This window comes from Cajanus cajan, chromosome 11 (assembly GCF_000230855.2).
Source record: "Cajanus cajan strain Asha chromosome 11, NIPB_CcT2T_4, whole genome shotgun sequence".
Lineage (NCBI taxonomy): Eukaryota > Viridiplantae > Streptophyta > Magnoliopsida > Fabales > Fabaceae > Cajanus > Cajanus cajan.
In genome coordinates, this window is record NC_138527.1 from 44,651,965 (window position 1) to 44,762,475 (window position 110,511).

Here is a 110,511-nt window from a genome sequence, read left to right on the forward strand (position 1 = left end):
ATATATAAATTATATTTTAAATTTGAATAAATAAATATTTTAAATATATAAATTATATTTTCAGCTTTATATTTATGATAAATAATATTTTTAATTATTAATAATTTATTTTAAAATAATAAAAATTAATTAATTAATAAATATGATAAATAAAAATGAAATTAAATATAGAATTTAAAGAATTCATAAAAAAATCATTGAAAAAAATGTCTAAAAATATATAAATACTTTCATACAAAATAATTGATGGTATTTAATATATGGTAAATTAGTAGGAATATTTTTGTCAAATAATTTAACAATTTCACCTTAAAAATGATGAGTTTTTTTTTTGCCTTGTTCACCTACTCAACTACCGTTCAAGTTTCAAATATTGGTTAATTCCTTGCATTCATTTGACTATAATTTTAATTACCATATTATAGCTTTAGAATATTAATTGAGGTTATTAATAATTAATTTTGTCAAACAATTTGACTAACCTACTTTTAATAAAATTATTCCTCTCAATAATGTTTTTTCATTCAAAAGATTTGAATTGAGAATCTTGTAAAAAAAAAAAACTATCTTTAATATTGTCAATAAAGTTATACATATTTTATTGGTTAATATATAAATAACAAAGGTTATTAATTTTTTTATTACTGACTAAACAAATAAGTTATTCACGATTTTTTAGTGTTAAACTTGCAAAGTTTGTGTTTCACTTTGAGTTTAATCTCAAATTTAACTGTATAAAAAATTTAAAACTACTCTATAAAATAATTTTATAATAATGGTATTTTACTAACTTTGTATCAAATTTAATGAAGAAACCAAAGTGAATACTTTGGATTTAGGGTTTAGGACACTTCATATTAGAAATTAACTTATTGTTTTGTTGTTTAACTTTCTGATTGATAAAAAATATGCTTTTGACATACCATAAAAATATTTAATTCGAGTAGTATAAATATTCTTAATAAATAAGTGCATAAATAATGTATACAAATGTGTTTAATTTATTTTTTTTAAGGAGAGTTAGAGGATTATTTTACGAGAGGACAATGATAATGCATTTATTTTTATAAACTCCACAAGTTAAATTTATATAATAAATAAATATTTTAAATATATAAATATGTTATATTTCAATTAAAACTTGTAATAAATAAATATTTATCTATACTAATATATAAAGGGGATACCCTTTTCGGTAACTACCTTGGTCTCCACTTTTTTGGACCATTATATCTTTTTATTTTAAAAAATTAGAAAAAATATTTTTAATCAAATTTAAAAACTTCAAACTAATGAATTTATACTAATATATACTAATATATAAAGGAGATACCCTTTTCGATAACTATCTTGGTCTTCACTTTTTTTGACCATTATACCATTTTATTTTAAAAAATTAGAAATAATATTTTTAATCAAATTTTAAAACTTTAAACTAATAAATCTATACTAATATATAAAGAGAATATCATTGTCAATAATTATTTTTTTATTTTCATTTTTATATGGACCATTTTATCCTTTATTAATTTTTTAATAATTATTTTTTTTATGAGTAACTTTTCATTTTATTATTTTTTTTATTTTTTATTTTAATACAATGCAGGCACGTAGTGTCTTTTTCCTACCAGATAAATAAAAAAAATAAAAGAATGGAGGAACAAATATGCACAAACTATTTCTGTTCCTTTCGATTCGTATAAACATATCCCCTTTGCATGAATTATCCAATACGAAATGTCTCGGTCCTACTAGATAAATAATACAATCGTATAAATAATTTTACATTACTTATTATTATTATACCTTGAATGTAAAAAAAAAATCTTATATTTTCTAAAATTTCTAATATTTGTTTATGTATAATTATTAGAGGTACGAAGTGCCTCGACCTCTCTAATAAAATATAAATTATATTATAATTATTTGATAATTAATTTATATTGTATTGTACAGTTATTTTAATTATTAATATTGAATTTCAAAATATTAAAATTAAATTAAAAATATAAATAAGAAAATATAAGAGATCAAATATATTAAAAAATACAATCCCTAAAAACTTTATAGTTTAAGATAATTATTTTAATTTATATATTAAAAAATAAAAGATAGACGATGTTAGCGAAAAAAAACCTTTTGAAACAAATATTGTAATACTTTAGTAAATTTCACATGAAAATAAGGTGCCACATTTAACTGGGTTAATTAAAGTCACGCGTTACGTGTGCACATTCAAAAACATTGCACGAGCAAGACCCACGTTTGTGACTAACCAAATCCAACATGTTCAAAGTCTGGTGCTTCTAGAAGATTCAAACATTTTTTTTGTGCGGAATTTTAATCAAGCAAAGTCAAAATTGAAAACCCTAAAAATGAAATTTCCCAAATCTGAATGGAATCCTGTGCCCTAACCCACATCGCCCTTATCGGACTATCCACTTACGACGGTTCCCGGGTGCTCCGTTCATCGCCTTTCTTCGCCGGCGGCTGAGCCTCCGCCTCCGTTCGTCTTTAGAGAGAGAGAGAGAAAGGAAAGGAGAGAAACTGGGGAAGCGAAAGAGAGCGAAAGGGAGAGTGAGGGGGAAAATGGAGAGTTCGGGGTTAGGTTCAGTGGATTGCGACGTTGGATCGATTGTGTGGGTTCGGAGAAGGAACGGTTCGTGGTGGCCGGGTCAAATACTTGGTCCTGATCACCTTTCTGCTTCTCATCTCACCTCACCTCGTTCAGGAACTCCCGTTAAGCTTCTCGGAAGAGAAGATGCAAGCGTGTAATTACGTTTTTTTTCTTCCTTTTTTTTTTCAGTTTATTTATTATTTTTTGAAATTCCACAGTTCATATGTGTTTCAATGTGCTTCATGTTTTGTTGATTATAGTGCTGCTTAGTTTAGCTACTGGCAATTTAAATTAATATCCGTTTAGTGAAAGTGTATGTGACTGCTAGAGTGTGAGTATGTTTCAACTTTCAAATGTGTGACGCAGAAAATTATCGAGGCTTGTTTTTGTGACATCCAATGTGCTGATGTGTCGGTTTTTTGATTGTTGTTAGTATTTTTGTTGATTTTCTTTCCACCTGTGGGTTGTTGGTTTTTTTTTTTAACAGAGATTGGTACAATTTGGAGAAATCCAAGCGCGTGAAGGCATTTCGATGTGGTGAATTTGATGGTTGTATCGAAAGAGCGGAGTCTGCACAGGGTATGCCGTTAAAGAAAAGAGAGAAATATGCACGCAGAGAAGATGCCATTCTTCATGCTCTTGAACTCGAGAGGCAAATGTTAAAGAAGCAAGAGAATATAGGTATTGCTTCTGACTAGACCAATTTTAGGTCATATATAAAAATCAAAATAGATATTACACAATCGCATGCAACACATTTTGGTGAAGAGGATTGGGCTCACAATTGCCTTTTGAGAGGGCAATACCCATCCTCTGATGATCCGAATGTTTATCAAACTAATAGTTGATGATTGTGCTCTGAATCTAGCAAGTGATGAGTCTTTTGCATAGGAAGTACAATTCAAGCTAATGGTAAAATTATTTAGATAAAAGAAAAAGTAAATGATTGATGGAGCCAGAAATGTTTAATATAGTGGTTTATTTTTTGTTTTCAGGACTGGGGCAAGTAGGCTTAGCGCACCGAGCAAAGAGAAGCAAATGTGTTTATCTGGCAGCAGAGTCTAGTGATTCTCTGGATTACAAGGAGACTCCTGCCAATGTTGCAATGCCAGCTTCACAACTTGGAGGGGAGTATGCTTATTGCAGTTCTTTGGCTGAAGAGAGTGAATCTGCTTTTATGGATGTTGTTGAATCTGATTCTTTTGAAACTGGTTCCGCTAATGCTGATTCAGATTCCTCTGAAATGGAACTTGACAAGGATGACGAGATGACTACACTTTCAGGTTTAGCTTCTACCAAACATATCTTATGCCACAATCGTTATCTTAACAATATAATCTAATGGTCACAAGTTGAAAAGGCTAAAAGAAAAGGCATATGATTGTTGGTTCCAGTAATATATTTATTTCTCCCAATATATGTTTATTTGAGGTAATTTGCTTCCTATGCACTTCATTATATTTCTTGTGCTGAAAGTAGTATTAGTTTTCCTTGCTACATTATTGCATGGATGAGGAATAATATTTATGAGAATTTGGTTTTCAACCAAGCCTAATGACATTGTGTAATCCATGTAGCTGACTTCACCGAGTGAGATAAGGTTGTTGTTGTTGTATTGAAATGAATTATCCATGTCGAAGTTTTAATGCTTCATCAAAAAAAAAAAAAGTTTTAATGCTTTATCTACATTCTTGCATCTTTCCTCCTCCTTTTCCTTAAAAAAAAGAAAAAACTTTGGATGGTGACTGTATCTAAGCAAATGGCATATAATTAGCTATGTACAATATGATGATTCCGCTGCCCATCACCCCTCCATCCTTTCTCTTTACAGCTCTTCTGATGAAATCAACAAGTGATTTTGCTGCCTATATTTATTATAAATGATTTAAAACTTGAGAACACTTCCCAGATTCTGAAATATAAATTTTTTAAGATCCTTTCTCTGTGGGAAATACCGTTTACAATAAATATGTGTATTCACTCAACACCTGAAGAAAAAAGGTCATGATAGATTAAACTTACTGTATGAGCAACTTGCTTTGCTGCAGCCTAGGACATTTTGAGATCAGGAGGAATTGTTAGAAACATTCATCTGTTAGTTTTGACTGGATGCATGAAAAACTGAAACCCCTTAGAGTATGATTTTTCTGGTTGTATGACTGTATGAGGTATGCTGTCAATTAATTTTAGTGAAATGGTTGAAAATTTTTAAATGTGGGGACTTGCAGCAAAATCTACTGATCTCATCTTTCAAATGTAACATGTGGAGTTGTGGATGATAATTACGTGCTTCTTCTCATGTATGTGATATTTAATCAACTGCTCCTAGTCAATGTAATTGAGGTAATATTGTGCAATGATTTTTTTTTTTTGCAACTGTTATGTTTCATAATTAACAGATCATATATTTCTGCCTTTTCTTTTTATTCTGTACAGATTTATTTCCTTAATTCTGTAATTAGGACAGATTTATTTATTCCCTGTTAATCTTGGGCTAGCTATCGGGGTGTGTGTGTATTAATCAGCTGATGTACAATTAATAAGAAGTAATATGTAGATTTCCCCATCTTTTATCTTCCAAGTGTAACAATGTGGTGAAGATGCTCTGTTTATCATTATTTCTTGTAGGCAGATTGCTATTCTCCTTCCATTTATAAGTAAGGAAGAATTCAAGATACAGAAAATTAGTACGGATGGATCTGGAAGATTAGCAGTACACCTAGAAAGGAGAATCAATAAGAAATATAATAAAAACAAATTAGTTCAATCAAGCAATCTAGTGCTTCAGCTCCAGCCAATTTGAATATCAGAGCTGGACACTTAAGAAGCTGTGACATTGTTTATTGTAGATTACGCATTAAACCTAACCCAAATATATATATGGGTTTGAAAGTCATAGGGGGTCCTTTTGTGTTGTGGCACTACCTGCCTCTCTCTACTATTTGATGTGATTTTAAATCCATATGTTATTATCTGTTATCCTCCCTCATTTTTAACCATTATTCAGAATGACTTACACGTGTTTTTTCAATATTCTATTACTCCCTAGTTAATATTGCTGTTTTAATTGTTCTTGAGTTTTGTGTTAGACTGTTGGTTTTATTTCCATTTCAAATAATTCTTTTTCACTCTTCTGATGTAACTGTAACTGCAGAAAGTGATCATGATACTGAAGAACAAGAGAGCACTAGCATTGAGGAACTTGATGAGCTGGCAATTTCTAGTGACATGCCTCATCTCTATCCTCGTGAACATATATCATGTAATGAAGCCGTGTCCAAATGGAAGTTAAAAGGGAAAAGGAATAATCGTAATCTTGTAAAAAGGTCTGTTGGTGCTGCTGATAGGAAAGGTGTTGTTTTATATGGAGCAAATGTTAAAGGAATAAGAAGCCGTTCAAGCCACAAGACATTGGAGCCTGGTTTGCATTACTATGGAAATGGTATTAGTGATGTTTTTGATGGCACCGATCAAATGTTTGGGTTTGAAGATGAATATTCTCTAGCAAAAGGTCAAAATAAAGTTGGTCATGGTGTTGATTGGGATGAATGGGCTTGGGAGGATCAGTCTGCTTTGAAAGGATATTGGGAAAGTAGAGGGTTTTCTCCATTATACAGTGATCGTTATCATTTTGATGGAAGGACAAGATCTATGCTGGTAGATGTAGACTTGAAGGTTCAAGCAAGCTATCGGAAGGCACCTGTCCCCATTGTTTCTATCACAAGTAAGTTGGATGGGAAGTCAATAATAGGGCACCCAATCCAAATTGAAGCCCTTAAGGATGGTTCATCTGATAATCTTTTTTCTGCAATTGATGACTTTAGCAATGATGGGAATGGCTTTGAGGGAAGTAGTGTACTTCCACCTGCTTGGAGGACTGCAAGGAGAACAGCAAATTTCCGTGTTCCTCGTCCACTTGTATTGTCATCTAATGGTGCTGAGAGTGATGCAGATTTTTCGATAGATCAAGAAAGAAATATTGAATATAAGAAATTAAATGGTGGAAGTCCCAGTCATAAGTCAAGCCTTTCGAGGAAGAGTGGTCTTAACAGTCCTGTGCCTTCAATAGACAAGAAGTCTCAAAAAAAGATGCTAAAGAAAGTGAGCTTGTCATCTAGTCAGAAAACTAGAACTCTGTCCTCATTATCTATTGAAAATAATCTAGGTAAAAAGCAATTACATGATAGAAGTTTTTATCAAACAAATAGGTCGATTAAACCAGAGGTCTCTGGGCTCACTACTGTTGCTTGCATACCAGTCAAATTAGTGTTTAGTAGATTACTTGAGAAGATTAATAGGCCACCTTTAAAAGCAGCTAGTAATGCGGCTTTGTCAAATACTGGTGTGGAGAGACAATAATAGGGTACGTGTACATTGTTATATATGAGAACAACAATTTTAGTGGTGGCACAACAATTTGTTGGGTGTGTCTTGTTTCCAACGAAAGAGAAATCTTATTAGATATATTGTTAGGTTTTTTTTTTTTTTTTTTTTTTTTTTTTCTGAGGATGAGTTTGTAGTATCATCGTGTAACTAGATAAATATAAGGTATCTGAAGTGGAAGTGGTGCTTGAACCATTTTGTTTTTTAAAAAAAGTTTTTTGACCACATTTTTAAGATTGCTTTAGAGAATAAGGTTTTCCCCCCTTTAAAAATAATCAATACTAAACATTAACAAAAAGTTTCTATATTAGTATGTTTGATTTGTGCTGGTCTTTTGATGGCATACTGGTACAATAGTCCTTAGAGTGGCATTTATTTAAGAAAGGTCTCCTAAATTATATTGTGTCGATCAATCTGGTTCACAATTTAACAAACATTGCGTAAGACGTTAAGTTAGTATTTGAAGTGGCATTTATCTAAAATTGTTCTCCTAAATTATATTCCATCAATCAATTTAGTAATCTAGTTCACAATTTAACAAAACATATCGTTGAAAAAAAAAAAACATAAGAGTGACATTTGTAATGATTTGGCTGTTAATTGATCACAATGAATTTTATATATAGATGGTAAATAGCTTGAACTCGATAAAGCATAAGGTTAGACCTCTAAATTATAAACTTGAATTAGATGCGAATGTTTTTAACTTTTGACAATATTCTGTGTCATAAATGGATATGGGTCGAACAATGGGATGCTTTCTTATTTAATTTTTAGTGACAAAAAAGGTTTAATAACTAAGACAAATATTAAATAAAATTATAACTTTATAAATTTTTATTCATATGGTTAAATATTATATATAGGTGGTTCATCACTGCAGTTTTTATCATTATTATCAAAATCGAATTGAATCGAACAGTTGAATCAGTAACTAGTTCTTAACAGATTAAATTAGTGCATAAAATTATTTTGTAATGAATTGGTAGGACTTGTTCATAACAGATTATAACTATTAAAAAAATTTGTTGAACTAATTTCAACTGGCCCAATTAATTTTTTACATTTAATTTAAAATATTTTTCATAAAAAATATTAGTTAGAATAAATTATTTTAATACTTGTCTTATAAATATATTTTAATCATTTATGTTAATTTTTAATTTTAATATCTTTATTTTTTATAATTATATATTTTTTTATTATTTTAATGCCTTTTATTAGATGTAAATTTGTTATTATTATAGATATTTTTATATTTTATTAAAATTTAAACTTAAATATTATATTACTTTTAGTTTATAATTTTACATATAAATGTTAATAATTTATAAATAATGTTTTATTTTAATTTTAACATTATAATATTATGATATTAAATTATTAATCATATTATATTTATTAAATATTATTTTTATAATAATAATAATTATTATTATTATTAATACAAGTTTAATCACAATTTAACTATTGTTAATTTATTAAATCTTAAATTAGTATTTAAACCAATTTAATGATCGATTCAATTTTAAAAATATTATTTTTATAAATTGATGCATAAGATTAGTATATTATATTATATATATACATGCATAATTAATATATATATATATATATATATATAATATATGTATGTATGTGTGTTTCATATTAAAAATAATTACAATAATTTCACTTTATTAATTTTTAACTTTTTAAAGTGTAATAATACTATTATAGAAGAAATTAATTATTTATATTTTATTAATTATATTAAAATAAATATGTCATAAAAATAAATATTTAAATTTAATTTTGAGATTAAAAAAAATTAACCCGAAAATTCGCGGAGAGCCAAGTTTGGGCATCAATTTAAAATATTGAATTAAATTTGAACCCTTTTGACACAGTTCGTATTGGACTTGCTCACATCAGGCTGGGGTTTTGCCGGATCTACTTTTATGTGGCATGATGACTAGTTTCCAAAAGCTGCACTGCTTGTTTACAGTTTACATGTGCAAATTTAATTGAAACTACAAAATGTTAACATTATCGAGTGACTCTTCTTAAAAGTGTACATTATTTTTTTTCCCACCTTTTTTAGAGTCCAAAATATAGTCCTATTCTTCTTCATCCCAACCTGAATTAATTTATTTAGTATTTGAAATTACAAATTGAAATATTGTTTAGAAAAAATGTTTTTACATAGTATTGTGATAGTTTTAAAAAATGTGATTTAAAAAATTAAGTAAAACTACATTCAATTGAATGACTTTGAAAAATATTAACATGTAAACTCTAAACTTGGGATTATTATTAAAAAAAATAAAACATGTATACTTTATATACATGGTAACAAATAATATTAATAAAAGAATATAAAAGTTAAATATTAATCTCTTATATTGAAACTTCATGTACGAGACCTAATTTTATTAAAGCACGTATATTCATCCATACACATAAACATGAAAATTGAACTCTACAATTTACTTGAGATTATTACGGAAAACAAAATGTATACTTTTATATATAAATATATATGATAAAAAATACTAACAAGTTGTGGGATTGAATAAAACTATATTTGGTTTATAAAGAAAAAAACTCACAAGAGGTAATTATTAATTTTTTTTTATAGATTAACTATAAAATGTAGAACATACTGAAACACTTGAACATATGGTTAGCAATCATCATCATGGACATATGAACTCACCAACATCTTGCTTACCTCTTTAAAAATGTAAAAAAATACTTTAGTATATTTACTAAATCTAAATAATGTGATTTTTTAAAAAAAAAAAATACACTCATATATATAACAAATATTTGATATGAACGTTATAGTTATAGTAAAAATATTACGATAGAAAATAATAATTATAATGACTAGTAAGAAAAAGACACTTTAAGCTTATATTATATTAAAAAAATAAAAAAAATAAAAATTACGTATAAAAAAAACAATTATTAAAAAATAAATAAATAATAAAATAATTTATATAAAAATAAAAATTAAAAGTAATTATTGAAAGTGATATTTTTTTTATATATTAGTATAGATTAATAATATTAAAATGTATTTTTGTTTAAAATATTCAATTGTAAAATATGTATTTCGAAAATATTTAATTGTATTAGCTGGAAAAAAATATTTTCATATAATCGCTTTAAGTTAAACGGGATCACCGTTTCTGATTACATGATTCATGATTGATTAAATTAAATTTTATATTGTGTCAAAACAAGAAAAACCAGGAAGAAAAGCAGAAAGAAGAGCGACATACGTGGTTCGTCACGGGTGTGTGTGACTACGTCCACGGAAAAAATGATGATGTTTTTTCCACTGATAATATGTTACAAATGTACATCAAAGTCCCACAAATTTCACCCTCTGTTTATTGCCTCTCCAACAGCAATTGCTTGGCACTGATCCCAGGATGTTTCTGGATTAAATATACAACAAATCGTCCCGGATGCCAGCAATTACCTAATCAAATATATTGTGGATAGATGGATCGATTTACAGCTGCTATCAATCCTGTTAAGTCCGTGGGAGTAACAAATATTTACTTGCTTTGCTCATCGTATCCGACTCACATTTGAAAATGGCTCAGCTCTCGCTTTTGGTGCAGCTTTGGCTGCTGCTTCTGGAGCTCCAAACACATTCCAGAACCTCAATGTTTCATCTGCGGCTGCTGATGCTACAGTGCAACCATCTGGACTCTGAAGAAAAATAACATAACACTAATCAGCAAAATCCTAGAAAACGACAATCTAATGAGGATTGTGCTAAACAAAGTCCAAAAATAAATTACCTGGGCCATGAAAAGAACTCTGGAAGTATGACCAGTGAGCTCTGCCATCTTCACCATCGAAGGGTATTTCCAAAGTGTTAGCTGATTCTGAGTAAAACCATGAGAGCTGAGTAACTCCCTCTCATTCTTGTTCCACAGCAGGGAACATACCTGAGACCCAGTGTCAACTGAGTTCAAGCATGCACCTGTGTGGGTATTCCAAAACTTGATGCAGCGATCACCACTGCCTCCACCAGAAGCTAGCAAGTTCCCTTGGAAGGGGCACCAAGCAAGGGCTTTCACAGCAGATGTGTGATCTTCAAGCCTGTGAAGCCACTGTGTTGCCGCGTTAGAAGATGCCGCAGCTCTGTCCCAGATGTAAAGTAGATTATCATTCCCTCCACTGGCTAATTGGGAGCCTGAAGCCGACCATTTTAACCCACAGACCTCTTGCTCGTGCCCCCTGTAGGTTTCAACAACATGTGATCTAATTCTTACATCATTGTTCACAATTCTACCATCCATCCCTCCGGTTGTGAGTATGTGGTTGTTCCATGCCAAAGACCCCACTCTCTGCCTGTGCCCACCTTTCAATGTTCTCAACTGCAAAATTAAACAAGTATTACATTAGTTGTACTAGAAACGAAGAGTGAGTAATTTACAGGGTTTTTCTTTTTGAAGATCAAGACAAACACACCTGTCTATTTGAAGTTGTGTCCCATAGTTGCACTTCAGAGTTGTTCAAACCAACAGCAATATGTCTTCCATCAGGTGCCCAGCTAACAGATGTAACGGGGCCATTTTCATCATCAACAGTAACAAGTTCTGAAGTAGAACCGTCTGATGCATCCCACAAGTACACTGTGCTTCCAAGTGCTATTGCAAGAACATTGCCACTTCCCCAGTCCAGTAAATTCAGATAGTAGTCATCCACAAGATCCGGAGCATCCAAAGTCCTCTCAGAAGTCTGATCACAAACCCAGTCAATTCAGATTAAAAAACTCAGACTCACTTGAATTTATAAAGTCCCAACTAACAATGAATTGGCCGTTTCTATGTATAATAAAATCAATGAAAGATTAATCTGATCTAAGTAGTGCACCTGAGGAATAAACCGTCTGGCCTTGGCCAGTTTATTATCCTGGGGATGAGCAGAGATCTCATGAGGCATTAAGTCAACTGGAGCAGGTGGCTTGTTCTTGAAAGCAAGAATTCGGGTCCGGTTCATATTTAAGGATTCTGCAAGCTGCTTCCTGTAAGCGTCTCTAGATGGGGAGCTCGCAACTGGGTTTTCCTTACCTTTATTCCCCTCAGTGAGCATATAGTGAGCATAATCAAAGTCCATTGCCGACCTATTTGGTATGAATCTGTCCAACTGATGTTGTATAAAAAACAAACACCACATAATCAATACTTGTTTTTCTCAAACAATTCTGAAAGAGAAATAAAGACTTATCATGTCTAGTTACGAAACCCTAGTTGGAACCTAAATTTATTTAACCAAATGATTACCATTAAAACCCTAGTTGAAGAAGTTTGCAGAGAAATCAAGAACTTGTGTAAGTTAAACACGAATTACAATCAGGGAGAAAAAGATTGCAATAATTTCTTACGTTTTCTTTGGAACTCTTTCTTTGAATAAATTGTTCCTGGAGCGGGTAGCGTGATCGTGTTTTGATGGTTGAGGAAGAACTCAAAGAACCTGCATCCATTGTTAGGTAGGAGAAGAAAAAAACACCCGAAAACAAAAGAGAGAAAAAGAACAGAAAAAATATGGAAAATAGCGCAATCAAAAATAAAATAAAGCACAACACAAAATCCTGCAAAAACAGATTATTAGACAAAACGAAATCAAATCGAATTGATTAGTAACAAAAAAATGTCAGAGATTGATTAGAGAGGGCTTGAAATGAATGTTGGAATGCAGAGAAGGAGAAGAGAAAGATAAAGATTTGAATGATGAAAGTATTTAAATGGGGTTATATATATAGTAGAGATGGTGACACGAAGAAATAGGAATTAGGGTTTTGCAAAGATTGAATTGATTAAACGGCGGCAACGGCTATTTTTCATTGTTTATGGATATAGCCGTTATATCGCATATTTACCATGTTGTCCTTTTATTCGCATTGATAAATTGACACCAGCAGGTTATAATCTTGTTTTACTTTTTTTTTTTCAGTAAAAAAAAAAAAACCTTGAAACTTTAAATGGTAAAATACGTCAATTTTTTCCCACACTATTTTAGTCAAATATATTCTTAAAATTTTTTTAACCAGTATTTTAATATGTAAAATAAGTAAGTTAAATATTTATTATATGTAATTAAAATTTAAGTAAATGTTATATTTGAATATATAAATTATATTTTAAATTTGAATAAATAAATATTTTAAATATATAAATTATATTTTCAGCTTTATATTTATGATAAATAATATTTTTAATTATTAATAATTTATTTTAAAATAATAAAAATTAATTAATTAATAAATATGATAAATAAAAATGAAATTAAATATAGAATTTAAAGAATTCATAAAAAAATCATTGAAAAAAATGTCTAAAAATATATAAATACTTTCATACAAAATAATTGATGGTATTTAATATATGGTAAATTAGTAGGAATATTTTTGTCAAATAATTTAACAATTTCACCTTAAAAATGATGAGTTTTTTTTTTGCCTTGTTCACCTACTCAACTACCGTTCAAGTTTCAAATATTGGTTAATTCCTTGCATTCATTTGACTATAATTTTAATTACCATATTATAGCTTTAGAATATTAATTGAGGTTATTAATAATTAATTTTGTCAAACAATTTGACTAACCTACTTTTAATAAAATTATTCCTCTCAATAATGTTTTTTCATTCAAAAGATTTGAATTGAGAATCTTGTAAAAAAAAAAAACTATCTTTAATATTGTCAATAAAGTTATACATATTTTATTGGTTAATATATAAATAACAAAGGTTATTAATTTTTTTATTACTGACTAAACAAATAAGTTATTCACGATTTTTTAGTGTTAAACTTGCAAAGTTTGTGTTTCACTTTGAGTTTAATCTCAAATTTAACTGTATAAAAAATTTAAAACTACTCTATAAAATAATTTTATAATAATGGTATTTTACTAACTTTGTATCAAATTTAATGAAGAAACCAAAGTGAATACTTTGGATTTAGGGTTTAGGACACTTCATATTAGAAATTAACTTATTGTTTTGTTGTTTAACTTTCTGATTGATAAAAAATATGCTTTTGACATACCATAAAAATATTTAATTCGAGTAGTATAAATATTCTTAATAAATAAGTGCATAAATAATGTATACAAATGTGTTTAATTTATTTTTTTTAAGGAGAGTTAGAGGATTATTTTACGAGAGGACAATGATAATGCATTTATTTTTATAAACTCCACAAGTTAAATTTATATAATAAATAAATATTTTAAATATATAAATATGTTATATTTCAATTAAAACTTGTAATAAATAAATATTTATCTATACTAATATATAAAGGGGATACCCTTTTCGGTAACTACCTTGGTCTCCACTTTTTTGGACCATTATATCTTTTTATTTTAAAAAATTAGAAAAAATATTTTTAATCAAATTTAAAAACTTCAAACTAATGAATTTATACTAATATATACTAATATATAAAGGAGATACCCTTTTCGATAACTATCTTGGTCTTCACTTTTTTTGACCATTATACCATTTTATTTTAAAAAATTAGAAATAATATTTTTAATCAAATTTTAAAACTTTAAACTAATAAATCTATACTAATATATAAAGAGAATATCATTGTCAATAATTATTTTTTTATTTTCATTTTTATATGGACCATTTTATCCTTTATTAATTTTTTAATAATTATTTTTTTTATGAGTAACTTTTCATTTTATTATTTTTTTTATTTTTTATTTTAATACAATGCAGGCACGTAGTGTCTTTTTCCTACCAGATAAATAAAAAAAATAAAAGAATGGAGGAACAAATATGCACAAACTATTTCTGTTCCTTTCGATTCGTATAAACATATCCCCTTTGCATGAATTATCCAATACGAAATGTCTCGGTCCTACTAGATAAATAATACAATCGTATAAATAATTTTACATTACTTATTATTATTATACCTTGAATGTAAAAAAAAAATCTTATATTTTCTAAAATTTCTAATATTTGTTTATGTATAATTATTAGAGGTACGAAGTGCCTCGACCTCTCTAATAAAATATAAATTATATTATAATTATTTGATAATTAATTTATATTGTATTGTACAGTTATTTTAATTATTAATATTGAATTTCAAAATATTAAAATTAAATTAAAAATATAAATAAGAAAATATAAGAGATCAAATATATTAAAAAATACAATCCCTAAAAACTTTATAGTTTAAGATAATTATTTTAATTTATATATTAAAAAATAAAAGATAGACGATGTTAGCGAAAAAAAACCTTTTGAAACAAATATTGTAATACTTTAGTAAATTTCACATGAAAATAAGGTGCCACATTTAACTGGGTTAATTAAAGTCACGCGTTACGTGTGCACATTCAAAAACATTGCACGAGCAAGACCCACGTTTGTGACTAACCAAATCCAACATGTTCAAAGTCTGGTGCTTCTAGAAGATTCAAACATTTTTTTTGTGCGGAATTTTAATCAAGCAAAGTCAAAATTGAAAACCCTAAAAATGAAATTTCCCAAATCTGAATGGAATCCTGTGCCCTAACCCACATCGCCCTTATCGGACTATCCACTTACGACGGTTCCCGGGTGCTCCGTTCATCGCCTTTCTTCGCCGGCGGCTGAGCCTCCGCCTCCGTTCGTCTTTAGAGAGAGAGAGAGAAAGGAAAGGAGAGAAACTGGGGAAGCGAAAGAGAGCGAAAGGGAGAGTGAGGGGGAAAATGGAGAGTTCGGGGTTAGGTTCAGTGGATTGCGACGTTGGATCGATTGTGTGGGTTCGGAGAAGGAACGGTTCGTGGTGGCCGGGTCAAATACTTGGTCCTGATCACCTTTCTGCTTCTCATCTCACCTCACCTCGTTCAGGAACTCCCGTTAAGCTTCTCGGAAGAGAAGATGCAAGCGTGTAATTACGTTTTTTTTCTTCCTTTTTTTTTTCAGTTTATTTATTATTTTTTGAAATTCCACAGTTCATATGTGTTTCAATGTGCTTCATGTTTTGTTGATTATAGTGCTGCTTAGTTTAGCTACTGGCAATTTAAATTAATATCCGTTTAGTGAAAGTGTATGTGACTGCTAGAGTGTGAGTATGTTTCAACTTTCAAATGTGTGACGCAGAAAATTATCGAGGCTTGTTTTTGTGACATCCAATGTGCTGATGTGTCGGTTTTTTGATTGTTGTTAGTATTTTTGTTGATTTTCTTTCCACCTGTGGGTTGTTGGTTTTTTTTTTTAACAGAGATTGGTACAATTTGGAGAAATCCAAGCGCGTGAAGGCATTTCGATGTGGTGAATTTGATGGTTGTATCGAAAGAGCGGAGTCTGCACAGGGTATGCCGTTAAAGAAAAGAGAGAAATATGCACGCAGAGAAGATGCCATTCTTCATGCTCTTGAACTCGAGAGGCAAATGTTAAAGAAGCAAGAGAATATAGGTATTGCTTCTGACTAGACCAATTTTAGGTCATATATAAAAATCAAAATAGATATTACACAATCGCATGCAACACATTTTGGTGAAGAGGATTGGGCTCACAATTGCCTTTTGAGAGGGCAATACCCATCCTCTGATGATCCGAATGTTTATCAAACTAATAGTTGATGATTGTGCTCTGAATCTAGCAAGTGATGAGTCTTTTGCATAGGAAGTACAATTCAAGCTAATGGTAAAATTATTTAGATAAAAGAAAAAGTAAATGATTGATGGAGCCAGAAATGTTTAATATAGTGGTTTATTTTTTGTTTTCAGGACTGGGGCAAGTAGGCTTAGCGCACCGAGCAAAGAGAAGCAAATGTGTTTATCTGGCAGCAGAGTCTAGTGATTCTCTGGATTACAAGGAGACTCCTGCCAATGTTGCAATGCCAGCTTCACAACTTGGAGGGGAGTATGCTTATTGCAGTTCTTTGGCTGAAGAGAGTGAATCTGCTTTTATGGATGTTGTTGAATCTGATTCTTTTGAAACTGGTTCCGCTAATGCTGATTCAGATTCCTCTGAAATGGAACTTGACAAGGATGACGAGATGACTACACTTTCAGGTTTAGCTTCTACCAAACATATCTTATGCCACAATCGTTATCTTAACAATATAATCTAATGGTCACAAGTTGAAAAGGCTAAAAGAAAAGGCATATGATTGTTGGTTCCAGTAATATATTTATTTCTCCCAATATATGTTTATTTGAGGTAATTTGCTTCCTATGCACTTCATTATATTTCTTGTGCTGAAAGTAGTATTAGTTTTCCTTGCTACATTATTGCATGGATGAGGAATAATATTTATGAGAATTTGGTTTTCAACCAAGCCTAATGACATTGTGTAATCCATGTAGCTGACTTCACCGAGTGAGATAAGGTTGTTGTTGTTGTATTGAAATGAATTATCCATGTCGAAGTTTTAATGCTTCATCAAAAAAAAAAAAAGTTTTAATGCTTTATCTACATTCTTGCATCTTTCCTCCTCCTTTTCCTTAAAAAAAAGAAAAAACTTTGGATGGTGACTGTATCTAAGCAAATGGCATATAATTAGCTATGTACAATATGATGATTCCGCTGCCCATCACCCCTCCATCCTTTCTCTTTACAGCTCTTCTGATGAAATCAACAAGTGATTTTGCTGCCTATATTTATTATAAATGATTTAAAACTTGAGAACACTTCCCAGATTCTGAAATATAAATTTTTTAAGATCCTTTCTCTGTGGGAAATACCGTTTACAATAAATATGTGTATTCACTCAACACCTGAAGAAAAAAGGTCATGATAGATTAAACTTACTGTATGAGCAACTTGCTTTGCTGCAGCCTAGGACATTTTGAGATCAGGAGGAATTGTTAGAAACATTCATCTGTTAGTTTTGACTGGATGCATGAAAAACTGAAACCCCTTAGAGTATGATTTTTCTGGTTGTATGACTGTATGAGGTATGCTGTCAATTAATTTTAGTGAAATGGTTGAAAATTTTTAAATGTGGGGACTTGCAGCAAAATCTACTGATCTCATCTTTCAAATGTAACATGTGGAGTTGTGGATGATAATTACGTGCTTCTTCTCATGTATGTGATATTTAATCAACTGCTCCTAGTCAATGTAATTGAGGTAATATTGTGCAATGATTTTTTTTTTTTGCAACTGTTATGTTTCATAATTAACAGATCATATATTTCTGCCTTTTCTTTTTATTCTGTACAGATTTATTTCCTTAATTCTGTAATTAGGACAGATTTATTTATTCCCTGTTAATCTTGGGCTAGCTATCGGGGTGTGTGTGTATTAATCAGCTGATGTACAATTAATAAGAAGTAATATGTAGATTTCCCCATCTTTTATCTTCCAAGTGTAACAATGTGGTGAAGATGCTCTGTTTATCATTATTTCTTGTAGGCAGATTGCTATTCTCCTTCCATTTATAAGTAAGGAAGAATTCAAGATACAGAAAATTAGTACGGATGGATCTGGAAGATTAGCAGTACACCTAGAAAGGAGAATCAATAAGAAATATAATAAAAACAAATTAGTTCAATCAAGCAATCTAGTGCTTCAGCTCCAGCCAATTTGAATATCAGAGCTGGACACTTAAGAAGCTGTGACATTGTTTATTGTAGATTACGCATTAAACCTAACCCAAATATATATATGGGTTTGAAAGTCATAGGGGGTCCTTTTGTGTTGTGGCACTACCTGCCTCTCTCTACTATTTGATGTGATTTTAAATCCATATGTTATTATCTGTTATCCTCCCTCATTTTTAACCATTATTCAGAATGACTTACACGTGTTTTTTCAATATTCTATTACTCCCTAGTTAATATTGCTGTTTTAATTGTTCTTGAGTTTTGTGTTAGACTGTTGGTTTTATTTCCATTTCAAATAATTCTTTTTCACTCTTCTGATGTAACTGTAACTGCAGAAAGTGATCATGATACTGAAGAACAAGAGAGCACTAGCATTGAGGAACTTGATGAGCTGGCAATTTCTAGTGACATGCCTCATCTCTATCCTCGTGAACATATATCATGTAATGAAGCCGTGTCCAAATGGAAGTTAAAAGGGAAAAGGAATAATCGTAATCTTGTAAAAAGGTCTGTTGGTGCTGCTGATAGGAAAGGTGTTGTTTTATATGGAGCAAATGTTAAAGGAATAAGAAGCCGTTCAAGCCACAAGACATTGGAGCCTGGTTTGCATTACTATGGAAATGGTATTAGTGATGTTTTTGATGGCACCGATCAAATGTTTGGGTTTGAAGATGAATATTCTCTAGCAAAAGGTCAAAATAAAGTTGGTCATGGTGTTGATTGGGATGAATGGGCTTGGGAGGATCAGTCTGCTTTGAAAGGATATTGGGAAAGTAGAGGGTTTTCTCCATTATACAGTGATCGTTATCATTTTGATGGAAGGACAAGATCTATGCTGGTAGATGTAGACTTGAAGGTTCAAGCAAGCTATCGGAAGGCACCTGTCCCCATTGTTTCTATCACAAGTAAGTTGGATGGGAAGTCAATAATAGGGCACCCAATCCAAATTGAAGCCCTTAAGGATGGTTCATCTGATAATCTTTTTTCTGCAATTGATGACTTTAGCAATGATGGGAATGGCTTTGAGGGAAGTAGTGTACTTCCACCTGCTTGGAGGACTGCAAGGAGAACAGCAAATTTCCGTGTTCCTCGTCCACTTGTATTGTCATCTAATGGTGCTGAGAGTGATGCAGATTTTTCGATAGATCAAGAAAGAAATATTGAATATAAGAAATTAAATGGTGGAAGTCCCAGTCATAAGTCAAGCCTTTCGAGGAAGAGTGGTCTTAACAGTCCTGTGCCTTCAATAGACAAGAAGTCTCAAAAAAAGATGCTAAAGAAAGTGAGCTTGTCATCTAGTCAGAAAACTAGAACTCTGTCCTCATTATCTATTGAAAATAATCTAGGTAAAAAGCAATTACATGATAGAAGTTTTTATCAAACAAATAGGTCGATTAAACCAGAGGTCTCTGGGCTCACTACTGTTGCTTGCATACCAGTCAAATTAGTGTTTAGTAGATTACTTGAGAAGATTAATAGGCCACCTTTAAAAGCAGCTAGTAATGCGGCTTTGTCAAATACTGGTGTGGAGAGACAATAATAGGGTACGTGTACATTGTTATATATGAGAACAACAATTTTAGTGGTGGCACAACAATTTGTTGGGTGTGTCTTGTTTCCAACGAAAGAGAAATCTTATTAGATATATTGTTAGGTTTTTTTTTTTTTTTTTTTTTTTTTTTTCTGAGGATGAGTTTGTAGTATCATCGTGTAACTAGATAAATATAAGGTATCTGAAGTGGAAGTGGTGCTTGAACCATTTTGTTTTTTAAAAAAAGTTTTTTGACCACATTTTTAAGATTGCTTTAGAGAATAAGGTTTTCCCCCCTTTAAAAATAATCAATACTAAACATTAACAAAAAGTTTCTATATTAGTATGTTTGATTTGTGCTGGTCTTTTGATGGCATACTGGTACAATAGTCCTTAGAGTGGCATTTATTTAAGAAAGGTCTCCTAAATTATATTGTGTCGATCAATCTGGTTCACAATTTAACAAACATTGCGTAAGACGTTAAGTTAGTATTTGAAGTGGCATTTATCTAAAATTGTTCTCCTAAATTATATTCCATCAATCAATTTAGTAATCTAGTTCACAATTTAACAAAACATATCGTTGAAAAAAAAAAAACATAAGAGTGACATTTGTAATGATTTGGCTGTTAATTGATCACAATGAATTTTATATATAGATGGTAAATAGCTTGAACTCGATAAAGCATAAGGTTAGACCTCTAAATTATAAACTTGAATTAGATGCGAATGTTTTTAACTTTTGACAATATTCTGTGTCATAAATGGATATGGGTCGAACAATGGGATGCTTTCTTATTTAATTTTTAGTGACAAAAAAGGTTTAATAACTAAGACAAATATTAAATAAAATTATAACTTTATAAATTTTTATTCATATGGTTAAATATTATATATAGGTGGTTCATCACTGCAGTTTTTATCATTATTATCAAAATCGAATTGAATCGAACAGTTGAATCAGTAACTAGTTCTTAACAGATTAAATTAGTGCATAAAATTATTTTGTAATGAATTGGTAGGACTTGTTCATAACAGATTATAACTATTAAAAAAATTTGTTGAACTAATTTCAACTGGCCCAATTAATTTTTTACATTTAATTTAAAATATTTTTCATAAAAAATATTAGTTAGAATAAATTATTTTAATACTTGTCTTATAAATATATTTTAATCATTTATGTTAATTTTTAATTTTAATATCTTTATTTTTTATAATTATATATTTTTTTATTATTTTAATGCCTTTTATTAGATGTAAATTTGTTATTATTATAGATATTTTTATATTTTATTAAAATTTAAACTTAAATATTATATTACTTTTAGTTTATAATTTTACATATAAATGTTAATAATTTATAAATAATGTTTTATTTTAATTTTAACATTATAATATTATGATATTAAATTATTAATCATATTATATTTATTAAATATTATTTTTATAATAATAATAATTATTATTATTATTAATACAAGTTTAATCACAATTTAACTATTGTTAATTTATTAAATCTTAAATTAGTATTTAAACCAATTTAATGATCGATTCAATTTTAAAAATATTATTTTTATAAATTGATGCATAAGATTAGTATATTATATTATATATATACATGCATAATTAATATATATATATATATATATATATAATATATGTATGTATGTGTGTTTCATATTAAAAATAATTACAATAATTTCACTTTATTAATTTTTAACTTTTTAAAGTGTAATAATACTATTATAGAAGAAATTAATTATTTATATTTTATTAATTATATTAAAATAAATATGTCATAAAAATAAATATTTAAATTTAATTTTGAGATTAAAAAAAATTAACCCGAAAATTCGCGGAGAGCCAAGTTTGGGCATCAATTTAAAATATTGAATTAAATTTGAACCCTTTTGACACAGTTCGTATTGGACTTGCTCACATCAGGCTGGGGTTTTGCCGGATCTACTTTTATGTGGCATGATGACTAGTTTCCAAAAGCTGCACTGCTTGTTTACAGTTTACATGTGCAAATTTAATTGAAACTACAAAATGTTAACATTATCGAGTGACTCTTCTTAAAAGTGTACATTATTTTTTTTCCCACCTTTTTTAGAGTCCAAAATATAGTCCTATTCTTCTTCATCCCAACCTGAATTAATTTATTTAGTATTTGAAATTACAAATTGAAATATTGTTTAGAAAAAATGTTTTTACATAGTATTGTGATAGTTTTAAAAAATGTGATTTAAAAAATTAAGTAAAACTACATTCAATTGAATGACTTTGAAAAATATTAACATGTAAACTCTAAACTTGGGATTATTATTAAAAAAAATAAAACATGTATACTTTATATACATGGTAACAAATAATATTAATAAAAGAATATAAAAGTTAAATATTAATCTCTTATATTGAAACTTCATGTACGAGACCTAATTTTATTAAAGCACGTATATTCATCCATACACATAAACATGAAAATTGAACTCTACAATTTACTTGAGATTATTACGGAAAACAAAATGTATACTTTTATATATAAATATATATGATAAAAAATACTAACAAGTTGTGGGATTGAATAAAACTATATTTGGTTTATAAAGAAAAAAACTCACAAGAGGTAATTATTAATTTTTTTTTATAGATTAACTATAAAATGTAGAACATACTGAAACACTTGAACATATGGTTAGCAATCATCATCATGGACATATGAACTCACCAACATCTTGCTTACCTCTTTAAAAATGTAAAAAAATACTTTAGTATATTTACTAAATCTAAATAATGTGATTTTTTAAAAAAAAAAAATACACTCATATATATAACAAATATTTGATATGAACGTTATAGTTATAGTAAAAATATTACGATAGAAAATAATAATTATAATGACTAGTAAGAAAAAGACACTTTAAGCTTATATTATATTAAAAAAATAAAAAAAATAAAAATTACGTATAAAAAAAACAATTATTAAAAAATAAATAAATAATAAAATAATTTATATAAAAATAAAAATTAAAAGTAATTATTGAAAGTGATATTTTTTTTATATATTAGTATAGATTAATAATATTAAAATGTATTTTTGTTTAAAATATTCAATTGTAAAATATGTATTTCGAAAATATTTAATTGTATTAGCTGGAAAAAAATATTTTCATATAATCGCTTTAAGTTAAACGGGATCACCGTTTCTGAGATGTTGTTATATTTTCGTTGTGTTGCGACACTGAAAGTAGTTCCGTTATCGTTTTTTGGTTGCCGCCGCGAGGGAGTGCCCTAGCTCTTGAGCTTGGCATCTACGCGAAGCCGCGACTGCGAAATCCATTTGTTTTTCTCTTGAGTTTCGATTTTTAAGCTTCGTCGCAAGGTTCGCACCTCTATATTCTTTCAATACTATGCTTTTTGTTTCTCTTGCGTTGTTGTTATGCATTTCAATTGCAATTGGTTTTCGCGTTCTACTGCGGTCGATTCTATCGTGTGAATTTGAATCCCTAGTTTACGGTTTGAAGTGCCTGATACGCTCTGTTTCTGCTTGATGCCATTCCGTGATTTTAGATTACTGGTTTGCATTGATTCGGAGAAATATTCTTATTGTATTTTCATTTGTTATAATTTATTTGTGGTGCTTAATTGCTTTGAAGCATCTATATATCCTTGTATGGCATACGCATCAGTCTGCTTCTTCAATGAATGTGTCTTCTAGGGTTTGGAGATACTGTGTGTTTGCAGTATGTTGCCTATCGTTACTAACACGTAGTTGTGAATTTATAGGAGAAAGCAATGGATGAGGGAAAACATAGATCAAGGAAAGAAGATTATGAGGTGAAAGATGGGGATTCTAAGAGGAGTCATCGGGATCGTGACCGTGATAGAACTAAGGATAAAAACGATGGGAGGCACAGGGATAGGGAGAAGAAGGATCGAGACTCCCGGAGACATGAGAGAGAGAGGAGTACCGATTCTGAAGACAGGCATGATAGGGACAGGGAGAAGCGCAGAGATAAAGATAAGGATAGGGCACATGTTCAGGATGTGGACAGAGAAAGAGTTCGAGACAAGAAAAGGGAAAGGGATAGGGAAGACAGGGAAAGGGAGAGGACAGATAGAGTAAGGGAGAAAGAAAGAGAGAAGGAAAGAAAAGAGGAGAAGGAGAGGATCAGAGAGAGAGAACGAGAAAGGGAAAGGGAAAGGGAAAAGAGGGATCATGAGAGAGAGAAGGAAAAGGAAAGAGAAAGGGGGAGGAGAACACGTGAGAGGGAGAAGCGCAGGGAAGTTGACAGTGATTACAGTGATGGTGAATCCAGGGAGAGAGATAGAAAGCGGCATAGGAAGGAGGATGGTGATTACAAGAAGAGAGAGAGGGAAAGGAGTGTTGGCAAGCAAAATAGGCAAACTGAGGAACGTGAAGGAAGCCCGAGAAAAAAGAGTGGCGGAGATGATTCAGATACAAAAGATGAAGAGAGAAAACCTACCCGTGAAGAGGAGATGGAGGATGAACAAAAGAGGTTGGATGAAGAAATGGAAAAGAGAAGGAGGAGAGTTCAAGAGTGGCAAGAGCTAAGGAGGAAGAAGGAAGAAGCAGAAAGAGAAAAGCATGGTGAAGCAAGTGCTAATGAACCTGAGTCTGGAAAGACCTGGACTCTTGAAGGGGAATCTGATGACGAAGAAGGTCCAGGTAATGGGAAGCATGATACAAGTATGGATGTAGATGAAGATGACAAGCCTGCTGATAAGGGACCTAAGGATGCAATGGTGGTAGACACTGATAATGGGACAGTTGCATCTGATTTACAGGATGGATCTGCTGGTGCTCCTGCAGATGAGGAAATAGATCCATTGGACGCTTTCATGAATTCTATGGTTCTACCTGAAGTTGAGAAGCTAAACAATGCTGTGACATCGTCACTTTCTGATAAAGCTGTTGACATAAAATCCAAAGATAAGGGGAATGAGCAAAGTCGTGGTGCACAGTCAAGGAAAGGTTCGAATAAGTCTATTGGCAGAATAATTCCTGGTGAAGAGTCTGAGTCTGATTATGCAGATGATGAAGTTGAGAGGGATCCATTGGATGAAGATGATGATGAATTCATGAAAAGAGTGAAGAAGACAAAAGCTGAGAAGCTTTCTTTAGTTGACCACTCAAAGATTGACTATGAACCATTCAAGAAAAACTTTTATATTGAAGTGAAGGAGATCTCTAAGATAACTTCTGAAGAAGCTGCAGTATACAGGAAGCAGTTGGAGTTGAAGATACATGGAAAGGATGTGCCAAAGCCTATAAAATCGTGGCACCAGACTGGACTTGGTAGCAAAATTTTGGAGACAATAAAGAAGATGAACTTTGAAAAGCCGATGCCTATTCAAGCTCAAGCACTCCCTGTAATCATGAGTGGTCGAGATTGCATAGGGATTGCTAAGACTGGGTCAGGCAAAACACTTGCTTTTGTTCTGCCAATGCTGAGGCATATCAAGGATCAGCCACCAGTTGTTGCCGGAGATGGACCTATTGGGCTTATTATGGCTCCTACAAGGGAGCTTGTTCAACAGATTCACAGTGATATAAAAAAATTTGCTAAGGTAATGGGTATCAGGTGCGTGCCTGTGTATGGAGGCTCTGGTGTTGCTCAACAAATTAGTGAGTTGAAACGCGGTGCTGAGATAGTTGTTTGTACTCCAGGTAGGATGATTGACATACTATGCACCAGTAGTGGAAAAATAACTAACTTGCGTAGAGTCACTTATCTTGTCATGGATGAGGCTGATCGGATGTTTGACATGGGTTTTGAACCTCAAATCACACGAATTGTTCAGAACATTCGTCCCGATCGTCAAACGGTTTTGTTCTCTGCTACTTTCCCCCGTCAGGTTGAAATTCTGGCTCGTAAGGTTTTGAATAAACCTGTTGAAATACAAGTTGGTGGGAGGAGTGTTGTGAACAAAGACATAACCCAGCTAGTTGAGGTGAGGCCAGATAATGAAAGGTTCCTTAGACTCTTAGAAATATTGGGGGAATGGTACGAGAAAGGAAAGATTTTGATATTTGTACACTCACAGGAGAAATGTGATAGTTTGTTCAAGGATTTGCTCAGGCATGGTTATCCATGCCTTTCACTTCACGGGGCTAAGGACCAGACTGATCGTGAATCCACAATATCTGATTTTAAGAGCAACGTTTGCAATTTATTGGTTGCAACAAGTGTTGCTGCCAGGGGATTAGATGTTAAGGAGCTTGAATTGGTGATCAATTTTGATGTTCCTAACCACTATGAAGATTATGTACATCGTGTTGGGCGCACCGGACGAGCCGGCCGAAAGGGTTGTGCCATTACATTTATTTCTGAGGAAGAGGCAAGATATGCACCTGATCTGCTGAAAGCCTTGGAACTGTCTGAGCAGATTGTTCCCAATGATCTGAAAGCTCTTGCTGATAGCTTTATGGCAAAAGTGAACCAAGGACTGGAGCAAGCCCATGGGACTGGTTATGGAGGCAGTGGCTTTAAATTTAATGAAGAGGAAGATGAGGTGAGAAGAGCAGCAAAGAAAGCACAAGCCAAGGAATATGGGTTTGAAGAAGACAAGTCAGATTCTGAAGATGAAGATGAAGGTATTAGGAAGGCTGGAGGTGATATCTCACAGCATCCTGCTCTTGCTCAGATTCTCGCTGCCACTAAAGTGAATGCTCCTGCATTGCCTACTCCCATCTCCGCTGCTCAGTTGATGACAAATGGTGGACTACCTGTTTCTTTGCCAGCTGTTCTTGGTCTCCAGACTGCCACAGTCTTGCCTGGGACAGGGCTACCCCTTGCTGCAAATGATGGGGCCGCTCGAGCAGCATTAGCTGCTATAAACTTGCAGCACAACTTAGCAAAAATACAATCAGAAGCATTACCAGAGCATTATGAGGCCGAGTTGGAAATAAATGATTTCCCCCAGAATGCTCGATGGAAGGTTACACACAAGGAAACTTTAGGTCCTATTTCTGAATGGACTGGAGCTGCCATTACCACCAGGGGGCAGTTTTTCCCACCTGGCAAAATCCCAGGACCTGGGGAACGCAAACTCTACTTATTCATTGAAGGTCCTACTGAGCAGTCTGTTAAAAGAGCTAAAGCTGAATTGAAGCGTGTATTGGAAGACATCACAAATCAGGCTTTGCAACTTCCTGGTGGAACTCAACCTGGCAAATACTCTGTCGTGTAAAGGGTAAGATCCTATTCTAGTTGAGCCTAGTGTTACTAATTTTGTTATAATGTTTGTTTGTTTATAAGCCTTATGCTACATACTTGTGAAGGGAAAAAATGGCTGTCCAGCTTTGTAGTTATTGGTTTTTCGTTATCTATTTTGTTCCTTATAACCATATAGCTGTATAATTATCCTTGGCTGGATGGTCTGATTGGATTAAGTGGTTTTCTCGGTCATCCTCTTTGGGTGGACTTTCTTTTGGTTCAGCACTTATATACAGTTTTTCTGGGTTTAAATTGGAAATAAACTTGATATGGCTTATAATCAAATCTCTTAGCAATCTGCTGTTATTTTTTTAGTGATGTTTTTGTATAGTTATTATTTTCTTTAAAAGGTTCCGCAACCTAAGTAAATCTACTTTTGGTAGTCAACGTGAAGGTGTAATGGGACTCTTAAACACTCTTGTCTCGCGCCCCAATCTGGGACAAATTGCACATATTGTCTGCCTTTCTTACCCATTCGTTGTCATACAGGTATGAATATTATTGTGGAAAGTCCGGCCCATCGTCTTATTTTTGTCTGTGTGTCTACATATATTAAACTGCTAATGGTTTTTTCTTTTTGCATACTAGCAAATGTCAAGTAATATGTTTTGCTTTTTATTAACTTTTAATTGCGCAAAATCGTTATCCTTTGGACGTATTGGTGCAGGTGGGGGTCTTTTGAACGTATGCAGCTATGCTCGATTGCTCAATATTTTTCTATCCACCGCGCTTGCATCGGGACTGTCTAAGGTGCTGATCGTGGTGCGACTTTTATTTCGTTTAGGTTCGGTTTGATTTGAAGAAACCGTTTTTATTAACTGACCCCATGTACGAGTTGTAAAATTTATTATGTTATTAGTATTATGTGCTTATTTATCTGATTATACATGTGTATCTTTCAGGTTTTGATTCGATGTCCTTTTGTATGGGAAACAAGATTTGATGGAGAGTATTAATGCATTTGCCTTACTGGCACTGTTTATATATTTAAGCCCATGTACCATAATTGAATATCTGACAAGTTTACCATATAATAGATATGCTTAACATGGCATTTAAATCCGCGGTTTAGGCTCATATCATAACATTCATAAAACCTTTTTGCAATTGTACTGTGTTTCGTGAAACCCGTCAATTCTCTTTTATGTTGTAATTCTTAGGAATATTTTAAAATTTTATTTGGTTTGCTCAACAGCATTTTTAGGAATTATTGACAAAAAATTCTCAATTATTGAATTACTGATCATTATGTGGAGCCTATATATATACTCACGGTTCTGATTTTAGTAATACCTGTTCTTTAGAATACAGCCATCTTGTTATATTTATATATATATACATACTCAAGAGTTACCTTTTTTTTATACTTTTTTTTTTTATAATTGTATAGTAGATTAATATGAAATTACTATAAAATATAGTTATCAAATTCAAATTGAAAAAGAAAAATATTATGAATACTTGGACATGATATTGATTAATAATAACTAAGTTTTTACTTTAAAAATAAAAAGAATAAATCAATTTTGTTTTTTTGAGAGGTATTAGTATTGAGTTTAATTTTTGTTAGTTATTTAAAGTTGTAGTAGGAATGCAAAGATGTTTTGAAGGAAGGGAAAAATCATATTACAACGGAGAGTAATAAGGATATGCGCAAGTGAGAGAGATGTCATTTAATTGATTCAAAATGTGTAGTCAATAAAGTTAATATAGTAACTGATCATTAACTTCGCGTTTTCTAACGAGGACAGGATTAAACAAGTTTAAAAGAAAAAATTGAAACTTATTGAAAAAATTTAGAAAAGTGACTTTGTTATATTCCAAATAACATAAAAAAAAAGGATAATAATTTTCACTAAATTAAATTTTTTTTTATTGATAGTATATAGTTAACTAATTAAAATTTTTCAGGATTTTTAAAATAATAAAAAATAAATTTTTTTGTCATAATAGCAGTGCAAAATTTATTTTATTTTATTGTAATAAGTATTATTTTTTAATACATTTTAATTAAATTCTTGATTCTTGACTATATACTACCCCTCCCCACATGATATGGGTTGTATTTTATCTATTTTAATGTAAAAGAGTTGGTTAATAATAATAATAATACTTAGTTATAAATAATTTTCGAAAAGTACTTTTATTTTATCTTTTGAGATGATTTACAGTTAATTTTAAACATCAAATACGTATCAACAATTTTAAACTTTCATTCAAGAAAATTATTTTTTTAAAATTTCAATATTAAGAATAAAGATCTAAAAGTATAAAATTAAAAAAAAAAAAGTCTTACAAGCCATTTACATTCAAATAAATTTTAATGTATAAAAGTAAATTTAAAAATCAGATAATTCAATCACTCCCGGTACTTAATGAGGAAGCATAAATTAAAGACTTAATTAAATAAGGGGTTATATACAAAAATAAAAATATTGGTATGGAAAGAAGGAAGCAGAGGGCAGAGGCAGTGGAGCGAAAGAAAGATGGAGTGGTCGGAGCAAGCGAAGGCAGAAGCAGAGGTCCTCCTCGTAAATCCTCCTAAGCCAAAGGCAAAGCCAAAGCGTTTCATCAAAAACCAAATCCCCGACTCAATCCTAAACGACCCTCTTCTGAACGCCGCCATATCCGTCCTCCCTTCCAACTACAACTTCGAGGTTCACAAGTCGGTGTGGCGCATCCTCTCCTCCGGCGCCAAGCGCCTCGCCCTTCAGTTCCCTGAGGGCCTCCTCATGTACTCCCTCCCCCTCTCCGACATCTTCACCACCTTCGCCAATGTCACCCACTGCTACATCCTCGCCGACGTCACCTACGGCGCCTGCTGCGTCGACGACTTCGCCGCCTCCGCCCTCTCCGCCGACCTCCTCATTCACTACGGCCACAGCTGCCTCGTCCCCATCGACTCCACCACCCTCCCCTGCCTCTACGTCTTCGTCGACATCAAAATCGACGTCCCCCACTTCCTCCACACCCTAACCCTAAACCTCCATTCCAAAACCCTCGTCCTCGCCGGCACCATCCAATTCGCCTCCGCGATTCGCGCCGCCAAACCCCAATTGGAGGAATTAGGGTTTAGGGTTTTGATCCCGCAGGCGAAGCCGCTCTCCGCCGGGGAGGTTCTGGGCTGCACCGCGCCCAGGGTGTCGTCGAATTTGCTTGGTGAGAGCGTTCTGGTTTTCGTGGCGGATGGCAGGTTTCATCTGGAGGCGTTCATGATTGCGAATCCCGGGATTAAGGCGTTTAGGTATGACCCTTACTTGGGGAAGTTGTTTCTGGAGGAGTATGATCATTTGGGTATGAAGCGGTCAAGGAAAAATGCGATTTTTAAAGCGAGGGAGGCTCGGAGTTGGGGTCTTGTTTTGGGGACTCTTGGGAGGCAAGGGAATCCGAGGATTCTTGAGAGGTTGGAGAAGATGATGAGGGAGAAAGGGTTTGATTATACGGTGGTTTTGATGTCGGAGTTGAGTCCTGGGAGGATTGCACTCTTTGAGGATTCTGTTGATGCTTGGATTCAGATTGCGTGTCCGAGGTTGTCCATTGATTGGGGGGAGGCTTTTGTGAAACCGGTGCTTACTCCTTTTGAAGCAGAGGTTGCTTTGGGAGCGATACCTGGGTGGTGGGAGAAGAATGAGGTTTGCGAAGAGGATGGTGTGGGTTGTTGCAAGAAGAGTGGTTCTTGTTGTGGTGGGGATGAGAACGATTTTGGTGGAGATTATCCGATGGATTACTATGCTCAGGATGGTGGGGAGTGGAATTCATCTTATGTGAAAAAATCTTCTCGTCCTGTCAGGAGAGTTTCTATTGCTGATAGTGCCATTTCCCAATAGCCATAGATTTGCTTGGTTATTTGTCCAAGGTTTTAAAAAACAGGCTACTATTGCGACTTCAGCCACAATGTCAAGGTTTTTAGAATCTCTGCAACAACAATGCAATCACAATTCTAGCTGCATTTGTCCAGAATTTCCTGCAATATCAAAGACTTCAACTGCGACTACAATTTAAAACTTTGGTTATAACGATTTATTCTGAAAGGGTATAAACTATATTGTTTTCTTTTGTTTTTAGGTGTCTTATTTAAGATATTTTTTGTTCGAAAAATGTTTTTGGGAGAAGAAAACATGCTGAAGTGTTCTTTTCTTTGATCTGATATGAGAGTGAAGAAGAAGGAATGTGATAAGGTTTGTCTTTCATGGCCTGATTGGAAAAAAATTTTGATACAATTTTTGAACAATTTTGCAGTTAACAGTTTCTGATTGAGGATGTAAAAGTATTTACCCGGCTAATTGTGATTTTATATTAGTTGCTTTATGAAACTGTGATCGTGTGTAAATAGCAGATCATCCTAACTGCTAGGTAGGAGATTGTAGTCTCTTATTGTAGTTTCCCTTATTTTTGGTAATTGCTTATTGTAGTTGCCTAAGATATTCATTTTAATCTTGATATGTTTCAGTTTAGGCTGAAGAGGGTTGCTTGCATAAGGGTGCCCTGTGTTAACATAATATGCACATCCGAGTCCTTAATTTTGCTTACAAACTTAAGATTTGAAAAAAGGTACTAAAAAAATGAGTTTGTCGTTTATATATTTAATTTGAAATACATTATGATTATAACCAACTAAATTTTAAGAATGGATAGACTCTTGGATATGACCTATATTGTCTGGATTCAAGTTGACTTGAACTAGTAAGGGTGAAAAAGTTTTCCATATTCAATTTTAATCTAATTACATTATAAGGACCTCATTTCCAAAAGAGGACTGCTATATAATGGGAAGAGGTTTCGCATGAGTTGATTTTGAAGCTGTAAAAATTAACTGATTTGGTAGGAATTATGCATGCCTTTGCAGTAAAGCTTTCGTGTTGCAAAAATTTGTATGATGAAGCATTTATCTTCTCAAAACTATTGTAAAGTTAGAGTAGCCTTCTAACAATTGATCTTTGTGCTTGGTAGAGTAAACAGATTCTTATTTGTCCATTTTTTCTATTATATAGCAAGTGATATAATGGTGAAAAATTCAAGTCAAGATGATGATGAAGAATTGTGCAAGATAGGTAATGGAGAAGCTAAAAAACTATTCATTAATCAAATAAAATCAACAGAACAAGGACACTGAAGAAAGAATAACTCAGACGTGACAAAGCATTGAAACTTCAAATACAAGGATACAGACGACTTAATTTTCACGAAGAATATTTGAACTTACAATCTTGCAAAACTGTAAACTCCCTTACCACTTTTACTAAACAGGTACTCTAATTTTGAAGAACATAAAATCATGGTTAATATTAACTCATTAAATGGGTAAACAGTGGAGGTTCATAGTGTACAATATTTCTATACGTTCATTTATTCACAATTCATCGTGAATGTTAAATTCACTGATTTTTATAGTATCTTAAAAATTACATTAACAATAATTTTTAATTGCACAATAGAATAAAACTTATAAAAAGTATATGTTCAAAAATAACTAAAAAATGTTAAGAACCTACTTAAAAGTCCTATCTTTAAATATGTAAATTAAAATATTTATTTATCTTAAAACAATAACGTTTTCAGTTATCATTCTTTAAGGAGGATTCTTATATTGAGAACATATAAAGATTTTTCTTAATTTCTGGTCGTTTTCGATCTACCCTGTTTATTTTTATTTTTAAATTAAATATTATTTTTAGAAAATATTAATATTTAAAATAAATTTATATGATAATTATAATATTAATTACTTATCATTAATTTAAAATATAATTTTTATGTTAAAATTATGTATTATAATTTCAAATTATTATATAAATTATATTTTAAAATATTTTTTTAATAAATTTTAATTATAAAAATTAAATATTTATCATGTGCATTCTATATATTAAAATAATTTCTTTTCCATTCTTTATACAAATTTAAACTAATTATCTTGAACAAAAATATTTTTAAGAATATTTTTTTATTGAGAGTTTTTAAAAAGAGCATCTTTATTTTCTCCATATCTCATCTCTTTATTTTATTAAATTTAATTTCCATATTTTAAAAATTGATAATAATTAAAAATAATCCTATATTAAACCTTGGGGCCAGCTATCTCACCCTTTGAGGTGCCTCAAACGAAGCGAGGAGATTAGTTACTGCTATCGCGGTGGATACTCCAAGAACTAACCAAAAAAATATGATAAAAATATTTCTTTATTATAAATTTTAATTATATTTTTATATTTTATGCTAGCCGAGCTGTGTCTTTGAATTCAGCGCAATCATCCTTATTCCTTAGAATAGCGCAGTGGCATTCGCACTCTTCTCGCCGCAACAAATAGGTTCTGTTTGACGTAGCGATCAAGTTTTTGTTTGTTTTTTTGGCGTTTAATTGATTTTGCTGACGCTATTCGCTAAGGTAACCACTACTCTTTCATCGCATAGAATGTCACTTTGCGAGAAATAACACACAACTTCTTTTCTATCATATTTTAATTTTAATTGCTAACTAATTAACTTGCACCCAGTCACTCTCCTGAATGTGATAATATTAGGTTTGACTCTGTTATTCTGTTTCGTATAAGTAGTAACTCTTGTATTTAGCAAGATGGGGGAGTGTATTTAGCAAACAGGGAAAATGTACTCACGATTTTATTTGCTTCCGAAATTTGGAACACATCAGTAATTATCTCATGCGCTATGGCTTTATGGTTTTAATTAACGGGATATGTCCTTGTGCTGTTTGATGAATTGCCTAACAGAATGAGGATGAATTAGAGCACGTCCCACTCTGAAAATTCTCTATTTCTTTAGTTAACAATAACATTTTACTATTTTCTTTTTACTTCTGAATATATATATATATATATACTAGCAAGGAAAAGACACTTTGTGTCTGTATTGTATTAAAATAAATAAATAAAAAAGAAAAGGATGAGAAGTTACTCTTAAAAAAAGGTAATTATTGAAAAATAAACAAAGGATAAAATGGTCCATGTAAAAATGGAAACCAAAAGTAATTATCAAAAATAGTACCCCCTTATATATTAGTATATATATATATATATATACTATGGTTTGCTACTGCAGAAGAACACACAACAAAGAGGTTTTTTAATTAGAAAACTTATTTTCCGTTTGGAACTGTGGTTTTTGTTCTGCATGTGTTATTTTCCCCAGAAATTTTTTCGTACAGTTTAAGAATCTTTTTTATTCTGTCTGCATTTTGTTTTTCATTTTGATGTTTGAGAAGAACTTACCAATGAAATGATGTCACTGGTTTTCTTTGAGCTATTCTAATTTGGCCTTTTATATCACTTATTCTCTTTAATCCTTTTTCATATTGTGCCAAGGTAGGTGTCCATGGCTGCAGATTCAAGGAAACGCACACTGGAGGCTTTGGAGAGAAGAATAGCTGTTGCTAAAATTGAAGTTCTCCAAAATGAAAAGAAAAACAAAAGGACTATAAATGAAGATGGGAAACCACCTATTCCTGCATCTTCTACTTCTAATGACCCTTCTCCACATATGTTGCATTCATCATCAGTCACACCCAAGAAAGGTAATTCAATTTTTGTTTTTTCCTTCTTCGGAGCCGGTTAATAAGTTAATTCAGTGTAGGATGTTTCATTTATGTTATTTTTCTTTAGTTTCATAAATACTTACTGTCTACCTTAGGAAGTATTTTATCTTTAATCCTTGGTTTTTATGTTATTCATTTGCATCCTGTCTGTCTGTGTGTCACTCTGTCCAGGAAAATTGTAAGTTTTACTTTTATTGCTAATTTTAGAATTCTGCATAATACTACATCCATTTAGCTGATAATTTTCATTTTCCCTCTTTAGGGAATTTCAGTTTTTCTGGTCATACCACTTCACAAGGTACTAGACATTTTTTTATATGTTATTTGTTTTTTATTTTCTTCTTTTTTATTTTGTGGGTTATATGCTTATTATGTTACATTTATCATTCCAATATGCATTGAAAAAATTAAGTTAATAATTGTTTGCAGACATTGAAGATGGTCCAGCATATGCCCAACTTTCTGTGCTTGTAAATGAAAATCTGCTCACAACTAATGAAGAGGTATTTATTTTCTTGGAACTCATGTGATGACCAAGAACGATAAAAAAGCCTAATCAATGCATTTTATGATCAAATTTTCCAATTTCCATATAATTCCATAATAATTAATCTCCTCTGAAGTCTGAACTCTAAAACAATAACTGATGCAAGGATCCTATAAACAACCTTTTAACCTATTGGCAATTACAGAAAGCTTAAAATAAAGGTCTGTGCTCCACGTCTAACCAAAATGAGGAAGTTTCTTTATCTTCAGTTTTGAAAGATTCATATTTTTTCATTTCTAGATAAGATAGTTGATTTTTCTTTATTCATCGGTTTCATTGATAGATTGGTGGAAATATGTATTTGTTCACCATTGTTGGTCATATATTTTGCAGTTTTCAGCTGAAAGAGGAGGTTCAATTGGTGGCATATTGCACGAGCTTTTCCAGAAGGGAGATGCAGCACAAAAGTACATGCAGGGATCTAGAAACATGAAAATCGACAGCTGGATCCTTCTTGATAATTATGTACAAGGACGGGTGGTTTCTTCTGGTTCTCAAACTAGGGCTTTGCGAATTCATTCAAAACGCTCTAAGAAACACATGTCTATGAAAAAACATAAGAAGTGTGGATCATTAGATCTTCCTCAAGAGTTCAGGAAGTAAGTTAAAAAGTACACTTCCTGAGAGTATGTCAATCCCTATTGTTATTTCTATGGCTCTGCAATAGTGGTAGTGTATATTGTTGCGAGGAATCTTTTATTTCAGCTGCAGCTTTTGTTTGGAAACTAAGTCTCATGCTATATATAAATTATATTATAATTAAAAGTTATAATAAATGAACTTTTTTATCATATAAATTATATTTAAGACTTATAATGAATAATTTATATTGCTATATAATATTATTTTTAACTATTGATAATTTTTTTAATAAAATATGAAATTTAATTATAATGAATGATGGATTAAAAGAGCTAAGAGGTTATGAAAATTCCCTAAAAATGCCATCGTTGAAGAAAACTAGCTAAAAACACTCTTGTTGAATAATGGTCCCTAAAATCTCTATTGTTTAAGAAAATTATTCTAATTTATATACAGAAAAGATGCTCTTTTCTAATTGGTTACATTTTTCTTTGGTGAGGTTTCTTTTGCTCCCTGATAGTTGGTTGTTTACTCTGATTGCAGATTTGACATTTTCAAGCCAATGCATGAAATGTGGAAAGATTACATAATGCTAATTCTTAAATCCACTGGGTACATAATTTGTATCATTTCTGTCGAGTTGATAAATTTCAGTTTCTTATCTTTAGATTGTCCGGCAAAGAGGGGGCAAAATCCTGATCATTTATGCTGTTTTCTCTTAAAGCTTTTATGACCATGGGCTTGTTTTATATTGCAGGAAAAATCAATTGGCTCAATGTCTCCTTGGTGCAGATCTACATGGTGCTATTATTTTAGGTTTGAGCGCACTCTTTTACTTTTAAATGAGTTAAGAACACCTACAATAATCTTACTAGCAAAAATGCTAAAACAGTTCCCAGATCTGCCATGTTCTTTGCACTTATGAGCTGGTCAATATATTACTACATTTTCTATAAGGACTTTTACTTTTAATTTTCCCAAAGATAATTATGTTTTAATGTGTAATTTTTTTATGTGCATTGAAAGGTGTGTTAAAATTGTTCAAAGCCTACTTTTAGTTTTCTTAGAAAGAGTTAATGGTTTTGAGTAGATGTAGTTACAAGCAACCATTGTCTTTAAATTATGGCAATGAATTCAATAATAGAGATGAGCTGCTGATAAATCCCCACTGTCCTGCATAATCTTTTTCATGGTCCTTCATCCAGATTTATTTTTTAAAAGAGATATCTTGAATCAATTTAGGGTTTAGGGTTTGGTCTTTCGAGATGTCAATATAATTTTTATAATGTTTGGTTGGAGGGAAATGGAGGGGAGGGAAGGATTTTTATAATTTTTTTTTTGTTTGGTACAATTTTTAAGAGGGGAGGGGGGAGGAGATGGATGGGAGCAAAATCCTTCCTCGTCTAATTTTAACTCTCCTTTAATATTGGGGGATTTGGAGAAAAGGAGAGAGATTTTAAAACATTTTTAGTATAATGTCTAGAATATCTATACTTATGTTTTTAAATTTAAAATTATAGGAATACAAAGGTTAATTGATTTTTAAAATCCCTTCTCTCCCCTCATGAAACAAACAAAAAGAGTTTCATTCATTCTCCTCCTCTCAACCAAACAAAATTTCTAAATTTTCTCCTCCCCTCTTTTGAACCAAACAAACCCTTAGCCTCTATCTTGTACATAATTTTCTGCACGTTATACCTGATTGTACTGTGTCCATCTATGTTTTGCAGTTGTGGAGTGTAAAATAATCCATTTTACAGGAATTAGTGGCATAATGATTCGTGAAACTGCAGAAGCATTTGGGATAATTACTGAAGATAATAAATTCCGCGGTAATCCTTCCACTATGTATAAATATAGACTGGTGCTGCATTATCAAAGCTGTTATTTGTGTATTTCATAAGCCATTAATGCTTAGATGAATGCATGCAATTGTTTGTTATGCTTTTCCTGAATTTTACTAACGATTGCTAATTTGGTATACAAGTTTGATAATTAATTATAAGAAATTTGAATTTTCTTATGTTTTGAAACTTAGCAGAATTTAAACAGGAATGACTTTTTTATTCTGAGGAGTGTGTTAACCTTCACATCTTTGTGTAGAGGGTAGAATTCTCCTGAGTTTTAGTGAGACCAAAAATTCATTTTCTCTATTTCTGATGCCACTTAAAATTGTTGGGGTGTCAGTAATTCTGTCGTGACATAAATTACCACTTTTAAATTAAAATGGTTTTGACTTAGTTCACCTGTGCTTTGTTTCTCTCCCTCTCTCTCTCTCTCTCTCTTTCTCTCTCTTGTACTGAGGATTCCTTAATCCTTGTAGGTTCATTTGTATCTCATACAGCATTGTGAATTAGTTAATTGTGAACTAGGAACCTTTACCAGCACAATTTCTGGGATTAATCTCTCTTGAATTTGTTGACTAAAGTTGAAGTTGTGATGATTTATCTATTCCAGGATCAATCTCTCTTTAATTTATCCACTTCAAACTTGTGATGACCAAATATTTACTCTATATTGGTAACTTGCAGTTGTTCCCAAAAAGGTTTCTGTGTTTGTATTCCAAGTTGATTGCTGGAAAGTCACTCTGCATGGAGATAAACTTGGTTCAAGAAAGGTTGGATTATGATATTGGCGATGATCCTTCAGCTGTAGGTAACATCTTCATCCTACTTGTGGCCCTTTTCTATCAGATTTTGATGATGTTGCTTCATCTTGTTATTGAGCGAACCTCGTTATTGTCATCTTATGTTTTTCATTTTATTTCAAGTTTTTTAGTTCTTACAATGCTTTTCTTACTGTTAAGAACAGAATATCCGTGCATCACTTCTGCATTTTTAAAGTCTTGAGCAGTTTTATGGGAGAAAGGGAAGGGAAGTGTTCGAATGCTTAATTGTATCAGTAGTGAAGTTGGAGATTGCATGACAAGAAGTTGAATGACAGTCACCTTGGCTTATAGGGGACCATACCGTGACACCCATGCTAGGCTTTTTATTATCTTTTTTTTTTTTCGGGCCCTTGAAGTTAAACTTGCACCAAATAGAACTATTGATTTTTATGCTGGTTCTATAACTTATCCCGTCTCGGTACTGCATGTGTTATACTGGAATGATACCATAGATAATTCATTGTAGATAATTAGTTCCCGCTAGCTACAGGAGTGCTATTTTTTGTCTTGGGAATCAGACATTTCATTCCTTTCTGTGATTCTTTCTTACATACAAATAATGGAAATTGATTATGAGCAGGAAGAAATATCGTTCAGCCTCAGGACATAACATTCTTTTTTGATATATTCTAATGAAGATATTAATTTTAAAAGTTTTCTAATAGTGTTAAACACTTTTTTTCTCCATAAATATGTAAAATTTTGTTATTTTTATAAATGATGATTTTTGGTCATTCTTTTTGTAAAATGTGTCAAATTTTATTTTGGTCACTAATTTTGTTAATTCAATTTAACAACGATATTTAATCAACACTACCATTTTTTTACTTTTAAATTAGCATGTGTATGACAATTTCAGGGATTGGAAATCATCATTAAATTAGATTATCAGAATTTGTAATAATGATATAATTTAACACATCTTAAAAAAATAAAATGAAATAAAAAAGAAAACCAAAAGTCATTTTAAAAATGAAGGACAAAAAAACAAAATTTTAGTTATTTATGGAGAAAAAAAATGTTTAACCTCTTTTTAATATATGATCGTAGCCATTTAATAAAAATATTCCCATATAATAATATTTATATAAGTTGATGTCCAAGAAGCTTGTGGGGGTAATATGCCATCACGTTGCTTGCAAGCAGGCAGCTGTAATGTATGATAGACGTGTTACCGCTTTATTTAGCGATGATTATTTGCTTAGATGAGCAGGTTGTGTGGAAAGAGATGATAAAAAATTGGTGCTTCATCCCAAATTACATGTATTTGTTTTAGCTATTGGAGATACAGGACTCTTATTTTTAAACTAGATTAATTACGGGCGTTTCATGACAATATCCGATAATGATTTTCTTGACAGGTTTATTTTGCAACTTTTAGAATTATTAGGAGACTAATTTATACAGTTCTAAACTTTAAGCCTAATTCTCATATAACTCAACTTTTAAGGGAATAGTGTACATTTGTCTCTTTGCCTTAATTTATTAGTAAATTAGTGCACATTTATTATTTGGAGAGTTTCTACTTTCTTTCCGTCGCTCACCTAAAGCGAAGTAAAATCTTCGCAAGCAGCTTAAATGAAGTAAATGCAACGTCTTTTTTTTTTTTTTTTTGTTTTTTTACTATTACTACTAACAGCAATAACAATAGGTTTGTTTTATGATTAACAATTTACATAAAATTGTTCTTTTGGCAAAAACTCACCAAGGAAAAAACCACTTAGGATAGATATTAAGAAGTCCTCTCAACCAAATGCTTAAAATGTTTAGATTCTTTTAAAATTACATTTAGTATATTTTTGAGCTGGATTTTATTGTACCTTCAATGACTTGATATTGCATAACGGTTAAATATGATTTGTTATACTGAATATTCATATTTTTTAAGTTAAATTCATTCTTTAAACATAGTAATGTTTTTTTCATTCTCACTCAAGTTTTTTTTTTTTTTTTTACTTTATATTTCTATTCATCTCAATCTTAAAAAATCGATATTAACACTATCCTATACAGTGGAATTTATATAGGTCATACTACATATAGGTCATAACTAATAAATAGGTCCTATTTTTCATTTGATGTGTTTCATTCCCAAATTAGTGAAGTCAATAATGTCTTAACCAATAAGAGAGAAGTGTCTAACTCTACATCAAATGCCCAAACGTGCATAAGAAATGTGAAAATGATAAGCTATATGGGGACTAGCGTCTATCTTGTATGTAAAAACCAGACATTTGTAAAAAGATGCAAAATAAAACAAGCTAGTCTGTCACCCTGAGGCAGAAAGGATCCTTATGCATGAAGCCCTGCCGTAATAGCGAACAGTCAGCAATAGGTGGTTCTTCTCACTGGAATGATTTAGGGGAATGGATGCCTGTCCAGAAACTTTACTGTAGCAATTTCTCTTGAAATAGAATACAGTAAATACGTGATAACATATATATTACAAGGAGGGTTATCATCCAAACCTACGGAGTTCGTGCATAAGATCATGCAATTGCCATGAGAAGTCTTTGGTGGAAATACATTGAAAAGGAAAATACATCACGGCATGCTGAAATTCACTGCTGGAACTGTTATTTTATACTGAACCATGCTTTAAGGGCTGTACATTAGAAATCAATCCTAAGCCTGCGTTTTGCTATAAAACTAAATGTATCATACAACTATTTCTAACAATCAAATACACGGCAATGGCATTTTCCTGGCATTGCCGCTCTTTTCCGAAGATTCTTGATAAAATTATTGCAGCTTCAAACAAAATTTAAAATGCAGTGGTTTAATGCTTAATTCCAAATACAGTGAATAACCATAGTTCCAAAAATGCGTAATAACCACACATACAACCAACATATTAACAAAAAAGTAATTATAATACAAGATGTGGTTATCCAACATATTCTTGGAATCAAGTGTAAAGCCACCATATTTTAAAATTTGCTTGAAAGTACCTAACTATACCAAGAATCCCCATCCCCAAATAAAATAAAAAACTATTTCCATCCATCTACTTTAACCACATACGGCCATTAAATAATTATTTACATTTTTTTAAGAACGAATTATTTAAATTCTCACTTCAACAACATCACCATCTCTGAGTTTTGTATTGGGCAGTACTAACTGTCCATTAATCAAAACCAGCTTTCCCTCCAAACCAACTCTTTGAGCAGCATCAGTAGCAGTGCTACCAGCTCTTAACCTCATAATTTCACCATGAGGCCAACATATGATTACCACTTCCCCAAGAGAATCACGAAGATCACAAAGTTCTGCATCATTCTTTGTTTGCTTGATACTTACTTCAGAGCGCAATTGCTCTTCCCAGGAAAGCATTGTTCTCAAAAGATGTACCTAAAAGATGAATTATAGTCACTGGAACATTCATTGACATTTCATAAATCTACTACAATATCCTGCGCCGGGGGATAAAATATCAACTTTCAATTTGCATGGCTGCAGACAAACAACACTTTCATACCTACACTTTGGCCAACTAGCATATTAGACTAGCTGATTTCTACCATCTTAACTGCATTTTTAAAATTGCAACTACAATCATTGCCAAAAATATAAATAACGATCTGCAAAAAAATATAGATTTGGCTTTGGGTAGAGCTAATTTCAGATTACTGGGTCAACAACTTTTCAGCTTCTGAATTACTGGCACTGACAAATTTATATGGCATGAAGAATCAAACTAGAAGATTATTCTCATGGAGCTAATATGACCATCTACATATCATGGAATAAAGAAAAAAATTATTTATACTATTTGAATGGCAATGATTTTTGACACAAAAACAAAACAGAGGTAAACAAAGACAAGCAATTTTCATTTTGCAGTGTGTAAGAGAGGTAAGATGGTTGCCAAAAAACCTTGTTATTGATGCTAGCTTCCCCAGAAGTTGATGCAACCAAGTCAAATTTTGACTGAGACGTTATACAATCCACTTGCCTGCCCTCAAACACAGCAGATACAACAGCCCAATATTCAGATTCTTCTTGCTCAGTAAAATTGATAACCTGGATGAATGTTGGGAGTAGGCGCCCAAATTGGTCTTGCTGCGAATCATGTAAATAATAATATAAAGCTCTTCAATAAAGCAGTCTGATAATTTAAAACCCCATCACAGGTCTAAGAAAACCAGTAATGAAAGCAGTCAGCATGTTTCAATGCACTGTCAATGTAAAATAATTCTACTTTGTTATATAATGACACATCATTTAATGAGTTTAATAACAGATACAATTTAAATTCAGAAACATTCATTATATCCATCATGTGGCATTTGCAAATCATAGAGACAGACATTAATCATTTATCTTCAAAACAAGGAAAAAAATGATACAAATGATATAGTATGACGTAACTGATAAAAATCCAAAAACTGTCAGAATATGGATACAGAGAAATAGCTAGATGTAATCAGGACAGCTTCTTATTATTTAAGAACAGGGATATAATGTTGGTTTTAATTATAAAATATTCACACTGTTCACGTAAATCTGGTTTTTCTTCGCCACCTGAGGACATAAATAATATTTCCTAAATTGGAGTATCCAATCTGTATATATATCACTTCTAAACAAGACGAGAATAAGCTCTTTTATAAAAATTTGCTGGATTACTTGGCACTTAGTAGTCAATGTTAAGCCATCAAATATTGACTTAACAAAAGACTACCCAAAATAAATTTAGTTTCTCCATAGTAATTACTACACCACATATATTGCTGAGAATCAAAAATAATGAAAACTAAAAGGCAGTACATAATTTTATATTCTCAACTGATTAGAAAAAACTTACCTTGTGATACATACCATCTCGACATAGTGTGTACTTCTCTAGACAAGTACACCAATCCCCATGTCCTGGTTCAAACCACCATTCATTAGACACCTGAAGCAGGTAAACAGAAAGCAATCTGATCAGGTCATTAAAATTTAAAATACAAAGCCAAGAAAAAGATGACACAGCAGCAAGGGCTGGTCACTCTGAGAGGGCAATATAGCATGTAGCTAGTTGGTACACATAACTACCACATACAGTGATTCATCCAGAGGCATTGTCTTTTCATCAAGTATAATAAGTTAATCCGTGCCCTTTCCACAAACTGTTCATCACGAGCCATTTATATTCAAGCCATATATCAATATATGTTAATTTAAGAAGCAAACCTTTTTATATAGTTGTGCATAAGCTTCCCACCGCTTAATCTGGAAAGAATATCTTCTGTCAGCAACTGCTTCAGAAGCTGCTAGCCCAAAGCTCACAGCAACTAGCAATTCTCTTTCATCATTTTCTACACTGAAATGATAATAAAGATGAGAAACAATCAGTTAGCATAGTTTTGAACATAAGATCCATAGAAATGAAAGTGTTACATACCTAATGATAACGGCAGCAAGTAAGTGACTTCCTTCTACTCTGAGGACTGGATGACCAGCCTTCAACGACTTATATTTACTTAAAAAAATATCCGAAGAACTTCCTTCTTCTAAATCTTTAGAGAAATAGGAAGATGCTTCTGTTTCAGGTTCATCCATGCTGTCTATGGATAAAAAAGGATTTCCAGTTTCCTTGTAAAGCCAATGTGCGGCAAGTCCATGTTCAGCACACTCGTGCATCCTCTAGCAACCAAAATGATAAATGAAAACATCAAGAACTAAAATATACACAAGTAACCTGCGAAACATATGCGAAATAACTCAGCACCTGTGTTCTTATCTGTACTTCTAAAGGTGAGTTGTCCGGACCTTGGACTGCTGTGTGCAAGGACTGCATTTGTTACAAGTTAATACAATCATAAGCACAATTCCTAAGACTAGAAGAACAAAATCATTTTAATTTTATTTCATGAAAAATATGAACCCAAAAGCCTAACCTGATAGCCACTAGGCTTTGGATTAAGGATGTAGTCATCAAATTCACCATCTATTGGAGTCCAAAGCCTGTATAGTCAAATATAAAATATACGTATCAGTTAAGAGCCATTGTTCAAGGCCAACAGGGTTAATGAAGTGAAAAAGATCCCCAAGATCTATACATCTCTAACCTCCCACTCTTAAATAATGAAGACAGCTCACAGACAGTCCAAAATGACTAAAAATGAAAAGGATGGAAATATAAAAGAGGTTAATTTAGTTGATGGGTTTTTTCATGGTTTCCTCCCTAGGAGGATATCTTATCATCCTCTGTTTCTGTGCTGCTTTTTTATTTTTTCTTTTCAGGATTTCTTTCCTTGAATTAAAAAAATAAAAATATAAATATAAAAATATAGGATTGCATTGAATGATTTCATGAAGAAAAGGTTTATTAAGCTTATATTTATATCTTCATACAATGATTGCATTGAATGACTTATGTATAGGTTATAGGATTGAATTAAGTCTGGAATTGGACCATTTTTTTTACCTGTGTACAATGTCAAGAAGACTATAGCAACACTGAACTGCAGGACCATGTAAAGTTCCATTCTTGTCTCCCACAACTACTCTTAGTGCACGTGCATCATATACTTTATCAATGCTTATATCCTTTCGTTTCATCTACACGACACAAAGCACAATCATGACTTTGACCATTCAATTAATTATTACAAAGTGATATCCACAAAAATTTAAGATCACTAGTGCTATCATCGCTCAGTAGGAAAGAAAAGCATTTAAAGCTAGCTGCATAAAATCATATTATTAAGACAAGAGAGGAATATAGTAAAATAAAAGAAATATTAGAACTAATAGTTAGGAACCTCTAGAAATTCATTTCCATACACTCACATTGCTTCCATACACTTAATTGTCAGTTGATCTTGAGACAGAATATTTTGAAAGTAGATGGACCAAGGAATTGGCATTGTTCTGGATTGTTATCAGAGATCTTCCTAAATACATGGGAATCTCAGATGACCAACCTACCTCAGACATTCCAAAATCATAGGGGGACCTGGATTGATATTAAGTCCTTATAAGGCTAGAACTTCCCCATTGATACTATTTGCCTTATTTTAAGAAGGTGCAACACTACAAAACTATATAAGGAGGTTTCTGACTATACAATCCCGCTCATATTCTCATAGACCTGCTAAATTCCTTGCTCACTTAAGTATCTGAGTGTCTTGGCTAGCACACCCCACATCCATCACGACTGGAGTAGGCAGCAAATGCAAGATTCACACCCAGGTAAGATCATGCATACTATGAAAATCTTTGCCAAAGAGAAAGTGATTCAATGTTTTTGTCACATTCACCAACACAAGAAAAAATAAAGAATAACATTACACTCACCCTCTGTGGTTTTTCGAGATTACACCCAAAATCCCTCCGTTATTTAGACCTACAATGAGACCCCTTAAAAGTTGAAAAGATATTATATTATCCCCTGATCCACAAATAGTGTCAAGTTTGTTAACATATTCACATCATATGACCTGCACCTGATTTTTAATGAATTTTTCTTCCAAAAATGCCACTCACCTTCTCCATTAAAACCAACGGCTTTTGAAACAAAAGCAACTTCAGTAAAGTTTACATTTTTAGATTTTCAGACTAAGGAAAGTTGGTTGGAATTTTGGAATCAATGATCCCAAAGCTTGACTGGTTGTCAGTAACTTTACAACATAAAACCAATTTGATTTTACATCTTTTCAACTTTTAAGGGGTCCTACTGTAAATCCAAATGACAGAAGGGTATTGGGTGGAATCTCAAAAAAACATAGGGATACGAGTGTAATATTTTTTTCAACTAGGTCTCACTGTGGATTCAAATAATGGAGGGTGCAATCTCGAAAAAACACAAGGATGCAAGTGTAACATCTTTTCAACTTTTAAGAGGTCTCATTGTAGATCCAAATAACAGAGGGGTGTTGGATGCAATCTTAAAAAAACATAGGGGGCGTGAGTGTAACATCTTTTAAGAGGTCTGACTGGAGGTCCAAATAATAAAAGTGCATTGGGTGCAATTTCAAAAAAACATAGGAAGTGAGTGTGATTTACTCAAAAATAAATAAAGACAAACATTAAAAGCCTAGATGCTAGTTTGGGGGAGTGTTTTGACTCTTGAGGGAGGGGTATCTATTAATGCACATTGCACATAAATTGTTAGTAACTCCACAGTCATTCCAAAACTACTTCTTGCTCGCACATTAAAGAAGTGGTTGGTGTGAATGAACTAAGCTCACAAAATTTTAGAACAAAAAGATTTTCTAGGGTACTCGCAGAATTCATAGCAATTTTCTTTTTACGAACAAGGTTTTTGTTGAAAAAGTGCAACCAAAGTCCCCCACATCATTTGCAAAGGAGCATAACCATGGGTTTATAAAGTACACACATGCTCCATTGATATGAGACCTTTTGAGAAATAACCAAAAGCAAAATCATGAGTGTTTATGCTCAAAATGGATAATACCATACCAATGTAGACATGTGTACTAAGTACCCCCCTTGGTGCACCCTAACAATTTTTAAAATAAGCTTTTTCGCATATGCATATTTATTCACTAGCATCATGCTCCAATCAAACTATCCTGACCATTCATATAATGTGCCAGTTATACTCAATTGCAGAGTGAGTTTAGCTGAAACACAAGAAAATACATTCTTATTTCAAAGGTCAAACATGAATTCACCAATACCTTGCTGTATAAACTATACAGGCTTTTTAATCGGCTTGATAATGTAATTTCCATTCCCGGAACATAACTGCAAAAACACAAGAAACCTTTAAGAACTATAAAATTGATTACACCATAGCATTATAGTATTCAGCAGTTGACAGTTCTGCATAAAACACAAAAATATAGTTCAGCATGCATTTGTCATGGACAATACCAGAATGTAAAAGTGGTAAATGATAATGGTCAAAAAGAACATACGAAGCTGATATAATCAATTCTCGCTCAAGTGCTTCCTCACAAATTACCAATGATGCCAAAGCTAACCCAGCATCATGAACAACCTTTGATTTCGTGCATGTCTCTAGATTATTCCCAATACTACTGAGATAGTTAGCCCGTTTTCTCCGATCCAACAATATATCAAATGGTACTACAGCTTCCAAAAGATCCTGGAAAGTAAAAAAAATATAAAATAAATAAATAAAAGAGGTAATGTAATTACAATGAAAAAATTGTCAGATCCTTTCCCAAGACTTTTTGAAGCAATGAATAGTAATTACTCAAAACCATCAATGATAAGCATTGGAGAAAACAGGCCAAGGGTTTAACCAGAGACACTTCAGATCGCCACCTAAAGTTATCTTTATATTTTTCAGCAAACATAAAATACTTCGAACCAAATATATTTAATGGTAAGGACTTAAACAAATATGTTGAGTAACCTTCTAACTTAAATATTAATTTTTGCTTAATGAGCTGCAATCAGGATATTAAGAATAAGTCAAGATAGGATCACTTCATAGTTCATACTTCATATGCCTTCCCCCAGTTCCTCAATCATTTTGCTTCAAAATTTTAGTAGAATAAATTAAGAATTTCATGTAAAAAGACAAAAATATATATTAAAAAAAACAGCATAATTATTGAATTATTTTTTGCTCATTGATATCACACAGCGAGGCATAAAACAAGGATTTTGGTGTAAATTGTCACTAAGCACCAGCATAACCGAGATAGAAACTACCAAAGGCAACCATACAGCAGAATTTAATTCTCATGATGCATACCTTCATACTTGCGTCCTCATTGAATGTCAAGGATTCATTGTAGAAAGAATTTGAAGCATTCTCGTTCAAAGGTATCAAGTTGCCTTTTACAGAGAATCTCCTCAAGTTTCCTGTTCTGCTAGTAGGACTCCACATAGAAGCCAGATCAGCTCGCATCTTTTGAAATATTTGAGGCTGGTATCAAGGTTCAAATACAAACATGGATGTGTCAAGAGTCAAAACTATAATAATGCCCAAGTCAAGCCTTAGAATTTGTGTTTGGTTCTAACTCGATCTTAAAAGCTAGCTCTTGTGATGAGGGTTGCACCCAATGCAATTTGGTTATATAAAATTAACTATACTAGTTAAATATATCCATAATTAACTATGATTAGCCAAATCAACTGAACTGATTGAAATTAACTGATTAACTGTATTAGTTAACAGCTTGCATCTTTTGAAATATTTGAGATTGGTATAAAGGTACAAATACAAACATGGATGTGTTAAGTGTCAAAATTGTAATAATGCCCAAGTCATGCTTAGAATTTGTGTTTGATTCTAACTCAATCTTAAAAGCTAGCTCTTGTGCAATTTGGTCATATACTAGCCAATGTGGGATCTCTACCCCCCCCCCCCCCAAACAAGAATTAGATATTTTGAACATGAAGTTTGCATGATTAGACAGATGTGAGTGGTTCAATAATGGTCTAATAATGAGTGATTCAATAAGTCTAACAACAATAGTTAAAATAGATCCTTGTACCATCTTAAAATTTGGATTTTGTCCAAACTCAACCCAAAAAGCTAGGTCTTCAAGTGATGATCATTATAACTGATCACTCTCAAAGCAAAAGAAACATAGAAACTGTTAGAATACCTGTAAAACAGCGAAGCATAAATCTTCTAGTTCAGCTTTCAACGCCCACAGACCCAATCTTGAAGCAAGTGAACACCAAATGATTAAGGTCTCCTCTGCAACAGCTTGAGCTTTTTGCAGTGGTAGAGCGTAACTGCAAAGATAGATTGTCAGTTTGTCACCCATTAAAATGAACTATGCAACGTACTTTAAACTTATAAGCTGTTTAGCCAAAAAAGTCAAAAGCAGTGTATGGCTTTAAGTTTGATGGTTAAAGATGGTTTCTATAGCAAGGAAGTAAACATTCACTACCGACAACAATGAAGGATCGAGAAACTGATTAGATTAAAATAGTTTTTTCCTTCGTCTTAAAAGAAGAACAAACCGGAAGTAAAGGACAAAAAAGGGAAAATAAAGAAGACCAACAATAATTGGGCAAAAGGGGAATAGAATTAAGAAGCTCAGAGTATACATTGTTCTCATGTTGTGAAGACGATCTGCAAGCTTGATGAGCACAACACGTGGATCATCAACCATTCCCAAAAGCATCACTCTTAAATTACTTGCCTAGCAGATTAAGAATGTAGCATATCAGAAAACTCCACTCTGCTAATTCCACCATCCAATATATCATGTTTTGCAAATCTCAAAAAAAATATAGTTTCAATATTATCTTGACCAACCATCAAATACAATAAAAATAATAATAATAAATTAAAAAAAGTTGTTGCATCAACCTGTTTTGTGGAATCTTCAGTGTCATAAAATTAAACATATTATGCATAAAATTTACCCAACCCTAGCTTCTATAAGAAAAAATATCAAATATCCATAATGCAGAAAAAGAATGATATTTATTATTCAAACCGTGTTAGGAAGGCTTTTCAGTATATTTTATACTGATTATTAACATGATAGCAAAGTATACTTATCAGTAGCTAATTGATACGTATGTCAAATGCAGATTATGTACCTCTTCTTGTCCAAGGACGCACTGGTTCACACTTACCCTCCGATGTCTGCGTAATAACTGCAAAAGATAATGCAGTTATTAAATAATGGAGTAATTAAAGAAAATGGTGATAATCTACAGAGTTTAGGAGGATTGAGTTTCAAACATCTAATATACAAATATGATGAAACAGCATAATATGTAAATAAACTCTTAAGGTATAAATGATAATTATAATATGTCAATAAACATTTAATTAGTCATGCAATAATTATAAGATATAAATGTTAGAGACCAACAGTCCTAAAAAAAATATAAGATATTAGGTGCATACTGAAAACGGTTTACAGGTTCACATTAACTTATATTGAAATTTATTTCAATTATGAAAAATAGGGCAGCTAGGTAATCAAGGCTTCAATACTATGTCAAGGACCAATACAAACCAAAATCTTAAGAATGATTTTGTAAGATGAATGCATACAAGTGCTTTTATATCGTTCTTTAAGTCAAGGTGTGTTTTAGAAAATGAAAGTATATTGATTATCTGAATTTTTAGTACAAGAAGATGCAACTATTTATATAGCTGCTAAAGAGTACAATAGAAGCTACTCTACAAGCTTGACACCTGTCAGTCAGAAACAAATCTAACAAAACAGAACACCTGTCACTCTGTTAACAACGACCGAGAACGGATTCTACCAAATCTCAAACAGCTAACCAACTAACTACAACAGTAGCAAGTAAAAGTTTATACTCTAAGTGTGTAACAAATTGAAATCTAACAACTACCAAGCAAACTATAATGTGCCACCCACCTCCTTCAAGATAAAAATGTATTAGAAAGAGACATTCTTTAGGTACCTGATTAATATGGCTTAATCTTGAAACACTGGCTACCAACTTGAGCACATCATCCCCAAACTCTGCCTCAATGTCCTGCAGACTTTGGCAAGTGTCATCAACCACGTCATGTAAAATACCAGCCACAACAGTGTCAACAGCCTGAAACAGAGTATCGAAATCTCAAACAAAGGAACTGTTAGGAACCATGAAAATAGTAACATAAAAGTTCATGTGTTACATAAATGTCATACTAACTGCAGTTCAGATTAATAAAGGTTCAATTTAGCTGTCTCAGTGAGGTCAAAGGTTTAATTTGATCTAAAAATAAAAATAACATTTTAGATAATTTTTTAATCAATATAGAAATTGAGATGCATTATAAACATATGGGATGCGTAGTGGAAACAGCGGAAATTTTGAAAATATTTCCCCAGAAAAATTATATCATATATTATGAAAATACCAGGTTGCTGAAAATATTCTATGAAAATGAACAATCGTTGTGTCATAGAATGCAGAAGGAAAAAGGAGTCAGCGAATGCCTTCTTTATTTTCCAGGAGGTGAAAAAACTATATATTACACAAGTTAGCATTATTAGCTAATCAGAGGAGTTCATACTCGTTTACCACTTGATGGAACCAACTCAGCCAAAATTCTTCCTGTGTGGATACAGTGTGTTAAATAAGGGTCTCCTGTCTTCCGCATTTGGCCACGATGTGCTTTCCTTGCAAAAGCTATAGCCTTCTGTACCTGCCTTCACACATAAGGTATTTTAATGATGTAACAAGAGAACATTAGTATGACACAAGTAGAGATATTAAACCTTTGCGTCATTAAATATAGGGTAGCCAGTAACATCTACTCCATCCTGCATCATAGTACCTGCATGCTAAAATTTTATTAATATAGGAAACATGGAAGAGAATACTAATCAGTAGACTAACCCTATCATGTAATGACAGAAGCTGCAACAGGAAATTCCTAACGCATGCTAAGAACTATCAATCATAGCATATCACATTCAATATCAGCATTATTTGATGATACGACTTGATGCTCCACCTCAAACATGTTTTGTTACAAAGGAAAAAAAATCCAAAACCGAAAAAGAAATACAACACAAACTGCCTCTATCTATGATGCTCAATACATAATAAATATGATGACACAACTTCTAAAAAATATACGAGATATGATAAATTGATAATTGTACGATGCATATCTAGATATAAATAAAATCGATAACATATCTCTTAAACATTACTAAAAAAATATTAGTTATTGTCATCGTAAATCACTTCCTATTTTTTAAAGATAGGAATCTCATTTCTATGTTGAGCATCGTCCATAAAGAACTATTAATTACAGCCAAAGTCTTCGATCCTCAAATTCTTGAAGAAAAAACAAATCATAAGCGCCTAAGCGACGGTATCATTTAGCATCAGAAATCAGGTCAACAAATTAGCAACCTCTCTAGCTGAAGCGTAACCGTGCAAGCGAACAAAAAAATAGAATAAAATAAAATAAAGAGACGAAAGCAGAAAGAGAAGTTGCAGAACCTGGTTGCTCCTGCAGTTTTGGCCATAAGAAGTCAACCTTGGTGGAAAGACAAGCGCCGGAAGCAATTGCGACGGCGGTGACGGCAACCTGCGTGATGGCGGAGGAGACGGCGCTATGGACGGAGGCGGCTTTGGCGGCGGCGGCGATAACGTTATCGGAGGTGAGAACTGGTGCCAGGGACGTCGGAACAGCGATTTGGTGAAGCAAACAGCGAAATCTGGAACGGTGAGGTTTGAAGAATCGGAATCGGCGAAGAAAAGGAGACTTGTTTTGTGCTGCTAGCATTGTGGAGCGTTGGCATGAGAGCATGCTCATGCTCAAGCTCATAGTTGTTAGTAAAGTGAATATAGTGACGGTGGCAGAGGCAGTTATTTTCCCGGGAAAATGGCGAAAGAGAGAGAGAATGAGTGGTTGGAGGAAAGAAAAAAAGGAATTTATGGCTGCCTCGTTGAAATCTCATTTTGTCCTTTAGTGCATCGCTCGTCAGTCGTCACCACTTGCTTTCTTTCCAACGGTTCGGGTTCTAGTGGATAAGGACTCTAGAAGGGGATTGGGCCATAAATAACTGTCCTACAAAAATATTATATATTACAAATCTTAATTTAAAAAAAAAGTATTGATAATTAAAAAATAATAGCCAATGTGTATAAAATGTTAAATTAAGACAAACATTAGCATGTAGTATTTGTAACTTCAAAATGAATTATTATTTAAAAAATAACTTCAAGAAATTGACTTAACTCTATTTGTTTGATATAACACTGTCTGAAAACAATTTTATTTGAATTAGATAGATATATTACAATTGAAAAACTTTTGTTTTTAAAATATTTAGTACAATTATGTATTTGTCTCAAACTCTATACAGTGGTTGAGTTTAACCCTTATTCGTTCGTTCGTTGGGTAAATAGGTTTGGTTGTAGCCAGTTTTCAAATATTTTGAATTATTATGGGAGAAATTATGTGAGGCCTTAATTCTATAAAATATAAAAATCTGCTTCACGTACCAAAAATACTATAAATATAAATATCTGTTCCTGGTTTTTTAGCAAAGGAAAGAGCAAAAGCTCCTCTTACATCACCTACGTCCCACAAATTTTAGTAATTTATTGTTGAATATTGATAATGATAGATTGACAATTCATGTCATATACGGATCAAAATTGATGATCTGAAAGGGCAAATTTATGGTGCAATTTAGAGGTTGAAAAAGTAAGATACGGAGTGTGATTGGATTGGCACCAAAAACAGAGTGATTGGATGATTATTTACCAACTTTGATTTAGGACAATCTTACTTTATGAAATTAATTTTAACTAAAAGTGAATTAAAAATAAAATGACATATTTAAAAGATTTATCTAAAAATAAATTTATAATACATCAGAGTGTGAAAATATTTATTAACGTAAAAACTGTACTCTTTTTTCTTTTAATACATATTTAGAAGAAAAGATACCATTTAAAAAAGTTTGTAAAGAAGTCTATGATTAACACTCTTGTATGTGATGATACATTACTCTAATATATAAAAAAAATTATAAAAAAAAGGAAAAGAATCAAAGTCCTTATGAAAGTATTCGACATAATTTTTTTAAATTAAATTATTCTGTACATTCATTGATTTAATTTGATTTCATAATTTTAAAATGATATGACATGATTTTGTTTTCTTTCAAATAAAGTTGGATGAATTTGAACTCACTCTATTTTTATCGTTGTCCCTCCTTCACACCACTTAATACTATTTTATAACTCTCGTCTAACATACAAGAATTAATGACGTTAGTTTGACCAAAAAAATCATATATTATGATGCGTTTAATACATATTAATGTACATGATAAAAGTAATGCTACAATGTTCAAGTTACAAAATAATTTTTTTTTATGTATATTATTTGGTTAATAATGAGCAATACAAACAATAATACAAATTTATTATAACATTTTTTTAATATTAATTGTTAATATTAGATTGTTATTATCTTAATGGAAGTAATGCTAACAAGTAATGTGATGACTATAATAAAAATAAGAATAATAGTAATAACGATAACAACATGTGAATAAAGATATAATCATGGTGAATTGTGGTGGAGGTAATGAATTATATGGACGATAATGATATGACAACAATAAAAATGATAGACAATTATTGATAATATAATAATACTGTTTTTATATTTGAAATAAAAAATAATTTATTGAATATAAAAAATTATAAATTTTGTCTAATTTTTTTTATCCCGTATCTTATGATATTTTCGTAAATCAAATATAAAAAAATAGTTTTTATCGTATTTAATATCATAAATTTTAACAAATCAAATACATGTTGACACAAAATTAAATAAAAACTAAAAAAAACAAAAAATAATAATTTAGTATTTTCTTTTAACGTATATACAATTTGAAACTAATTTTAAATGTGGTCAAAAGGTAGTGGACGAGTGTGGTGACAAGCATTGAGCCACGTATGCGGTGAGAATGTGGAGTGAAAATGAGCCACGCCCGCCACGCGAGATAGGGCTCCGTCACTATCATGCAGCTAACATTTAACATATGGTCCATGGAGGTCATGATACTATTCTAGAGGATTCACCATATACATATTTTTAAGAAATTAATTTAAATATATTGATATTTTGAAACATAATAAAATATAAAAAATTATATTGTGATTTAATATATATATATATAATATTTTTTCTAATAACATTTTAAAACTCATTCTAAAAATAAATTTTGAATAATTAATAAAGTAAATTTTTTTATCTCCAAAGTAAATATTAAAACATTTTGTAATTATAAGTTTGAGATATAAATTTTATTATATTGTTATCCTTAACTTTATTTAATGTTTTAATTGATCATAAATTAATTAAATTAATACCCACCGGTACAATATTTTATTAATTTAGTTTTTGGAAAAATTACTTTCTTAATATAAATTAATATTATTATATTTAATTAATATCTTTTTTTTGCGAGTAAAAAACTAATAATTAAATATTTTCAAAAAGAAGTCCTGTAATTTGGGCCAACCATGCAACCGTATCATGCATATTATGAGAAAAGAAGAAAAATTATAAATAAATAAAAAAGATAAATATAAATAACAGATGATATGTAACAAAATAACAAGTGGACATATATACATGTATGATGTATCTATATACCATCTCTCAAATTTGTTGGTGGTTGCACCAAATATTTGCTTTCCCACATGTGATATTATAGTTTTATTCAATTTATTTGTTATTTTCTTTATTTTTTATATAAAAATAATAATTTTATGCATATTAAAAAAATTAGTTATTCACATTAAATTTTACCACTCTCATAAGATTTTATTTAAATTAGCTTTCTTATAAATGTTAAAAGAAGTAGTACTACTAAAAAGTCATGCATTAAACAATAAATATTTTTTTTTAATTATTAAATGATGCAAAAATAGTTAAATTTATTTATATTTTAAAAATGTACTTTTTTTTTCTCATAATAGAGAAGGGAGTAATCCTTAACAAAATTGTGTATTGAGATTTTTAAGAAATATTAAATTAAATTTTTAGTTCCACGTAACTTTTTTCTAAATATACTAATAAAATATTTAATCAAGTGACAGATTAGGTTTTCTTAAATAAGGTTTCATACATGCTCAAATTTTGTGTATAAAAAATGTGATTGAGTAAAGTATAAATTTCACTAAAAACACTAGATAGATTTTCTTATAAGATTAACTATCAACAAAATTAAAATAATATTTTGTATTAATAACAATTAAAAAATAACTTTAACACCACAACATCGACAATAAAGAAATTGATGAACACAATCCAACTAGACATTGTTATTTATGTCCCCATTTGCCTTCACAATATAGCAAGACCATAGTTTTTCAACCCAAGAATAAACTTTGAGTTTCCCTTGTGCTATGCTGATATTCCCTTGCAAAGTGTCACCATATCAAGTTAATATACTTATTGTATTTGTCTCTCTCTATCAACAACTCATAAATTCAACTAACTAAAGTTGAAGACTCTAGTAGATCTAAATGATCTTTAAAACTTCTTAATGAAGAAATCAATTGAGATTAACTTCTAGTAATTAAGAAAAGGAGAATTCAAAGGAAGGGATTGCTTAATCATTTCGATCATCATATCACTAGAGCTAGATAATATATGTCAGTCAAACAATATATACAAATATAGGTAGATAATCTTTAAATTTAAAGGAAAAAATCCAAAATCATAAAAAAAAATGAACTGAAGATTATCCATTCAAAGTAAGACATCAAGATTAATCACTTAAATCTTGATCAACTTGGTTACTTTGATATTAGGATGGTCAAACTATTAAATTGATAAACCATAAAAAAAATAACTTGACTCCCAATTGTAGCTTTTTTTAGGAATAAAGTTTAGAGTAGGAATATGAAGCAATAAATGCATAAAAGTTTAAATAAAAAAAAGGTCGTATAGCAATTATAATAAATTGTCCCAAGAAATAAAAAAATAAATATCATGTGTAAAAAAAGCCTAAATACATAATCACTTATACAAAAATTATTAGATCCGTATGATAACCCTTACGAGTTCAAAAGCGTTAATCAGAATATCAATCACCACTAATAAGTCATATCATTTACAAACTTAATTATTAAATAATATATTAACCAAGAATAGAGTTATTCTACATTCATGTTGGAACATTACCTCAAATCACAACTTTATGTTGAAACTAGTAATCAAATTTTGTTAAAAAATACAATTAATAAACTACTTATATTAATAATTTTTTATGTTATAGCTTAACTTTAATGTCTATATACATAATTAACATTATTATAACTCATGATATATCATATTACATCAATTTAATATATTTTATCACTTTAATTTAATGTTTACCAATTTGATATATATATATATATATAATAATAATAAAAATAATCACATTTTTAAGTCTATACCAAAACTTAAAATGTAATAAATATAAAGATTATGTACTAATGGAAACATTAGTAGCTATTTTTTATTTATAAAATATCTAAATTATATTTTTTAATATTTTTTTCAATCTTTTATATTTTTAAAAAATATTTTGGTGTTTTATTTTTAAAATTTTAGTCAATTTTTTTAAACCTTAATTGTTTTTAATTTTATAATATGATTTAAAATTTTTAAAAACCGTATCGTTCCCAATATTATCACATAACTTTTAAATTTTTTAAATATTTTGTAATGACCAAATTGATTTAAAATTAAAATATGAAGAATATAAATATTTTTAAAATATATAAAAGATTACAATGAATCTTAAAAATAAAATAAAAATATATTTTTAAAAAAACATAAACCTAATGCGATAGGATTAGGGTTGACTTTTTTTTTTCTTCTCATTATGCGGATCCTACCTGGTAGGTGAAATTCATAGAAACACGATAAAGGAAATAGTTTGACAGAGGAAAACTCACTTTTCCTGAAATTTGGGAGAAATGAAAAGACGAAAAAGGTAATGGAGAGGAGAGGAGAATCAAAGATAGTGAAGGGAAGAAGCAATAATTGAGAAGCAATTAACACGCAAGTATGAGTCACTTTCTTTCTTATTGTTACTGTTGAAGAGAGAGAGAGAGAGAGAGAGAGAGAGAGGGTCCCGCGAATTGAATAAACATTGAAAGGAAAAAGACTCTGCAACTGGTGATTTTTTATGATGATGGGTAATGCGCGACCTAATTCTAATTCTAATCTGAAAATGAAGCAACGATTTTTGAGGGTTTTATACTATTGCGTCTCTCTGTCTCCGCAACTGTGGCGTCTTCTTCAAATGCTTCGCTTCAGATGCAACTGCTTTCCTTGGAAAGGGAACAACAACGTCACTCTCCCTCAAATCTTTTCTCTTCCCTCTCCGATTCCCCAATGGCCTCGACCTGAAGGTTATATTTCCCCACACACTTTTCTTCTAAACTTTTCATTTCATATCTTCTAATTTATTATCATTATTATTATTATATGATTAATGATTAATACCATAATTTACAGTTGTCTTCATTAAATTATAATTTAAGGAAAATGTTAAACTTACACCTTAATTTTGGGGATGGACTAATTTTGGAGTTGATAGGTGTAGAAGAGAAGAGAGAGATGATAAATAAAAAATAAATAAATAAAAAGAGAGAGAGATTAAGAAGTGATAAATGATGCAACTAGAGAGAGAGAGAGAGAGAGAGAGAGAGAGAGAGACTGAGAGAGAGGAAGAAAAATGAGATAGAATGAAGATGGAAAAGATTTTTTTTTTTTTTTTGTACAGGGAGGAAATAAAAAAGATTTGGCTGTGTAAAGTGAGTGTATGTTTATAATTATCTGGAAATTAATTGCATGTGATATGTATGTACTGTACCCACTTTGCAAATACAATATTGGAGCATGTTTTGGGAACTTGTTGTGACTATAGATTAGAGATTAATCCATGCTGTGATTTTGTGCATGTGAATACAGAACAAGGTTTTGCTTCTGGAATTGTAAACCTTGGCGAACTAGATGTTTGCAAGGTCACTGGGTTTGAGTTTGTTTGGCACAGCAACATTGGGAAGCCTGTTGCATTCTATAAACCTGTAGGAGTACCAGATGGGTTCCATATCGTAGGACACTATTGTCAACCTAGCAACAAGCCTTTATGGGGTTTTGTGCTTGTTGTTAGGGAGGTGGAAACTAGTTCATCTGAAACAAGAAACAGTGGCAAGTTACCAGCTTTGAAGAATCCCCTTGATTATATGTTAGTATGGTGTTCCAATGCAGGAAGTAAGGAAGTGACAATTGGTTCTGCTTATTTTTGGGTGCCCCAGCCTCCTGAAGGATACAGTGCTCTTGGCTACTTGGTTACTAACAGGCCTGACAAGCCCAATTTGGATGAAATGATTTGTGTTCGCACTGACCTCACTGATAAATGGGAACCTTACCGGCTAATGCTTGATGCTGCTTCTGTAATTCCGGAGTTTCCGTTTCAGGTGTGGTGTTTGAGACCTAGTGACCGTGGTATGCTGGGGAAAGGAGTTTCAGTAGGGACTTTTTTCTGCACTAGCAGTTGGAACAAGGGAGAAGAGCTACCCGTTGTGTGCTTGAAGAACTTAAATCCTGTGCTGCCAGAAATGCCACGCCTCCACCAAATACATGCACTTATAGAGCACTATGGTCCTACAGTTTTCTTTCATCCTGAGGAAGTTTACTTGCCTTCTTCTGTTGATTGGTTTTTCAGCAATGGGGCCTTGTTGTACCGAAAGGGCGTGTCCATGGGAGAGGCCATTGATTCATCTGGTTCAAATTTGCCAGGTGGGGGAACAAATGATGGGGAGTTTTGGATAGATTTGCCAAGTGATGATAGAAGGGATTTTGTCAAACATGGGGACTTGAAGAGTGCAAAACTATATGTTCATGTGAAGCCTGCTCTTGGTGGGACTTTTACTGATATTGCTATGTGGGTGTTTTGCCCCTTCAATGGACCCTCCACTCTTAAATTTGGAATTACAAGTATGGCCTTTAGCAAGGTTGGAGAGCATGTGTGTGACTGGGAGCATTTTACACTTCGTATATGCAACTTCACCGGAGAGCTGTGGAGTATATATTTCTCACAGCACAGTGGTGGTAAATGGGTGGATGCCTATGACTTGGAGTATGTTGATGGCAATAAAGCTGTTGTCTACTCATCAAAAAATGGGCATGCAAGTTACCCCCACCCTGGAACCTATATCCAAGGGTCTTCAAAACTTTGTATTGGCATTAGGAATGATGCTACTCGTAGTAATTTGTATGTGGATTCTAGTGTTCAATACGAGCTTGTTGCAGCCGAGTATCTAGGAGATGCTGTCACAGAGCCTCAGTGGTTGCAGTATATGAGACAGTGGGGTCCTAAAATTGTTTATGATTCAAAAACTGAGCTGGATAAGATAATAAATGCTCTTCCCCCCAGGTTTAGAAATCCATTTGGTAACTTAATTAAAAAGCTTCCAGTGGAGCTGTATGGTGAGGAAGGACCTACAGGGCCAAAAGAGAAAAATAACTGGATAGGAGACGAAAGATGGTGAATTTATACTAAACTCGTATACAGATATCACATGGATTGGTCAAATCGCCAAGTTCTTTATCTAGGCCAGAAATGTTGTACTTTTATGTTGTACATTCATACAGAGAGGGAAAAAGTAATATTATAGTTTTGGGTGGTGCTTCTATTATTATTTATTGGGATTAGAGAAGAAGGGAACGAGGTCAAAATTAGGATTTGTTGTGTGAATATTACACGAGAGTTTTTGTACTGTGTCTGGTGTGGTGTGCTGGCGTGATTTGTTATCCATACCAAAATATAATTGAGCATCAGTGTAAATTATTCAATGAAAATTCTTGCACTTTGTATGTGTTTCTTGCGAGGTGAAACAAAATAAATAGCTCTAGAATGAGTTCCATACTAAAATATGAAACATTTGCTGAATTAAATTATGAGAATGTAAATGATTCAATAGAACGACGACTTTACTGCTTAGATAAAATTCATTTAAAAAAATAAAAAACATTGCTCTCGTTGAGAGTCGAACTCAAGACCTCCCGCTTACTAAACGGGTGCTCTAACCAACTGAGCTACGAGAGCTTGTGTTAGAGAAACTAATACTATAGTTGTTATTTATATAGGAAAAGCTCGGCCATCAAATTAGCATATCAACTGCAGTAGACAGTAAAAAATACTTTTTCAAGATTTTTTTTATGAAATTATTTTGGTCTTGTAAAAATAGAAATGTTATAAAACGGAATATCTACCGATAACTACATGGATTTGGATTCTCTCGACGCTCGCAAACTCCCTAATTCTTTTATTTTCTTTTCATTTCTCTATTACTAGTATATAAGGGATAATAAATATATTAGTTTAGTCATTTAATTTTAAGAATTCACTTCGATCTATTTACAAATTAGATTCTCTCCTGCCTTTGCAGTCAAGAAAAATAAAAGTATAAGTACACAAAAATCCATGCATATTTATCAGTAGATGTTCCGTTTGATAACATTTCTATTTTTACAAGACCAAAATAATTTCTTGAAAAAGTATTTCTTACTGTCTATTACGTTTGATATGCTAATTTGATGGCCGAGCATTGCCTATATCAAACAATGTATTGATTTTATGTACATAAAATAGTACTCTCTCTAGCAGTGGCTCTCGTAGCTCAGTTGGTTAGAGCACCCGTTTAGTAAGCGGGAGGTCTTGAGTTCGACTCTCAACGAGAGCATTGCTTTTTATATTTTTTTAATGAATTTTATCTAAGCAGTAAAGTCGTCGTTCCATTGAATGAACACGCACAGGGAAAGTGGATATTCAATCATTGATGCATCTTTTAATTTGTTAAATATTTTTTATTTTCTAGATTTTTTTTAATTTCTAAAAATATTAACATTTTAATTAATTGACTTAATTTCCCAACCTCAATCCAACCTAATTAAGGTTAAGTGACATTGCTTAAACAAATAAAAAAAAATCAAACATGACCTAACTCAATCCAACAATGTTTTATTAAAATATATCTTTAAATAAGTCAAGAACGATTTAACTCAACTAACTTATAAAAATGCATAAAGTAAGAAAAAAAGTTTGAAATGATTTTTAACTCAATTTAAAAATAATTTACATTCATTTTGATAAAGAAAAAAAATGTAAATTTGATTTTTAGTATTAGAAAAACAAAATTTTGCTACATTTGACGATAACTCTTTCCACCCACCACTACCACTAGTGACATTAGCAACACCTCTATTACTTGCACCACCACCATTGACATTATTGTCATCGTCATCACCGGTATCACACCAACACTAATAATGTCACCACTAGTATTACCACTTGCATAACTACCACCAATACCAATAACATTGTGGTTATTACTCTCACTATCACTAACACTACTATCACCAATATCGCCACCACCACACACTCTTTAACTAATTTTAATAGGACAGAAAATTTTCAAAGTAGAATTATTTTTAAAACTAAAAAATTAGAACGGATACTAAAAACAAAAGAAAGTAAAATTAGTTGTAGTTTTTTTAAAATTTTAACTTAAAAACAAAAATGTACCCCCAAACAGCCACAGATTATAAGTAGATATTTTCATAACTCGTCGGAAAAATTATTTCGGAAGAAATAGTGATGCCAATTTGATAATTTCACAACCTCAATATTTTTGGACGCTACATAAACACAATTGGAAAAAAGAAAAGGATGGGGTTATATCCACCACCACCACCACCTACAGTCGTGGATGTATTCAGGGGCATCAATATGCCAATAGAATTCGTGAGTCTCAAATTAGTTTTCATTCGTCATGCTCAAGCTTCTATACAGTGTAGCAAAGTCATATCTAAGCACCTTGAAAGTCAAAGCATCTATGTACTTCATCAACTAGAGGTAACCTAATCCAACCCAAAAAATTTGATTACATTTTTACAACATTCTTGAATGAAAGTGGCCAAACCCTACTCATTCGTTAAGGACAAGGACCAAAATACCTGCAGTATACAATACCAATAATGATGGGATGATAAACAGGAAGGTAACTCATGAATATTGAACAGTAAGATAGTTCAAACCTAGATAATTAGAAGGATGAGGTTCCTATTGAAGAGTATCCAACAGCCTTTCTTTCCTTCAGAGTTGAAGCCAACCAGTCCAGGCCCTCATAAAGACCATCTCCCTTAAGTGCACAAGTGCCTTGTATGTGCCATTTTCTATTCTTTAGATCAAAGAGACCTAGTCCTTCACATACTTCCATTGGTGTCATCGCTCCTCTCTACAAAGAAAAAAGAAAATATTAACAATTATAACCACACTAGGGCACAAGCAAAACTCAAATTGTTCGAGTATTTTGTTCATGAGGAAAAGTCTGCTATATTGTAGGATATTAGTAATTAATTTTATATAGCTCAATAAACCAGCAGAGAACAAAAGAATTCCAAAAAGCTCATTATTTCCACATGCTTGGTATATATTTGCAACAAAATCTTATCAATTCCAGAAGTTACTTTCAGCCATCAACTTGGTACATATCAAAATATTTTCAACCCGTTAATATCTCCATCAAACAATCAATATGTGTAGGTTAATAATTCAAGCCTGCAATTGGCATGATTGGATAGCATTATCCAATTATCATTGTCCGCTCATAATAGAGGGAAAAGAAAGAGCAGAAATGACTCCATATATTTGAATGGCAGAAGAAGACAGGTTGTGTGGAAAGAGTTAGACCCTTTGAAGAAGGGTTCAGGATGGCTATTTAGACTTTGAAGTATCGATAAAGATAAGGCTCTAGGACCTTATGGTTTAGTTCTGGACTTCTGGTTATCTTTAAAGCCTTATGTCTCTAAACATATCCAGTTTCACCATTTGCTGAAATTTAATTATTAAGAACGATGCCAGCATGGACCATACTTCTGACCAGTACCAGTTGTTCAAAGAGCCTTTGATACCATCATCCCAAGAGTTATATGATCCTAGAAACTTTAGTTATGCGCATACTAGCGCATGAAAAGTTTTATATTCTAACACAAGATGATAGCAGTAATAACAATTCAGAAACCCCTTAACTAATTTCATATGATTTTAATTGTTCGAATGAATTGATTATATAAAAACCTAAAACCAATATGTAGAATTATATTTTAAACAAGCTAAAATAGTTTAGTTTCTGACACCCTCTTTGTATATTCAGTAAACAATGTCAAACAATTACATGCATTTGCTCCTTTAGCGTCAGGTCATGCAACTGAAGAAATGCAGATAAAGTAACAAAGACATACCAGGTCCTGTTTGTTTGCAAACACCAAAATGACACTATTGAGCATAAATGGGTCATTTATGATTGTCTGCAAGTAACACACAAAACAATTCAAAGTTTGTTTAGAATAATACACACACATATGAAAGTGAAATTCGATTTTATCACCTGAAATTCCTCCTTTGCTTTACCAATTCTCTCACGGTCCAGGCTATCAACAACATAAATCTGCATAGATGCACACAACAAATATATCAACCTTGCTACCTTGTTCCCATGGACCTATCTTCCAGGCCTATCAGACGGATTAATGATGGTGAAAGAAGGAAATTAATTCTTACCAGGCCATCCGTGTTGTTAAAGTAATGCCTCCAAAGTGGCCTTAGTTTCTCTTGCCCTCCAACATCCCAAACTGTGAAAATAACATTCTTATACTGAACTTTCTCCACATTGAAACCTGCAAGGCAATATAGTTTTATAAACCTAGAAAAACAACATATAGACCCATTTGCTCGCCAAAATTAACAATCCATGTCAGTGCCACATACACATTCAACAACTATCACTAAAATAGTACTACATTAACATGTCCATCTTTAGAGTTTCACAGAAAAATTAGTAGGACACAACAAGTGAAATCACCACCATTGGAGCTAGCAGAATAAGAAAAAGATGATATTGAGCAGAGACAGAAGGAAGGTTAGAAGAATGATAATTAACAAACACTGCCTGCTTATGGCTCAATTCTTCTTCCCATCTAACTTTTGTTCCACTAGACTAGATTTAGTTGAAACTCGAAACACAACATCCATGCATATGTTTGCCAACACAAGAAACCTAACCTACTGTAAAAATCAGCTTTATCATAGAAAAGAAAAGCTTCACCGGTCAAATACACAACTCTGCTAATTTTCAAATCCATGCAATCAAAGAAACAAAAGTCAAGTAGATTACCAAGAAGAAATAAAAGAAATATTGCATGTAAATTAGAAAATAAGAGGCAACCCACTCACCAATTGTAGGAACGGTGGATAAAACTTCTCCAATGTGGAGCTTGTAGAGAATAGTTGTTTTGCCAGCAGCATCAAGACCAAGCATCACAACCTGAATGAGATGACAGCTTAGAAATTAAGAAGCAGAAACAGAAGAAGAAAAAGAAGTACCGTACCCTCATCTCGGTGCTGCCGAAGAAGGTGTCCAAGAGCTTCCGAAAAGCTTGACCCATGCCGAGTAATGAAAAAATTGGAAGCCTTCAATTTGCAAATTCAGCTGAGAAAGAGAGAAAGGGAGACTTGGTTTCAACTTTGAACAATCAACCAAACAACCTTTGCCTTTTGCTTTCTTCCTTACTTCCAAGAACTTTCTTCCTATGTGGCACCTAAAACCAACAAAGGCACAATTTCATTTCAACTTTAACACTAAACAAACACAATACTCTATTTTTATTTATTTATTTATTAAACTAAAATATGTTTTTGGTGTCAAATAATAACATTCATTTTTAATTTCAGCTTTATATGAAAAAGCTTTAAATTTAATAATTACCTTTAAATTCTTTTTATCATTTATTTTTATTATGAGATACTTCAAAATATATAAACAATTAAAAATAAATTTACTTTAAAAGACTGTATAGTAAATATTTTAAAAACTATACTAGAAATGATATTGAAATGTAAAAATTAAAATTTTAACAATATTTAATTTTAATTGAATTCAATATAACTATAATGTGTAAAAAAATATTGTTATTCAGAATAAATTTATTAAATTTTTAATAATTATCTTAAAAATCACACGTTATACAACTTTTATTTGTTTGATAATGTAAAAAACAATTAAACGTACTAAAAAGTGAACAAGAAATACTCAAGTTTATAATTTAGATCTATAAATAAAAGTTTCCAATTCTTTTATGCGAATAAAAATCTTTTCATAACTTTTAAGTTATATAATAAACGGTAATATGATGCTATGTTAATTTTTTTAAAATATAATTTTTAGTCTGTGTAATATTAATTAATTTTAATTTTGGTTTGGTAAATGCTTTTTTTTCGGCCTTGTTAAATTTATAAATATTATTTTTATCATCAGAAAATAAATAATTAATTATAATTCATGTAATTTTAATTTTTATTCGATAATAACTCACCCATATTATGAAAGATCCTACAGTACAAAAATGTGATTTAAATTTTTTTGATAAATTTCTATATAAAAAGCAAGTTGTATTTTAATATATTCTCTGCATCCCAAAATTTTAACTCTTTTAATTATTATTTTTTTTCTCAAATAATTGACATTTAAAATTTTCAAAGTTTCGTTATTATATTTTTCTTAATTATACTCTTAAATAATAAACATTTTTCTCATCAAATGATCACTTTTATATGACAAAAGAGGTTAATATTGTTGAAAAAATGAAACAAAATTGAGATAATGGAATATCGATTTAATTCAAATTGATATTACTAAACATTTACTAAATCATGTGCATTTACTTTTAAAACTTGTTTAGTAGTTAGTAAATGACAGAAAGAGATGTAATAATTAAATAATTACCTTTAGAACTTGTTTAGTAGTTCGAATATGACAAGATGGGATATAATAATTATCTAATCATATCTTATTGTTATATACAATAGCTAACCTACATATATTTAAAGGGAGTATTCATAATCTTTAATTTTAAGGAGAATACATACATGTCTTAAATTATAAGTTTTTAGTCTCTCTAAATTTATATTTTAGATTCATTATTTCTAATTTCTCATTCGTTGTTAATTTTGTCTTGATTTTGTTAATTTATTTCTTATATCATAATTTTCCTTCAACTATCTTTCCATTCCTGATGAGTATTTTTTTCATCTAATATTTATGTCTTGATATAATAATAAATATTTTTTTAAAAAATAAACTGCTTGGTCATTTTATTAGATCAACAAAATATAATATCTACTTATGAAACTAGTAATGTTATTTTATAAACCTTTAAACTAAATATTATTTATTTATTTTAAAATGTATCTTAATGACAAATACTTTAAATTATAGAAAAAAAATATCCAAAAAATACTTGACAAAAATTTATTCGTGAAAACCAAAACTTATGATTACAAGGCTTACAAAGTCAAAAACATTAAAAAGATTACATAGAAAAATACTAAAACATGCCAATTTTACAAGATCTAAAACCATTTTTCAGTCCAAATTATAATTTAAATAATGTTTAATTGCGCAGAGTTAAAGTAATTTTGACAATCATCAATTAAAGGAAAGGAAAACGTTACTTTCACAAAAAAAAAAAAAAAATAGAAGACATTTTTGTAATCATATATAAAAAATTATTAAGATAGTTTCTCATTGCAAACAAGCCATTTTTTTTTCCTAGTTGAAATCGACAGTCACGTTAATGTGACTTAAAATTAAGGTTTAAGATTCTATTGAAATTACAGAAGCTACAAAAAAAATTTAAATCAGAAAGACTAAAAATAAATTTACCTCAAATTTAAAGAATTAAAAATATATTTGAACCTAAAATTAATCATCCAAAAAATAAAAATGATTATATTTCAATTAAACTCCTCATGTTAAAATACGATAACCTTTAACCCTGAAAAATTATTGGGAAAAACAGTTAAATTTCCGAAAGAAAAACTTTAATCAAATGAACCAATGCCAATCCTATGTTAAAACGAGGGAGAATCAAACATCGTTGAGGGAAAGGAAACAACACCAGTAAGACCCTAGAAATAGAACGTAAGGCAACCACATCCAGCAAGCGGCGTTTCTACATGCAAGGCGAAGGGCGTGCATGCAGTGAACGAAATTTTTACAACTATTAATGGTCACGACTCATTGACCACCATAACACTTGTACAAATACAATCCTCATCCTCATACTCTACATGTTGAACCACCTTCACCTTGTCCTACGGTTTCACTAATAAATAAGATGCAATATAGATTTTCCCTGTTTACTTTCAACAATGTACAAAATATTTGGCAAAGACTAATTTGCTGGAAGGGGTAAAGAAATAAAATCTTTTCATTCGATAGGCATGATGGGAGCATGTGATCTACAACAGTAGTACCATGAAAATCATATATTAAAGGCAATCATGGCACATCGATTCCCCTAAAATTAATTGGTGAAAAAAATACAAAATATCAAACCACGAGGGTTTTTCTGCACAAACCACCAGAGGTTAGGAGATCATACCTAAGGATTCATCAATACTCAGAATTGAGTCATCCATCCTATGATTCTACGGAAAGCTGCCTTGACGAGTTTTTCACAAATGACTATTAACGTCCTAAATTAGCAACTGAATAATCTACACTCACCCAATAAGACAAGGCAGTATCTTCAGCCAGCCAGCCAAACCTCTGAAATCAGGAACCTATACCAAACCAGTCCCAACATGAAATATTGGGAAAACTACATTTTAACGAGGAAAATGCTGCATGTGTTCTCAAACCATGTGGTATTTGATTGAATAAAGGCTCCTATGACACAAGCCAAAATGCCCTAGGTGTAATGTGCTAACTCTCCCATATTGTGTAGCCTAAATCTATGAGTCAACCATCTCATCTTGCAACTCGCTCGGGGCAATAAGACCTGGAATAGAAAGCATTCTTTGTCGTTCCCTCTCTCTCTGAGCTGCAGCCTCTTCAGCATACAGATCTTTATTATCCTGCAGTAAAGAGGGCCAGTTAACAAACCTTAGATGCTGAAGCAAAAGCTAACCATCTGTTACGTTAGAAAATTTAATTGCTGAAAACATCCAAGTCACAAACATCAGACGTTAATACATAGGATTACATCAATGATTCATGAATTAGATATCAGGCATCTTGTGGAATTAATAAAGCTACATTTTTAAAATACGTTAGTTTTTTGGTCATTCACCAAACAAAGTATACAAAGTGCTTTTATGCTAGGCGTACGAATTTTTTAGACACTAATTTCATTTTAGCTGTTAGGAAATGCTTTTCAAAAAAAGCAAAAGTTTCATAGGAAAGCAGTTAGCACAACCATGATGCAGTAGTCAAACTCCATCAATTATTGGATTGGTCAAAGGGAGGAAAAACAAACAGTACTGCATAAAGCATTACCTGAGCTGAAAATTCTTTTGACTGTACAAGAAAATCTCGTATGTGAGTTTTAAAAGTGGAGAGGTCATTTGTGGACTCAAAGAGACCTTTAACAAGTTGTGTAACCTGCAAAACACTTGCAAATTAGTCAAATATTCAAACAAAGGACGGGGGACTATACATTAGTTGTTTCTCCTCAATTACCTCTGCAGTAGTCATGTTGGGAAATGAAGTGCTCAAAAGTTTTATTGTGAACTCGTGTACAAAAGCTGCATTACTTGGGTATGGGTAGGGATTTGTGGCACCATCCCAAAGAGGCTCAGTTAGGGCACCAGTTTCTGCCTGAAAAACACCAAATTCTTCATTAACAGCAATTTATCACTGTCATACGACAAAAATAAAAGCATGGATTTGAAACTGTACCAGACAGAACAAATGTTGAAGCACCAAGACATGTAATTTGAACCCAGGCTTATGAAAAGTGTCCGTCAAGACAGCAAATATCTCTTGCTCAATTGTCAGAAAGTATGTCCGATAAAACTGATTACAAAACTCTGATGCCTGTTTAATATACGCATAACATTCAACCAACAAAAAATCTGCTTCAGATAAATGAGGGAAAACTTGAGGGAGGATTAGAAATCCTCCAAAACAGGAAAAGTTAAGCACAGTAACAAAAGAAAAACTTTGGAAAAGATTTTTAAGGTCAACAGTGAAAGTAGTAAAAAAAAATTACAAAGACCACACCTGAAACTTCTTCAGCATCTCTAACAACAGGTTCAGCCCAGTTTCAGCAATATTCCTTTCTGTATGCCGAAATGCCCATATGATTGAATCCATAACAAGCTTCAGTTGCTGGAACAGATTACAAACATCATACACAAACTACAAAAACTAAATTTTGAAGAACAGTCACAGTCAACATTAGATAAAGTCAAATAAACTGCATTCAATTGGTTTGCATAGGCAGAGCGGGAGCAAGAAACTCAACCTGACTTGACAAGCAGAACAAAGCTGGGAAACAATGAGTAGCTATGGCACGCAGTAAAGAGAAGAACTTTAGCCGATGCTCTGGGTAGTCTTCAAAATTTTTTGTAATCATCTGTGTAACAATAAAAGAGTAGATATAAAACAGTTCAGATATAGTTGCAGATATCCAATAATTATACACCATCACGATTGAAAGAAAATAACTGATGATAAATCAGAGCATAACTTCTAAATAGTCACAAGCCAAATTCTTTAAATTTATATCTCACTTGACAAATTGACAGTCTACATTCACCAAAAATAAAGTCGTGTAAATTTGTAAAAAATATTCATTGAGAAACTAACGGAAGTGACTGTGGGTTGGGAAAGCTGGAAATCAAAAAGTCATTATCAGAATGATGGAACAAGAGCATTCACATCCTAGCCAGATGACCTATACAATTACCTCCAATGTGCACTGGAAAACAGCTTCAAATATGCGGGGGACATCATCAACCATTGCAGCTTTATATCTACAAAATATTAGAGAAGTGAGTAATACTACTGTTTGTAATTAAAATAGCTAACATCTAGCAGCATACTCTTCACACAAGCTAATTTTGGCCAAGGGTTGGCTTCAAATATAGGGATGTGAATAGGACAGGTCAAACTTTGAATATATAGGTTAGGCCTGTTCTGTAAAATTAAAGTCCAACCCTAACCTAGTATCTATCATAGACTTTTTTATAGATATTAGCCTATTTAAAAACTTATTTAAATTATTAATGTTAATAAGGCCAATAAACTAAATTTTTAAAAGTCAACAAAATTATTTTTAAAATATAGTATACTTAATATTATTAAAATTTAAATTTTAAAAGAAATATAAGAGAAAGTTTGAATAATTTTCTATTGAAGGAACAATTCATATGTAATCATATATGTTGACATACACTCATGCAAATATTTAAGCTTATAAACCTATAATGAAAAAAAATAATTGTATAAAAAAATATTTTAAATATTAATAATTTATTTTTGTTTTGTAAATTTATTTGTTTATTTATATTTTTAATAATATATATAATTTTTATTGTATTATATAAATAAATACACTAATCTTTCATGCTTAACAAACTTTTCTATAAGCCAAAACCTGACCTTTTTATATAAATAAACTTTTTTAAAAGCCTAAACTTGATCTCATCCTTAATCAGATGTTAAAGGAATATAAAAGTTCAATCTTATGTGTTAAAGCTCCCATTCGTTAATTAAATAAAAATAAACAAAACAGATAAAAATGACATACTTGTTTATAATTGTAGCAAAAAGTGACAAAACCTCTGATTCCCTTGCATCAGGCACATTCCTGGCATAATCTCCTAGAACAGGATCCATCATCGGTGGCACAAATTGCTTTCCAATCTGTGGCTGATCTTCAGCCTTGTCCAAGAATGTATCAACCAGTTTAAGTGTCTCTCTCTTAACCGAACTGCATTAAGAACAACACTATCAAGGTTACTGGATAGTAATCATTATTACAAAAGCAATGTAACATTAATTAATTCTCACCGTAGAAGTTTCACATATGACGTTCTAGATGCAAAAGGTCCCCCTTCTGCAATACTTTTTGATATAAGCTCACTATACATTCTGTTGCAGGTAAAACATATACTACTTAGTACTTGCTGGCAAAAAGAAGAATCTTGCCCAATATTTGCCGCTAAAGTATCTATCTCAAAACAATATTTTAGTTAACAGAATATACCTGTAGACATTCAACATGTCCAGAAAGATCAATGTGATTTGAGGTAGGAAAAACGTTCCTAAAGAAGATGCAACACTTGTATTTGTCTGCAAATTATCACAAATTAGGAAGGAAAACAAACAAAACTACAGACACTACACTAGACTACAGATCATAATGATTAGAGATATAACATATAACTATTTTCAAGTGTCTTCACCAAACAGCTTGAGCTGTTTGAATAATTGGTTCATGACATGGCATCACAAGCTTGCATTACCATCTCATTTGATGTAAAAACATTGTAATAAAAGTGAAGCTCAATAGAGACCTAACAAAAGCACAGTTGTTCAAACCTTGGCACTAACAATCAAACAACTAAAACGGTACAACCTTCTAATATACTGATCCCTATAATAAAGTTCAGTAAGTAATGCAAGATTTTATCAAACGGAGGTTGCCCTATTACAAGATCAGGTTAAGCCACAAATATCACCATAAGCACAAGGGAGTTCATAATAACCTATACATGAAGGTCCATCAGCAACAGCAGGATTTAAACCAAAAAACCTTATGATGAACTGCCAGCGATGGACACATGAAAAAGGGTACAGGAGTCAAAACCATTTATATTCTGTTCATTTACTAATAACGGATGAAATTAAAAAAATAAAATAAATTGCACCCCTTTCAAGAAAAATATTGGGTAGGAATTTTTTATATTTTGCAAATAAAAGATCAATCAACAAATTTAAAACTTGCTAAAGATAACAAGAAAGAACTTGCAGTGTTCAAAGCATGAATGGTGAAATATTATAAAAATATTGAGCAGAATTACATTAAAAAAAAAAAATTACTGTAAAATTTTACCTGCAATATATTAAGCACAGTTCGGATTACATCTTGATCCTTCAGAAATTCAACATTTTGATGTGCCTTCCCTATAATTTCCATCCATCTCTGCAGAAGAAATTGAGTAAGACCTCTGGCATTATAACACTTGACTTCCTCAAAAAAAAAAATGAATTCAAGTAAATAACATTTAAGAGTCATAGGAAATAACACGACTAATAAAACTGACAGATAACCTGATTTGGGAGAACCATCAACTTTTGAAGATATTCATCTCGCTTCTGGGCATCAGACTCTGCTTGAATCATGTTACCAACCTAGAATATTTTAATCAGTTAAAAATATGAACACACAAATATAAACATGTAAGACTAAAATTATCAATCAAATTGAGAGATAAGAATGGATACAGATTCATAGAACGTGTGTATTTGATGGGGTTCAAGATCCCCAATTGTAGTTGGAAGGCCAGTAAGAAGTTCAGAAACAAATGGCTCATTTTCTCCAACCTGACATAAAACGATCATGATTATTGCTATGTAATTTATCAGATATTAAGTACTGATGGCAAATGGAAGGGACATGCTAGACTCTGGTTTTGGAAGGATGGAAAATGAATCCATTGTAACCATGTTACCTGGGTGATTACAAATTTGCGTTTGCACTTTTGGACTATTTTCAGAAATGTATCACAAGCCATATCCTGAAAACATTAACAAAACTATATGCATGAATTCTCAACAGCAGATATACTTTACATAAAAAAAAAAAGCTGATCATTGAAGAATGCCACATTGTTTAAATTTTAGTATTCAATTGGAATAAACTAGATGACTGGCAATTTGTAACCCAAATAGTCAGTCTATAAGGCATACATGGATTAGATAATCAAATATACTATCGCACCTTGAGTTGGATGGTCTATACACCCCAGACAACCAATTTGTAAAAGAAAATAGAAAATTGAAGACTAAAGGGAAATATTAAAACTAATAAATTTAATAAAAATTCTGAAGCAAATTTCTAATTTGTTTCTTTAATTTAAGATGTTTATCTTGGAAAGTTTCCTTAACTTCAGGTACACCTAAACTGCCCTAATTGCAGCCTATTAGAGTTATTGTTGTCAGTATACCAAAAAGGCTAAATGAAATGTCAGAGTGCAGCCACAAGGGCATCAGAAAGTTGCCTTAATTGTGGGTACCCCTAGCCAAGCCTAATTGTAGCCTATTAGAATTAGTTATCAATGTCTCCAAAAGGACCACCTATAGAGGAGTTGGCCGGAAAGGCTAGCTGAAGCATCAAAAACTGTGTGCAGACACAAGGGCATTAGCTCATATGTTGTTAAGATCTCACATCAACAAAAGATATAGCCTATCTATTGCTTATAAGGCTTGGGCAGTCCTCATCGCCTTACAATTAGGTTTTGGGATTTTACTTACAATTTGATTTATGAGATTGAGTTAGGTCCTAAACTCAAATTCTAAAATAGTATCAGGATCTATCCTAGATCCAAGTTGGTGTACCCTAGGTGTGAGGGTTTTAGGGTATGTTGTCAGTGTCTCCAAAAGAGAAACATATTAAGGAGTTGATCAGAAAGGCTGAGTGAAGCGCTGTAGAGTACAACTACCTGGACGTCAACCCTTGGGTGGTTGAGATTCTACATTGACTATAAAATTGGCCTAAATGGTGCTTATAAGGTTTGGGCAGTCCACACCAAACGTGTCAGTTATGTGGGATAAAATTAGACCAAAAAACCCAAATCTGAGTTTATATAGGTTAGGAAATGATAGTGAGAAAAATGAAATATCTTGTGAAAATCACTTAATTTTCAAGAAAAAGGTCAAAAGGAATGTGAGTCAAAAGAAATGAAACAAACAGAAATATTTATTATACATAATACACAACAATAAAGACACAAGATATCAAACAGTTATAGTCACATAAAAACAAAACTTAAAGAAAACATCAAAACTATAGTCATTTAACATAAACAAAGCTCATAAGTCATAATGCAACCAAAACTATCACATCCTAAGCTTATTTTGAACTAAATTATGCAAATATCATTAGAGATAGCAGACATTTGAAGACTGAAAAAAATTCAAGGAAAAATATAAACATGCAATATAGAATGCAATTCGTGTGAAGATGTCAAATAGTAATACTTAAGCAACAAACATTAAAAAACAGCATTTCAACTTTAAGTCATTTGACATAAACAAAGCTTATAATATAAGAAAAAGTATGACAGCTTAGGTTTATTCTAACAAGTTAGGCAAATATCATTAGATATAATGATCACGTCAAGACCGACAGAAAACAAAGAAAAAAGACATAAACCTAAACTCCAGAATGTGTCTCATGTAAAGATGTCAAAAAAGTAATAATTATTAAGCATCAAATGTTAAGAAAACAGCATCACCGACGGGAACTAAGTGATAGGGGTAGTTAGGACAGTTATTGGCAGAAAGTAGGAACAGTTGCATCTTACAGTTTATGTAAACATTCACTGGCACTTATGTATTATTAGAATATGTTGAATAGTAACCGTCATGTTGACAGTCTAGGGTGGAAAGTTAAGTGTGGTTGCATATTACTAAATGGTGTGTGTATACAGCATATTTGATGTTCCTTGGAACAGCAAATCGTGCTCTATTTTGATTCAATATTACTCTTCAATGTATTCAATCTCAACTTGGACTACAAAAGTAATTAGGTTTCTTCTAACAAGTCATGCAAATATCATCAGAGATAAATAGACATCTAATGACTGACAGAAAACACCAAGGAAAAAAAACAAAACCTGAACTCCAGGATGTGTCTCATGCATAAACTCAAACAACTTATTCACAACGGTTTTTAGAAACTTCCAATGAGCTCTTAAAAACCGAGGATACTGTCCCACAACATACCTGCCAACAGAAGCAACAGTATATTATTCAACAAAGGTATAACATTATTTAACATTGAGCAAATCAATACAAAAACATCTCTTACATGATATTACTTGCAATAACAGCTTTGTTATCTTTTCCCTTTGTGATTTCACAGAGATTTAATAAATCACGAATGACCATGACCAAAAATCTATTTTCCTGCCACATAAACACGATGTGAGTAATAATTGTTTAGAAAAATCAAAACCACGAGAAAAACAAAGATACTTGCTGTGTTCTCAATTTTTTTTTAATTTTCCAAAAACTAAGGAGTTGGATTCTACGAGCCTTTATCTTCTCTAGTGTGCCTTTTATTAAAACAAAATACAATTAACTATAAAATAAATTTTTAACTAGATTTTAGTGATATTTTAATACGTATTAGCTATTTATACTATCATTTATCACACTTTGAACTAAAATATATTTTTATATCTTTTGTATGATCTTATGATCCTATATTTTACAATCTTACACATCTCTCTGAATCTTATTAGGATGGATCTCTATTTTGACAACATTGGGCACAACAATACATAATTGGTTGCTCACACTACCTGCTCTTCCATCATGGAGCCAGATATAGATCCTATTGCCCAGCACAGTGTGTTCAAATTGTTCCATGTCCAGTCCTCACCACTAAGTTGTTTGCTTAACTTTCTCAGCATCTGCAGATTACAACATAAAAGTCCACTCCATCAAGGCGTGACATTTATAAAGGCACAAAAATGCAACTTCTTAATTGTCAGTCAGGATATCATATCACCATAAAACAACATTGATAAATCCTTGAGTTAATGAAGTTCAGCTTCTTAATATTATTTTTCAAGAAACATCCAACATAAATTACCATCGTGATTCTACCATTAGATGAAACGAAAAAAACAGCACATATTTGGAATAATATTAACTTCCCTATGATAAAATTTGAAATAAATAAGAAAGAAACCACTGAATAATTTATCTCCCTTCAAAACAAGAACATATCCACTGCTTTCTAATTTACATACCTGCTTTTCAGTATCATCATGGTCAAGATGCGACAAGTAAATAAGAGTCTCCCTCATAATCTGTGTAATTAATCAAACTTTGATTAATCAGAGAATATGATGAAGAAATATCTCAAATTTACAATTTTATCATCTAGTAAAATACAATATTCAGAAGAAAATGGCTTCAAGTTCAAGATAGATTTTATATCTATGAATGAATATTAGAAATTAAACTCTGGCAAAGATCAAATTTGACCTTATTACCTTGTATTGAACAAGAACATCATTGTCTTTCATTGTTTCACGGACTATATTCCCATTCTCATCTTCAACAATGAGAACCTCTTCTGGCTTAGCCATACGACAGATCATAAGCATTCTCAACTTTGACATGGATCCAGCATAGAGCTGGCGGCGCTGAAGAAGCTGAGAACCAAGGCCATCAACCATTCCTGGAGGCATCACAGGCACCTGCTTTCCAGTGAAAAACATATACCCATCACCTTAACCATTCTTAGAAAGATGAAAATACCATATCAGAAGCAGACAATAAATACTCATTATAATATCTAAATTTTACATAAAAATCTTTTAAAACAATGTAAAAGAATTAGGGAAAATATTGGAAATTTAAAATTGAACAAAAATACACCTTTGAAAAGGTTGTGAAAAATACACAACATATCATTAATTATTAATTGAAAACCATTTTTCATACAATCTAGATTCCAAAATAATGGCTTTAGGGTTTAGACCAATGGATCCAAGCTAAATCTTGTAGATAAATACTTTACCCAGAAGACAGTAATAGGATATTCTATGTCAGTGCATGATAAAGAAAAAAAATAAATACACAATAGCTTAAGTGTAGGAAAAGGAGTAAGGATATAACAAGGCAAATTGAAGGAAGAAAATCCATAATTATTTGAGCTAATTTCACCATATTTGATTTTATTCATTAGATTATATTTACAGCATAGTATCTTTATTTAATTCATTAACAAGTATACTAATATATTAAATATTTTGGGAATATGGTGTACAGAAAAGGAGCAGTATAAAAAATTGAAAATGTTCTGTTAATTTTTCTTTTTAGTAGGTACTTATTGAGACTAACAAAATTAGAGGCAAAGGAGCATGAGAAATACTCTTCCAAGAAGAGAAAAGTATAAAACGAGTAATAAAATATATCAATGTAGTAAACAACGGCTGATATATGTTCCAGGCAGTAAGCACACAACAGTAATGTTGTTACAGCCAACACAACAATGACATTGGTAATATCAACTCTCAATGTTCAATCAAAATAAAATGATATCAAACACAAAAAGGAAATGATTCTATCTTGCTACACGAAAGTTATTTTAAGGGAAAAGAGGATCACCAGTGCTTGATTTTTAATAATCAAAACCATGGTTATGACTTATGAGAAAACTTTAAGAAGAAAGCACCTGAAGTCCTATCATGTTTGGAGATGCCACTGCAGTGTTCACCATGCAACGTTGTGGTGGCTCAAACAGTTCTGAAACCAAGACATTCCAGTAGTCCAAACATACCTGATATTTTTCACAAAACAAGTACAAGTCTTGTACAATTCAGAACACTTGCCAAGACAATTTTGGGGATGGATAGGAAGAGAGGGTCTATCATGCAAACTCAAGAATGAAAACACAAGTTTCAGCAATCATAAATCATAATCATAACATAAGAAATAGACAACCAGAAGACATCAATGTCAACATCATCATACCTTAAAAACCTCAGTATCATCTACATATGAGATGTTGATAAGATATTCAAGACCCAAAAGCAAAGCAGATATATTCTCTTGAGTGGACTCCAGAATTCGAATGTGAACCTGCATAAACAGAAGGGTATCACCACACCACTATAATGTTAATAGACTTGAACACTAATCAAGCAAACAGAAAAACTATAACCAAAAAACAGAGGAAGAGGTGCTACACAGATTGGAAAAAAACTAATCGACATGGCAATTCAATATACAGAAAGGTGGGTCCATTCTCAAACATGTCACACGCATGATATGGTACACATACACAGTATAAAATATTCCCAAAAGTAGGACACATTATTTCACCTGATCTCATTACATTTAATGAATATATACTTGCAGCATACAATCACAGATAGACATAAAGCTGAGAAAATAAACCTGCCTTGTAAAATGAGGTGAAGAACAATGCCAAATTCTGTATAAATGCCTAAACAAGGGAGAAATTTTGTCAGAGATGCTTCACAAATAACTTAGTAGTAAGTCAGGATCCAGTTTTGCCATATTACAAAGACTTACTTGTTCCTCACTTGAACCATGTGAATATGCCTCAGGAATATTAGTACTGGGTGGAAGTATGGTCTGCGTTAAAAAAATGGATACTAGAATATGATAATGCAAATAAACAAAATACGATGTTGAACAAAATGTAAAGTTATTTAAACACACCTGCAACTGAACCATGAATATATTATACATCTTAATATGGGCATCACATAAATTCCCAAACTGAAGGGCTGCCACCTGTGTACATAAAAAAATAAATATTGATCTTGAAAGTTTCAGTTAAAATCTTGAGCACTTAGAAGATGGAGCATACCTCAGTTAAGCATTGCAATGTCAGGTTCTGATATGCAGGAATGGGGAAAATTTTCAGTAGTGTCTCAAGCTGTAATTAACATACAATCAAAGATTTCAGAATTCCTCCATGGCAATGTTAATTAAGCAGAAATCTGGACCTACCAATGGTGATTCAAATATATAACCCAAAGGGATCCATGATAGGAAGGCATGCAATGTAGAGAGTGTTGCCCGTATAAGCTCAGTACGTTGGGACACTGATAACACATATAAGCACAACTCATGTATGAGCTGAAATTCACTGCAAACAACCACATAATTCTCAGCAATATAAAGGCACAACTTAATAACCCATTAAATAAACAACTAGGGCCTGAAAATCAGGAGCAGTAAGAGGATCCATAATCAATGGCCAGCATTCAGACATCAGTTTCAGCAATAAACAAGCACGACGGAGATTGTCATCCCCTCCCCATGGGCCAGGGCAATGGCATGTCCTTTCTTGAACCAGAAAAAAAAAATGCCAGATCTCCAAGGTAAAATAGATAGAGAAATGAAACACCAACCAAAAACACTGTTGTAAGTTTCTAGCTAAGCAAAGTTATTAATTGTTACCTATTCAATGATTGTTTAAGCTCTTTTATCTTCTGTTGAGTCATCTCTCCTCTTGAAAAATCAAAAACCTCTTCACTCAATAGCTGAAAGAACACGTTTTGAGATGTTAGTCATGGATCAGAAATTTTTAATGACAATAAGGATAATCTTACCTTCAATATTGCCATACAATTCTCACAAATTGTTTCACTAGTTTTAGCTGCTGAAACAAGGTCAGGAATGAAGCTTCTCCACCTCACTGGCCATTCATGCTTCAAAATCTGTGCATGCAAAAATTCATATATAGTTACCCCAAAACCAAAAGAATGCAATATAAGATTGCAACATATTGATAAAGTGGAAGGAAAAAGAAACCTACATATCCATCAGAAAAACAAAGGAAAACTATAGAAAATGTATCCATTTCATCTGAATAAAAATATATGCACTACATAACTATTTGAGAATAGCATGAATATTCAATTGAGATAATATTAGGAAAGTACAATATTATTTTTACCTGAACTAAAATAATATTGAGTTTGTTGACATACAACCGCTCAGTTCGAAATGAGGCCTCATTGCCAGAAAGCTATACAAAAAAAGGGTTGATAAATAAATAGACAAAAGATGCAGAAAGAGTATAAGCAAAGACAAAACAACAAAGCAAGTGAAACTAGCTCTGGTCTCAGCATTCTCCAAATGTGACTGATACCTGTACAATAACATCAGAGATGAAATTTTTCATTCCATCTCGCTGCTCAGCAGGCAATGCATTCCATCTATATTTAATTACGCCTTCTAGAACCTGTACACATAAGTATAGGGAAAATATATCCAAGGCAGGTAAGAATAGAATTATAATAACAAAGTGGAGAACATGTATGAAAACTTATAATGTTGCTTCCAAAGATACTGAACAGTAAACACATTGGATGCAGATGTCAAAACAAAACACCAACAGAGTAAACACTACACAAAAATTAAACACAATAATACACAAAAACTAAAAGATCCAATAGTTCCATCAAACCAAATAACACCAAAAGATTAGTTTCGATGAGGCTCAAGGCAACTAAAGTATACAGAGTAAAATTTCAGCAGATACAGTAATCAAGCCCTCTGGAAATCAAATGTTGATTTGTCACAACTGAGACACCAAAATATGTCCTTCAAAGTAAACATGCTTCTAAATTTGATTTATCACTTATAGAGGCTTAATCTAGCACATATACCTTGATCCATACAAATCCACGTGAATTATTAAGTTCAGGGAATAACATGGGTGATAGGCACAACTTCCATTCTCTGGGCATGTCCATTATTGAATATTTAAACAACTCTTAATTCCCAGCAGTCCTTGCATTCTGATAACTTCAATATTTGTGGGTCCTAGGGCATCTCAAAAGAAAAAGCTGGGCAACTCACATTTTCACTCATATTTTACTCACAAGTAACTGCCGTTGATTGTATAAGCAGCATTGTTCATGTGGCAAACATGTTGGCACACTAACACTAGAAAAGCAAATCTTAAATTCAAGAGCTCGTTAAGTTAAGCCGCAAGCTTCGGAGATGCTCAAATAAGGTCTGTCAATGGATTAGGTTCCTTTATAAAACCAATGTAGTCGGTCCTGAATATTCATTTGGGCATCACCATACAATTTAGGGTACTATTTTCCTTTTGACTCCATGAAATGCCGGTATACTAATCTAAAGTCTAAACTATCCAAAAGTTTCATTCAAATTTTAGTACAGGACACAGTTTTGCGTGCTGTTATATATGAAAAAATAATAATAATCAACATCAGCCAATTATAGATCATTAAACAAACCTGCAACGCGAAGAACTTGGTATTTAGGCTTTGAGTGTTCTGTAAAATATGCATGACTTGAAGCCACATATCCGGATTATTTTGCAAATCGCGCAAAATCTGGTCAGCAGCGGTTCTCTGCAGTATTGAAATATAAAGAATCGTTGTTTCAAATTTCAAACGTAAAAGATAGCATGCTTTCCACATTAACAATGCAACCAGTGTTTCTTTCCCGCGACTAGCTTAGTGAAACCATGTCATTACTAAAAAAGACTCTGTTTAGCTTATAGAGTAATAAAGCCTAAAAGCGCGAGTTAGTTCAGTACGGTGTCACTCCTCAGACGCATTTGAAGACACGAAAAGGTAATAAAAGAGTAGAAGTTTGGAGAAGCGAAATGGTGAGTGAAAGTAAAGAGAATTGGTGAAAATGTTGAACCATAGAGGCGTGTAAGCGAAAAGAGAGAGTGTGAGAAGAGTATAAAGGGAAACAAAACGCAACCTGTTCCTTGGATCCGGTGCCATAGAAGGCAGCAACAGTGGCGTCGAGTAAAGGCACATCGATAGGTTGGCTCAAATCCCTGAGATTCTCGGCGGCCATGGGATAAACCCTAGAAAATCTCAGCAAAGAAAAAGGGAGAAAGATTGTTGCGAAAGATTTGATTTGATTTGAGGGAGAAGAAAGGGGGGAGGGAGGGAGAGGGAATTTGGACTTCCTACGTTATATAGAGAGAGAACATACATGACAGCTTGAATTTGAAGCAGACTTGGAATTAATTAATTATTTCTTTAATCTTTTTTATTTTCTTTTTTTCCTCGCTCATTTTCTTGTGAATCAATAAAATGTTTGAAGCCAGGGGCCCAAGGCCAGCGCGTCCTTTGTTCCCGGTCTTTTATCCTATGGTTTCGTATTTCGAATACACATTTTAAGATTAAATGTGTGCAATCAAATTGAAACTAGTATTTTAACTTATTATAACTAAAACTTATAATAAATTATATATAAATAAATATTATAATAATATAAAAATTATATTTTAAATTTATATAAATAAATATTTTTAATATAAAATTTTTTTAATTTATGACATAATCTTATTTAATACAAATTATTTTTTATTGACAATTTATTTTTTAAATATTAGAATTTAATTTATTAATAATTACGATAAATAAAAATTGACTTAAATAAAAAATTTCTAAAATTCTTTAAAAAGATTGTCAAAAAAAATTCTTAAAATATTCTCATGTAACATGATCATATTTGTATTTTATATATAGGAATTGATTAAATTAATTTTTATCTATTTAAAAATATTATTATTATTATTATTTTGTTCTTGTAATTTTAATAATTTTTCATTATACATATCTTCATATTTTTATAAAATTTTTCATTATCATCGGAAAGATTTCATGTCATTATCGTTAATTAGTGTATATAAGATATTTCATTTTGTGTATTTTTAATGAATAAAATAAATTAATTAAGATTGAATAATAGTTTGTGATTAATAATAAAAATGATTTTTGGTAGTTTATAAACAGTAAAATGAGATATAATATAAAAATTATAAAGACAAAATAGTAAAAAAAAATTATATACGTCAAAACTTTATTATTAGTGAGATGCGTAGATAATGAAAAGGCACGTATTTTTTTTATATTTTACTAGTGGAGTTGAAGTATTTCGTGACTCTATATGTATTTTATCTTAGAATTTAAAATAACTCATTTATAAACTTTAAAATGGTATTTTTTTTAGTAGAAAATAGTATATTACAAAGTCTAAAACAAAATAGCAAAGCCAAATTATTTTTTACAAGAGTCATCTTAAAAATAATAATTCATAAAGACTAAAATAAAATTAAGTAGCAATGCAACTACAAGTGTATCTAAGCTAAATTTTATTAATTTATATTTTTAAAGAATATTTAACATTTTTTTTTAATTTTAAAAGCTAATATATTCAACATGCAATGTTTGTCTTTTTATTTAAAAAAATTATTAAAGTTTTAAATATAAATAAATTTCAATTACATATATATTATTCAATAACACTTCCTAAAATATTATTTTTTTAATGTATAATCTTTCGAACTATTTTTTTACATTTATAACAAAAATAAATTATGAATAATATCACAAAATTGGTAAAATTTAATACAAATAATTGTTTTTTAAATATACATGAAATCATTTTTTTGTTTTGCTTATTATAAAAATTAATTTTTTTTGTTTTGCTTGATCAATGCTTTGTAATATCAAAAGAAAAACCTAGGCCTACATTGTACATACAGAATACAGAAACATTAATTTTAATCTTCAAGTTATATTTTACTTAAATGAAATATGAACCCATGAACACACTTGACACCATGAACACCTATTGAAAATTGATTGAAATCAGAAAACCCATGAACATAAAGTCAGTCTAATGACATGTAAGAAATAAAACAACTGAACCAACACAAAATTAAAACCCACAAACTCATAAATCAAAAAGATTTCATCTTTATCAAAAAAGAAAGCAATCTTTCTTTTCTTTACACCATTGACACCCACCAAAGACTGATTGAGACATGAACACTCTTAAAATTTCACGTGAGGAGTAGCAACAATAGAAGCTAAAGCAAGAATGAAAAAACTAAAGAAAATGAATTTTCCAAGAATGAGAAAGGGAACATATTTACTGAGAGATGTAAAAGAAGGGAAGAAACAAGAGAATTAAGAATGATTTGGGTATCAAACAATAAGCGAGTGAAGAGCATTAGGTGGGAGTATATTTTTATGTGTCTCATAGGACCGAGACAACTCCAGTTAATTGATAAGTTCTGACAGTGACATTTAAATTAAGCATTTTTTCCTATCTTAAATTTTAATTTTTATATATTATATAATTATTTATATTATTTTACAATTCAATTATATTTTATTAATATTTTAACTTGTGTAATATATGGATAATATTTATTTTTTGTTATAAAATTTATAATTAAAAATTGAAATGATTAAATAAATAACTTCTATATAAAAATTATATTTTTAATTTATTATAAATAATTCATATTATTATATAAAACTCTTTTAATCATCGAATTATTTTAAAATATATATTAAAATTCAATTTAGAAAATAATATATAATAATTAAAAAAAATCGATTAAAAAATCTTAAAATTTTTTTTCCTAAAACTCATTTCATATAATTATTCTAATTTTCATATAAAAATAATTTTTAAAATCTTTATGAGTTTACACACATTATTCTAATTTACATATAATTATTCTAGTTTATATATGGATAAATATTATTTTTTTTACCCAAAAACAAATACCTTTGCTTATATCAAATATCATTTTTTTATATGAGTATTGTATTTATGTTATTTAAACACATTTTATCCGCATTTAACACGGCAAACATGAAAGAATATAAATTTTATTTGTTTTACATTTATTTTTTCCCACAGAATAATCTTAAAAATTTTCTCATTCTGCGTATTTTTTCTTTGCATTTCTTTTCTTACATCCCTTTAGTGATCTCATTATAAAAATAATAATAAATGATTTGATTTAAAAAATTAAATTAATATAAAGTTGTTAATTAAATAACTAATATTTTTTTCCTAAAGTGAAAGATAAAGTAGATGGGTAAAGTATACATTATAAATTTTCTAAAATTTCAATTTTTAATTAATGTTTATATTTTGTAATTTTACTTTAGACAATCAATTTGTTTAGATTTTATGTCTTTAACATAAACAAATCAGGTTGTATCAGAATTCATATTGTCTATTACATGTATTTTAAAAACAGATCCTAATAGTTCAAAAGTTCTCTTATTTAATTATTCTCTACAAATTTGAATGCTATAATCGATATTGGAACAATTTGTTTAAACTTTTAAAAAATGATTATAAATAATTATTTAACTCTTAAAAAATAAAAGTTGCTTACTTATAAAATACTCAATTTAGACAAACATTTAGAAAAATATTTATTTTGTTAAAAAGCTGTTTTAAAATTAATAAATAGACCCTTAATATATAGAGAGAAAAAACAACTTATTTTGGGCCAGTTTCTTATACATATTAAAAGAATATAATGAACTTCACATATGTTGTCAGTTTTTAATTATTTTGAAAACGGAATGATCTTTTCTATAAATTTCATTTTAAAAAATAATTTATTATAGTCACAATGGTCATTTTGGGTTAAAAATGTCCATTTAATTCAAGTTCAAAATTTAAAATTTAAATCTATATCTCATTGAACAAGTTTAAGCAAACAACTACCTAACTAAACCAATATCATCACATCTACACTATCTACAGGTTATACCTTATTGCAAAGAAGGAAAAAAAGGAATAGCACAGTACTATTAAAAAAAACCATAAACTTATTCTGTCTCTCACTTTTTTTTTTTTTCAGAGGTTAAACATTTTTTTGGGAGATAGATGTTTTTATTTAGTGATATAGTTTGATTTGATATATCCTCTAACATTTAAATTAAAAAAAAAACTATTTGAATAAAAATATTTTTAGTAATTATTTAGTTAATAATAACATGAAAAAATTAAAAATCTAAAAGTTATACAGCAAATAAAAATAGAAAACTTATTGCAATCAAAAGCTTAAAATGAAACTACCTCGTAGATATCATCCGTATTTACAATATTGCAATGACTTTTAACTTTTAACTTCACAGTCACGATTATCTTCCAAGACTTCAACAAATCTCTAACACCACATGAGCACAACATCAAGAGTTTCTTCCTCCCATAATGCAGGTCTAGATCGACAGAGGCTTTGGGACCCAATAGTACAAATTAAAAAAGTATTAACTATTTTATAATACAACATAAATCCTATCCATGACACTAGCTAGAGATTAAAAAGAGCATAGGAAATGCAATTATAAAATAATAATAAATAAATAAATAAAAAGGGATGTTATATTAGGGGAGAAAAACACATTGGTTGCATAAATTCGTTGTCTTAAGCTTTCGCTTGTGCCTGCTCTTTAGATCAAGAGCATCGATCTATCACCTAGCATTAAACTATATATATACAACAACATAGGATCATTATTATATAAATAAATTTAATAACATACAAAAGTATGTTTAACTAAATCCATCCACACTCACTTTTTCGTTAGAGTGCATAAGAATGTGTGTGAATTAGTATTCAAACACATCTTAAATTAGATACACAATTAAAAGAACCCTCAAAAACTCTCACTGAAGAAAAAACACCTAAATTATTTGTTAGACAAATATTGAAAAAAGTTATTGTGCAAGATTATTGATCATGTTTAATATATAAGGGCAAATTTAAAATCAAAACAATTAAAATTTAAAATTTTTCATCTAAACACCGTCATAGACAAATATTGGTTGGCACAAATAATAACAATTTTTATTCCTTAACCAAATTATCCGAGATTCAAATATTTGTCTCTAGTATAGAATAAACAATGTGCACTCACGGTCTTCGATAATAAAAAAATTAGTCATTGCTCCCTGCAATGAATACTTCGTAACAGTGTCATGGTTACCCAAAGAAAACACAGCCAATGAGAAATTCTTGAGTTGCTTATAAAATTAGTATGTGAAATGCACCTTCATCAAAAGGGATAAAAGATAAAATGTTGAGAGTGTGTGATTGTGAGAGTAAACGTTATATGTAATATATACATTATAATAATTATATTATTATTATATACATATATTGTGAGAATATCACTACCAAAAAATTTATAAACTCTCACAAGGTTTTAGCTATAATAGTAATGACTCTTAAAATGAAAATAAATTAATCAAGTTTCCTCATGCATTTTTAAGACATGATTAAGGAAATATTTGATATTTTTAAATTATACTTTACAATTTTTAATTCAACACCTCAATCTTTTTACTTAACAAACAGGTTGTGTTAACATGTGTAACACTAAATATTTTTCATAAAGAAGATTGTTACGATGAATTGAATTTTCAATTGAATCAATAGGCGAATTTTCGTCTCAACAATAATCGGTAAATGAAAATAATAACATTAAACATATTGTTCAAACTCAAAAGTATGAACAACAATATGTCAATATATCAAAGACTACACATGGAGAAATGTTACTTAAAATAACACTAAGTTAGAATCAATTGTCTATTAGAAGACTGAAAATTTTGTATTGATTTTACTCTTCTCAAACCTCCTTTTTTATATTATTTTATATTAGTTGTATTTTTTTGAAAATCCATATTGTCATTTAAAACATAAAATCCCTTCAAATCTTATAAATTTTTATGATATAAATCTATCAAAACCCAAATAACAAAATCTTGATTATAAATCTATTAAATTTTTTTAATCTTTTAAGTTTTACCAAATTTTTTAAAATTTACAAGACTTTGTCATACTAAAGTAATCTTACAAAAAACAAATCTCAATTCAATACACTCTTTTTGTCTAGTCATGTTATTTTTTTTTTTCTGTTCATCTTCTTTCATCAATCTTAAACATAGACCAAAGGTAAAAATATTAAGATGAATGACTTTTCTTTTTTGTTAGATAAATTTCATTTTCACTTTCTTTCCTGCTTTCAATTATTCCCCTTTATGCTTCAATTTTTGTTCATCTAGAAGGTTTCCCCGCTCCTAACAATAACAATGATTTTATTTTCTTTGGCAATGATGATTTTGAACATAGTATCTTTAGCATCCAAATGCTGGAGCAGTTTGCATCGCATTAGGGTGCACAAGAATTTAATTTTTAAATTTTAAAAATCAAATCCATATCCAAATAAATGGATTGGATTTAAAATTCAAATCCATATTTATCAACAAAAAAAAAGTGGTTAAATTTTTTTGAAACTGTTCTAAAATTGATTTATGGTTCAAAACTGATTTTAAAACCATAATTCCATAAACTTGTTTTAAAACCAATTTAAAAATAAATAAATAAAGGGTATTCAAAAGAGACATTTATAAAAAAATAAAATTTAAAAAAGAAAAAAAGTAGTGGCAGCCAGCACAACAATCATAGAGGCCTAAAATAAAATTTGAGAGAGACTTTTATATATCATAAAGAAAAAAAACTATATGCTCGACTTTTTACTAATATATGTGACCCATTTTATTTTACAAAATTTGATAGCAAATAGTTTTTAGTTAGTTGGCATAAAGCTCATGTTTTAGTCGCCTTGGACCGTCATAAATAATAATCTAGAACTACAAAAGATGGTTCCCACAAGAATCATTCATTCCTCTTGATGCCCATTAGAAAATTATCAAACTATCACACACATATATGTACAGCTAATACAGAAGCGAAGGAAAAATAATCAAATTAGCAAACTATCTTACCGTGAAAAGACTTCGATGGCCAACAGCTAAATTGTGGAGATAATCGTGCCAACACTAGCAACCTTGCCCCAAAATTCCTGCAGAGATGCAAAATCAAGGAGAATCAAAGCATTGGGGTTCATCAAAGCTACCTTAGATTGAAAATTAAGCTACGATTCAGCAATTGAGCAAGAACGAAACAAAGAATAAAGGTTCGATAGAGAGAGGGAAGCTACGAATTTCAGTGTTAGGTTTCATCGAAACTACCTTAGATTGAGAGAGAACTACAATACACAGATTCAATGATTGAGATGAGGATTTGGTTAGCGGTTTTGGCGAAGAGTAGCATGAGTGAAGCTACGAGGCATTGCATTTTTTGGTTACAGTTTTCAACTTAAAATCCATATGATAAGAGAATGATTTCGGATCTTGAAACAGGTATAAATTTTAGATCAGAGTAAAAATTCCAATCCATTAAAAGATTTAAAATGGAATTGGACCGGATTGGCTGATAGAGTTTTTGCCCAGGTCTAACATTGGGAAATGAAAAGTTTGAAAAATTCACATATGCCAACAACCTATATATAACTGTATAATTAGTTGCATAATGCTAAATCTCACCCACACCCATACAAACACATGGGAAGAGATAACTCGAGAGTTGAGACAACTTTACCTGTTTGATGTTTGAATCAATGAAACAAAGCAGTCACTTTTATCCTGATTACAATCAAAACCCATCTGTGACAATGGTAGGTGTCTATTAAATGGAATTCGTAGGAGACATGCCAATCAAACAGTACACTATAGTCTACGGAACAAGATATATCCCAAAAGATATGACTCTTCAAGCTATAAAACTTGCAATTTCTCTGCCTTCCTAAACCAGCATGGCAGTCATTTCTTCATGATACAGAAACTGAGGTGTCCCTAAAAATTTCCAGGGATTTAAACTTTATATTAACTTGCTTCTGAAATATGTCATAAATATGACATCAAAGAATTATAATAATGTCAGTAGCCTAAAATGCATCAGGAAACCAGATGTAGCAGCTTCATTATGTGCTTAACTGTAATGAAATGCTTGCCTCCACATATTTGTCAAATTAGCTTGATGAGAAAGTATTATCAGAAACAAATGGTCACATCCTCGTCACTTTCTGTGTACATCTCGTCTCGTCTCAAAGTATTACGAGTTGTTCTATTGACAATCATAATATTTGCCAATTCTTGAATTGCACAGGAAGTGCTCTGCCTCATCTTATCAGCCAGTATTTCAATGTGATCTAGAAACCCTAAACCCAAGAGCCGATTCCTCAGCAACTCAACAGTAGCAACATAAGGTGGTATTCCTTCATCAATCATTATTTCAAAATACTTACATGCCTCCTCTAGCTTTCCCTTCTTCTTACAAAATCCATGAATCATGACAGAATATGTAGAGACGGAAGGATAAAAAATTTTGCCCCCCATGTTCTCCCAAACTTCAGTCACCTTATCAAACCTTCCTATCCTAATCAGCAATTTGAGCACCATGTTATATGTATGGCGATCAGGAAGACAGTTATCTTTTTCCATTCTAAACATTAACCTTAGGGCCCTATTGACCTCACAATGGTCACAATGGTAAGCTTGTATTGCATTATAACTCCAAGTGTCTGGTTTTACTCCTCTTGAAATCATTTCATCCAACAATTGATAAGCTTCTTCCACGTGTTCGTTCTTACAAAGTCGTTTTATAATACAATTGTATGTAAAAACATTAGGCAAAAGGTTGTACCTTCTCATTTTATCAAGAACCCTGAAAGCTGATTGCACATCATTTGCATCACAATATGAGTGAATGAATATTGAATAAGTAAAAGCATCTGGTTCAACTCCTTTTGACAACATATCATGAAAAGTATTTTTAGCTTCATCCACACGACCTCCTTTGCAAAGAGCCTTTAATAAATTGTTATAGACAAGCAAGTCCACTGGACATCCATGTTCAAGCATTGCTTGAAACAGCTCACAGGCTTTCTCTGAATCACCAATGTCACCCCATCCACTTATCAAAATACTGTAAGTTTTAGCAGTTAATGAGAAACGACTCTTAGCTTGATCAAAAAATTGTTGAGCCTGCTTGACGTGCTTCCTTTTGCATAAAATGTACAAAAGCTTATCAACATCATGAATAGTTGGCTTAATTCCAAATTCAATCATTCTATTGAAAGACCGAATTGCACCATCAGGCAAATTAGCTCGGCTATATGCCTTGAAAATGCGCCAGAAAATTTCATTGTTGATTTCATAATGACAAGAGTCTCTCATTTCTATGAGAAAATCCCAGAGTATGGCAAACTCCTTGCAACTTCCCAAGATTTCGACCAAAATGTGGAAGCTCGTAACACTGTGGTGAAAACCTGGAATTGATTTAGCCCAAAGAAAAAATCGGTGGGCTGAGAAGCCAAGATTCTTGCACCTCTTCAAGACCTGTTCAACCAAATTTGAGGATATTTGTTCTGAAAATGGATTGAGAGAAAGTTCTAAATCATGGTGAGGGTATCGGTGATCGCTGAGTAAACGAGATATATCATTCACAAGGTCTGGTAATAATGGACCATGGAAAGAGCAAAAGCGATGGTAGCTGGGCTTGTGTTGGACAAGAGTGAGGAAAGAGGGTAGGATTCTATACTTGGAAAAGAGTGACTGAAAAGCCATTTTGGACAGCAATGATTCAACTTCTCTAAACCACCTTCAATCCATAGTTGTTTGCAACAGCCGGACACCACCACCGTCGATCTGCGTCGTCCAGAGGTGCCTCCATAGCGGCGCTGTTCTCTGTCACCTCAAAGCTGCATTCTGCTTTCCCCATTTGCACTCTAAGCTTCGAGGATGTGAAGAGGGATAATGTGTTAGGGTTCAGGGCAGTATTGGGCCAATAGGCCCAACGTTTTTTTAAGTTTTACTTTGTCGGAACTCTGTAATATAATATAAAAAATAAATAATAATAATAATAATAATAATAATAGTAGTGATAGAAATATAATAAATTATTTAAAGCATAGCATTTAATATAATAAACTATGTAATAGTAATAAATAAAAAAAACTAAAGAAAACAAAACAAATAATTATGAATTTCATTTGCATTAATCTATTCATTATGTTTTGAAATTTTTTTGTAAAAAATATTTTTAACGTATGGTTTATTTTTTTATTATAATTATGAATTTCATTTAAATTTATTAATATTGTAATTTAGATTATTTTTTATTTAATTTATGTTATTTTTATATATTATTATATATAAGTAAGTAAGCATGTAAAATCATATGATCCTAGTTACAATCAAGTTATAAATTTTTACCTCTTTCTCGATCTTAATTTTAATGTCATTGTATAATATTAATTATAAGAAAAATGATACAGCGTCCGAATTCATCATTCTGAAAAACATTCCGAAACATTAAAATATTAATTTAAATTATAAAATATTAAATTAAATAATTATTTTATAATAAATTTATTAAAAAATATTAATATTTTAACTTTCGGATGATGATTCGGAAAAGGATTCGGAGGATGTATCTTCACTCTAATTATAAGCAATAAATTAATTTTTTCTCTTATTTTAATTATAAATAGCAATTATTAGATTTTAAAATTGTATAATGTTGTTTAGATAAGAAATTTTAAAAATTTAAAGAATTTGAAATTTTTGAAATTTAAAGATTTTAATTTTTATTATTATTTTAATTTTTTATTTGATAATTAAATTTAAATTTTAAAATTTTAAATTCTTAATTTAGATATGATAATTTAATTTTAATTATGGATAAATTATCTTTTATATATATATATATATTGAGATTTTAAGATTAAAATTTATTAAAATAATAATAATAATCAACTAATTCTTAAATATTTAATAATTTAAAAATTAAAATTAAATAATAATTAATAATTTAAAATATTTTTAAATATTTGATAATTAAAAAATATTGATATTTTTTATGTCATTTTGAAAGAGAGGTGAGAGAGGTAAACCAAGAACAAAAAGAAAAAAGGAGAAAAGACAAAATAGAAAAAGGGAGAGATGAAGGAAAAAGAGAAATAAGAGAGAGGAGAAAGAACAGAAATAAAAATTAAAGAGAGAAGAAAAAAAAGAAAGAGACAAGAGAGAAGGAAAAAAATAGAAAGATAATATATATATATATATATATATATATATATATATATATATATATATATGAAATCCGATCATGTTAGAGGTAAACATTCAACAAAAGGGAGCTTACAGAGAGTCCAAGAAACAAAATTAACACTGCAATGACAGAAAATTGAAGAACAAAATATATATTAAGTAACATTGCAGTTCAAGGTTAAGCTTCCAATCCTTTTTTACCTTCTTAACTAAAGGGTAATAATCAAGTTCTAAGGAAAAACGAGAGTACAAAATATTCATAAAGCCTTAAAAGTTTTAATTTAATGTAATTTAAACAAAATAAATTTAATACCAAATATAATATTAAAAATAAATTAAAGAAAAAATTAAAAATATAAAAAAATTATAAGTATAATAACTAAAAGAATCTATCTTAAATTATAAAAATTAAAAAAATGATAAATAATAAATATTAGGATTAGAAATACTCATTTAAAATTTCATAGACTAAAAAATAAAATAAATAAAATTATAAGGACTAAATAAATATTTTAATCTTTCAATTTTAATTTTTTTATTTTTTTTAAATTGAATTTTAATATTTTTAAATTAAATTTTAATATTTTAAAATAAATTATAAAATTATTAAAAAATAATCTTGTATCACAATATAAATTAAATCTAAAATATACGTTATCTGTTTAAAAACTCATATTTATACAAATTTTAAATATAATATAATTTATATATTTAAATATAATATATATAATAATAATAAATTGTAATTATATATAACCAATATTAAACATTAGCAATACATAGATTAAAATATTAGTTATTATAAATTATATAGAATTATTGAGTTGAACAAAATAAAGTTATTATATAAGATTTTTTTTGTACACATAAAAAAAAAGAAAAAAAATTAAAACTTTATAAATATTGAGCAAAACCCTCTTATATCTAACTAGAACATCATGAGGAGGAGTAGGGATGGCAAAAATACCGCACCCGCGGGTATCTGCGAGTAAAACCGCTACGGATAATAAATGAATAGGCTAATTGGGTACCCGCGGATAATGGGGACGGATAATTTTTTACCCGTTTATAAATGGGGCGAGGGCAGGTATAATGATATTCATACCCGCGAGTATCCGTTTAATAATATTTCTTAAATATCCTAATTATCCTTCAACTACATAACCCTAAAACTACACTCTCTCGTCTTATTTTCTTACAAAAGTGACGTTGATGAAGTTACCAACATGTGTTAAGCATGTTATAGAATTATGTTGGATATAATTTGATTAATTTTCTAGCTTTGATTGGACCAATAAAATTTATGTATTTTAAGTTGTTTACTTTCGTTTGGAATTATGAGATTGAATTATTGTAGCTTTGTGATGAGACTTTAACTTACTTGTGAGATTGATGTATTTTAAGTCATTGATTATCTTACATTTTTATTATTATTTCAACAAAATTAACGTTAAATACAAGTTCAAAATTAACATTGAATTTTTATTTTTAATATTTTAATGACATTAAATATAGACTTAAAAATATTTGTAATATAATTTTTTTTAATTTCTTAAAAATTTATAAATATCCATGGATATCCGTGGATATTCAAGAAATTTATGGATACCCGCTCAATGGATACCCGCGCAGATATGGGGTGGGTATGGAGACAATTTGTATCTAGCGGGGTGGGGGCGAATTTACTATTACCCGCCCCCATGGGACCCCATTGCCATCCTTAAAGAGGATATATAAAATTAAATGAATTAATACAATAGTTCAAATGTGTTAGAACATATTTCCATAAATTAAAAAAAAAAAACTCTTTTCTATATAAACTAAGATTATTTTATATGTGTTTTTTTACATAAATTTATACATAAGTTAAAAAAAGTATTTTAGAAAATTTAATATGAAAGAACTGTTGCATAATAATTTATGCATGTTGTCCATAAATGTTGAATACACTAATTGTTGAGACGTGCAATGCATTATCCTAAACAACTTATCTACAAACTTTTGCATGTCCCTAAGGATATAACAAAACAAAATCATTATAGTATTGTATTCAAGATGTAGAACTGACAATATTTTAACCAATAAAATAAAGAACAATGTTCGGTATCTCTATTTTATACTAATTCTCATTATTTATAAAATGTGCATATTAATCGTTGTGTCTATAATTAATTGTGAGAATTAAAATCAATTAATTTTTCAAAAGTTTTATAATTAAAACTACAACAATCAAATATTATATCTCATTAAAATTGATATTAATTAAGTTTTAAAATTTGTAATTAATAAGAATATCCAAAATAATTTCATGAATAAATTAACCTTTTGAAATATCTCAAAACATACAATAATTGTTTGCATATTTCAAAAGGTTTAAAAAACATTATGGGTTTTTATATAAGATGTAATGTATGGGATTTGACGTAACAAGTTATTGAACCAAGCATAAATGGATAAAAGTTAACACATGATGTAGTGAGTGTAACAAACTATTGAACCCAAAATATTTGGTGTGTATCAAAGATTAACCAATCACAATACATCTCTATTATCATTGTGTTGCACTTTGAGACTATGTGTGCTCGATATTTATGAGTGTTTTAGAGATCTCACCAAAATCTCATGCAAGTAGTCTCGCTTGACATTCATATAGGTAATTTTATAAAGTGTATGTTGCAATTCATACATTGTCCGTATAACATGAAAATCATTAAAATTTTATAAGTAAAACTTTCTCGTAATCACATAAAACTTATCTCATTAATGCAGTTTTAACATTTTTTTCATACCATTAGAAGGGATTAAAAATTAAAATAAATTTTAGTGTTAACAAGTGACTTATTTTTCCTATTGTACCTTCTTCAAGAGATCTCAAATCACAAAGGTTAGATTGCTATCATTATCTGTTTCAAGTGATTTTAATAAAATATCATTATCCTTTGTGTTTACAAATAACTTACGATGTCTATTAAATAATATTTTGCTTTGGATTTAAAGTTAAAAGATTAGTCAAATCATCATTGACTAGACATAATAATTTTTAATCTTTTTAAACAATTGTTATATCACATCATATCTTATATACTCTATACAAAATATTTGCTAAAATGGTTCTTCACTACCAAGTCTCATAATCAATCATCTTTGGAACAAAAGGATTTTGTCTTACATGAATCCAAAGCTCAATTAGTCATCATTGTATTTTATAATATAATGAAAAACTTCACAATGTTAAATACCACAATTTTATTGGTACCTTTCTAGCATATCATGATATAAAACAAAATTGTTAATAGTTCATATTCTTATACAATAAATTTTAAGAGTTAAAAGAAAAAAAAAACTCACCACCAATACCATTATACCATAAAGGTACCAACATATATAATTAATATCTCCAAAACTAGAGAATAAATATTTATCATCACATAAAAACATTTACATTAAGATCAACGTAGTTATTTATATATGTTGGTACTAGGTGAGTCCCATCTCACAAAAGTTATAACTATCCTTACTATGAAGAGATTTTCAAAAATAAATATTAATTGCATACATCATTCTTCTCCAAACGATGTCTCACAATTATTCTCTTGACCTCTTCATCACGTTCTCACGCAAATAAATAAATATTTATTTCTCCTCAAAACTTTAATTCAATACACAATTAATATACTTAAATTTTTTTTTTTTAAGGAAAACATACTTCATCGTTCAGGAACCTACTAGCATTTGATGAGATCAAAATCATAACTTACCTCCAAAAGTTGATTGATTCCTAGATGCAAACAAAACACAATTAATAGTTTATCTAATCAACAAATCGTTCCACATGTGACGGCAACAACCGCACACACATGTCGCATTTTCCCTCACAGCCTTGTGCTCAACTTTCACATTCATTCAAAAAAATTTATAAACAATTATAAGTCATTTAGATTGTCCATAGATGTTAAATACACGAACTGGTTTGGACTTTTAGACGTATAATGCACTATCTTAAAAGATTTATTTCCAGATTCCCACGTAATTATCCTAAAAGATTTATTTGCAGACTCTCATACAAGTTCCATAAGGTATCTAACTAACAAAATAGTTTTGCAAATAAATCAGTCTCTTAAAATATTTCAAAATATGCAACAATATATAAGTTAATTTTAATTTTTTTATAAAAAAGTATATTTTATTTTGCTTTTTACTTTTTTTTTCTTTCATAAAAATACCTTTGAAATAAAATTATACAAATATCTCTCTAAACACCTAAAATAAATGGTAGTTTAGTCTTATGGTGGTCCCAAATTCAAATAAGCTTCCCTCTCAATATTAATTATAGGCAAAACATAAGTATTCACTACAAGAAAATTCGGTATTTCAGACGGCAAAAATCCGTGGGAAATGCCCAAAATCCGTGGGTAATGAGGCATTTCCGACGGATTACCGACGGACACTAATCCGTCGGTAAATTGGTCGTCTGAAATTTACCCACGGATTTTTATCCGTGGGTAACTTTCCCACAGATTTTCCCACGGATAAATCCGTGGGAAATTACCCGAAATTATAATTTTTTTTTAATTTTAATAAATTTATTAATGTAACAACCCTCATATTTGGCCTCTCAAGGGTTCTATTTCACGATATTTCATTGTTTAGTGTATTTTATCCTTACTTGTGCAATTTCTGGGAAACTTCCCAGAGGTCACCCATCCCTGTACTACTCCAGGTCAAGCACGCTTAACTGTGAAGTTCTTATGAGTAAGCTACCGAAATGTATATGTATGTTGTCAATATAACTTGTACAAATTAATTCATTTAAGTCATTCTCAAATATACAATCTCATATTTGTACTATAATAATAATATATAATAATTTATATTACAAATAATAATAATTATTAATAATAATAATATATTTAATTATTATTTATTTATATGTACTTACTTTTATAATTAACGTCTACTTATTTTTATTTAAAATTATAATTTAAATTATTTAATTTTATAATTTATAATGATAATATAATTTAAAAAATTATAAATATTTATTTAATACATACTTATAAATTAAATTTTAATATTTTAAATAAATTATTAATTAATTTAATATATTTATTTACCTTAAATCAAACATATAAAATTCAAAAAATGTATTTATCCTTGTTGTTTTTTTTTTTCTAATTATCAACTATTAATAAAATACTAACTTAAAATCTTATCTAATTATATATAATATTCTCATATCAAATTTAAAATCAGATATTAGTTATACAAAAATATTAAGATCATACAGTAAAACCAGATATTAATTATACAAAAATATTAAGATCATATAGTAAATTGTCAATAAGATTTTAGTTAAATAATTTAAAATAATTAATGTTTCAATTATATTGTTAATTCAAAAATAATTTATTCCAAAACTAATTAATTTTTTATATTAATTATTAGTAAAATTTAGTAACTTTTAATTTAACAATTAATTAGATCGATAAAATTCAACACACGCCATGAGTTACTAAGCGGAATAACTTTACCAAAGAGTTATTTTATAAGTTATCTTAAAAAAAATATATATAATTCAAAAAATATATTTATCCTTGTTTTATTTTTTAATTATCAACTATTAATAAAATACTAACTTATAATCTTATCTAATAATATCATAATATTTTCATATCAAATTTAAAACCAGTTCTTACATTTTTGACAAATATAAATTTGTCTGAAATATTTCATCAATAATATAGCTTTTCCTACAAAAATTTTCTCATCGAAAATATAAATTTTTCAACGGATTTAATTTTGTTTTATAAGAAATCATCTTCGATTAATATAACATTTTGTATATATGATTTAAGAGTAAAATATTTTTAATAACGGTTGAATTTACAAAATTCACATTTAATATAAAGTTATACGTCATCTGATTTTGTCTAAAAAAATAATAGATAATCATACCCTTAACTGATTTTTATTTTATATATTCTAATTTTATTTGTAATAATATGATTATATATTTAAATAATTTAATTTTAATAATTTTTTAAGTATATTTTTGTCTTTTCACTTAAAATATTTGAATTTCCATATTTCAATTTGAATTATTTTTTAAGTATATTTTTGTCTTTTTGTCTTAAATTTTTGAATTTCTATATTGTAATTTAAATAATTTTTTATTTCTATTATTTATTAATTATTTTCTTTTTAAATGTTTTATAACATTATTAAAATTTTATAATTTTAATCTCTCTAATTTTATCTTACTTTTTATTTTCTAAATATAATTTGGATTATTCATTTTATAATTGAATTAATTTTTTTAAATTTTTTATGAGTTTACATTCTAAGAATGTATTGAAACTCCTCAATTTTGAATTTAAAAAAAAAATAATTTTTCACAGAATTTCCCACGGATTTATCCGTGAGTAATTTCCCACGGACTAATCCGTGGGTAATTTCCCACGGATTTGTCCGTGGGTAATTTCCCACGGACTAATCCGTGGGTAATTTCCCACGGATTTTTCCGTGGGTAATTTCCCACGGATAAATCCGTGGGAAATCCGTGGGAAATTCTGTGAAAAATTATTTTTTTAAAATTCAAAATTTTATTAAATAATTATCCTATTTAAAGATATTAAATCAATCATAATTATGTAAATCAAAACAAGTTCATTCGTACAAAATAAAATGTCATACATAACAAATAAAGTTTAGGAGTTTAAATTTAAAAATAACATATAGTACGATCAGTAGTAGAATTACAACATAATGTCTAATAATCAGAATATTCATGTTGTTGCTATCTAATAATCAAATATTGAGGAATTTTAATACATTCTTAGAATGTAAACTCATAAAAAATTTAAAAAATTTAATTTAATTATAAAATGAATAAACCAAATTATATTTATAAAATAAAAAGTAAGATAGAATTAGAGAGATTAAAATTATAAAATTTTATTAATGTTATAAAATATTTAAAATGAAAAGAATTAATAAATAATAGAAATAAAAATTTATTAAAATTAAAATATAGAAATTCAAAAATTTAAGACAAAAAGATAAAAATATACTTAAAAAATAATTCAAATTAAAATATAGAAATTCAAATATTTTAAGTGAAAAGACAAAAATATACTTAAAAAATTATTAAAATTAAACTATTTAAATATATAATCATATTATTTCAAATAAAATTAGAATATATAAAATAAAAATTAGTTAAGGGTATGATTATCTATTATTTTTTAGAGAAAATCAGCTACAAGATGACGTATATTTCCCTTTATCTATTACTATAGATATTCAAACAACTATATATTTAACTATTTTTCTTCTATTCATTTTCTCTGTCTTTATCTCTACTTTCTATATATAGATTCATTGAAGTTTTAAATACTCATATTTATACTCGTTACTTTGTATTTTACTGATTTACTTAAATATAAAATTCAGAAATTAATAAAATGTAAAGTTAAGAAATTACTACAACTTAAAGAGAGATTTTTAAATCAATCAGTTATTAGGAACAAAAATAATTATTTAGTGTAATTATTTTAACTTTAATGTTTTAAGTTTTAAATAAAGAAGATTTAATCTAGAAAAAATTCCATTAACCCCTACTTGAAGTTTTTCTCAATAACGTCATACATATATCTCTTCTCAAATTTTTAAGTGAGTATTAATTTTCTTATTTATTTATTTAAGTGGCACATACAACTACTTATATAAGATAATATTGTTTATATACTATTAAGAGAAAATAATTTATTAATACAAATATCAATAATTAAATGAGATTTGATCTCTTATTTCATTATTTCAACTTTTTTGAAATTTATTTTAAATATCATGCACACTGTGATTTAAAAAAATATATTAAATTTAAGTAATAATTTTAAAAATGAATTGAAAAAAATCTTATTTTCAAAATTGAAGATCAATGTAAGTTTTCATCAAAATGACATAGTATTGGATGTAATTTAGAAATAAATGATAGATACATATATATGATTTGCAGAACATAATTTAACTTTTTCCCCCTTATTTAATTAATAACGTTATTTTCAAAGAGATGGGTGATTTTTAAAAATTAAAGAAAAGATGTGTTATTCTTAAATTTGAACGTCATGTGTTGGTATTTTTCAAGATAAGTAACAAAAAACACATTAACGCTAATTAGTTTATAATTTATAATAACCTAAACATATAATTATATATAGGTAATATAAGTCATACCTCACACACTTTGATTTATATTTATCTTATTTATATTTTGAAAACACCCATATAATAATGAAAATATTATATAGTGCATTATTGTGTGTATTGATGCAATTAGGATTGGTTGCATTTGAAAAATAATTGGCTTAAATTTTATTTAATAATTTCAGACATGGGAAACTCCATCAGAAATTTCAGACGGATTTTAATCCGTGGGAAACTTCGTCAAAATTTTTAGACGGATTTAAATCCGTGGGAAATTCCGTCGAAAATTTTAGACGAATATAAATCCGTGGGAAATTCCGTCAGAAATTTCCCACGGATTTAAATCCGTGGGAAATCCCGTCAGAAATTTCCCACGGATTTAAATCTGTGGAAAATCCTGTCGGAAATTTCCCACGGATTTAAATCCGTCGGAAATTCCTTTATGTAAAAATCCGTGGGAAATTCCATTAGAAGGGATTAAAAATTAAAATAAATTTTAGTGTTAACAAGTGACTTATTTTTCCTATTGTACCTTCTTCAAGAGATCTCAAATCACAAAGGTTAGATTGCTATCATTATCTGTTTCAAGTGATTTTAATAAAATATCATTATACTTTGTGTTTACAAATAACTTACGATGTCTATTAAATAATATCTTGCTTTGGATTTAAAGTTAAAAGATTAGTCAAATCATCATTGACTAGACATAATAATTTTTAATCTTTTTAAACAATTGTTATATCACATCATATCTTATATACTCTATACAAAATATTTGCTAAAATGGTTCTTCACTACCAAGTCTCATAATCAATCATCTTTGGAACAAAAGGATTTTGTCTTACATGAATCCAAAGCTCAATTAGTCATCATTGTATTTTATAATATAATGAAAAACTTCACAATGTTAAATACCACAATTTTATTGGTACCTTTCTAGCATATCATGATATAAAACAAAATTGTTAATAGTTCATATTCTTATACAATAAATTTTAAGAGTTAAAAGAAAAAAAAAACTCACCACCAATACCATTATACCATAAAGGTACCAACATATATAATTAATATCTCCAAAACTAGAGAATAAATATTTATCATCACATAAAAACATTTACATTAAGATCAACATAGTTATTTATATATGTTGGTACTAGGTGAGTCCCATCTCACAAAAGTTATAACTATCCTTACTATGAAGAGATTTTCAAAAATAAATATTAATTGCATACATCATTCTTCTCCAAACGATGTCTCACAATTATTCTCTTGACCTCTTCATTGTAATACCCATTTTTTTTTATTATTATTAATTATCAATGGCATTTTCGTAAATTTTATAAAGGTATAGGGGTATTCTTGTAATTTTATTACTGATGGCATTTTCGCAATTTTAAAAAAATTTAAGGGGTGTTTTGGTAACTTGGAACGGGCCGTTCCAAAAGCAAAACGGGCCGTTCCAAAAGCAAAACGGGCCGTTCCAAGCTTAAAAATTATACTAAATTTTTTTAGTGAGAACGGGCCCAGAACGGGCCGTTCCAACTAGGAGAACGGGCCGTTCTGACTTTGGAACGGGCCATTCTGGAGGGAGAACGGGTCGTTCCGGAAGGAGAACGGGCCGTTCTGGATGAGTCTCGGAACGGGCCGTTCTGATTTTAGAACGGGCCGTTCTGCTTTTTGGGAACGGCCGTTCCGATTTTGGAACGGGCCGTTCCAGTTTAAAAATTTGCGTACATTTGAAAGATTCGGAACGGGCCGTTCCGAATTCAATACGGGCCGTTCCGGGTGACTCTGGTTGCCTATAAATAGGGGCCAGGGGGGTGAAAAAAAATATACTGAGAAAAGAGAATCCTAGAGAGAGAAAGAGGAGAGAGAGAAAGAAAAAGAGGGGAGGAGAAAAGAAAAGAGGAGAGAGAAAGAGGAATCCAGTAGAGGAGGTTCTGCTAGGGGAGAGAAAAGAGGAGAGAAGAGGAGATTCTGCCCGAGTTTCGGCCCTTGCTTAAGGAGAGAGGTGGAGGTTCTGCCCGAGTTTCAGTTCAGGTTTATCCAAGTAAGGGTAGTGCTTATAAAATTAATCTAGTATATATGAGCATGATAGGAATAGTATAATTTTAATATGCTATTTTATGTGGAGATTTTCATTTCATATAGTATAATTTGGATCAATTGATGGTTGTTTTGGATATTTATATTATTATTATATTGACAAATTGGCATGGTTATGGTTATGTTTAATTATGGAATATGCTATGTATGTGGTTTGGAAAAGTAAATAGGACTTAAAGGAGTAAGGTTATGGTATGGATTAGATCTCTTGGTGAGATCAGGATATAATCTTTGGAAAAATATGAAATTTGGGAATCCCATGGTGAGGATTCCAATGTGGAACTTTTCCAAAGGTTATATGATAAACCACTTCAGATGTTAGGTGGATTCTGAAGTACTCCTCTAAGTATTCTATTTGCTACCGGTATGGGGGCAAGGCCGAGTCATACCGATGGATGAAGTGGCCATGATCACCAGGGTTATGTGACGACGTAATCCAACTGTATATTTTCCATGAGAGGTTAGGTGTGGGACATGGGTTGCTGACATGTTTCACCGTATCAACACTTGGTTTGGATGGTGTTGAGGCCAACATTTGGTTTGGATGTGTTGGTTACATCATGGATTATACAGTGGTGTGACTTTGTTTTGGATATGGAATCTGTATACATATGGTATGTGTAATACCCATTTTATTATTATGGCATTTTCGTAAATTTTCAAAGGTATAGGGGTATTTTTGTAATTTTATTATTGGATGGCATTTTAGTAATTATCGGTGGCATTTTCGTAATTTTTATTAAAATTTTTGGGGCATTTTCGGATTTTGGAACGGGCTGTTCCAAAAGCGGAACGGGCCGTTCCAAAAGAGAAAAATGTGTGTACTGGGTTTGTGCAGTACAGGGCCGGAACGGGCCGTTCTCCAAAGGAGAACGGGCCGTTCTGCTTGGAGAACGGGGCGTTCCCCTTGCAGAACGGGCCGTTCTGCTTGGAGAACAGGGCGTTCTCCTTGCAGAACGGGCCGTTCCGAAAGGAGAACGGGCCGTTCTGCTGGGTTTCGAAACGGGCCGTTCCGGGGCCGTTCCAGTCGAAAAATTTACGTTGTTCTGAAGGGTTCAGAACGGGCGTTCCGTTTTCGGAACGGGCCGTTCTGGTTAGGTGGCGAAATTTTGCTATAAATAGGGGCCTTGGGGTGTTGGGAATGTATGCCTTGAGAGAGAAAATTCCTAGAGAGAGAAAGGGAGAAAGAGAGAGGAAAGAGGAGAGAAAGGAAGGAGAATCCAGTAGAGGAGATTCTGCCCGAGTTTCGGTTCTTGTTTAAGGAGAGAGGTGGAGGTTCTGCCCGAGTTTCAGTTCAGGTTCATACAAGTAAGGGTGGCATTTATAAAATTAATCTAGTATGCTAAGTAAGGGTGGCATTTATAAAATTAATCTAGTATGCTAAGTAAGGGTAGTGCTTATAAAATTAATCTAGTGCGTATGACCATGATAGGAATAGTATAATTTTAATATGCTATTTTATGTGGAGATTTTCATTTCATATAGTATAATTTGGATCAATTGATGGTTGTTTTGGATATTTATATTATTATTATATTGACAAATTGGCATGGTTATGGTTATGTTTAATTATGGAATATGCTGTGTATGTGGTTTGGAAAAGTAAATAGGACTTAAAGGAGTAAGGTTATGGTATGGATTAGATCTCTTGGTGAGATCAGGATATAATCTTTGGAAAAAAATATGAAATTGGGAATCCCATGGTGAGGATTCCAATGTGGAACTTTTCCAAAGGTTATATGATAAACCACTTCAGATGTTAGGTGGATTCTGAAGTACTCCTTTAAGTATTCTATTTGCTACCGGTATGAGGGCCAGGCCGAGTCATACCGATGGATGAAGTGGCCATGATCACCAGGGTTACGTGACGACGTAATTCCAGCTGTATATTTTCCATGAGAGGTCAGGGGTGATTCCTGTGTTGCTGATATGTTTCAGCGTGCGTGTCAACACTTGGTGGATGGTGTTGAGGCCAACATTGTGAGTATATGTTGGTGTGAGATCATGGAATAATTATACAGTGGTGTGACTTTGTTTCTGGATGTGGAATATGTATACAAATGGTGTGGATTGTATGCATTGGATTCTAGATTTGATTTATATTTGGCATGGAAATAACTATTTATAAGGTTTATTTCCTTGGTGCGGATATATATATATTATGGATAAATATCTGTTTAATGATATTTTATCATGTACTATGGTTGGTTTTATATGTGCTAACCCTTGCATGTTTTCCATGTGGTTTGGACTGTGATGATCTCACTTTGTGGGGGAGCAGATCAGGTGTGAGGCTTGGGATAGCAAGAAGTCCTCTGATAGCTACTTTGAGTAGTAGCTAGGTTTAGAGCTTGACCAGCACCTAGGGTGTCTATATTATATTATCTTTTGGATTACTGTATAACTTTAATAAGGATGATGACTCTGCCGTAGCAGATTATATTATATATTTTGGAAACAATTTATATGTTATTGTATAATTACACTCTAGCGTAGCTGGCTTTTGCTCTATTTTCTTTATTTTATATATTTTATTTTGGTTGGTTATTGATGTGACGGCCTAGGGTGGGTCGTTACAATTTTGGTATCAAAGCTGGTCGAGTCTCTTTAGGGTTTGTGGGAAATGGTCTTGTTGCATTTCCGTTGTGTGGAAATGAAAGGAACTTCATGAGTAACTCATGAGTTTCTTGATCTTGATTAGGAATTTCTTATTGAGTTTCGTGTAAACTCATAAAGTTCTTTGACCTTTTTAGGATGGCTGGTAGGGGAAATCATTCTAATAATTCTTCAAGCATGGATGGGCGGCAAATTGCTCAAGCTATGGAGTTAATTGCTGCTGCTATTGGACAACAGAATACCTTGTTGGCTCTGTAGACCCCTAAAATTGTCCGGGTCGGAAATAAAGCTTGAAGACTCTCGAAGACTGAAGGATAATCAGCCAGAAGGACTCCTCGAAGGCCCTAGGAGGGTTCTCTGTAGGTCCAGAGGTCTTAGAATAGCTCAAAATAAAGAAGTGGAGGGAAAAAGCCCAATACGGCCGTACTGAACTCAATACGGCCGTATTGAAGCTTCAATACGGCCATACTGAAGTCAGTACGACCGTATTGACACTTCAATACGACCGCTGCGAACTCAATACGGGCGTATTGAAATTTCTGACTTTCAATACGACCGTATTGAACTCCAATACGACCGTATTGAAGTTCAAAAATTTCAATACGGCCGTATTGGCCCTGTAGGCCGTACTGCGCCTATTCCCTATAAATATGACGTCAATTGGACGTCATTCCACACTTTTCAACATAGTTTGAACCCTCTCCTTGAGTATTCTGGGGTTTTTGAGCAGTGTTCTGCCCTAGAAATCACTCGGAGAGTTGATCCGACGAAGTTCTTGAGCCCCGAGCCATTTTGCTTGAGGATCGAACCTAGTCGAGGGGAAATCTTTTTGATTCCCTTAGTTAAAATTTTGTTCTAGGAGAGCGAGGAGCGGGCTTGTAGAGCGAGGGAACGCCAAAACGCTTCCCAGTTCATTTTTTATAAAAAGCACGCTTCAAGAGGTTTCCCTTCAATCCTTCCTTTTACTGCTTTCTGTGTGCACATTTAAACTGTCATCATGTAGATAGTCAATTCATAATTGTTTAGAATAAATAGGGGTAATTTAGTAATTTTATACTGTTCTTTTAAAAATAATCTGTCATAGGGAACCCGAAAGGGGCGCCGTGGGGTGCTAACACCTTCCCCACGCGTAACCGACTCCCTTACCCAACTCTGGTTGTAGTGGCCAAAGTTGATTTTTAAATCAATTGCCTTATCCCTTTTTCCAATGTTTTGAGTAAAACATTGGTGGCGACTCCACGAACCCTCCTTTTATGAAAACCGCTAATCCATGGAGGGTCCCGCTTGGGATTAATATGGATTAGTGAGCCTCTTAATAAAATTGCTCGTTTGACGAGGTCTCAGTTTGAGAATAAGTCATTCTAGCAATCCACATTTTTCAAACAAATAAACGAGTCCAACCATCCTTCGCGAATGCCGAAAGCCCGTTTCGGGCCGGTGGCGACAGATGGCGACTCCGCTGGGGAAGCCTCGAGAGTCAGTCCCATTTAGTGACAGATTATTTTTAACAAATAATAGTTAAAATTACTTTATTACCCCTCACTTGTATGATAACATGTTTATCTATTTGGCTTTAATAACTGTTGTATTTTTAAATTTACGCAATTGTTTGAAATAAAAACTGCACACAAACCTTTGCACACAACAGTTCCCTCTATACCCGGGGGCATGAGTGATTAACCATAGGGAGTGGATGTTAGTACGGCCGGTTGTCGAATGGGTCTATAGGTGCCCGTAGACCGTTGTCGGAAAACATCACTCAAGGTGATAACCATGAACTTGAGTCCGACGGTGCGTTGGAACTTTCCATCGACCTACGACGAGAGGAATTGGGTCCCTATAATGGGGGCACCTTGGGGGCCTTTGACCAAGTGAGAACAGTTAGATCCTCCTTGAATATGCACTTTTCTGCAGGAGACCCCTACCTCGTGATTCGCTCGTGACTGTTCGCGGATGAGTGAATTGTTTGTGTAAATGCTTATGTGCAATTGTTTGTGCATTAATAACCTCGTGATAAGGTCTAAAAATAATCCCCATGCATAAAAAACCATGACATGAGAGGAAAGACCATGTGTGAAAATATAATAAAAGTGAGGAGCATGTACATCATTACCAATAAGACATCATGCGTCCTCATGAAAACATACATTTTAGGATCACCAATACCTCTTGACATGAGTGAAAGAGACCCATGACTATAGAGATTCTCCGTTGGGGAGAAATCATAGATAAAGAAGGGTGGTAAACTTCCGTCTTAAAAAGGCAGCGCCTTAAAGATGGAGGTTTATCAAGCTCATGTTAAAGAGTGTATTCATTCCATAAAATAAACTAACTAAAACATTCATTTTAGAAAGTGGCTGGTCATCTCTCTGTCCTTACGCGCGCACGGAAAATCAAGAAAATGGAAGCATTGGAGGAGCAAAACAAAAAGCTCACAACCGAGCTTTCACAGCTTAAGGAGCAGATGGCGCAAATGATGGAGCTCATGCGTCATCACAACATCCATGATTCTCATCATAGTGATCATGGGTCCCATCATGAGGGAGAGGAGGAAGAGCATGAAAAAGATCCTCCAAACGCCGTACCCCTTGGGGCAGGAATTATAATAAAAGAGCCCGAGGTATCAAAGGAACAATTCCATGCCCTCGAGGATCGGCTAAGGGCTATAGAAGGGCACGACTTTGACATTAAGGATGCCGCCGACATGTGTTTAGTAAGGGACATTCAATTCCCTCCTAAATTTAAAGTGCCAGATTTCCCAAGATACGTGGGATCGACTTGCCCTAAAAGTCATCTCACCATGTATTGTCGCAAGATGGCTGCATATGCCACAAATGAAAAGCTCTTGATCCACTGCTTTCAAGAGAGCTTAGCTGAAACTGCACTTAACTGGTATATGCAGCTAGATGGAAATCTAGTACACACATGGAGGCAGTTGGCCGACGCCTTCCTCAAGCGCTACAAATACAACATCGACCTAACACCCGATAGGTCTGATCTTCAAGCCTTGAGTAAAAAGAACGATGAATCCTTCAAGGCGTACGCCCAACGTTGGAGGGAGTTGGCGGCACAGATAGAGCCCCCGCTGTCGGATAAGGAGACGGTGTCCTTATTCATCAACTCGTTGACTGGTCCCTATTACGATAAGATGATAGGGAACACAACGACACTCTTCTCGGACATCATCACCATAGGAGAAAGGGTGGAACAAGGACTTAAAAGTGGGAAGCTGGTTAAGCCTTCCCAATCATATGAAGCTAAGAAGGCCTTTGGGAAGAAGAAGGAAGGAGGAGTCAACGCTGTAACCATTGCTCCGTCTTCTTCCGCTTCGAAGTCAGGCAAATCGCAAAACAACTCTGTGAAGAAGTTTGATAGACTTCCGACCACTTATAGCGATCTCCTGCCGAAGCTAGTAGAGGCGCGTCTTATAGCTTACATTCCACCAAAGAAGGTGAATCCACCCTACCCCGATTGGTACAATCCACAAGACAAATGTCTATACCACTCGGGGGCACAAGGGCATTCAACGGAGAACTGCCGAGCTCTCAAGTATAAGGTCCAAGACCTTATCGACGCTGGGTGGGTCACTTTCGATTCGACGGCGCCCGACGTGAGCAAGAATCCTCTACCGCAGCAGGAGTAGAGAGAAGGGCAAGCCATGATAGGGCCCCTCCACATTTTTTTTCTTTTAGGGACTCATGATCAGTACCCGAGATCATGAGGACCTTTTCATGTAAATAAAGGGTTTTGTACAGTTTTACACTCATATATCAATAAAAAGGCATTTTTCACACATTATTCTCGCATTTTTGTTCTATTCTCTCTCTCTCATTTATATTAATAAACTCTAAACCTAAACAGAACCAATAAATAATCATGTCTGTGATTGCTCGCTCTGATCGGGATCCGAAAGCCGAGGGTGAATGGGTTGAGTTGGACAGTGATGAGGAGACCATCTCTCCGGATCTGCAAAGACTGCTAGATCAAGAAGCTCGTCTACTCCAACCGAATCAAGAAGAATTGGAGACCGTGAATTTGGGGCAAGGTCAAGAATTGAAAGAGGTCAACATTGGGAC

The 110,511-nt window shown here is 31.2% G+C and overlaps 11 protein-coding genes and 2 non-coding genes across 23 annotated transcripts; 7 read left to right on the forward strand and 6 right to left on the reverse strand.

Annotated features, from left to right (window-relative positions):
- Nucleotides 1-2,316: 2,316 nt before the first annotated feature.
- LOC109810940 (uncharacterized) lies at nucleotides 2,317-7,195 on the forward strand. Its single transcript, XM_020374553.3, has 4 exons — nucleotides 2,317-2,771; nucleotides 3,105-3,298; nucleotides 3,613-3,900; nucleotides 5,772-7,195. Exons 1-4 carry the CDS (start codon nucleotides 2,590-2,592, stop codon nucleotides 6,974-6,976), a joined length of 1,869 nt encoding a protein of 622 aa, XP_020230142.1. The 5' UTR covers nucleotides 2,317-2,589; the 3' UTR covers nucleotides 6,977-7,195.
- A 3,071-nt stretch (nucleotides 7,196-10,266) lies between these two features.
- On the reverse strand, nucleotides 10,267-12,790 carry LOC145953163 (cell division cycle 20.1, cofactor of APC complex-like). Its single transcript, XM_083066905.1, has 5 exons — nucleotides 12,393-12,790; nucleotides 11,882-12,154; nucleotides 11,477-11,746; nucleotides 10,801-11,382; nucleotides 10,267-10,708 (listed from the first exon to the last, which is right to left on the reverse strand). The coding sequence occupies exons 1-5, from the start codon at nucleotides 12,489-12,491 to the stop codon at nucleotides 10,565-10,567; spliced, it is 1,368 nt and encodes a 455-aa protein (XP_082923031.1). The 5' UTR covers nucleotides 12,492-12,790; the 3' UTR covers nucleotides 10,267-10,564.
- Nucleotides 12,791-15,448: 2,658 nt separating this feature from the next.
- Nucleotides 15,449-20,327, forward strand: LOC145953048 (uncharacterized). Its single transcript, XM_083066548.1, has 4 exons — nucleotides 15,449-15,903; nucleotides 16,237-16,430; nucleotides 16,745-17,032; nucleotides 18,904-20,327. Exons 1-4 carry the CDS (start codon nucleotides 15,722-15,724, stop codon nucleotides 20,106-20,108), a joined length of 1,869 nt encoding a protein of 622 aa, XP_082922674.1. The 5' UTR covers nucleotides 15,449-15,721; the 3' UTR covers nucleotides 20,109-20,327.
- A 2,981-nt stretch (nucleotides 20,328-23,308) lies between these two features.
- Nucleotides 23,309-28,537, forward strand: LOC109810860 (P-loop containing nucleoside triphosphate hydrolases superfamily protein). 9 transcript variants are annotated; one of them, XR_002240798.3, is made up of 5 exons: nucleotides 23,309-23,484; nucleotides 23,889-27,320; nucleotides 27,727-27,832; nucleotides 28,011-28,171; nucleotides 28,246-28,537. XR_002240798.3 is itself a non-coding variant. In XM_020374440.3 (3 exons), exon 2 carries the CDS (start codon nucleotides 23,898-23,900, stop codon nucleotides 27,315-27,317), a length of 3,420 nt encoding a protein of 1,139 aa, XP_020230029.1. In that variant the 5' UTR covers nucleotides 23,309-23,484; nucleotides 23,889-23,897; the 3' UTR covers nucleotides 27,318-27,320; nucleotides 28,011-28,334. The 9 variants fall into 9 exon arrangements, 1 of the variants encoding a protein (XP_020230029.1); XR_002240797.3 differs by having other exon boundaries at nucleotides 28,011-28,127; XR_002240799.3 differs by having other exon boundaries at nucleotides 28,011-28,105.
- A 1,217-nt stretch (nucleotides 28,538-29,754) lies between these two features.
- Nucleotides 29,755-31,781, forward strand: LOC109810882 (diphthamide synthesis DPH2 family protein). Its single transcript, XM_020374480.3, has one exon. The coding sequence runs from the start codon at nucleotides 29,830-29,832 to the stop codon at nucleotides 31,168-31,170; it is 1,341 nt and encodes a 446-aa protein (XP_020230069.2). The 5' UTR covers nucleotides 29,755-29,829; the 3' UTR covers nucleotides 31,171-31,781.
- Nucleotides 31,782-33,452: 1,671 nt separating this feature from the next.
- On the forward strand, nucleotides 33,453-39,276 carry POP4 (ribonuclease P family protein). The gene is given in 11 exon segments (XM_083067204.1): nucleotides 33,453-33,728; nucleotides 34,663-34,871; nucleotides 35,155-35,190; nucleotides 35,322-35,395; nucleotides 35,773-36,038; nucleotides 36,565-36,633; nucleotides 36,779-36,837; nucleotides 37,752-37,853; nucleotides 38,553-38,578; nucleotides 38,580-38,676; nucleotides 38,833-39,276. Coding segments are annotated over 10 exon segments (966 nt in total). The 5' UTR covers nucleotides 33,453-33,728; nucleotides 34,663-34,672; the 3' UTR covers nucleotides 38,871-39,276.
- Nucleotides 39,277-41,241: 1,965 nt separating this feature from the next.
- On the reverse strand, nucleotides 41,242-52,998 carry LOC109810911 (uncharacterized). Of its 2 annotated transcripts, none has more exons than XM_020374517.3 (18): nucleotides 52,571-52,998; nucleotides 51,835-51,893; nucleotides 51,630-51,761; nucleotides 51,029-51,169; nucleotides 50,186-50,242; nucleotides 49,685-49,779; nucleotides 49,234-49,366; nucleotides 48,375-48,548; nucleotides 47,566-47,756; nucleotides 47,326-47,392; nucleotides 45,108-45,241; nucleotides 44,578-44,644; nucleotides 44,409-44,471; nucleotides 44,082-44,323; nucleotides 43,871-44,000; nucleotides 43,500-43,592; nucleotides 42,569-42,754; nucleotides 41,242-42,043 (listed from the first exon to the last, which is right to left on the reverse strand). In XM_020374517.3, exons 1-18 carry the CDS (start codon nucleotides 52,896-52,898, stop codon nucleotides 41,756-41,758), a joined length of 2,580 nt encoding a protein of 859 aa, XP_020230106.2. In that variant the 5' UTR covers nucleotides 52,899-52,998; the 3' UTR covers nucleotides 41,242-41,755. The 2 variants fall into 2 exon arrangements, with proteins under 2 accessions (XP_020230106.2, XP_020230107.2); XM_020374518.3 differs by having other exon boundaries at nucleotides 51,630-51,765; nucleotides 52,571-52,652.
- Nucleotides 52,999-58,017: 5,019 nt separating this feature from the next.
- Nucleotides 58,018-60,977, forward strand: LOC109810970 (hypothetical protein At1g04090). Its single transcript, XM_020374589.3, has 2 exons — nucleotides 58,018-58,507; nucleotides 59,070-60,977. The coding sequence occupies exons 1-2, from the start codon at nucleotides 58,282-58,284 to the stop codon at nucleotides 60,650-60,652; spliced, it is 1,809 nt and encodes a 602-aa protein (XP_020230178.1). The 5' UTR covers nucleotides 58,018-58,281; the 3' UTR covers nucleotides 60,653-60,977.
- A 158-nt stretch (nucleotides 60,978-61,135) lies between these two features.
- On the reverse strand, nucleotides 61,136-61,209 carry TRNAT-AGU (transfer RNA threonine (anticodon AGU)). The gene has a single exon. It is a non-coding gene; the product is annotated as a tRNA-Thr (tRNA).
- Nucleotides 61,210-61,772: 563 nt separating this feature from the next.
- Nucleotides 61,773-61,846, forward strand: TRNAT-AGU (transfer RNA threonine (anticodon AGU)). The gene has a single exon. It is a non-coding gene; the product is annotated as a tRNA-Thr (tRNA).
- Nucleotides 61,847-62,908: 1,062 nt separating this feature from the next.
- LOC109810961 (uncharacterized) lies at nucleotides 62,909-65,768 on the reverse strand. The gene is made up of 7 exons (XM_020374581.3): nucleotides 65,553-65,768; nucleotides 65,398-65,488; nucleotides 64,726-64,841; nucleotides 64,553-64,612; nucleotides 64,407-64,472; nucleotides 63,201-63,400; nucleotides 62,909-63,119 (listed from the first exon to the last, which is right to left on the reverse strand). The coding sequence occupies exons 1-6, from the start codon at nucleotides 65,607-65,609 to the stop codon at nucleotides 63,209-63,211; spliced, it is 582 nt and encodes a 193-aa protein (XP_020230170.1). The 5' UTR covers nucleotides 65,610-65,768; the 3' UTR covers nucleotides 62,909-63,119; nucleotides 63,201-63,208.
- A 2,646-nt stretch (nucleotides 65,769-68,414) lies between these two features.
- LOC109810867 (protein EXPORTIN 1A) lies at nucleotides 68,415-82,715 on the reverse strand. Its single transcript, XM_020374450.3, has 32 exons — nucleotides 82,478-82,715; nucleotides 82,000-82,116; nucleotides 80,883-80,975; nucleotides 80,688-80,759; nucleotides 80,341-80,448; nucleotides 80,189-80,271; nucleotides 79,736-79,874; nucleotides 79,593-79,661; nucleotides 79,442-79,516; nucleotides 79,292-79,354; nucleotides 79,158-79,202; nucleotides 78,728-78,835; nucleotides 78,429-78,533; nucleotides 77,242-77,448; nucleotides 76,996-77,055; nucleotides 76,543-76,653; nucleotides 76,047-76,144; nucleotides 75,853-75,961; nucleotides 73,687-73,752; nucleotides 73,460-73,558; nucleotides 73,286-73,366; nucleotides 73,068-73,157; nucleotides 72,219-72,304; nucleotides 72,023-72,103; nucleotides 71,760-71,942; nucleotides 70,917-70,983; nucleotides 70,473-70,583; nucleotides 70,229-70,336; nucleotides 69,905-70,042; nucleotides 69,686-69,823; nucleotides 69,503-69,607; nucleotides 68,415-69,081 (listed from the first exon to the last, which is right to left on the reverse strand). Exons 1-32 carry the CDS (start codon nucleotides 82,574-82,576, stop codon nucleotides 68,959-68,961), a joined length of 3,237 nt encoding a protein of 1,078 aa, XP_020230039.1. The 5' UTR covers nucleotides 82,577-82,715; the 3' UTR covers nucleotides 68,415-68,958.
- A 3,771-nt stretch (nucleotides 82,716-86,486) lies between these two features.
- LOC109810914 (Pentatricopeptide repeat (PPR) superfamily protein) lies at nucleotides 86,487-92,228 on the reverse strand. Of its 2 annotated transcripts, XM_020374522.3 has the most exons (3): nucleotides 89,997-92,228; nucleotides 89,342-89,418; nucleotides 86,487-86,784 (listed from the first exon to the last, which is right to left on the reverse strand). In XM_020374522.3, exon 1 carries the CDS (start codon nucleotides 92,021-92,023, stop codon nucleotides 90,449-90,451), a length of 1,575 nt encoding a protein of 524 aa, XP_020230111.1. In that variant the 5' UTR covers nucleotides 92,024-92,228; the 3' UTR covers nucleotides 86,487-86,784; nucleotides 89,342-89,418; nucleotides 89,997-90,448. The 2 variants fall into 2 exon arrangements, with proteins under 2 accessions (XP_020230111.1, XP_020230110.1); XM_020374521.3 differs by having other exon boundaries at nucleotides 89,342-92,228.
- Between the last annotated feature and the right edge of the window lie 18,283 nt (nucleotides 92,229-110,511).

Excerpts from the sequence above, each read along its gene's own strand:
- LOC109810940 (XM_020374553.3), top strand. The coding sequence starts at position 2,590 with ATGGAGAGTTCGGGGTTAGGTTCAGTGGATTGCGACGTTGGATCGATT. Across the intron at positions 2,772-3,104 it reads GGAAGAGAAGATGCAAGCGT|AGATTGGTACAATTTGGAGA; the intron begins GTAATTACGTTT and ends TTTTTTTAACAG. Across the intron at positions 3,901-5,771 it reads CGAGATGACTACACTTTCAG|AAAGTGATCATGATACTGAA; the intron begins GTTTAGCTTCTA and ends CTGTAACTGCAG.
- LOC145953163 (XM_083066905.1), bottom strand. The coding sequence starts at position 12,491 with ATGGATGCAGGTTCTTTGAGTTCTTCCTCAACCATCAAAACACGATCA. Across the intron at positions 11,747-11,881 it reads CCAGACGGTTTATTCCTCAG|ACTTCTGAGAGGACTTTGGA; the intron begins GTGCACTACTTA and ends GTTTGTGATCAG. Across the intron at positions 11,383-11,476 it reads ACACAACTTCAAATAGACAG|TTGAGAACATTGAAAGGTGG; the intron begins GTGTGTTTGTCT and ends TTAATTTTGCAG.
- LOC145953048 (XM_083066548.1), top strand. The coding sequence starts at position 15,722 with ATGGAGAGTTCGGGGTTAGGTTCAGTGGATTGCGACGTTGGATCGATT. Across the intron at positions 16,431-16,744 it reads AAAGAAGCAAGAGAATATAG|GACTGGGGCAAGTAGGCTTA; the intron begins GTATTGCTTCTG and ends TTTTGTTTTCAG. Across the intron at positions 17,033-18,903 it reads CGAGATGACTACACTTTCAG|AAAGTGATCATGATACTGAA; the intron begins GTTTAGCTTCTA and ends CTGTAACTGCAG.
- LOC109810860 (XM_020374440.3), top strand. The coding sequence starts at position 23,898 with ATGGATGAGGGAAAACATAGATCAAGGAAAGAAGATTATGAGGTGAAA.
- LOC109810882 (XM_020374480.3), top strand. The coding sequence starts at position 29,830 with ATGGAGTGGTCGGAGCAAGCGAAGGCAGAAGCAGAGGTCCTCCTCGTA.
- LOC109810911 (XM_020374517.3), bottom strand. The coding sequence starts at position 52,898 with ATGAGCTTGAGCATGAGCATGCTCTCATGCCAACGCTCCACAATGCTA. Across the intron at positions 50,243-51,028 it reads GATTAAGCCATATTAATCAG|TTATTACGCAGACATCGGAG; the intron begins GTACCTAAAGAA and ends TATCTTTTGCAG. Across the intron at positions 47,757-48,374 it reads ATGAGGACGCAAGTATGAAG|GATCTTTTGGAAGCTGTAGT; the intron begins GTATGCATCATG and ends TTTACTTTCCAG.
- LOC109810970 (XM_020374589.3), top strand. The coding sequence starts at position 58,282 with ATGATGATGGGTAATGCGCGACCTAATTCTAATTCTAATCTGAAAATG. Across the intron at positions 58,508-59,069 it reads CCAATGGCCTCGACCTGAAG|AACAAGGTTTTGCTTCTGGA; the intron begins GTTATATTTCCC and ends ATGTGAATACAG.
- LOC109810961 (XM_020374581.3), bottom strand. The coding sequence starts at position 65,609 with ATGGGTCAAGCTTTTCGGAAGCTCTTGGACACCTTCTTCGGCAGCACC. Across the intron at positions 64,842-65,397 it reads ATCCACCGTTCCTACAATTG|GTTTCAATGTGGAGAAAGTT; the intron begins GTGAGTGGGTTG and ends ATTGCCTTGCAG. Across the intron at positions 64,613-64,725 it reads TTAACAACACGGATGGCCTG|ATTTATGTTGTTGATAGCCT; the intron begins GTAAGAATTAAT and ends GCATCTATGCAG.
- LOC109810867 (XM_020374450.3), bottom strand. The coding sequence starts at position 82,576 with ATGGCCGCCGAGAATCTCAGGGATTTGAGCCAACCTATCGATGTGCCT. Across the intron at positions 80,272-80,340 it reads ATTGTATGGCAATATTGAAG|CTATTGAGTGAAGAGGTTTT; the intron begins GTAAGATTATCC and ends GTGTTCTTTCAG. Across the intron at positions 70,584-70,916 it reads TTTTCCAGTGCACATTGGAG|ATGATTACAAAAAATTTTGA; the intron begins GTAATTGTATAG and ends ATTGTTACACAG.
- LOC109810914 (XM_020374522.3), bottom strand. The coding sequence starts at position 92,023 with ATGGCTTTTCAGTCACTCTTTTCCAAGTATAGAATCCTACCCTCTTTC.